This window comes from Leuresthes tenuis, unplaced genomic scaffold, assembly GCF_036924035.1.
Source record: "Leuresthes tenuis unplaced genomic scaffold, fLeuTen1.0.hap1 SCAF_11, whole genome shotgun sequence".
NCBI lineage: Eukaryota > Metazoa > Chordata > Actinopteri > Atheriniformes > Atherinopsidae > Leuresthes > Leuresthes tenuis.
This window is the reverse complement of record NW_027325365.1, coordinates 28082500-28226678: the sequence shown is the minus strand read 5'-3', so window position 1 is coordinate 28226678 and position 144179 is coordinate 28082500. Positions and strand designations below refer to the sequence as shown.

At 41.0% G+C, this 144179-nt stretch overlaps 2 protein-coding genes, 1 long non-coding RNA gene and 1 other non-coding gene across 6 annotated transcripts; all 4 read left to right on the top strand.

The window, feature by feature from the left end:
- The first annotated feature begins 5988 nt into the window (after positions 1-5988).
- LOC140318692 (uncharacterized) lies at positions 5989-8217 on the top strand. The gene is made up of 5 exons (XR_011917846.1): positions 5989-6099; positions 7033-7103; positions 7504-7556; positions 7730-7773; positions 8029-8217. It is a non-coding gene; the product is annotated as an uncharacterized lncRNA (long non-coding RNA).
- Positions 7141-7339, top strand: LOC140318732 (small nucleolar RNA SNORA74). Its single transcript, XR_011917879.1, has one exon. It is a non-coding gene; the product is annotated as a small nucleolar RNA SNORA74 (small nucleolar RNA).
- Positions 8218-42572: 34355 nt separating the features above from the next.
- Positions 42573-59864, top strand: LOC140318444 (pancreatic secretory trypsin inhibitor-like). The gene is made up of 4 exons (XM_072396268.1): positions 42573-42645; positions 51734-51834; positions 57937-58046; positions 59739-59864. The coding sequence occupies exons 1-4, from the start codon at positions 42597-42599 to the stop codon at positions 59788-59790; spliced, it is 312 nt and encodes a 103-aa protein (XP_072252369.1). The 5' UTR covers positions 42573-42596; the 3' UTR covers positions 59791-59864.
- Positions 59865-79136: 19272 nt separating this feature from the next.
- On the top strand, positions 79137-142734 carry LOC140318434 (storkhead-box protein 2-like). Of its 3 annotated transcripts, none has more exons than XM_072396253.1 (4): positions 79137-80099; positions 122403-122555; positions 132459-134832; positions 140634-142734. In XM_072396253.1, the coding sequence occupies exons 1-4, from the start codon at positions 79760-79762 to the stop codon at positions 140836-140838; spliced, it is 3072 nt and encodes a 1023-aa protein (XP_072252354.1). In that variant the 5' UTR covers positions 79137-79759; the 3' UTR covers positions 140839-142734. The 3 variants fall into 3 exon arrangements, with proteins under 3 accessions (XP_072252354.1, XP_072252355.1, XP_072252356.1); XM_072396254.1 differs by lacking the exon at positions 79137-80099 and adding an exon at positions 113961-114089; XM_072396255.1 differs by lacking the exon at positions 79137-80099 and having other exon boundaries at positions 122473-122560.
- The last annotated feature ends 1445 nt before the right edge of the window (positions 142735-144179 follow it).

Below are 144179 nucleotides of genomic sequence, written 5' to 3'. Positions count from 1 at the left end.
CTTAAAAGCACTGGTGAAATAAAAAAAAACAGGAACCTCACCATACTGCCTGCTTTCTCCACATGGGAGTGGGCTCGCTGAAGTAGACAGATGATGGCATCTTCAACACCAACCCCAGGACGATAAGCAGACTGTTGGTCCTGAAAGATTATCCCTTGGTTATTGAGGTGAGCCAGTAATCTCAAGGATTTTCATGATGTGGGATGTAAGTGCAACTGCTCTGTAGTCACTGAGGGCAGATGGATGATTTTGTCATGAAGGCGGCACAGCTGATTATCATTACTTCATTAGCCACTCTGCTTATCTACTAAAGCTTGATCTCCACTCGTTGCCAGATCATTTAATTAACCATTTAATTCCCCACTGTTAAAATTGGCCCCTCCTCAGTTGAAATCATACGTTGTACCTGGTTCCATGCTTAATTTTTGTTCTTCATGTCTTAGAAAGATCTTGCTGATTATCCAACAGTTGTGCCAGCTTGAGGATTAAATCCTGCTGCCACTTCTAACTGTCATGTTCATACCAACAAGTCCCTTGGAATATTCACCCAATTTACAGACTCCATGGAACCACTTGGAGACCCAAATGTCCTGCAAAGACTCACCTGATTGCCTGGTTCCTCAGACTGGCCTAGAATTATCTGGCTTCATGACAAGACTCTCCTGATCACCTGGCTTACCTGTCAAATTCACTCTGACGCCATTTTGGAAGGCTTCACCTGCCTTTTCACTCACACCGCCACTAGCTGTCACTGCCTCAGTCTCAGTCTGACATTCTTTAGATCTACCACACTTTTTGGAATTGGACTTATCTGGACTATTGCAAGTGATAAATACATTTCCGTTGCATGCTGAAAATAAACCCTGCACATCAGCATTTTGACAAAAATAACTCCAACTTTTTATTTTCTGTGGTGGAGCAGTTGACAAATTGCTGAAAGGCTGTAATGTAATATTTTTGAAACATTCGTGTACATTTTTTTAATGTATGTTTTGGATTGTATAGTCAATGGTAATTTTATGTTCCGAGTGTTGGTGGAAGGCACTTACGCCGATGTAAGTTAACTAGCCTGCCCATGCTAAAGAGGTTTCCTGTCGCTATAGTGTGCTGCATATGAATTACCTGTGAGAGCCAACTGTGTGTGACCAGCATCTCTGTTTTGTCAGGTACATATTTTCTTTGTGTATTTGTTATATAAATTGTTATGGCCAGTGATGAGACAGACATGCCCGGGTGTGCTGCATATGAACCACCTGTTTTGTTAGATTAAACTGTGGCATGAACAACAACTCGGTCATCCTTCCTCTTATTTCTACACACAATGCAGAGTAATGAGTAAAAAGGTTTCCTGGACCAACCAGTACCGGGACTGAGCTGGTTACATATGCTCTATTCAACATAAGAAAGATCTGGCCCTTCATGACACAACAAGCTACCCAGCTCCTGGTACAAACCATGGTCATTACTCGCCTTGACTACTTTAACACCTTTCTAACGGGCCTCCTGGCTTGTGTGCTAAAAACCCTCTACAGATGGGCCAGAATGTAGAGGCACATCTTCTGAAAAGGGAACATGTCACCCCTCTGTTCATTGAACTGTTCTGGCTACTTGTAGCTGCACACATAAAAAAAATTCAAATCAAGAATACTAGCCCACAAAGTGACTTCTGGGTCTGCTCCCACCTACCTCAACATTCTCATACACATCCTTGTTATCCATCAGCTATTTTGTTCCTCCAAGGAATGTCATTTGGTGCTGCCATCCCCATGAACATGGCAGTCCACTTTGGAAAATAGAAATATGTCAAAATTTATTCGTCATCCAAAAAAATGACAACTAAGGGTTGAGAATCTAACAGAGTTCTCTGCTGCTTCCCACCTGATGTGTTACCCCCGAAAAAACCCATAATGATTGTGTCTGCTCCCAGACCACCCAGATTTAAAAAAAAAAATCAATAAACACAAGAGGAGCAAATATAGAAAACCTAAAAAATTTAATTGAACAAAAACACACTACTATTAAATGTGGTTTTCTGAATATTAGAGCTTTCCTTTCCAAGTCTTTGTTAGTGAAAGACTTGATAGGTGATCATCATATGGATTTATTTTGTCTTACAGAAACCTGGCTGCAGCAGGACAATCATATAAGCGTGAATTAATCAACTCCCTCTAACTATATACATTTTTACAATCCTCAAACCACAGACAAAGGAGGAGGAGAGGCAGCTATCTTCAAATCAGGGTTACTAATCAGTCCTATACCCAATATTAGTTTAACCTCTTTTAATCTCCGTTTTTCCCACCCAAAGAGGAAATCACAAAAAACTCCTATTTGTTGTTGTGTATCACAAAAAAATATTTTATTTGTTGTTGTATATCGAGCCCTTATTCTGTTTTTCTGCCTTGAATCTCTCTAAAAGCCAAAACGTTTTTAGCTTGACTGGTGCTGAGTACAGATAGTAATTGTAGTGGGTGACTTTAATATTCATATAGATGTTGAAAATGACAGCACAGATATTAAGTTTAATTCTAAATAAAATTCAATGGGATTTTCTGAAAGCGTTTACAGACCTACTCACCTTCTTAATCATATTCTTGATCTTGTGCTGACTCATGGCATTGACAGTTAACAGTATTTTATCATAACCCTGTCTTGTATGACCATTTTTGATATCCTTTGAGTTTACTTTACTTGACTATACAGCATCTGAGAAGAAATTTGTTTATAGTTGGTATCTATCAGAGAATGCTGTAACCAAATTTAAAGAATTAATTCCACCATTCCACTATCACTATGTGCAACAACAGAGCTACCTAAACTTTACTACAGTAAAACTTGATTGTCTTGTTGACAGTACTACAATTTTAATGTGTACAACATTGGACAATGTTGCCCCTCTGAAAAGGAAGGTAATCAGTCAGAAGAGGCTGACTCTTTGGTATAATTTACTTTAAAGCATGCAAGAAAGTTGGAAAGAAAATTTTTTCTATTCGAAAGAAGATTCCTGAAATCCTTCCCACCATTGTCACTGATGTGTCGACAAGTACAGCAGCTTTAGAAGTATCTTTAGAACCTGATTTGTATTTAGACGGCTTCTGTCCAGTTGATCTCACTGAGTTGATCTCAACAGCAATAGTCTCTTCTAAACCATCAACATGTATTTTAGACTCAATCCCAACCAGACTGTTCAAGGAGGTTTTACCCTTATTCAACACTTCCATATTGAATTTGATCAATCTGTCTTTATTGACAGGATATGTACTTCAGACTTTTAAGATAGCTGTAATAAAAAAAAACTATTCTTGATCCAGGGCTGTTACCTGTTTGACTGGTTTAAGTCATATTTATCTAATAGATTCCAATTTGTTCTTTTAAACAGGGTTCTCTGCTTGGACAGATTATTTTCACTTTATACATGCTTCCGTTAGGCAACATTATTAGACAACATGGCATACATTTCCATTGCTATGCTGATGATACTCAGCTGTACTTATCAATGAAGCTAAATGAAAGTAATCATTTAGTTAGACTACAAGCATGTCTTAAAGACATGAAGACCTGGATGACTGAGAAATTTCTGCTTCTGAATTCAGACAAAACCAAAGTTGTTGCCTTTTGACCTAAGTACTTCTGGGAGAAACTGTCTAGCAATATAGTTACTCTAGATGGTATTTCCTTGGCTTCTAGTACTACAGTGAGGAACCTTGGAGTTATATTAGATATAGATATTTGACCAGAATCTATCCTTTGACTTGGATATAAAACAGGTTTCTATGACTGCCTTTTTTCACCTTTGTAATATTGCCAAAATTAGGAATATCCTCTCTCAGAGTGATACAGAAAAACTTGTCCATGCATTTGTTACTTCTGTAGCAGGAGGAATGTTAAATTCCTACCTTGCTTTAGTTAACTGGACTCCTTTAATTGCATGACACAGCCTGTCACTCAAACACGGCTATATAATCAGGTTGTGGCTGAAAATGGTGTGTGTGTGTGCTCTCTGCTCTAGTCTCCACTATCTTCCTGGTGGCCCATCCTTTGACATTTCTGCAGGTATGGTTTGCTGCTCCTGCTGCTCTCTTCTTCCTTTGTAACCTGAAGTACAATTGCTTTTTGTAGCTGTTTCTTCTTGCAGTTTGTTACAGTGTCCATCTTACTTAACGATATCGTGCCATGTATATGAGAAGTAAGAAGTGTGTGTTTCTAAGCCCAGGTTAGCTGGTTGAGCCCAAGCTCTTTGTCTCTCCCTGGAGGCAACAAACACTTGTCTGATAGGTATGTGTTGGTTTGCCTCTTATGGCACGCACTTCCTTACTGTCATACATTCCAGCTAACAAGTTCTTTTATGCTTTATAGTATCTGTAAGCCTGAATTGAGGCCTTCTGGTGCAGCCTTCCACTGCAGCTAACTCTGCTGCTACTGTAGCCTACACCTATACCTAATATCTTAGCTGAAACTCTGCCGCTGTTTTATTGTCTTTTTGTTTTGACTCCCTTATATTGTTGAATTGTGTGGCAGGCTTGTAGTGTTGTACAGGTCTTTCATTACTTATATTATTATTAGTGTTGCTCTGCTCAGACTCATGGGAGATGTGCTTGTTTCCATAGCAATAGCGGTGTGCCATAAAATGTACATTATACTTTTTTTTCAGCGTGAGAAATGTGTGAGCGTGAGAACTTGTGAAATACATGTGTCTCACACTCATTGCTTGAGACTTGAGAGCCCTGCTCTATTTTGTATTGTGTTCTTTAGGTGCTGATGGCCTAAGGCAGTGGTGGTTGGCCTCTGCTGGTGGGTCTCCTTTTTGTGTGCCATGTTTAGCCCTCTAATCCTAGGCGTGTACCGTCCCCATTTTGTGTGTGTGTGTGGCATTTGTGAGGTGACTTGACTGTGATGATCCTATTCCTGAATTGCTAGCCCCACCTAGTGGGGCTATCTGTACCAATGAATTTGTCATACTTCCCTATTACTTTTTGCTGTTGTTTCTGTAAGTAAATATTTGTACTGGGAAATGGAATCTTGTCTCCTGCTGCTAGGGTGAGCGAACCTGGGTGCCTTAAATGAAATTCACCTCACGAAACATTTCCCTTGGTGCAATTCCCAAGGTGGCATTGTCGAACTGCTTTGTCTTCCTACCATACCCAATCCCACATGGCAAAACCAAAGTGGCAGCAGTGTTAAAATGAGCTAGGCCTTGGGTTACACGGCACATTATAGCTAACACAACTTCAGCTCGTAATACTAACACAGAACTAATGTACCATTTCATAAACGTGATATAAAAGTTTCCGAAACATCAGAAATATGCTATAGCGTGGCTTTAAGTAGCGTAAAGACATTGAACATGGTTATAAGCAATTACAGTTACGATTATCATATACATGTAGTTTCAAAATACCCAAATGCACATATTGATTGAAACACAATGTGACACCAACACACCAAAAACAGTTGGTATTGGACAAACCCTCTAGACTGGTCAACAAAGACAGAAGCTGGATTTTGCTTGCAGGTTGGGCATGTAAAACTCAGCCAACCTACATTAAATGGGGAGACAAATGCTCAAATGCACAAGTTTCTTAAAACAGTTATCGGTGCAGTCCAAGTTAAAAAAAAGTGTCAGTACTAAAGAATGGTTGCATATTTGTTTATAAAATGTGAATTATAAGGGTGAATGTGCTAATTTCAGTTATTTTTAACACTTCACAAAAAGTTAAACAAAATATGGTTAAAAAATTAAATTAAATTTTGGTTGTTAAATTTTGGACCATTAAACTTATCACAAGAGGATGTTATTCCTCTACTCCTTTTTCTTGTTATGCTTACAAGAATAACTAATAGTAGAGGTATTATCATTATTATTACTACTATTACACATACCATAGGTAAATATCTTTCTTTTTAGCATCCTTACGAAACTGTTGGGGTTAAATCAGACCAGTGAAACATCTGTTTATGAGAAGATCTTCGGGAGAGTTTCCTCTTTCCCATAATGCACAGCGGCACACGCTTCTTAAGTCTACACATTGCTTCCCATCTGCCTCTTTGTCCGTTGGAACCATGCGGTACGGTGTACTATAACATGGCCCGTCACAAATCGTAAGTACTTGAGGTTTCTGCTTTAATCAGTTAAAGGCAATGTTGGTAAAACATTGCTAATAACATGAGATGTTGGGTAAAATACTACTATCACGAGATTTAAAAAAAGGTTAACCGAAATGTGCGTAGGTTTTTGGAGCCGGTTCATCTTAAAGTCCTCTTGTGTTGATCCAAATTTCCGCCCAAGTGATTTTTATTTACTGATTTCTGCTTGTGGGCAGACGGAACAGCCAGTGTGGCTAACATGAAGCACGTGGGTTAGACGTGAACTGTGTTCCGTTCACCAGAAAAGATTATATCATCACTGTTTTGCTGCGTTATTGCAGAAATTTAAAATGGTTAAATAATTTTTTTGATAAACTAAAGTCTTATTTTGACTAGTCAAAACTGCAGTTATTCAGGTTAGTTTTGTCAAAGAAGAATTTCAGACACATTTAGTAGTCCTGACAGTCTTCATATTGTAACGTCTGCATGTGATTATCTCAATACATTCCATACCATTTAAGGTTAACTCGCAGCTTGTTCTTTTCTCCTTTTTAATGTTGCTCCATAGATCAGATTGTTATGATGTACCTTTTCCCATATCTTAATGTCTTTAAAGCAGACCTGATCATTTCCAGTAATCTTAATCTGGGGTGCCTCCAGATAAACTTGTATAACTCCAAATAATTTGTAATTGGTTCAATAAGAGGGAGAGTTTCTCTTGGGTTCAGCTTCCTCCTAAGAACTGGGAATATGGCTAAAGTGGCTTCTGATTGGTTGAATTCCTGAAGTTTACTAAGGGGATGACAGGGACTGAATGTCCTCTGCTATAGTTGAAAGCTACCAAAATGTATAAATGAGAAAACACTTTATGTTCTAAGAGATGATATTCTAAAAATTGGTAGTGGCTAGATGATTTTGCACTAACTAAACTCTTCTGTTCTTTTTTAGAGGCACTGCCCCCCTGTGGTAAACTAGCATCATGGAAAAGTGGTAAACATGAGTGAAATCTGGACCTTCTGGTAAGTCTGCAGTGAAGTGTTGTAGGTTTGTTTGTTCCCCAGTTCTCAGTCAGCTGACCAGTCATCGTGTCTGGTTCAGTGTTACAGAGCTGGCAGAGGAAGTCTCTGTACTTGGCCTCAGCAGTGCAGGTTCTGTTTTAGAGTCTGCTGCTGCTGAGCTGCTGCAGAGCGTGGCTCAACGAGAGTGGCCTGTCCTAATCTGACAGCAGGGCTGGCCTAGTGTAGGGCTGCACACTAACTACTGATATAACGACCAAAATGTGCCAACAGGAGGGTTGCAGCACATTGGATATGGCTCAGTGAACTAGAGATGTGAATGTTGTCAATCTGTTAAAGCGGCTAGTTGTAAAACCTGGCTGTAGATGGATACGTCTTAATAGATTTCCTGGTTATGTTGCAGGCAGAGCCTCTGCTGCTCCCTGAGGTGCTGACTATGCTGCAGACATGCTGATGGTGAGTCGAATGGTTATGGTTGCACTGAAGCTGCTAGGCTGTGATGACTGATCTAACACATCATGCTGAAAAAAAGCCCATGATGAACTACACACCCTGAGCATGAGAGCAGCCCATATGCTGAGATCAGTGATGTGATTCTGTGTCACTGACCTCTCCTCTCTGTTCGGCAGCAGCTGGCCTGTAGGACGCAGTTATAGCAGGAGACTGACTGCAGGTGGGTTATTTGCTGTATGTGGAGGGGATGCACAGTATTGTGTGTGGAAACTGTTAACCCAATCTTGTACTACTGTGGCAGAGGCTCCCTTCTCTGCTGCAGAATCTCAGTGTTGGGAGAGAAATTCAGGACTTGGCACAGGTTTAATTTAAAACAATTTACCAGAACCTGACTGAAGACCTGAAACATTGTGACTGTCTTGACAGTAAACATGAGGAATGAACTGTGGTAGTTGTGCTTTGTGTCTGTTAACAGTGTAATCCTACCAGCTGCTCTGGATGAATGGATGTGCTCCCTTTGACCTGTTGGACCTCTCAGTCGTCTTCTCAGTCATCTTGTATCTTCTCTGTGCAACTGGACTGGGAAAAGCTGCAACTACGGATAATTTTCATCTTGAATGTAAAATTTAACCCAAAACAAATATAATAAATAAAATATAATTCACCTCAAATATCTGTGTACATATTTGCCTCATGTCTCTAAACATGACAAATGATCTAAACAGTTTCTTGGTATTTCCTGTCATACTATCGAGTCAAATTGCTAGTTTAGTTTATGAAGAGAATAATGGATGTAAGTCGTTGATGGGAATAGATTTCATGTAACTTTTAGATGCAAAATAATACATCCTTCAATGTGCAGTCTGAGTTGAATGATCCTGAATTGTGCTTTAACTTAATTTACAATGGCCTGCTTTGGTTTGGCTTCTTTGTCTTGTCCTTGAAGCTAAAGCTTGAACATTGTGGTGCCAGTGTGGCTTAAAGGGTAAAGCATCATCGGCTCAATCATCAAACTGGTTGCTAAGAGGGATTTTTGACTGAAAGCTGCACACCGACGTCTGTGTTAGGTTTATTCCTGAATGTGTTCACTGCTGTGGAACAAATTGCGACAACTGTTTAGCAGTTGATCTACACAAGTATTTAAAAGTAAAGTTGTATTAATTGAATGGTCATAGATGGATTTGGACAACCACTGAAATGTTTTAAGGAATTGACATTTGGTTTTATGAATATTATATGGGATACTCAATGTTGAACCTAATTGACATTGGCCTTTTAAATCTTAGCACAAGTCTAGACTTCTGCATTTATTTGCTCCCTATTGCAAGTTATTTAGAAGCTGTTGCTCCATGAAGCAGTTCAAACGTACTCGTACAAATTGAGAACATGTAATTGGGGATTTCCACTGGGGATGTTGTCTACTAAGCGCTACGTCATTTCGACAGCTATGGTGTTGACGTGGACCCCAACAGAGGAGTATAAACTAAGTGGCGTGCCCGGTGGGTGCACTCTCATTGACTTGAGTAGCCATGATCAGCAATGGTGACCGCGGCGCAGCCGTTACCTCCCCTGTGGAAATCCTGGGTTAGAATGAAAATCTTGACTGCCCCTGATTTCATTATGCATACTGAACTTCATCGACACAGAAAGGCCAGGTGGTGGAGCCACTGCGTTGTCCTGAACATGATGTGAACTGAACATGTGATTATGGAAGGCGGAGAGGGCTGTAATCCACCTCAGATTTGATGCCATTAATAACAAAATGGTGCTTTTAATGTGTTTGTTCTTCTTCCCATTGGGTAATCAGCATCTTCTTTTGTTTTGGAGCAGCCAATTCAGTTTAAAGTTTCTATCATCAATTTTTGAAGTATAGAGCCAGACCATGGCAATGCATCCACAAGTTACGCTAGACCAAAGTCATCCAGTGTCTATCATTGTTCGGCTGCAAATCCCTGCCATTTTGACTAATTAAATATGAATTGTCCATCTTACAGAAGATGAGATATGATTTCCCCAGGAACTTTGGTCACATCCAAATACATTTAGGTCATGTTTTATTACATTGAGCATGTTTTAATTGTGCACACAAAATAAAAAATAAATAGCATAACAGCAGCATCTCTCCATCAGATGGGCTATCCTTGGTCTGCTTGCATCTTACCTTCAGATCTGTTTACTCTATTGCTTTATTTTATTTAAAAAACTTAATAAACCAAAGAGCGATATAACAAAACAATTTCATGTTACAGCTGAGTATTAGCAAACTGTTGTGGATCCTGAAAGGGGTTCACTGGTCTACACTCACTGAGGGCAGATGGAAGAGAATTTTTTGCAACTGGAACAAGGCAGGATGTCTTCCACAGCACTGGAATGTTCTCCTGACTCATGGTAAGGTTGAGAATGTGCCTTCAGGACCGTGGGGCTGACACCATCTGGACCTGCAGCCGTGTTCAGTCTTTACTTCTACACCTGACACACTGGAGGGTAAGGCAGAAGAGGTTTCAAAGTGTCCTGATACGAGCAATTCTGTCCTGGGGTAGGATCAACTAACTTCACCCACATCTAATTTAAGTGGTTAGGGGTTAGCGGGAATAGCTTCTAAAGTAAAATGATAAACAACAAAAATGGAATTAAAATGTATTTGCCTGTTAGTTCCACAATAAACATGATCAATTACTCCAATGCCTTTCCTAAAACGAACACTTATGGACCACCTATTTTTGCATATAAATCCTAATATCTTGTAAGTGATGCCGTTTTTTACGAGCCCCTAACAACAAACCTGCTGTGGCTGAATGGTGCGAGTGTTTAGTCATTGTTAAGCGGTGCCTCTGTTGCCTCACTTGGGTTGGTAAGAAGTAAGTAGGTAAGTCCCAGATTTGTTGTAGTACAGTTTGACAACTGCTTTGTACAATGTCAACAAAGGACCTTTGTTCATTATAGGGATATAACGATATGGAACATTTGATATCTCAATTATAGTGACCAAATTTTCACAGTTAACAATATTATTGTGGTATTCTTAATTGCTGTAAGAAAAACACATTGAAATAATTTCATGAAATCTTGCGATTCTATTATCATACTAACACATTTGAAGCCAAAATCTTATAAAAATTAAACTTTCACGTTAAAGGGGCCAACAACCGGCACAGAGACTTTATTTTGTAATTTGTAAACAAATATTTTGTTCATACATAAGAAGTGTGTGTGTGTGAGAGAGGAGTGCCTGTGTGAGAAAATGAGTGTATGTTCTTGTATGTGTGTGTTGGGCCAACACTGTGAACAGTGAATTGAATTAACACAGCATTTTATTTTCTTATTTTGAGCTCAGACAGCATAACATAACTGTCAATATCAACTCACGTTTTTAACTCACTATTATAAATATCACCGTATGTTCTTCCTAACATTAATGAACATGTTTACATTATTTTACGCTGCCTTACATTGTGTCAGCTCCACTGAGTGGAGTCCACTTTTGATCAGGCCAACGCATGAATTGATTGTTTTCCAGTGTAATGTGAATGGGCATACTATTCTAATAGAAAAAAAATTCAATGAGACACAAAGATAAATACAACGTCATTAGAGCTGCTCATAAGAAAAATCTTGACAGGATGCTGTTGTGCAATGTTGTGTAATTTATTGTTTGTATGTGGTATGATAGTTATTATTTTAAATGAATAGTACTAAAATTGTAGCCAGTGTGTAAGCTGGTTACAGTTTGCACCAATCAAGTGTTAGTTTTGGTCCTTTGTAGTTGGTTATGTTTCCGTTTTGTGTAGGGCAAAACCCTGCACTCCTAATTTGGAAGGACTTGACAGTAAATGTAAAACATAACTAACCATAAGTTGCATCTCTGGGCTTCAGTGGTAACCAGTGGTTGATAACATATCCGACTCCATTCTATGTGTGCAGAATATGTGCTCCACAAAGTTAGTGTTGGGGAGCTAGCAGGATTTGCTATTAGCAAATATGAATAAGTGTCCAAGGACAGTTATTAATATTCAGTATAATTATTAACGAACATTATTACCGACACCACTGATGAAAGTCATAAGCTAATAACTAAAACCCAGTATCGGTCTCAAAATATGTTGATCTATACATGTCAATGTGGGACAGATATGACACATACAGAATAGATATGAAGGCTAAGAATCCAAGCACTGACCTTCAGAACCAGCAGTTATCACAGTGGACATACACAATGACCACAGCCCGCTTCTCCTTTAACACAGTACAGTAGAATTGGCTCAATAATTAAATCCATGGTACTTTAATTAATAAACACTATTGTCTACTAAGCTAAATTATGTAGAAAATAAGCAATGGGAGACAGACCATTAGTCTGTGCGGATGTGTGTATTATAGAGAAGAGGGAAGGACCATGTGACAAAATGGGTGCCATAATTATGTGACGGTGGGGGCACGAGATGGCAGTTGTGACCATATGCTCAGCAAGTTCTGTGTTAGCCAGACAACAATGGGGAATGTGTAGCTCACGTTACTTGGAGATCTCTGGGCTCTTTGTCTGTGTATGCATGTTACTCCATGACAGAAAGACCATGCAGGGTGGGATATTAAAATCCCTGTCTTAGTGTCAGTTCTGGTTAACAAAGACTTCAAATGTTAGTGAGTGACTTGTGTTTAGGGTACCAGATTAAACAAAAGGAGGTTCGTCTGCATGTAAGATCATAACTAACATCAACATGACTTAAAATAACCTTACCAATTAAACGTTATCACAGCAAAACCTTTTAAAACAAAAGTCAGTACAATGCACTTTCAGAACAAGTATTTTCTATGCTTAGCTGTGTGGTGCTAATGCTAATGCCCAGTGTGTTCTGTTGTTACCACATCAGAGATAATATAGGATACCTTCGATCAAACTCATTTTGACAGGTGACCTCTGACCTCTTATCGATCAATCAAATTAATATGACAGGTGACCTTTGTTTGACATCCGTTTGCTGACATCTGGGGATATGACTTTTGACCTCTTATCGATCGATCAAGTAAACAGAATCAATACATCTGTTACTAACCGTAGGGTGGATGTAGACCAGGTGTGAAGAGCAAATGGGTTGAAATTAGCACTTCAAGAAATTTTTAAAACACTCCCTTATTTTTATGGAGGGGGATGTAAGACTATATAAAATGGTTCAGGCATTTACGTCGGGGGCTCAACCGAGGCAGGACAGGAATCATGGACTCAGGTACGCAAAAGTCTCCTTAAAACTTTAGATCTCTTAGGTCAGTACTAAAAAAACCAAAAAAAAAACCAACAACAAACAACTTTTTTAGGACGGAAAACAAGAGCTGACATCCATACACAGCCAACCGGCGGTTCTTTGGCACTCTTAGGAGTATTCAACGGTGAGTAAAAAAGATCTGATGATAAACATATGAATGCGTGTATAATTATATTACCACACCGTGACAGAGTGCTAATTTCCAGAGTTGGACGCCGAGGATTTGGATGACTTCATATTGACGCAAGCCGATTATGGTAATGTTTCTTTAACTTTAATAACCTTTAACAAGTTAAATGTTTCAATGAAATAACATCAGATGTAACTGTTTACAGATTTACTAAACAGTGTGGAGCAAGGGCTTCCCCGAAAGAAGAACCCAGCCGTGTTTGAGGGAGATTTGACTTTCATCGCACCGAGCGGGGGAAACGGACTTTCCCTGAATAAATCCTGGCTACGACGAAGACTGCTCCCTGTTCAGCACAATCAGTTTTCAACGGAGTGTCCGAGTGCTACTACAGAGGACGGACAGCAGGAAACATCGGTGTTACACACACCACCGAGCATACGTTTCTCCCCTCGAATAATACTGCGGCCCGAGTCGCCTGTGAGCGGCCTCAATACCGATACGGTTGAGGGCGAGGGGGCACGGGCTGTCGGTTTATTAGGCTGCATATCGGCGCAGCTATTAGAGGCGCCGGGTATTGTTCGCGGGGAGGAAGGACCCCTCGCTAAACAGCCTGATCTGCGGGGTAAGTTTTAAAAAAACTCATCACTCTTTGTTTTTGTTTTCTCACGTGAGCGCGTAAGTGTCATACGTCATCAACACGGATGTGACGCATAGGGAGAGAGTGAGGGTGGGAGGGGTTAAAAGAGCGCAGCCTTTTTCAGTAGAACTCATGTGAAGTGCCTGTAAAACAAGCCAGTTGATATATTATTACTGCTCTGTCCACTTATCCGTGCTGCATTCAACGGAAGCATTACATGGTAACATCTATGCAAATTTCACATAGTGTATACTTAAGCAAGGTTTTTTATTTATTTATCTATTTTTATGCTATTAAACTGTGTTTCAATTTGACAGAATCTGATGTTATAGTTCCTGTGAGGTCCGTGGTAAAGAACCGACGGTGCAATAGAGTGCGCAACAGACTGTCGCTTGTCCGGGGGTTAATGAGAGGTATTGTTTCTATAGTTCCTTTTTTAATGTATTATTATTATTATTATTATTATTATTAATAATAATAATAATAATAACGATAATAATAATAATGATATTTTTTAAAAATTATTATTATTATTAACATTTTTTTATTATTATTTATTTATTTTTAAAACATTCACAATCACTGAACCAGGTATATTTAAACTACTTTTATGGTTATTTCTCCTTCATCCACAGAGGCCGATCTGTCGAAAGAACGGATAAGTCCTACAATTCGGCCCGACCCTCGTCTGTGGAGGAAAAGAAACGCTACCATCCGACGTGAAAAATCAAGAGCTCTGGCATTCATGAGAAGTAGCGAGATTCTTATACAGAAAATTAACCGTGACTTGAAGGTGATTTCGAAGTAAAGTAAATGTGTGTATATATATAAGTAGATATCTTAACCCCTCTTAGCCATTCTCAATTCTGTGTAAAGATGGATAATCAAGCAGGCAGAGCTGTGCCAGATGTAATATCCGAGGCTGTGGGAAATTTGGAAAACATTCCCATACCGGTTCATGTGTGGAATTACTTTACACCACTGGAGTATGCGCTCCTTAATGTCGATTATCAGTCATCTCCTATGAATATTGAAGAAGATGAAAATGATGAAATTGATGTGTTACACGAATTAGAATCATCAATCCTGAATTTAAACGGGCCTCCACCACCCGCCCTGAGTTTGCAAAATGAGTCATCGAATAACGTCTCATCAAATCCAGCTCCTTGTGTCACATCACTAGATACAGCCTCAGCGATTAGTGCTTCTCAAACTTCAGCATCAGATACTGTCTCACCAAATCTTATTTCTTTACCTTCTCCAGCTGCAGCAGAACAAACTCGGCAGCATGGTAGGGGGTTGAATCAGGAGAACGTAGCCGTCCCTGAACAGAATTGGAGAGATACACCTCCACCGATTGAGCGTGAACGTTTCAATTGTCTTGAAATAAGATGTCCCATTACAATACCGCGTCCGTGCCCTGATAGAATGCCCAACATCGCTGAGTTCACTTCAGCTGTTATGAGCAATCTTATTGAAGTGGCAGAAACAGTGCGATCACACGCCAGATGTAATGATGTCGTCCAGCTAGAATTAGTAGGTGAGAGTATTTCTCAACACATTACCGTTTCTGTCACAAACGAGTCTGATGTAATCCTGAAAGCCTTTCTGGACTTTTTAGACGAGTTAACTCAATCGAACGCAGAGATTGCCTCTGATACTAACATGGAGTTAGTCCTCCAGGTAGTAAGAAACCCTACAGGGGGCGCCAAACGGAAGGCTTCAAAAACCTTAGAATGCGAATTAATCCATAAGAAAAAACGTCACTTGTACATTACAGATAACTGTGACAATCAGCTCTGTTTCGCCATCAGTCTCGCGCACATCTCCGGCTCTAAATTTACCGATAGTCAGGCTTTGGCCCAGGCGAGAGAGTGGCAGCGTCAGGCAGGGCTGACTGATCAGATGCCTGTATCTTTCAGTGATGTTGGAAAATTCGAAAAAATCCTAAACAGAAAAATTGTGGTGTTTCACAGAACCAAGGGTGATCTAGCTCTGTGTAAATTTGAGACTGATTTCAGAGATCGATCAAGCCCTCCCTTTCTGTTATTACTCCAAAACCATTACTATGGAATAAAAAACCTCAAAGGATTTTTAGGGTCGAGGTACATTTGCGTGCACTGTTACAATCAGCCACACTCACACTACTGTCCTGGTTACTGTCCTGTGTGTTGCGACTCGTCATGTACAAATCAAGAGCTCAGTCCTGTATTTTGTGATGATTGCAACAGAAGCTGTCGTAACTCGTCGTGCTTCAACAGACAAAAAGAACCTCGTGGGAGACCCCGAGCCAAAATGCAAGTGAGTGATTGTGATCTGATTAAAAGGTGTCCGACGTGTAAGAGATTTTATCGCGTTGCAATGACTAAGGTAAAAACCCCCCACTTGTGTGAAGGTTTAAAATGTACAATCTGTGGTGAGAAACTGACCCCCGGTTTCTACAGCAACTCTCAGTGGACACCAGTGCTACATTCAGCCTAGCAACGCCGACGAACGGCTTGATGAAAAACTGATCTTTTATGATTTTGAATCCTTAGTCGGTCAGAACGATGTGCATGTCCCCTTTCTGGTCTGTGCAAAAACGCTGAAAGGTGTCGAGTGGTCTGCCTACGGATTGGATTGTGTCAGGAAATTCCTCCTCCATTTCAGGAGACCACGCTACCGTGGATACACGTTTATTGCTCACAACGGACGAGGTTATGATAGCTATCTAATCCTTAACGTCATGGTGCAACTAGGTATGAAGCCCTCTCTCATCACACAGGGGAGTAAAATTCTCTGTTTTACAGACTGTGATTATGGTTTGAGATTCATCGATAGTCTGTCATTCCTGGCTATGAAACTGAGTATGATGCCAAAAGCATTAGTTTTCAGTGATCATACCAAAGGTTTCTTTCCCCACAGATTCTCTTCAGAACAGAATTTGAAATATGTGGGGCCTTTTTCTTCACCGAGTTACTACTCTGTAGAACTCATGAGCCCAAGTGAGCAGGGAGAGTTCTACAGATGGTACGATGGAGTTTGTAAAGGCACCTTTAACTTTCGTGAACAGAGCATGCTTTACTGCAAAAATGATGTAGACATACTCTTCAAGGGGTGCGTCAAATTCCGCGAGCAATTCTTTAACGAGACGCGCGTGGACCCCCTGAAATGCATCACGATCGCGTCGGCCTGTATGAAGGTTTTTACCGCCAACTTTCTGCAGCCTAAAACCCTGGCCATACCTTCACCCGTTGATTACAGTCAGCAGAGTAAGACCTTCTCAAACGTATCCATCCAGTGGCTGGAGTGGTTAGCGTTTAGCAGAGGGATTGAGATTAGCCACGCGTTAAACACAGGAGAAAAGGGAATCGGTCCTTATCACGTAGATAGGTATGCGGAAATTGACGGTGTGAGGGTACCTTTTGAGTTTTACGGCTGTTTCTTTCACGGCTGCCCCATCTGCTATCTGCCTCAGGACGCATGTCCGCTGAGGAAGGAGCCGTTTGAAAAGTTCTATGCAGAGACCCATGAGAGAGAGAGAGTGCTTCAGTCAGTGTATGGTCTTCGTCTGCATATCATGTGGGAGCACGAGTGGACTGAGATGAAAAAGTCCCATCCGGAGGTGATTGAATTTCTCAAGAGCTTTAACGCCCCTGAACCTCTCTCTCCCAGACAAGCACTGTACGGTGGTCGGACCTGCGCACTCAGGTTGAGGTACAGTGCGGGGGTAGATGAAACTGTGCACTACGCTGACTTTACATCTCTTTACCCCTATGTAAATTGCAGCTTTCCTTACCCTCTCGGCCATCCCAGAATTATTTGCAAAGATTTTGATGACCCTGACAGCTACTTTGGTTTCATAAGAGCTGTTGTTTATCCTCCGCGTGGGCTGTTTTTCCCAGTTTTACCTTACAAGTCATCTCACGGAAAACTTGTATTCACTCTCTGTCGCACCTGTGCTGAAATGAATAACCAGGCAGGTGCATGCAACCACAGCGATGAGGAGAGAGCACTAACAGGTGTGTGGGTGAGTGTGGAGTTTAGCAAGGCTTAAAGCTTGGTTATCGTCTTGCTAAAATCACTGAGGTGTGGCACTTTGACAGAACCAGTAGCTCAATCTTTGTAGACTACATACACACATTTCTTACGGGTAAACAAGAGGCTTCAGGATATCCCGCAGACGCACTTTATGAGGAGAGTAAGCTGAGGTACGTCAGAGATTACAAACTCCATCAAGGTATTCAGCTGGATACCAGCTAAATAGAGGTGAACCCTGCTAAAAGACAGGTGGCTAAACTGTGTCTGAACAGTTTCTGGGGGAAATTTGCGCAGAGGAACGACCTCCATCAGACCACCATCGTCACAGACCCGAATGAATTTTTTTATTTCATGTTCTCGGGTAAATACAAGATAGCCTACTTCCACTTTCTAAACCCTGACATGTGCATGTTGCAGTGGACTTACAACAAACGGTGCATGGCTCCTCCCAACAAGGTGAACAATGTATTCATTGCAGCATTTACCACCGCATATGCACGTTTAAAACTGTACAGCTGTCTGGAAGTAATGCAGGACAAAATTCTCTACATAGACACAGACAGTCTGATCTATGTTGTGAAAAAAGGTGAGACTCCTCTGAAACTGGGAAACTATCTGGGGGATTTGACCGATGAGCTGGGGGGTGACACAATTCAGGAATTTGTTGCAGCAGGACCCAAGAGTTACACCTACCAGACCAGAAATCAGAAAAAAGTATTGATGCGCGTTAAAGGCATCACTCAGACGCATGAATGCAGCGAGAAGGTCAACTTTGACAGCGTCAAAGAGTTAGTGGAGGGATACTTGGCTGGCTCCAGAGAAATGGTGATCGAGACCCCTCAGTGTACCATCAGAAGAGATAAAAAGGGGTTTCTGTTAAAAAATGTGACATTCCCGAAAAAGTTCCGGGTGGTGTATGACAAGAGACGCCTTTTTCCTGATGGTACAACTCTGCCTTTCGGTTATTAAGGTATTAAGGTGGTTATGAGGGGAAAAAATAAATAAATAAATGTCGCAATTTTCTGATATGAAGGAGATTGATTTTGACCCCAGACTAAAGACTCCTTTTTCATGTCTGATTGTGGGGCCCAGCGGATGTGGGAAATAATTTTTTGTTAAAAGTGTTTTAAAAAAGTGTAACCATGTGATGGATGATGTACTTGATAATATTGTTTGGATTTATACCTCTTTCCAACCATTGTACCCTGAACTGAAGCGGCTGAATAAAAACATCAAATTTGTGGAAGGATTGCCTCATTCTTTTGAAGATGAAAATCTGTTCCCTCCTGATCGTAAGCACTTGGTTATTCTGGACGATGTCATTTTTCAGGCTTCAGTAGTAAAAATTTTCACACAGTACAGACATCACAGAAATATGAGTGTCATGATGTTGTCTCAAAATGTATTTCATCAAGGGAAATACAGTCGCACCATCAGCCTGAACAGTAACTACCTGGTGCTGTTTAAGAATCCCAGAGACAGATTGCAGGTGAATATACTAGCCCGTCAAATCTTCCCCTCAGAGAAAGCTATTTTCCTGGAGAGCTTTGAGGACGCCACCAGAGAGCCGCACGGGTATTTAATCGTCGACCTGACCCACTCATGCCCAGAACAATACAGACTGAGAACGGGTTTATTTCCTAGTCAGTGGCCAGTTGTCTATGTTCCGAAAGCATAGTAATTTATCATGTCAGCCCGTGTAAAAAGGAATGCTCCGTTACTCAGAGCTCTGTACCACGCCACACCTCAGAAACATAAGGACATTCTCGGCCATTGTTCACCCAATTTTCTTAAAGCTTTGTGTGAGATTGCTCTGAATATTTTAAAGGGTAACATTAAGCTATCCCCTCCCCAGTATCGGAGTTTGAAAAAGCAAAAGAAAGTTATCAGACTGCTGGCTGATAAGAGAACCGGTTTAAAACGTAAGCAGCTGGCTCTCAAAAGTCAAGGAGGTGGGTTTATTCTCCCCATCCTAACGGCTCTTGCACCCGTAATTGGGGATCTAGTGGCCGGAATCGTTAGAAGATAAGATGTCGCTCAGGACGGCACAAAAGATGTTTCTCATCTCACCTCACCAGTTCAAACACATGAGTCAGTCAGAGACTTCTATCAGACAGACAGCGGAGAATGATTTGGATAATAAAATGAGAGCGATACTCGACGAGTCAGGAATGAGCTCTTATGAAAAAATTAAGAAATACGATGCCCTGCTGCAAAGATACCTCACCCTAATCAAGCAAGGTCAGATGGAGGAGCCGCGGATGACTGTGACTCTTCAGCAAAACAGTCTTAATGATCCAATACCTGAATCAGATTCCCGTGAGACGGATCGTGTTCACGAGCCCGATCAGCTAGAATTGGATGCAACGGCGAGTGAGGTATTAAAAATCCTTCCAAAGCGCGATCGCAGAAATGGTGAATACATCTTGAGGAAATTATCTGAGAGAAATGGCTGGACCACCAGAGGAGAATTTGTTTATCAGGGGCAGGTTGTGAGAGGATCACATTTGGTTGATTTACTTAAAAACCTTCTGCTCCCTTTTAAAAGAAAAGCCCAAACCATGCAACCAGCAGGCTGGACAAGTTTTCTCTATGTCCTGAATGAACTGAACATACCTTTATCCTCTGTGAATAATCCGCAAGCCCGTGAACAATATCGTCGTCTCAAAACAGAGTCGAGCGGAATGGAGAAAATACCATCTGTAAAACCGAAGAAGAAGATAACCCTCTCCCCACATTTTTTAAGATCTGGACATGGTGAGCGAGACGAGGGTGCAGATGAACATAGTCTGCATAAAAAGATAAAACCTCCGCACTGGGTTACATTTTCACCATAAATTTCTGTAAGAAATGAATAAAATGATACCCTCATTTGTTCTCAATAAAAAATTTTATTGATTCCAATTTTCAGAGTCTACAGAGTCATCACTTTCATGCATTCACAATTTGTAGCACTCTTTGAACATCTGTAAAGAACAGGCTCCGTGATGAAATGAGGTAGCACTGTGCTTTCTGATGCATCTCTGATATTTTTTCACAAAGTTAGATACCATCACATCATTTTTAAGAACATCATCACTGTAGGAGGATAATACTTGTTGCAGAGACATTCCGCACGCCCGGTGGCAGAGGTAATAAACGCACTGCTGACCGCATACGGTGGACAAGGTGTTCTGAAGTTGGTGATTATGGTACGTTATCTTCAGGGATCGGTCTTTCAGAAATGACACAATGCCTGAGGGGTAGTGAGAAAAATCTGGCGGTAGCCCGTAAGAGTCGAAAAAGGTGGCTTGACCGTTCTCCTCCAGAGTCAGAGCTAGCCAGTGCTCCCCAGGCATGTGAGAAGGAGCAAGGGGAGTTGGTCACTAGCCCACATGCCACAAAATAGGTCTCCCAGTAGATGGTGCAACAGGCTCTCCAGTTGGTGGTTATTCATGCTTACTCTTTTAATAATAGTCCACCAGCACCTGTCTTCTCGAGTTGATCTCCAAAATGGAATCGTAACATGCGTAGACAATGAGGGTTGTGGTGTGAGGTAACGGAACTCTAAACCTAATTTCCAGTCTTAAATTCCCATTAGAAACAGGTGACAAGGCGTCGCTATCCTCACCAGGATTGAGATTAAAGATAAACAGCGAGTAACCGTTGTTAAATTCTTCACGTGTGATACTCAGAGGGAGATCTTTTAAATGACGACCTGTCGCTGTGAACAAATTGTAAAATTCCCGGACTGAAATGCCTTGGTTGAACTGAGGCTGGAACGCCTTGGCGGGAACTTGTTTACCATCCTGACAAAGAGCTAGATACTCTATATCCATATGTTTAAAGTTGAAGGGTGACAAGTCCCTTCTTCCCGTGAATGCCTCGTGCTGCACCATACCTAAAACAATATATTTAGGCATCGCTCCCAAAAAGAGATTCTCCTGATTACATATCCTCGAATTTTCAGGGATGGAGTATGTTTTTACATTCACTCGTGACAGTGGGTAGAGAGCGTTTCCTCTCATTAAGGCCGATGTGTGGCCTAAACGAACAGCGGGGGAGACGGAAACTTTTTTGATAAAAAGAGAGGCTCCTAATATCATTAATCGGTAAATCGAGTCTCTGGTTCCCATGAGATAGAAAGCCTCGCTGGCTCTGGTTAGTTTAACTCTCATATCCACAGAGTTCAGCAGGAGCCTTTCGCAGAAAAAAATATCCCCATGGAGGGGGCCCATTAGGTGTACTTCTCTGGAATTAGCTGTACAGAGAGCCCTCTGGTTTAGCCCTCTGTTTGGCCCATTATTGGTTACTATAGAGTCTATGGCGCCGGCTGTGTCTTTATAATAAAGACCAGCGCTGACCTGACTCTTTAACGTGTCTTCAGAAAAGTTTAGTTTAGAGTCTCGATCATAGCTCTATATGGGTGGGTGGCACTAGACTGTGAAATTAATCTATCACCCAGAGTAACATCGCATTGACTGAATAGTGTATTGAGAGGATAATTGATGAGACCCACAGGTGCGTCGTTCGCCAAGTTTGTGCCGTCTGCATTGGTGATCTTCACGCGTAGATGTAACAAGGTATCGTTGAGATCCAGATACTTTTCACCATCTCCCGGTATAAAAAACTCAATCGGACCATTCTCAGTAATAGCGGATAGAGGCATAATTTCCGTGTAGATCTTATCCTCGATAGAAAGCTGGGTCATAGGGACTGAAAATAAGTCCAGTTCTGCCAGGGTGCACTCAGGGGATTTGTGATGCAAAAGAGCCATGTTTTACTCTCTTTCTCTCTCTATTTATGATTCAGTGAAATATATCCCTGCTCCGTGCAGACTTCCTCCCTTTAGGCTTGATCCTTCCAACTGACTTCTTTCTTTTGAGCGGCCTCACTATTTGTGACCTCCTCACACGTTCACCCGGCGGCCGCTTTCTTGGTCTTCGTGACAGAACCATAATACCCGATCCTTCTTGTCCTCCCGTCTCTTCAGGACCAGAGATCCTTCTCATGGTTTTGCCTGTGACATCTGAGGCAATGTTTGTAGCTGCTGTTTTCAGATGAGGCTTAGCTATAGCAAAACCTTTTTTAACAAGGGGGGCTACGAAGCGAAATAATTTTGAAAATATAGAACCTATTCCGCGACCGTACATTACAGGTGCTCCATAAAAACCAGGCAGGGTACCTCCGACCTGGTTCTGGTAATAGTTTACGAAGCGGTGAGGATCATCCCTCATGTTTATCTGAACCATGTTGCTTTGTTTTGTTGTCCTCCTCCTGACACAGACACAGACACTGAGGTGACCTCTGACTGAACGTTTGCTTGATAGTGACTAATGAGTCTGTGATCGACCCGTTTTTATATATATATATTCCCTCTTACTCTCTCTGTGATATCAGAGTGAATGACCATCATTTCATTACGCGTTGTGATATCACGGGTCGGAAGTATAGTCTCACAACGGTTTTCCCATAAGTAAAATTTACCGGAGTGTTTTGATCCGTTTTAATCTCTATGTGGGTGTTTTCAATATGCCTCTTTGCTACAGGTAGATAGTTGACCGGGTTAAAAGTATGCGTAATTATATCGCCAAACTTACCCTCTACTCTAACTGTTCGCAAGAGTGGGGCATAAGCATCGCCGACTATCTGAGGAGCAACCACATCGCTGTAACAGTAAAGCTGGTAGAAACCTGCTTTTAAATCCATTGGGTAAGGGGCACTCCTTTTATCAAATACGATCCATTTGCCAGGCTCCACACCTAGCATGTAGCTCAGTGGTGGATAAAAACGCAGGTGGTACTGGGCACCTGCCTGATACACGAGTCTATTTTCCACCGTGTTCACGACTAAATAAATATCAGAACCTATTTTTCTAAGGTGACCCTCAATCTCGGCTTTGAGCTGATTCAAATCCTTGAAATGTCCGCATCCTATATTCTGGCGGTAGATCTGCTTGGAATTGTTTTAAGGGGCTGGTGACAAAAACTCTGTTTCTCGGAAAATGTATTCTTGCAGGTTTATGTAGAGTATATGCATCTTGCTCTGATAAGAAGTCTTGCACTTTTTCGCACGCGACTTTCTTACCCGTTTCGTCCTGTACAGCTTTACGCAACCTCTCTACTCCCCCAAAACTACCAGGGTGGATAGGATCGTAGAAAACCTTTTTCATTAACCTCGTTTCAGCCATCTCACCTTATACAAACTCTGGCTTGTAATGACAGAAAACACAAAACGCAAGTATATTTCAACCTTTTATTTTTTCTCTAATGTGTGATAATACACACACACATACAAATGATCACAAAAAGCAGGAATGCTAGTAATATAGGATTTAAGAAAAGTTAAATGTTATAACAACATCACATGACATGATTACAATATTACACCCTCCTTTTAACCCTCCCAGAACTTTGTCATGGTTTGAAGCTGCTGCAATTTCTTTACATCTTCTCCAATCAACTGCTCGTACATATCGTGTATAGAAGTGTTGATTTGTTTCACTAGAGTTAGTTCGTACCAGTAAGCTTCTGCCACAGCCCTGACTCAGGCATCATCTTCACAAATGTTACGCGCAGTTAGAAGATGTTGAATGGAAGCAATGAATCGTTGATTATAAAGTCTCAGCATCAGAGTGTAGTAATGGTCATGAAAAAAGTCGTCCTGGAAGACATCCTTGCACTGATGTTGGCGTAAACTAGGGTGATCGACACTACACCCGTAGCATGATTCAATCATACATTTTTTGATGGTCTCATTCAAGAGATGTATCACTGCAGTTTTCACAACTTTGATAAAACCTGAGGGGACCCATTCATCAAATTCGTCCTCGCCCTCTCCTCCCCCATCCTGAGTGTCTGCAGGGGACCCCTGGCCTGGTGGAAGCTGAGAGTCCTCCATTTCGTTAGATTTAGCTTCCTCCGTTGTTACGGCCACGGTGGATCCTATCGGGTAGAGCGTTAAGCAGCGGTCATCAGGCGCCGAATTTGAGAACTCGATCTCGAGAGAAGAGGAGGAGTTGGAGGAGAAAAAAGACTCAGACAAAGTCGCTGGTGAAGGAGGGTGATACGGCTCCAGGTAGTATCTGTCGCTGTCTGGTGATCCACACTGCGGTGATATGGATGTTGCAGAAGCGGTCCCTGTATGCATCAATAGCGACGGAGAAGCATTCTCCAGATCGCGGTCAGTGATCTCCACGCACAATGTCTTCTGGACGCTAGTTCTCATCCTGTTCCTCGTGTTGATCGGTGTATGACCTGTGCTGGAGTGTGTCCTTATAAACCTGAAGGGGGTGTGGTTATTGAGGTTGAGGAGGAGGGTTCTCAGCGGAGGGAGGTCTACACAGCCAGGGTTTTCTTGACTGCTAGAATCTCACCCCAGTTCTGGCAACTGCGGAACAGCATGGAAACTCGATCCGCTATATCATTCATCTTCTCCACCCAGGCTGCATGAGGTATTGCTAACAGCGTCCTAAACACACCACAGTCAGAGTTATAACACTCAAGAACAAAAAGATCTCCCTCTTCATTCTCATTAGATTTCCGGTGGCTTGCACGGAAGAACCAACGGCCTGTAACGCCTGTTTTCGATTGCCACACAGTAGTGAAAACCATCCTTGTTTTGGCCAGCTCAGCATCATCCAGAGGATTCTTCAGTCTCGGACTCTCCAGTCTCGGCCGTTTGACTGCAGACGTTGCTGGGATTTCTTCGGGTTCTTCTTTCACTGTTAACACCTCCTCAGCCGAGCCCTTGTCTCCTTCTATATGACGCGGTATCGCTAGTTTCAACACTCCCCAGTCGTTGGAAGTTAGCATACCCACAGTGGTCAGAGGTCCCGGCTTCTCACCACCCTCGTCAAGCTGATACAGACAGAGGTCACCTGTTTCATACATGAACACATAGCCCCATCTTCCCCGCAGTCCATAAGGCTCCAGTGACCATTCTTCCTGTAGAGACACGGGCGGCGGTTGCTGCGTTCTGCACAGAAACACCATCCTTTTCTTGGGAGCATTTGGTATCAAGGGCTGATCTTCAAATAACGTTACCGGAGTCTCACAAATGAGAGACCGCAGAGCACACGTCCTCTCCGGTGCCTGCATAGATTTCTCCTCTACACTCACTCTGCTTCTTGTCCTGGGCATCTTGAATCAGCTATCTTTCACCCCAAAGTCATTCTCTACACACTGACTGTCTCAGGGTTTTTATCCTTTACTCGAAACCCCTCCCCTGTTCACCCATTGGCCCTCAAACCTGGGGTCGAACAATACCCCCCCACACATCTAATTATTTTTCCATCTTTACCTTACAGGGACCAGTCTTTGAAGCTGTTAAAATGTTGACCGCTTCTACAACTTTTCTATTAACCCTAACCCTTTCTCTTATTTAAACATTCAACTAATATATTTCTCACAACCTCCTGACTTTAGCTGTAATCATTCTTAACCCTAGCCATAAACCAATCCTTAGATGTCAAAGACCTCTTCAACAGATGGCTAATCTATGTCAAACAAAGGTCACACGTCAAAATAGCTTGATCGATCGATAAGAGGTCAAAAGTCATATCCCCAGATGTCAGCAAACGGATGTCAAACAAAGGTCACCTGTCATATTAATTTGATTGATCGATAAGAGGTCAGAGGTCACCTGTCAAAATGAGTTTGATCGAAGGTATCCTATATTATCTCTCACATCCCTCGGAAATGTCCATGAGTTATGTTCAGTAAATAAGGTCCAGTCTTCAGTGTAAATCCTGAGTCCTCTGTAGTAGAAAGATTCTGGTTGCTTCTTCCGGTTCTGTTAGAGTTAGTGCTCAAGCTAACTTTGGGTCATCTCTCTATGGATTCTCAGCTGTACACTTGCTTTGGCTTGATGAGCGGAGGAGGGCTCCATGCAGGTTTTGTGTGCTGCAAGAGAGAGCGAGACAGAGAGGGATCGGGTCGCTGACAGGCCGCACCAACTGTGTAGGCTGTGAGGGCAAAATGAGCAGTAGGTTAGAGGTTAGCAGGCCTTTATTGTCCCACCTTATGGAGAAAAGCATGGAGGAAAGGAAGGGGCAACAGGGAGAAAGAACTGTGTGACATCTGTCCTGAGCAGAGGTCTGACCAGAAAGAGAGAGTGGGCAAGCAGTCTCAGGGTGTGTGGCTACCTGAAGTAAAATCAAAGTTTACTCCACAGTTGATGAAGTCCCCAATATTAGCATATCCATCAGAATCTCTTTTAAGTATAACTCATTTCGACTCCCTCATTTGTAAGTCACTTTGGTAAAAGTGTTTGCTAAATGTGTCACAAAAGTCACCAGGAGAGACCTTTTTTTTGGTATTGTTTGCACTGTATTAATTTATTGTTCTAAGTAAGTGTGCGATTTACTATTTTGTGTTTAGTAAGGGTGTGTCTCTCCTGTGAGGCTGAATGACCTCCCCCTGCAGTAACTCAACACACCTGCAAGCACTAATCACCTTCCTGCATAGATAAGGCGTCCTGGAGACATCCTAACCAGATGCCCGAGCCACCTCATCTGGCTCCTCTCAATGCGGACTAGCATTGGCTCTACTCTGAGCCGATCCCAGATGACCAAGCTTCTCACCCTATCTCTAAGGGACGAACCAGACACCCTGCGAAGGAAGCCCATTTTGGCTGCTTTTATTCGCGATCTCGTTCTTTCGGTCACTACCCACAGCTCATGACCAAAGGTGAGAGTAGGAACCGTTCCATTCGTCCCTCACTCATGAACAAGACCCCGAGATACTTCAATTCTTCCCCTGAAGAATCTCATTCCCAACCCGAAGATGGCATTCCACCCTTTTCCACCTGAGGACGATGGTCTCAGATTTGGAGGTGCTGATTCTCATCCCAGTCGCTTCCCACTCGACTGCGAACTGCTCCAGTGAGAGCTGAAGGTCACGGCCTGACGATGCTAGCAGAACCACATCACCCGCAAAAAGCAGAGACCCGATTCTGAGGTCGCCAAATCGGACCCCCTCAATGCCCTGGCTCCACCTAGAAATTCTGTCCATAAAAATGATGAACAGAATTGTGACAAAGGGGCAGCCCTGACGGAATCCAATCCTCACCGGAAACTCGTTCGACTTACTGCCCGCAATGTGGTCCACTGTTCCACGGCTACGACAAAAACCACACTGCACCTCCTGAATCCGAGATTCAACTATCTGACGGATCCTCCTCTCCAGTACCCCCAAATAGACCTTACTGAGGAGGCTGAGGAGTGTGATCCCCTGTAGTTGGAACACACCCTCTGGTCCCCCTTTTTAAAGAGGGGGACCACCACCCCGATATGCCAGTCCAGAGGCACTGTCCCCGATGTCCACGTGATGCTGCAGACGCATGTCAACCAAGACAGCCCTACAACATCCACAACCCTGAGAAACTCAGGACAGAGCTCATCCACCCCTGGGGCCTTGCTACCCAGGAGCTTTTTAACCACCTCGGCAACCTCAGCCCCAGAAATGGGAAGCCACATCTCCGAGCTCTCCGACAATTGCTTCCTCTGAAAGCATGTCGGTAGGATTGAGGAGGTCCTCGAAGTATTCCCTCTACCGACTCACAACGTCCCTTGTAGAGGGCAGCAGAGCCCCGTCCCCACCATACACAGTGTCGACGATGCTCCGCTGCCCCTCCCTGAGACGCCGGATGGTGGATTAGAATCTCTTCGAGGCCGTCCAGAAGTCGTTCTTTTAACAAGCTACTCCTGGGCCCGAGTTTTCGCCTCAGCAACCGCCGAGGCTGCGCTCCGCTTGGCCTATTGGTACCCATCCGGTTGCCACCATGACAGGTACCAGTCAGCTCCAGTCAGCTGCCTCAACAATGGAGGCACGGAACATGGCCCATTTGGACTCAATGTCCCCCAACTCCCCCGGAACATGGCTGAAGCTCTGCTGGAGGTGGGAGTTAAAGCTCTTTCTGACAAGGGATTCCACCAAATGTTCCCAGCAGACCCTCACAATACATTTGAGCTTGCCAGGTCTGATCGGCGTCCTCCCCCACCAGTGGAGCCAACTCACCACCAGGCCCCTCTCTTCACCCGAGTTTCCAGGACATAAGGCCGCAAGTCCGACAATACCACTACAAAGTCGAGCATCGAACTGCGGCCTAAGGTGTCCTGCTGCCAAGTGCACATATGGACACCCTTATGCCTGAACATGGTGTTCGTTATGGACAGTCCATGACGAGCACAGAAATCCAACAACAGAACACCACTCTGATTCATATTGGGGGGGCCATTCCTCCCAATCACACCCTTCCAGGTCTAACTGTCATTGCCCATCTGAGCACTGAAGTCCCCCAGCAGAACGAGGGAGTCTCCTGCTGGAGCACTCTCCAGGGACTCCAAAAGGGATGGGTACTCTGAACTGCTGTTTGGTGCAGTAACACTTTCATTTTTAAGTATGCACCAACATTTAATCTATTTTCGCCTCTGTCATTTTACTTTTCCCTGCCTCGATGAAAAGGGTAGCTACAGGTATGCGTGAGCCTGTCTCTTATCCTGCCTCACTCTTGCAGTCCTCGTCAAGTAAATGTTAATATCAGAATGAAATTATTCATAAATAGCGATAGCATTATTTTTTTTAACTCAGACAACTCTGGGTCAGCTTACTGATATGTTGTGCAGACTTGTCTCCTTGCTGCAAGAACAAATGTTTTGTGTTAATTGTCTCCAGCGACTCTGAGCCTAATTTTGAATGACCCAGAGAAATGTAAGGTATCCCCCCCCCCCCCCTTGATGTGATCAAAGCTCTGCACATGTTGCAACTGGCCCTAGTATTGTACTTTTTGGTGAAATATAACCAAACTTTGGAGTACTTCTGTCTCGAAGCCATGTTGGAAACATACTGAGCCAAAATACGAAGCGTGCACATGACATCATCATGCAAATGCATCAGACATTAGCAGAACCTATCAACGGGATTGTTACGCAGGCGGATTAACGATTTCACTGAATCGAACTACTGGGAGTCATTTCTCTTTGAGAACCGGTTCTCAATTCCCATCCCTTCTGATGGGGCGCCTGCTATGATGGGTCACACCAGTGGGTTCATTGCACTGTGCAAAGAAAGTGAATATTTCCCAGATATTCTGAATTATCACTGTATAATTAACCAGCAAGTGTTGTGTGGAAATATTTTAAATATGAAAGAAGTGATGGATATTGCGATAAAGATTGTGTGTTCAGTTTGGGGCAGGAGTTTGCAGAGAAGATTTTTCTGTGCTCACTTGGAATAGAGAATGATGCTGAGCACATAGACCTGCTGCTTCACATGGATGTCAAGTGGTTAAGCAGAGGTAAAAAATTTGGCCATATTTATGGAGCTGTTGCCTGAAATCAAGAACAAGAATTACCATACAAAGCTAGAGGACCACCAGTGGCTTTTAGATTTATCTTTCCTCACTGATCTCACTGAGGAGCTCAATGATTTGAATTTAGAACTGCAGGGTAAGGGTAAAGATGTTGTCAACATGATGAGTTCAGGGAACCCCTTTAAAAGCAAGCTACAACTGATGTCAAGCAGACTGCAGCGTGGTAACCTGTGCAACTTCCCTCACATGCAAGCAGAACTACAACGTCAAGGTAAAGGTGTGACACAGCTTGACAGTGCACGTTATGAGGAGCATGTTCAGAACATCTCGTCAGAGTTTGAGAGACGTTTTATTGACATCCATCGAGCCTGTAGCCAGCTATATGTGTTCTCCATTTGGTGCAAGTATTGATGCTGATGACAATCACTTTTCGACCTGGAAAGCTCTGCTCTTGAGGATGAGATTTTGACATTGCAAAATGACATTGAGATCAAAGCCAGATTAACATCCGCTCAACGTGGAGAGCTTGTTGTGTTCTGGAAACTACTGGTGGAGGAGAAGTATCCCAATTTCAGAATATGTGCCTTGAACCTGACAGCTCTTTTTGGATCAACTTATTTGTGCGAGTCAGCTTTCTCCAGTGTTGCCAGGTGTACGATAATCATCGTATTTGTACGATAATTTTGCCCTGTGTACGATGTATGATCAATAATCCCAAAAAAGGCCAAATAAACGATAATTTGACCATTCCGTGAATGTGTGGTTGTAATCAGCCTGTCGCAACTGTCTGTCGGATTTTTTTGTGAACCCTGAGGGCATCCATTTCCATGTGATAAGTTTCAAACCAATCATGCTTTTCTATGTGAGCTACGAGTGACGTGCATGCGTTTGCCTCAGAACAACGGGCATGATTGGTTGAATAGTACGCTGCATGAGGAAAATTAACGAAGAAGGTTGTCATTGTTTACGGGGGACATTTAGCCTAACACAACTGTGGGGCTGCTGATGAATCCATTCCGTACTGACGCAAAGCCGTGACTGCCTGTTAGACGCTATTCAACAGTCGAGTGACTATAGCGCATCAATTGACTTGTTATTTTGGTTATGACGGGTGTACAATACTTTCCCTCAAAATACGATAATTTTATGTCTCTGGTACGATAATACTACATTTCCCACCTGGCAACACTGGCTTTCTCACACATGAAAATCATCAAGTCCAAGTTCAGATCAACAATGACCGATGACCACCTTGCAGCCTGCCTACGCATTGCAATCCATTGCAATCAGCTCCTACACTCCTGACTACGAGAAGCTAGCCTCCTACTACCAGTGCCAGGTCTCCCAAGTGATTTCCTTTTTTCAAACTCAGAGATCTACCTGTTTTGTATCTGGTTTATTTTTGTGGTTTTTGGTTTATGTTTGGTTCATATTAAGGTCAGTTATGGCTATTGCTCATCTGGCAGATTGGTGTGTGTGTGTGTGTATGCGTGGTTGAGGAGCAGAGAGTGCGGACGTGTGTGTGTTTGAGAGAGGGAGGATTTGTGATGTGATGTCTACTGGTTGTGTGACAACAAGAAAAAGTGTTGTGAGGTTATTTACTGTGTGGGTTTTTGATGTTGACACTGGACTGGTAGATAGACAAAAGGTTGGCTACTTTGAAAAGTAGATCTTGGGTCAAAAAAGGTTGGGCACCAGCGACAGCAGGAAACACACACAGTGGAGGAAGTTGGTGCAGACTTTATTTGCAACTGAAATAAACAGTTCCTTTGCAATTACAACTAGCCCTTACTAGCTGCTCCAGAATTAGCTCCTCTTCTGTACAGGTGCCTCGGTGCACTACTGCAGATAAAGATTTACGTAATTACTGATGGGCTGCAGTTGTGTGTCTCACCTGCCACTGCAGTCTGAACCATAGCTTCGCTCCCAATGACAATGAAAATGTGGACATTTCTTTTACAATGAGAAAACAGCCAAATTTGGCTTACCCCATGTCCAAAAAACAAAAGTGTTGATAATAGGAATGTTCCATCCACTGATAACATATGATTTTATGTTTTCGTGAAATAAGATCTCTGTCAAACAATGGTCATGTTTCCCAGATTTGTTAAGAAACTCTTAAGCGCTAAGAGCTTCTTAGGAGCAGTCTTAAGAGCGCTGTGAAAGAAGGACATGTTTCCCAGAGTCGTTCTTAGCTTAAGAAGATCTTTCACTAAGAAGGAAACGTAAGATCGCCCTGACCCACTCTTAACAGCCTTCTTAGCGACCAAACGCTCACTGCAGCCGCGTCAGGTAAAGTCATATCTGAAACTCAAAGGAATACTAAAATTCGTAATGATGAATGTGCGTTCATAGCTGCAGAACACTGATGCAAGAAAAAGAAGAAAGATAACAATATGAAAATAAAGAATTGCCCATGTGTTCCTGTAGCTATATAAATAAAATGAATCATAGTATCACTCATTACATTTTCACACACATTCTGCATCTGCATATGAGTTTACAGTAGCTATCAAAATAGCAACAACCCTGTGGTGCTTCACAGATATCAGGGAAACTGACAGGTGTAATTGAACTCGGCTGGAACCTCATCAAGAGAGGCTGCACCTGCTAGTCTATATAAAGTCGTTGGTGAAGTCCACGCGTGTGAGACACCATGGCTGCAATACAGCATATTCTACCAACAGCGTCGCCGTGCGCAAAGCCAGATAGTTTACATAAATGCCTATGTGCGTCGGCACTTCTCCCCACTTGACGTGCTGTTGGACTGGCCTGTCCAGTCCAAGTACTGGCTTCCCTGTGTGGAGATCCAACACCTCGTCACGCTAGTGTCACCACACATTCAGAGGGCAACCCGCTTCAATTTTGCCCTCAGCCCGGAGGTGCAGCTCCTGGCCGCGCTGCGTTTTACGCAGTGGGGAGCTTCCTGGAGGTGGTGGGGGAACGGCACCAGCCTCAGCAAGGCATTGGTTTCACGGAGCGTGGCAGCCGTGTGATGGTAAATTTCATGTTTTAGGACTAACAAACTCTCTAATCCACATTAACCATTTGTATCACTCAGACACGCTAATTGTTTTAAACTATTTAGCTCTTAATTAACACTCAGACAAGATAATTGTTTTAACCTCCTGTTTCTTAATTATCATCAAGACTGCAAGTTCTCTATTTCATTGCTCATCAGAGGTATTATAGGAAGGAAGCGATTGAAAAATTCCATAACAGCCGTGACACCAATCTCTTGCGCCATGCCTGGACACACATCAGAATGCCCAACACACGGGACGAGGTCCGCAACATCCATCATGGATTTCATGCCATGGCTGGGATCCCCCGGGTGATTAGTGGCGTGGATGGCACACTGATCCCAATCCACAATCCCTCCCTGGTGGATCCGTGCTGGATTGGGCGGAAACATTATACTGCCATCAACACTCAGCTGGCGGTGGACCACGATGGCCTCATCATAGACATCATTGCCAGGTGGCCAGGAGGCACACACGACAGCTGCGTGTGGGCCAACTCAGCTGTGGGGCAGAAGGCTGGCAGAGGAGAGTTCGGCAGGAGCATCTTCCTCGGGGACAGTGGCTACTTTCTCCGGAGTTACCTTGTGACACCGATAACCAACCCAGCAACACCACAGGAGGAGAGGTTCAATGAGGCCCACACATATACCAGGACCCACATTGAACGAGCGTTTGGCAGGTGGAAGTCTCGTTTACCAATGTATGCATCGTTCATCGGGGGGGGCTGCGCTTGTCACCTGTGAAATGTTGCCGTGTGATTGTTGTCACAGCCATGCTGCACAACGTAGCAGTGCACGTTGGAGCGGATGAGCCGCCACCTGTGGATGAAAATGGGGAAAAATCGGAAGACGAAGCCCCCAACCCCGTCCCCTGCGAATCCCGAGCAGCACTCCACCAAGTTGGTGTCCAGACCAGAGAGGAGCTTGTGAATCTCTTTTGATGTCTATCAGCCCCTACTCCATCACAACCAGTCACCAAGCACTGATATCAGCACCACCCTACTCCCAACATTAAACCCACTACAATTACACAACCCATATTAACTATCGGGTATAGGGCTCGAAAGCTAGGAAATTATGCAAAATGACCTACGCAACACATGGTTGAAAAGAAAAAGTAGTTTATTAAAAAAAAAATAATAATAATAAAAGAAAAATGGCGGCACAGTTACTTGGAGTCTGCATCTGCATCACCTGCAATAAATTGATTAGTGAAATTGTAGGAGATACATTATGCAATGCCGACAAAAAATGCCCCTTGCTTCCATCCTGGTGGAGAATTATTGGGACCGAGATGGAGGGATGGTTGAACTTCGCCTCGGCAAGTGCCAAGTGTCTCCGGTGCAGCTCCAACTTCTGGCGTTTTATCTGCACCATCTCGTCCTGGAGGGCAGTCTGTCTCTCCAGTTGGCTCTCTATCCCCCGCAGCACCACCAGTTTCTCCCTCTCGAGACGCACCAGCGTCTCACTGCAGGCCCTGTTAGGCCTTCCCGCATGCATACACTGGGCCCTGCTAGTTGGCTCACAGGGACAGGGCTCGATTGTAGGGGGGGGGGGGGGGGGGGGGGTCGTCCTCTCCAGGGGACGTGCATGTTGCCGCTCTGCTCCCAGTTGGCTCCTCCTCCTCGCCCTCTGGATTTTTTGAGGGCCCCTCGTCCCCCAGCAGATCGATGCCCCCACTAATGCCTTTTGGTTTGTTTATGTTTATGTATTTAGCAGACGCTTTTATCCAAAGCGACTTACAAATGAAGATATCACAAGCTATATAAAAAGCTAACAATAAACTACATAAAAGGAACCCACTAGTCCGACTCTGTCAGAGGTGACAGAGTAGAGATAGGGTGCAGGCATAGAAGGAAGTGCAGAAAGATAAAGTGCAAAGATAGAGGGGGTAGGGAAGTACAAGGTAAGTGCTAGGATAGGAAATGCTCTCTGAAGAGCTGGGTTTTCAAGAGTTTCTTGAAGATAGACAGGGACGCCCCTCCACCATCGACACATGAAAAGAGTTTGGATTGTCTTTGGCGTGGTGTAGGCACTGCTAGACGACAATCCTGGGACGAACGGAGGGACTGAGTTGTGCCTTTGCAAGAGCATTCGAGTAGATGGGAACCGTTCCATTAAGCACTTTGTAGGCTAACATCAGTGACTTGAATTTGATGCGGAGTTCAACGAACAGAGGGGTGACGTGTGTTCTTTTAGGCTGATCGAAGACCAGACGCGCCGCCGAGTTCTGGACCATCTGCAGAAGTTTCATAGTACAGGCTGGGAGACCAGTTAGGAGAGCATTGCAGTAGTCAAGGCGGGAGATGACCATGGCCTGCACCAGGAGCTGGGTGGCATGTTGGTATGGTCTGATCTTTCTTATGTTTAGTAATGCAAAGCGGCATGAATGAGCAACCGAGGTAACATGATCTTTGAAGGTTAGTTGGTCATCAATCATGGCACCCAAGTTTCTAGCAACCTTTGATGGAGCAAGAAATAGGGATTCAATTTGGATGCAGATGCTGTGGTGTATGGTTGGTTTGGCTGGGAAGACAAGCAGTTCAGTTTTTGGGAGGTTAAGTTGGAGGTGATGGGCTTTCATCCATGTTGATATGTCAGAGAGACAGTCTGAGATTCGTGCTGAGACCGTGTGGTCATCAGGTGGGAATGACAGATAGAGCTGGGTATCATCAGCATAACATTGGTATGAGAAGCCATGTGATCGGATGATCTGTCCCAGTGAGTTGGTGTATATGGCAAAGAGAAGAGGTCCCAGTACTGAACCTTTGGGGACCCCTGTGGCGAGGTGATGCGCTGCAGAAGTGTGACCAAGCCAGGATACTTTGAAAGACCGACCAGTGAGGTATGATTCAAACCAGGAGTGTGCTCTTCCTGTGATGCCCATGCTAGAGAGTATGGACAAAAGGATACTGTGGTTAACAGTGTCAAATGCTGCTGATAAGTCAAGCAGGGTAAGTACAGAGGACTTAGCTGTCGCTCTGGCTTCTTTTAAGGCTTCTGTAACAGCCAACAGAGCCGTTTCGGTGGAGTGACCACTTTTAAACCCAGATTGGTTTTGGTCAAGGAGGTTGTTATGTGAGAGGTAATTGGTGACCTGCTTAAAGACCGCCTTTTCAATGATTTTAGACAGAAACGGGAGGAGAGAGACCGGCCGATAATTCTCCACATGAGTTGGAGGGAGGGAAGGTTTCTTGAGGAGTGATGTAACCTGAGCTTGCTTGAATTCAATTCAATTCAATTCAATTCAATTTTATTTATATAGCGCCAGATTACAACAATTGTCATCTCAAGGCACTTAAGTAATATAGTCCAATTCAAGCCAATTGGAATTCAATTCATTGTAATCATAATCCAATTAATTCATATAGAGCTAATTCAAAAAATTTAATATCCTAGCTAAGGAAACCAACAGATTGCACCGAAATGTGTCTTCAGTCCAATCTCCCGTCCTGAGCGTGCCTGTGGCAACTGTGGAAAGGAACGACTCCCTTTTAACAGGAAGAAACCTCTGGCAGAACCAGACTCAGGAAGGGTGGCCATCCGCCTCGACCAGCTGGGGTTTGAGAAGACAGAAAAGAGGGAAAAGAGGGGGGAAAAACACCATAACGCCATTCAAAGGATATCTGTTGGAACAGGGAAACATAGGTTAATAACCACAATAATGTCACATGTACATAAAATCAATTTTGAAATTAAACAGGGGGAAAAAGAGAGCAAAGTGAGGAAAGGTGTGACAGATGAGGTCCCCCAGCAGTCTAAGCCTATAGCAGCTTAACTATGGGATGTTTCAGGATTACCTGAGCCATCCCTAACTATAAGCTTTATCGAAAAGAAAAGTTTTAAGCCTAATCTTAAAAGTGGAAAGGGTGTCTGCTTCCCGGACATTTACTGGCAGCTTATTCCACAAGAGAGGGGCCTGATAACTGAAGGCTCTACCTCCCATTCTACTTTTAGAAACTCTGGGAACAACAAGTAAACCTGCAGTTTGGGAGCGAAGTGCTCTGTTAGGAAAATATCTTACAATTAAATCTTTAAGATATGATGGAGCTCGGTCATTAAGAACTTTATATGTGAGAAGAAGAATCTTAAATTCTATTCTGAATTTAACAGGGAGCCAATGAAGAGAAGCTAAAACTGGAGAAACATGATCTCTCCTGTTAGTTCTCATCAGAACTCTGGCTGCAGCATTTTGGATCAGCTGGAGGCTTTTCGAATGTGGTAGGAAATGTGCCCGATGTCAGTGAAGCATTAATCACGTGTGACTGCTGCAGTTACAGTAGGAGCAATGGATTGGAGAAGATTAGCAGGAACGGGGTCCAGCGGGCATGTAGTAGGACGGCTACACGTGAGAAGTTTAGACACACTGCTCTGAGTGAGAGGGGTAAATGAGGAAAATGATGCAGTAGGACTTCTGCATGCAGATTTTGTGGTACAAGCTTCGGTAAACTGTTTGCTTATAGCTGCCACTTTGTCAGTAAAGAATGAGGCAAAGGTGTCTGCTGTTAGATTGGCAGCAGGTGGCGGAGGCGGAGGATTAAGAAGAGTTTTGAAGGTGGAAAAAAGTTTCCGGGTGTCAGTAGTACTATGAATCTTGTTGATGTAGAAAGACTTTTTTGCATCAGTAACACTGGATGCGAATGATGATAGTAGCGCCTGGAGTTTAGCTAGATCTGCAGGATCTTTTGACTTGTGCCATTTCCTTTCGGCAGCTCTGAGATTGGTGCGCAACGCTGAGAGGATCAGGTGGGTTTGGTGGATAGAGGACACAGACTATCCAGAGATAAGCTCAGTGTAGAGCAAAGGGACTCTGTGGCATCATTAACATGAAGGGAGGAGAATGTGCTGGAGTTTGGAAGAGCGGAGGCAACAATGGAGGAGAAGTGGGTGGGCGACAGGTTGCGGCGGAAGGAGACCATAGGGGTAAAAACAGATGGTCTTCTTGGGAGACTAACTCTGAACTGAATGAAATAGTGGTCAGAGAAATGCAGAGGTGTGACATATAGGGCCTCTGTGGCACAGTTTCTTGAGAAAACGAAATCTAGCACTTTGCCAGCTTCATGGGTCGGAGGACTGCTGAGCAGTTGTAGCTCAAACGAGTGCATTAGTGTCAGAAAATCAGAAGAGTTAGGACTGTCAAGGTGGATGTTCATGTCACCAAGGACAATTATGGGACAGTCATGCTCCGGGATAGAAGAGAGCAAGGTGTCTAGTTCATTTAGAAAGTCACCGAGTTGTCCTGGTGGGCGATATACGACAATCATATAGATTTTGAGCGGTGCAGTTACCAAGATGGTATGGTATTCAAAGGTGTATTGTATTTATAGATTTGCCTGCTCGGTGGACACGAGCAGGTAGACACGCTAGTCTTTACCCAAGAATGTCTTCACACAAGAATGGCTGACGCTTCAGGCGTCACCCCTTACTTTATGTTGTGCGCACAATTGGACACAGCCGTTCATGTGTTGGCTAATTGCACTAGGCTGAGACCGCCCACCGAGAGTTAACCAACAAGTGTTTTCAGAGAGGGGAGTGACCGCCCATTCACAGCCCCTGATTGCTTTGCAATGGCCCAACCGAGGCTACTAGGCAACAGGTTTCACCGACGGATGGGTTTTGATCACTTTCTCAACAACAGATATTGAATTTGGCAAGAAGCTTAGAAAAAACTTACACTAGCAGACACACAGTTCTTTCCGTGCAGTTGCGATACCTTCAGTGTGCTGTAGTGAGTTTTTAAAGCTCTAACCTTAGTGAGAGGACCGCCCACCGAGAGTTAACCAACAAGTGTTTTCAGAGAGGGGAGTGACCGCCCGTTCACAGCCCCTGAATACACTGATTGCTTTGCGATGGACCAACGATGGTTTGGCTTTGGAACTCCTGCCACTTTTTTCTCACAGCACACCACAGGCTACAAGGACTAGAGGGGGACATCTTTTGGGCTATGGCCTGCCAAAGTCTTTTTTGCCCTTTGTTCCCCCAAATAAGACATCATGGTTCTGCCAGACCTCGTTCACTAATACGGCCATCTCCTCTGCGATAAACGAGGGTGACCTCTTGTACCGTTTAATGGCTGCTTTGTCCATTCTCACGTGTGTGTATTGCCACAGGGGGGTATATATATATATGCGTTAATTGGCTTGATTACTACTTGGATACACCTGTTAGCTGTGATCACACACACACACCTGTGTGTGGGGACCATAGGGCGTTGTGTGATTTATGCGCTGATAAAGTGGTGGGTGATCGATTTCCCTGGCATCGATTGATTTAGTTTCACCTCCAGCGGTGTACAGCTCCCACTAAGAGCTTCTTAAGAAGCTTCTTTGGCAGGATCTTAAGAAGGCAGTTAAGAACGCGTCTAGGAAACACCCCTATCTTAGCGCTCCTTCTTAGCCGAATCCTTCTTAAGAGCCTTCTTAAGTCCTTAAGAACGATCGAATCTGGGAAACGCGGCCAATGAATGTAGTATGTGGCTGAACAGTACCTCAGTCTCCACTGTGGGTCCTCCAGTTTTGCCGAGAGTAGCTCTAATTCAGTGTCGCCTGAATGGGTGAAGCTGCTACGTCTGAAATAATTCAATTAAATTCAATTCAGTTTATTTATATAGCGCCAAATTACAACAAATATCATCTCAAGGCACAGAAAATAATATAGTCCAATTCAAGCAAATTGGAGTTCCATTTATTGTAATCATAATCCAATGAAATCCAATTAATTAATTTCAAAATAATCCAATTCATTCATATAGAGCCAATTCAAAAACAATATCCTAACTAAGGAAACCAACAGATTGCCCTGAAACTTTTCTTCAATCCAATCTCCTGTCCTGAGCATGCCTGAGGTGACTACGGAAAAGAACGACTCCCTTTTAACAGGAAGAAACCTCTGGCAGAACCAGACTCAGGAAGGGTGGCCATCCGCCTCGACCATATTTATGTTCTGAAAAACCCTCTGACTTGTTACTCTATTTTATTTTGTGTTTTTTAGATGCTGATGGCCTCTGCTGGTGGGGGAATTTCCTTTTTGTGTGCCTGCGGCATGTGTGAGGTTATTTGACTGTGATGACCCTACTCCTGAACTGCTAGCACCACCGCTGGTGGGCCTATCTGTACCAAGGACGGTGTTCTTAATTTGTCATACTTCCCTATTACTTTTTGCTCTTGTTTCTGTGAATAAATATTTGTACTGGGAAATGGAATCAACACCTATCACCTCGCAACACTTTAATATTGAACTATTGCATTTCTTTATTATTGGGCTGTCCCACAAATTCTCTGAAAAAAAGCCGATACAAAATATTGCAGCCAGAGTTCTAATGAGAAGTAGCAGGAGAGATCATATTTCACCTGTTTTAGCTTCTCTTCATTGGCTCCCTGTCAAATTCTGAGTCATAATTCTTCTCCACACATATAACGCTCTTAATGACCAAGCTCCATCATATCTTAAAGATCTCATTTTTGGATATTTTCCAAATGGAGCTCTTTACTCTCAAAGTCAAAGGTTTACTTTTTGTTCCTAGAGTCTCTAAAACTTCGGTTATCAGGCCCCTCTCTGTGGAACCAGCTACCAGTTTTGATTGAGGAAGCAGACAACCTCTCTACCTTTAAAATTGGGCTTAAAACTTTCCTTTTTGATAAAGCTTATTGTTAGAGATGTCTCAAGTGACCCTGAAACATCTCATAGTTATGCTTCTATAGGACTAGATTGCTCGGGGACCTCCTATTATGCACCTCTTCTCTGCCCTCGTTACTCTCCATGTACATATGACATTGTTATTAACTTGAGTTTCTCTTCCTCAGCAGGACCACCCCTGGTCGTGTGTTATGGTGCTTGTTGTCTCTTCTCTCATGTCCTCTCAACCCCAGCTGGTTGAAGCAGATGGCCGCCCTTCCTGGTTCTAATGGACGTTTCTTCCTGTTAAAAGGGAGTTTTTCCTTTCCACAGTCAGCTTGTGCACGCTCGTGATGGGGAATTGGATCAAAGAGAAGTTTTGTTGCAATGTGATGATTTCCTTCGGTAGGCTTTTTTTTAATTGGCTCTGTATGAATTGGAGTAATTGTGTCACCAGCCGACACACCCCCTCCGCGTACTCCATTGCCACACATGTTCAGGACGGGAGATTGGACCGAAGAGAAGTTTCGGTGAAATCTGTTGGTTTCCTTACCTAGGAATTTTTGTTTCATTGGCTCTGTATGTATGAATTAGGGGGCTATAAATTGGTCATGTCGTGGTTATCACAGCAAGAGGCCAGGTTCGATCCCCACTCGGGGCTTTTCTGTGTGGAGTTTGCATGTTCTCCCCATGTATGCATGGGTTCCTTCTAGGTACTCTGGCTTTCTCCCATGCATGTTACGTTAATTGGTGTCTCTAAAAATTGTCCCAAGGAGTAAGTGTTTGTGGTTCTTTGTCTGGTTTGTGTGTCCCTGTGATGGACTGGCAACCTGTCCAGGGTGATAGTCTCCAGTCCCCCCGTGAACTGACAGTTGGATTAAGCGGGTATAGAAAACAGATGTATGAATTAGGCTAATTTTGGATTTAATTGAATTATGATTACAATGAATTGGACTCCAATTGGCTTGAATTGAACTGTATTGTTGAAGTGACTTGAGATGACATTTGTTGTAATTTGGCACAATATAAATAAAACTGATTGAATTTTATGTTATTTTCTTTCTATTGTGAGATTGATAGGACTTTACACATACATGAGCTGGTTTTTATCTTATTTTAAGTGTAAATATCATGGAAAACATACAGTTTTGTGTAATTTGTGATGTCAGGTAAAACATTTATGTCAGCCCCACTGTACCTTTCATTTTATTCACATTAATCAAATAAATTAAATAAATGAAATGACAGATTTGTTTGCGAACAGGAAGGTTTTGCATGTGAGGACAGAGTTTTAAGATTGAGCAGAGCAAAATCTGAGCATGAAAACAAGGAACCATTCTACTGAATCTAAAACGTATGCTCTTGATTAAAGACTATGGATTATGGATTTACCATACTCCATAACTGTATGTACCACATGAGGAGAATTAAGAGACTTAATAAAAAAGAGAGAAAGGAATGTGAACTGGTTATTTTGGGTCTGGAAACTTAGTTTAGATTTACAAACTTTTACAAAATCAGTTTTAATCAGAGTAAACTGAACCTTGAACTAGATCTTGTGAAGGGTGAATTAGCATTATAGGGAAAATTGTGTTTTTAAGTGAACATTTCCTAAAGCTATTTATCCTTTGTCAATTTTTTGTATTTGACTTGAGGTTCGTCTGCTACTGTTATCAGAGTTTCAGACTGCTTCTGACAATTCTAAGTCAATATTTTTTTTTAGTAAACAACGTCAGAGATGAATGTTCACACTCACCTAAATACTGTTCTCATTCATGTCCAAATCAATGTGACATTTTCATGTTGTTTGTGTGGGCTACAGGCATGTTTTTACTAACTGTGTGAACAGTTTAGGCTTTCAAGCCTGCACCTGGGACTGAATATTTGTTTTTCCATGCTGTTATTCATTTGATCTACATATGTCATCTTGTGACTCAGTTGATTGGTGAGAGTGGCTTTGCCTTTGCAGCACAGCCAATCAAAGCCCTGCTACAGCCAGTTCGACAGGCTGTGTGTAAAAGGATAACATATTGTGTGAACACACACACCTGTTGTCCACAGATCAGAAGACATGAAGCATACTATGCTGCTCTTTTCTCTTCTGCTGCTCTTCCTCTCTGGTGAGTTAATTAACTGCCTAGAATAATTAACACAAGTCATATAGTCATAATTATGTTTGTGTTTTATAATTTTATATGAGTGTACTTTCTTGACTTCATCTTATGCAAAAAATGCTAAATAAAAAGCAATAAGGGGACTGCACGGTGGTGTGGTGGTTAGCACCGTCACCTCACAACGAAAGAGTTCCACGTACAACTCCCAGCTGGGGCCTTTCTGTGTGGAGTTTGCACGTTCTCCCTGTGTATGCATGGATTCTATCCAGGTACTCCGGCTTCCTCCCACCATCCAAAAACATGCATGTTAGGTTAATTGGTGTCTCTAAAAAATGTCCTTCAGAGTGAGTGTGTGGTTGTTGGTCTCTGTGTGGCCCTGTGATGGACTGGCGACCTGTATATACCCCAGGGTGTACCCCTACCTCTCAACCAATGACCGCTGGGATAGGCTCCAGCCCCCTCGCGACCCGACTGATGGATTAAGCGGGAATAGAAAATGGATGGATGGAAAAAACAATGAGAGAAAGTAGTCATTACATGCAATTTTATTATCTAAAAGCTAATGTTTAAACAAACCTAATTTATGTTAGACAGAAGGATTTGTATTGTTGTAGTTAATAAGTAACCATGACCAACTTTAGTGTGATACACAATTTTTTCAGAATTGTGGTTTTGTGAAGACACTGATTGTGTGTCTGAGACATTTCAACTTTCTTGCCAACCTTTGTGTCTTTATAGTTGAGTTTAGTGGTTTGAAAACTTGAGTCAGTGTACCTGGAGCTGGGGACTTAAGCATATTTTTTTTTAATTGGACAGTCCTTTATTTGATTTTTTTTTGTTTCTTTTCACTGCTCGGTTGCACTTTGTTTTCCTTGGATTTTTTCTTTAACCTCCCTCAACCCTGTTTTTAGTTGTTGTACTTTCTTAATCACTGAAAAATAAATAATATTACCTTATGCCAACAGTAGCTGGTTTAAATTTACTTCCCTTTTTCCGTGGTTGCACCAGGTCGTAGCAGTCAAATAGAGTTGTGTCATGCAACAGAAACTGCGACCTGTGAGAATGAAATTGTGTAGTTTGTGACAGCGTATAGCTGTGATGGACCGGCGACCTGTCCAGGGTGTACCCTGCCTTTCGCCCGATGACTGCTGGGATAGGCTCCAGCCCACCCGCTACCTGACCAACGGATTGACGGTATAGAAAATGGATGGACAGCGTATAGTTTTCTAACCCTAACCATTATCTTTATCATCTCTCAAGGTTTATTCTGTCAAGAGATATATGTTCCACAAGGAAAAAATATAAGTTTGAAATTTCTTAAATCACAGCCTGGATGACAACATACTCAGCAGATTCAGTAACTTTATTCATGCATTTAGGACTGCATTGTTTCTTGGAGTCTGTAGCATTACCTACTCCACACCAACAATATGTAGTTGTAGCATAATCATAAAATCAAAAAACCTGGGATCAGTGGATCAACAATAAGTGCAACAACCCATGACTTTGTAAATAACATGGTCTCAACATTGAAAATATTAATAACAAGTTTTACAATAGTTGTTTACATGGTCATCAGGACAGCTCCTGAATCCACTTAGTTAAAACTCGGGGTAATGATTTAGCATTTAGCTGTTCATTAGCAATTATTAGCAGTTAGCTACGGAGCATAATTTAACTATCTCGGCTCTACTGGAGTGAGAGGCTGCCAATAATTCAGAATTAACTTGGGGACAACTCTGAAACATTTCTGCTGTTTCTCCATCATCTGCCAATGAAGAATTAGTTGAACTTTGATGCTTAAATTCTGCTTCCTGACTTAAAGCTGCACAAAATGCAACCAAGAGTTGAAAGCCAATGCTAATTGTGTCCTGAGATTATAATTGCAAGTATGTTTTCTAAACAATAATATGTGTTACTGTCACATGTTTATGATTGAGAATCATAAGAGCACTGGAGTCAGGGGCAAGCTGCTTTATAAATGAAGCAGTAGCATCTGCTTTGCTAAGTGGTCCTAAAAGTGATACAAAGTTGTGCAGTGTAAGTCTATGTATACTTTTTGAGGTCACTTACAGATACACAACAACCTTTGCTTAATCTATTTTACATTTATGAACTTAGCCTACATTTGGGTATGACAGAGGATCAGAATATAAACACACTCATTATTTGTCATTATGAGCAGCATTTTTAATTAATTTATTTCACCTATATCAATACAAGCAAAGTTTTTCTTGGAACTTTAATACTGACCAGATCTGGAACTGATACCAGTTTAGTACTGGTCTTCACTGTCACCTCACAGCAGGGGGATTCCTGGGTTAGAATCCTGGCTGGGGCCTTTCTGTGTGGCGTTTGCATGTTCTCACCGTGTATGCTCCTTCCCACCGCCCAAAAACATGCATGTCAGGTCAATTAGTCAGTGGGTCTAGATGATGAGATTAACTCGATTATAGCTATTGTTGAGTTATGCTCCTTATCTGAGCAATGGTAATTATCATTGGATATATGGCGGTGAATGAATCTAATCACTGGCACAAAGCATGCAATACCGCAGTATGATAGGTAGCACTGTACCCATTTCAACTATCGCTAATAGAGCCACTTCCAGTTGACCTGTTCATCACCACCAACAACAAAACTAAGGCATTCGAGAAAGATGGCGAGCGAAGAGCAAGATGAAGCTACATCCCTCTATATTTGTGATGAGCATAGTTATGGCACAAACGCGATCCACAATGGCACATTCTTCATCGCGTTGTTTGTTACTTTCTGACGGCGGCGACAACAACAGTAATATTGTCTCCTTCAACTTCCGGGTGACGATCGCGGGAAAAAATCTCAAGAATGCGCAGAATGCTCGATCCGACCCACTGTCGTCTACATGCACGTTCAGTGGGCATTAGGATCGATTTATCCCGGGGTCTTGATTTGATCGCAAGTAACTCGATCTGATTCAATCTCTTGTCAGATTAAGCTGTCTACATGAGCTGAATAACTCAATCTTATTGTAATTTAGCCATTAATCCGATCTGATGGCACGCATGTAACCGCATTGTGTGTTGCCCTGTGATGGACTGGTAACCTGTCTAGCCCCTGGACCATACCCCTTGTCTCACCCAGTGATAGCTGGGATAGGCTCCAGCCCTCCCGCAACCCTAAATTGGATGAACCGGGTATAGAAAATGGATGGGTGGATGAATATATAGGTGAATGATGACAAACTGAAGCCAGGTGTGAATGATGGTGGGAACAGTTAAATAACCTGGAAGTCTGTGAGAACTAACACACTTTCAAAACTTTTATCTTTTAATGTCTCAGTGGGTGGAGGAGTTGTCCTCCAATTGAAACATTGGTGGTTCAATCCCCAACTCCTCCATGTGTTGAACAGTCCATGGGCATGATAGTTAACCAAACATTGCCCCTGGTGTGCTATTGTAAAGAAAAAAGTGCTGCATAGGGGCGCAGTGAGACATAGATAATTGAGCAGGCGACAAGTGTACTGAGGCTGAAGTGCTTTAACATCTTACCCAGCAGACTGTGGCCTTTGCATACATCTGTCTGTGGATAAAAGCCTTTTTAACAGACAGACTTTAGATTTTAAGGATGTGCCCAGATCACTCTGACACTCAGCACAGAGGGCCACAAGATTACATGCTGTGACAGTCTTCCACTCCCTGTACACATATAATTGAGTTTCATCTCACAGCACCAACACCATAGCATAAACCACAGACAGCACAACTGTGGTGGGACTGATCACAGGTGGTGATGAGTCTACCTACTGAGGTAGAGAGGTACTGAAGCTGACAGAAGCTGACAGAATGGTTTAGAGAAAACGAGTGTCAACATAAAATAGCAAGCAAAAGCGTTCACACTGCATATGATGACTATGTGTGTGTTGAAATTATGGTGGGTTTTAAGAGTTGAATAGATTTTCATTGTTTGAGAAATTCTAATTTATTTTACTGTTTTCATTTTCTTATGAATGCATGTATATTGCAGATTACTATTCTAGTTGGTCTAGATTGCTGTTCAAAATGAGAAGCATCTTGTTAGTGTTTGTACTGTTGAATGATATATTCAAATCTCAATAAAGATATTGTAGAAAAAAATCATCTCTCTCAGCAGAAATACAAAGTTTTCTGGCTTGTGAAGGATTTGCTTTGAGACTGTGCTGGCATACCGGAGGGCTGTGTCAACCTGTTTGTTTGTAAAGTTAGTCATTTGATGTCTGTCAATTTTTTTTTTTGCCTTTGCACACATGACTAGTGGACCATTTCAACCCTAAAACCAGAGAACTCTCCCAAACAAAACATACCAATTTAACCTCTGCTATATGCACGACTGGTGAGTTTGGAGGTTGTTGTAGAAGCAGCCATATTGAGGAGGCTGGCAAGTGAAAATAGACACATAACCTAAATTAATATACTGATAATCAAAGGCACAGCAGGACAGGATCAATTAAAAAAATAAATCTAATGATAAAGTTTAGACTAACTCAACTAGCATGTAAGTACCAGTGACCCACTGGAAAGATGTCTCTTGACAATACTTTTGCATAGAGACGTTTACCATTGCCAGTTATTGGCTCTCAATGTGGCTTCCTGGTAAATCAAACAAACAAACAAAAAACTCTTTAATTTAGTATTATGTATCACTTGTCTACTGTTAAATTGTAAAAAAGAAAAAGGCTGAGTAAAATCTGGCTTTTTATCTGGCTGATTACATAAAATTACATTACATACAACCAATGTCATTGTCAAAACACCTTATTTTTGTTTACTTATTGTAACAAAATTAATGTTTAATTATCTGTAAGAGCACACAGTGGTTACAATGATCTGAACTTTTTGAAGTACTGTTATTGATGAGTGGAAGGACTCATTTTGTGTTCACATACACATTAAAATCATATGTTATAAAAGGCACCATCTGATCATGTCTAACTGAATTACCTCTTCTCCTTAATATATCAGTTCTCTGTAGGCTTTCTCAGTTAAACATAAATTAAATGTTAGATTGAATGTTTACATTTATTTGCTTTTTCGTTTTTGTAAGTGTCTCCTAATACATGATAACTATCTATATACCTAAAAAGTGTAAAACAAAACAAAACAACAACTAAAAAACAAAAGAAAAAATACAGTTTAGAAAAAAATGGGATTAGTGGTAATGAGTAAAAAAAAATTTTTTTATTCTAACGCTCACTCTTACAGATCTTTAGTCTTTATTTTTCACTTTTGTCTGTCGGGTTCTCTAACTTAGCATGACTACCAGTTCTCTTCCTCCATCTCCTGCTTTCACCTGCTCCGTGTGTCAGATGTTTAGTTACTCCTCTGCCTCCTTTAGTGGTAATGGTACATGTAACAAATGTAGTCTTTTTGTAGTTTTGGAGGTGAGGTTATCTGAATTGGAAGCTCGGCTCTGCACTGTTGAAAACCACCCGAGAGCGAGCCAGGCCCCTTTAGCCAGTGTGGAGCCAACTAGCCTAGTTAGCTCTGTTAGTCGTCCCCGAGCAGATCCCGAGCAGCCGGGACTTAAGAGTGGCTGGGTGACTGTCAAGAAGAGGAGTCATAGTCCTAAAGTCAAGCCCGTGGTTCACCATCAACCTGTCCATGTTTCAAATAGATTTTCCCCACTCAGCGACACACTCGCTGAGGACAAAATCCTGGTAATTGGCAGCTCTATAGTCAGAAACGTGGCATTAGCGACACCATCGACCATAGTCCAATGTATTCCAGGGGCCAGAGCGGGTGACATAGAATCCTATTTAAAACTGCTGGCTAAGGATAAGCGTAAATACGGTAAAATAGTTATTCACGTCGGCGGTAATGACACCCGGTTACGCCAATCGGAGGTCACTAAAATTAATGTTGCATCGGTGTGTACAAAACAATGTCGGACACCATAGTTTTCTCTGGACCCCTGCCAAATCTGACCAGTGATGACATGTTTAGCCGTATGTCCTAATTCAATCGCTGGTTGTCCAGATGGTGTCCAGCAAACAACGTGGTCTACATAGATAATTGGCAATCTTTCTGGAAAAAACCTGGTCTGATGAGGAGAGACAGCATCCATCCCACTTTGGAAGGAGCGGCTATCATTTCTAGAAATATGGATGAATTCATTAGTCATCCAAAAACATGACAACCCAGGGTTGAGACCAAGATGTAGAGTTGTAGTCTTACACACTTCTCTGCGGCTTCCCACCTGATGCTGCACCCCCCCCCCCCCCCCACCCCCCAATCAAAAAACACAAAAGGAGCAAATAATCTAAACAAAAACATCAAACTATTAAATGTGGTTTGCTGAATATTAGATCTCTCCTTTCGAAGTCTCTGTTAGTGAATGATTTGATTTGTGATCATCATATTGATATATTTTGCAGCAGGAGGATAATGATAGCATTAATGAATAAACTCCTTCTGACTATTTAAATGTTCACGTTCCTCGAACCACAGGCAGAGGAGGAGTGGCAGCTATCTTCAGATCAGGGTTACTAAATCAGTCCTCGACCCAAGATTAGTTTTAGCTCTTTTAAATCTCTGATTCTCAGTTTTTCCCACCCAAAGTGGAAATCATAAAAACATCTTGTGTTTGTTGTTGTATATCGTCCACCTGGCCCTTATACTGAGTTTCTGTCTGAATTCTCAGAGTTTTTATCCCAGTTAGTGCTGAGTACAGATAAAGTCATTGTAGTGGGTGACTTTAATATTCATGTAGATGTTGAAAATGACAGCCTAAATATTAACTTTAATTCTATATTAGACTCTATTGGATTTTCTCAAAGTGTTCACAGACCTACTCACTGCCTTAATCGTACCATTTATCTTGTGCTGACTTATGGCATTGAGAGTGAACAGTTAACAGTGTTCCCTCATAACCCTGTCTTGTCTGACCATTTTTTAATAATGTTTGAATTCATATTACTTGACTATACAACTTCTGAGAAGAATTTTACGTATAGGTGTCCATCAGAGAATGCTGTAAGAGTTGATTTCATCATCCTTTTCTTCATTGCCATGTGCAGATATGACAGAGGATGGCTACCTAAATTTTAATCCAGTAGAACTTGACTCTCTTGTTAACAGCACTATAGTGTCAATGTGTACAACACTGGACAATGTTGCCCCCCTGAAAAGGAAGGTAATCAGTCAGAAGAGGTTGGCTCCTTGGTATAATTCACAGCTGCGTGCGTTAAAGCAGACTGCAAGAAAGCTTGAGAGACAGTGGTGTTCATCTAATTTAGAAGAGTCTCAATTAGTCTGGAAAGATAGTTTAATAACGTATAAGAAAGCCCTTTGTAAAGCTAGAACTGCTTATTATTCATAATTGATAGAAGAGAATAAGAATAATCCCAGGTTTCTTTTCAGCACTGTTGCCAGGCTGATAAAGAGTCCGAGCTCTGTTGAGCCATGTATTCCTTTAACTCTCAGCAGTGATGATTTCATGACATTCTTTATCAATGAAATTGTTTCTGTCAGAGAGAAGATTAATGGAATCCTTCCCACTATTATCACTGATGTATCGTCAAGTACAGCAGCTTTAGAAGTATCTTTAGAACCTGATTTGTATTTAGACAGCTTCTGCCCAGTTGATCTCTCTGAGCTAATAACAGCAATAGTCTCTTCTAAACCATCAACTTGTATTTTAGACCCAATCCCAACCAGACTGTTCAAGGAGGTTTTCCCCTTAATTGACACTTCCATATTGGATTTGATCAATTGGTCTTTGTTGACAGGATATGCACCTCAGACTTTTAAGGTTGCTGTAATTAAACCTTTACTAAAACCCAACTCTTGATTCAGAAGTGTTGGCTAATTATAGACCTATATCCAATCTCCCTTTTTTATTTAAAGTTCTTGAAAAAATAGTTGCAGCTCAACTGGGGGCTGGATAGTGTAGTGATATGATTGCCACCTTTCATGTGGGAGATCTGGGTTCAAATCCCCTGCATGAAAGGTACTGTCTCCAGTAAGGGTCCTTAGGCAAGACCCCCTTACCCTATCAGTAAGTCACTTTTGATAAAAGCATCTGCTAAATGCACAAACATAAACATAACTTTGTCATCATTTACATAGAAATAATCTGTTTGAAGAGTTTCATTCAGTTTCATTCCCAATGATCTCTTCTTAGCCTCTCATAGCGGACTTGTTTCTGTGCTTGTCCTGTTGGATCTCAGTGCTGCATTTGATACGATTGATCACAGCATTCTGTTACAGAGAGTTTGAACATGTTATTGGGATTAAAGGAACTGCATTAGGCTGGTTTAAGTCATATTTATCTGATAGAGTCCAGTTTGTTCTTGTAAATGTAGAATCTTTCTCACACATCGGAGTAAGTCATAGAGTTCCTCAGGGTTCTGTGCTTAGACCAATTCTTTTTACTTTATACATGCTTCCATCGGGTGACATTATTAGACAGCATGGCATAAATTTCCATTGTTATGCTGATGATACTCAGCTGTACTTATCTATGAAACCAGATGAAATTAATAGGTTGGTCAGACTACAAGCATGACTTAAAGACATAAAGACCTGGATGACTAGAACTGTCTGCTTCTAACATCAGACAAAACTGAAGTTTTGGTCTTTGGACCTGAGCGTTTCAGGGAGAAATTGTCTAGTTATATAGTTACTTTAGATGGTATTTCCTTGGCTTCTAGTTCTACAGTGAGGAACCTTGGAGTTATTTTTGACCAGAATTTATCATTTGACGCACATTTAAAACTGGTTTCTAGGACTGCCTTCTTTCACCTTCATAATATTGCTAAAATCAGGAACATCCTGTCTCAGGGTGATGCAGAGAAACTAGTTCATGCATTTCTTACTTCAAGATTGGACTACTGTAATTCTTTATTATTGGGCCAAATTGTTAATAGTAGCACACATTGAGCTTGCGCTTCCCAGCTACATATGATGTTTAAACTAGATTAAATAGAACTGCATTTATACATACTATCTCTTTTCTTGACAACAGAGGTCTTTCCAGTCCTCCAGACATTTAATTATGATGATTGTATTTGAATGCATCAAGACTGTATGAGACTGTTTAAAAGTAAAGAAGTACAAATGTGCGTGTGTGTGTGTAGTCTTGTCTCAGGAGGATGACTTTGCAACTCAGTTTCCAGACAGCCATAAGACAAAGATGTTTGCAGCAGCAGATCAGGAGACAATGGCTGAGTTTACAGAGGTGAGAGTCCAATGTGGGATTGAGTGGGGAATCATACACTTTACACAATCATGTTTTTAGTTTTGCAGAATGTTTTACTGATGGTTCATATTAACAGTTGCATTAAATGTTTTATTTTGCATTGCACATTAAGTTTTTTACAGACACAAACAAACTTGTTTTTCTATCTTTGTGGTTATTCATAATTGGCATTATGCATTTCCAGTACCCTTATCCTGATCATCACATTAAAATGCCTAAACCTAAACTTTACTCTGAATCAAGTCACTGATGTTAGCCTACAAAGTGCTTAATGGAACGGCTCCCATCTACTTGAATGCTCTTGTAAAGGCTTATGTCACAACTTGGTCACTCCGTTCGTCCCAGGATTGTCGTCTAGCAGTGCCTACACCACGCCTAAGACAATCCAAACTCTTTTCATGTGTCGTCCCACGATGGTGGAATGACCTACCAAGCACTACCAGAACAGGGGCGTCCCTGTCTATCTTCAAGAAACTCTTGAAAACCCAGCTCTTCAGAGAGCATCTCCTATCCTAGCATTGACCTTGTATTGACCTACCCCCTCTATCTTTGCACTTTATCTTTCTGCACTTCCTTCTATGCCTGCACCCTATCTCTACTCTGTCTCCTCTGACAGAGTCGGACTAGTGGGTTCCTTCTATGTAGTTTATTGTTAGCTTTTTATATAGTTTGTTATATCTTCATTTGTAAGTCGCTTTGGATAAAAGCGTCTGCTAAATACATAAACATAAACATAATCTAACCACAACTAATACAAACCCTGATCATAAAAACCTTTTTACCTTCAAGGGTCCTTCTAAACACATAAGGCCAACCACTGGTCCCATGAAACCTGTTGGACCCCTCTAGTATAGTGGGCTCCTAGTTTTTAGAACCAATATATTACTGAAAAAAAGAACACACACATTGGATGGGATAACACGTTACTGTGACTTTGAGTAAAAGAGAGTCACTGGAGTCCTGGCTGGGATAGAGACATCCTTTGGAGACCTTGGGTGATGTGGAGTAAGGGGTCTGGTGAGGGGGGGAGAGCTGGGGGTAATCTGCATCCAGTTCGATTTGGATGCACACCATCAGGTCTGAAACGCTCCTTACAGTTCCAAAAGATATTGAAGTTATCAATGAACTTAATCCCATGGGCGATGCATGCATTTGATAGCCATGTGTTCAGGCCAAGAAGTCTGCTGAAAAGTTCAATTCCTTTACCCACAGTAGGAATGGGGCCTGAAATGGAGACACAGTGTGCCCCATAGTGACACAGTCTCTCCAACAGCAGAGAAAAGTCTTTTTTCAGGATCTCAGAGCCAGTCTTTCTTTCTCAGAATATCAAAAGACCCCGTGTGGATAATGATCTTCATGCCATCTGGATGCGTAGACAGGATGGTCGACAAGATATCTATCAGTTCCCTGACTGATGCATCAGAAAAAGTTATATTTTCTGTCTTTGCCATTCTGACAAGCTGTGTTATAGAGTCCCTGATGAGAATGGTATCTATTCCATTTTGTGTCAATTGCTTCCGTAGCCCTCACCTTGGTTGTGGCATTTGGGCTTCTCCTGATATTCTGGATAGCCCTTGGCTGAGATTTGGGGCCATTTCTCTTGTTTTTATTAATATTTGTATTACATTCATCATTGCACATTGTATTTGGAATCAACGGGTCGTATCTATTATGCAATGGTATTTCAGGTTGGGGTTGATGATTTTGGTTTGGCATCAACGCTGTTCTAGTAAGAGATATCAGTCGGACCGGCCGGTTTGGGAGCTTCACCTGATATTTCAGTGTCATTTGGACACATACAGGGAAGTGTGTCAGCCAGGTCTGCAGTGTGAGGCTCCACATCAGCTGTTATCCCGTGTAGAAAAAAGAGTTAGTTCTTTGCCACATGAAGGCTCCACAGCCTGTACAGGAGCTATAATAGAGTCAATAAATTCCTCACTCGCACAAATTTCTTGCAGCATTTCAATCCTCTTCTCAAGCTGTGTTATCCTCACAGAGAGTCGCTCACACTCTGTGCAGCTGTTCTGTCCAATTCTATTTGCAAACAGAAGGGCTAATACCGTTTACAAATATACACTTAAAAGAATACCAGTAAAAGAATAAAATTACATCCAAGACTAGTGGAAATAAGTAGAATGATTTAAAAAGCAAATAAAGCATTAAGCAGAAGGAGGAAGCAGAGACGTGTCTGCACTCTTCAGAAGCAGGAAGTAGAGTCACAACATTTCTAAACACCTCTCTTCAATCTTTGCTCCTATTAGGAAACATTCCATATCACAAACAGACCTCTGCGGATTTTGTACAGAAATCCAACATCTAAAATTAGGTCTAGGTTAAACCATTGTTTCATTTGATGTCACCTCGACTTTCCGTCACCTGAGATTTCACATGTATACTGTACATCTGAGTCTAAATAGCTGTCAGGAAATGGCTGCAGCAAGATGACTCATTAAACAACAGGGCCAGCTACATGCCCGGTCATAACTGTGTCCTGCTGGACTTCTGCCTCTTTACCACCTATTTTAAATACAATGACTGCTCTACAATGAAGCAGTCATTGTATTTGTTCTTCCAGCGTACCCCATTGTGACCACCCACTACATGGAGTGAGTGCAAAGCAAAGCATTGAGCTCCTACATAGGAACAACACCAAGCCACTGGTTCAGATATGTAGACGATATCTGAATCAAAATTCAACCTCAGGAAGTAGAGACTTTCACAGATCACATCAACTCAGTGAAAATGTTGAAGAAAATACACAAGCTGACATTTCCTCCTACATCCAGGCTGTTATCAGAGAATGGTGCAAAAGCCAACATCTGTGATGGTATGGGGGTGCATCAGTGTCCATGGCATGGATGACTTAATATGTGTGAAGATACCATTGATGCAGAGGTGGATGTTGGAGTTTTTGAGAGACATATGCTACCACCAAGATGACATCTTTTCCCGGGAGGACTGTGGTTATTTCAGCAGGACAATCCTCATTCTGCATGACTTTTAATACCGTGGCCTCATACACACAGTTTGCTTGATTGGCTTGCCTGCCCTCATCTGTCTCCCATTAAAAATGTACAGGGCATCATGAAGAGGAGAATCAGAAAACAATTATGGACTGTTAAGCAGCTGAAATCTTGGATTTGGCAAGAATGGGCACAGATTCCTCTGAAAAACTGCAACAATAAGTATCATCAGTTCCCAAACCATTCAGGTCAAGGAATGTATGTTTAAAAAATAAAGCTATCGAAGTGAGGATTATCCACCTCCACTAGCTTAGAGTTCTAAAACAAATATGTTTGCTAAAGCAGTTCCAGATACCTCTCCTGTCACTTAAGAATGCACTCTACTAACACACTAACACTATAGCTAAACGTGCATAAAGAAACCAATACAAAATGGTCTGTAAACTTAGCCATTACAGTCACAAAGACAAACTCCGGATTTGCCTATTGTCATTCTCACCATGCAGTCGGACTGTTGAATACTAAGGAATCATATATTGACTCTGCATCTTCTTCCATAGCATAGAGAAGCATGTTCACCTGGACTTCCCTGCTATCTTTCGATGCTGTCCGAAAGCATTCAAAGCATCGATGCCACATAGGCCACTCGGCTGGACGGGTGAAGTCAAAGGGTCAGCCTCATCTGATACCATGCCGTAACACTGCATGAACATTACCCTCAAATATAGTTTTTATTTACATTTTATAGTGTCCAAACTTTTTTGGAATTGGGGTTTTAAATTTTCTAAATACAATAAAGTTGGTCAGTTATAGAGATATTGGAAGATATTGGAAACTAGAAAAAGCTGTTCAGTTTATCAGCAGTGACGTTGCTGATAAACTGAATGGATAGCTAACCATGCTAAAAAAGCAGAAAAACTTTCAATTGCTGAAAAACCTGTTGCTGAAGTCTTCGTTGAAGGAATTTAAAGTTGAAATGACAATAGTGGAGTAATTTAAACCTATTGGAAAAAACGGCAGAAGTCTTAATTGAAGAAGTTGAAAGGTTAAAAACAACAAAAGGATTTAAAGGAGAATTAAAATAAGTGAAAAGTCTTGAAATTTTCCTGAGTCATTCTAAAAGAGTTAAATGGAATGTATATGCCAGCTTAATTGGAACCTTAAATTGAAATTTCAAAGTGCAGAAGAGACAGCTGAAGAAGATTTCAACACAGAGATGAACAGTTCTTATGAAAAAGGTCGAAGGTTAAATGGATCACCAGAACACTGATCTTAAATGGGAAACAGAGAAACACATAGAGAAGAAAGAAAGAAATGGTTTCATTCAAAGCAGCTAATGTGATACTGTGTCCCTCAGTGTGACATGACTTAAGTGGTAGGAAATAGTTCAAAGCAGTGTCCATCAGTGTGAAAAGGTAGAATCACATGTATGTACAAGTAAAATGGAGATTTAACAGAAAGATGCATAGTATTCTATGTCAAAGTTCAAGTGAGTAATTGTTAAAATGGTTGCTGTGTAATATGTAACAGAGGAGAGGAAGAGAGATGTCCTCACAGCTATAGAAATGTTTGTAAACAGCTGCGGCCTAACGAAAAGGAGGAGAAGATGGCTGAAGGGATACTATGACCTCTTGTGAGAAAACTGTAAGAGCCATGAAAATAATTTGAAGACTGTGAGCACCAGAAGGGTAGGAATAGGAATGCGGAGTGAAAGATGTTGAAACGGCAGCGAGTTGAAAACAGTTGAACCTGTCTGCTGTGTCAGACCAATGTTCCATTGGAGTAAGTGAAAGAATTTGAAAACTTTCTCTCACTTCAAGGCTCATAGCTGAAATTCTATAAATGTCAGCTCTTTGGTAGTTACATTGGCTGAAAGAGGACAAATGTTCCTACATTTTAAGGTAAAATTTGTTTCTGTAAGTTAAAGTTATGAAAGTTAGAGGAATTTGTTTGAAGAAAATTAGTCGAATATCAGAAAAAGCTGATTGTTATCAGTGCTCACTCTGCTGGCTACTCATTCATAAAAATCAAGAAGGAGCAAAAATATTCATGTTTTTGAAGCTGTCATATTTCAAAATTGGCTTAATATTTGAAAAGCTGAACAATTTGGTAATAGCTGAATGTCTTGTGACCCGTTTAAAGTTTGAATGGTGTCTCTAGCTGAAAGTATGTAGAAGTAGTTAGGTTGAAAAGAGTAAAAAGCACTTTCCATTCATTTTAATGATGGGGAATTTGCAAAAAGGCTTAATATTTTAAAAAGCATAAAAGTAGAAGTACCAAAAGATATAGCTGGAATATAGCAAAATTGTAGAAATCCAGTGAAAGTATGCAGAAGTTGTTAAGCTTCAAAAAATGTATGGAATAAAAATAATAAAGGGAAACAGGAAAACAATAATGCTTTACAGCATTCTCACAATAATTTATTTCGACCTGTGTCTGTTTAAGATTCAAACCGACCATATAATGACAGATTTAATTTTTTGATGAAATTTTGAAAACTTCTCCATTTTTTGTGGACGTGGTTTTGTCTTTTTTAAGCTCTGCAAGTTCATTACAGCACACCTATCTTTCCAATATGAGTCACCATGCCAGCACAATGTCATTATGATTCATGCCACCATGACCAAAAAGAAAAAAGAATCTTTACTGTCACAGGAAAGGCAAAGTATAGTCACTTAACAGGTTGACAAAGCCTGGATCATCAAAGCCTTTGATGATCCATATTTCACTTCAGAAAAGAGCCTATGTTCGTCACAGGTTATACAGTACAATACTCTCAACATGTTAACAGGAAACGAAGCTGAAATCTATGAAATCTTTTAATGTTTTCATGAATTTTCAACATAATATTTGGACTTGTCCCTGATGGACCTCCACAGATATTTTGTCAATCACAGTATCTGAAATGGAAAGAGAACACAACAGTGATGCTGCTGTCTGTAGTTCTAGACCCAAACTGTGGATTTATTTGACCTCATAAAGGCATACCTGATACCTGTATGCCTGACACATGTAGATGTCCAAAAGGTGCAGTTATTTCATCATAACAACTCAAATCTTACTGAGAAACTAATCTAATGTTTATTGTGTAATCATTTGACTGCCTGTTTGTGTCCAGCCTGACTGTAGCAGTTATGAAGGGGAAGTCTGCACCAAGCAGTATGATCCAGTGTGTGGCAGCGATGGAAAAACCTATGGCACAGAGTGTGTTCTCTGCCAGCAAAACAGGCATGTTACGCGTACCTTCATACACATGCAAATATCAGTGATATCACAGAAGCACAGCTACACGGAGAGGGAAACACACATGTATGTTTCTGTGATTATTTTCCACACTTGTATAGGAATCTATGTCAGTGTTTAATCAGTTTACATCAGATAGGAGATTACATTTTCACATACCACAATAGTGTCAGAATATTGGTTTAATCAGAAGTTGTTAGGTAGGACAAGAAGGCAGGGGCGGACAGAAGCTCATCAGAACACCAAATACAAAAATCAGCAGATCAGTCATTAACACTTTTTCAAAATTAGAAAACACCTGTCAAACATTTCTCAAGTAATTACATCACCTAAGCCCTTAAGCACAAAAAAATCTAACAAACTGACTTAAATGTTCATAGATCCAATTTGATTTGGACCTTTGAATTTGGCAGGGTCTGTTAAACATGAAAAAAATATTCTGCCAATACTCCTACATAGGGAGCAATTAAAACATATTATCATTATTATTATTATTACAATAAAAATTAAGGATATCTGAAAAGAAAGGAAAAGAAAAAAAGGTTAAATGGCAATTTCAAAACAGTAAACAACCTGATAAGGTTTTACACTTTTTGTTTAATGCTGCAAAAGCAAACGAAGCTCCTTACCTGTTTAAGGCACTTTGATGAACCTGCTTCAGTTGCATTCCATGTTTTTTGATCCCTGAACCTTTTAGCATAACCTAAACATAATTTTTGCCATTCTTGTGATCAATCAATATTGTGCCTGGGTAATAATGAATATCTGTTAATAGTAAAGCACTCTACTCCAGATTGCTTAAGCTGTAGATCTGAGGGAAATTAATGAACATGTTGCTAGTTATGTAATGAGGGAGATGCTACTAACAACTGTAGACACCATCTTTTTGTAAGATCATTGTAAAATTCCTATAACTTGTTGAAATATTTGCAGTCCCAGATGCTTGGTTTGATTTATTTTTTTTGCAGAAAATCCTTCTAAAACACTGTAAGGGCATTGTGTGGCTTTCATTCCATTGGTTAGACGGCAGAGCTTCAGATTGTAAATAAGAGAATAAGTTTTGTAGTGAACTAAAGGAGACATAACATGTTGACATGAATGTTGTCTGACTTCATAACCAAGGTGCACAAGAAATTCCAAAAATGCATTTATATCAGACAACAAAAAAGTACTCCAACAAATTACTTTTCATAGAAAGTAATGGAATAATAAAACAAATTGCTTTTCAATACCACAAATCCTGTAATCTAATTAGCTACTTTAAAAAAGTAATATTACCCAATTTAACAGAGTTTATATGGTATTTAATTCCACGGACCATTCTGACAATAATTTGGTATATTCTTTAACAGTGGAGATTTGTGATTTTGGTCTTACTAATGTTTTCATTTATTCTTAAAAATGTGGTTTTGGTCAGATTAATACAGTAATTAGATTTTTCTGGTGTCAGGTAAATGTGCTGACTGACACTGATGCTGCTGCTTCAAGCACACTGCACTTCCCACCACAGATGAACACTTCATAGGGTTAATGCATAGTTACATCTGGATTTTTAGGATTAATCACACGAACATGTGTGTGCCATTCTGTTCATACTAATCCACACCCATACTCACATGCACAGAGGTGAAGAGTGCAATGGTTCTCACAATCCATGTTCTGTTTTCTTCCCTGCAGACAAGAGAAGAAGAATGTGAAAGTGGCAATCAAAGGGCCATGTTTTCATTAAGTCAGTGACGTACACACACTTGGATCTGGCTGTGTATTAGCCATGTATTTCCAACTTTCAGTTCCTCAATAAAATTACATACAGCAGCTTGTCTCTGATTTGATCCTTCAGCACTCTATACCCCTGAACTATGTATACCACTATACCACAGCATAAGCAATTTACTGAATACAGATAGCACTGATGATAGTCACGGGAGACAGATTTGAGCAAAGTGGTAAAATCCTGTGCAGCAATAGCTGAGGTATCTCAGCTTCAGCTGGGTAACACCTTGTAACAAGGAACAGGAAAGTGAGGGCTGGTAATACAATTGAGGGAGAAATAAATCAGGAATGCCCCTATAGTTGAAGTGATTTTTGTCTTATTTCTGGGTCAGTACAATGTTAGCATATATGTTATATGTTATAGTAGTCACGGTTTATGTTTTGATATTCTTGTTTTTGGGTAATTTCTTATGTTTTCAGCTTTCTGGTCATGTTTTTCCCCCTGTCACTTAGTCTCACTCAAGTCACCTGTTTCTGTTCACAGCTGCACTTCATCACCAATCACCTCCCCACAGTACTTATGCTGGGTTTACAGACTAAAAACTGACAGTCTTTAGGAGTCTAACTGGAGTCTCGGCACTCCCGTCATCTTGATCGTTAAGTTTAAGGTGGTAATCTGCAGTCTGCGACCATGTTTCATACCAGTCTTTACCTAGTCTTGGGCTTGGGATCATATCAAACGTGTTTAATATTATCGCAGGTGGCAGTGATGTACCACAATCAACAACCAATAGCTGAGCACTGACAAAATCGGAAACAGGAAAGCAGACAGTCAATAACAAACATGTCGGTGGACATAGAAGAACGAGCGACAAGCAGGCGAAAATGGACTGTCCAAACGGAGAGCAACTGGTGGAGCTGTGGGCAGAGCAGCCATGCCTGTCCCCATCCATATAGCCAAGGCCGTGCCCATATACTGTGGCATTTTCTCTTCTTTTTGTTGGGTTTTTCACTACAAACCACTGCACAGACAAGAGCAGCTGTAGCTAAAAGCTGCTTCTCCTCCATTTTTGTAAAACGTCTGCTGAGGATGATGGGAAAATTTTTTTTAAAAATCTAGTTGTAATCTTGTAAATAGTGACCCTACAAGATTTACAGTCTTTGTAAAATCTTTAGTCCGAGGCTAGTCTGGGACTAAAAACTCTAAACACTAGTCTTTAGATGTGAGCTGATAGTCTTTCAGAGTCTTTTCTAAGTCTTTTCAAAGTCTTCTGGTGTGTGGGTAGTTTCCTGGTTCAGTCTCACTCATTGCAAAATCCTCACTTTACCTTCCGGGTTTATCAAGTCAGGTTTTTGCTCCATAGCCACAGCACCATAGCCACAGTTATTTCATGTTATTTAATCCAAGTCATAATCTTGTTTAGTCTTGTTATTTATCCAAAGTCTTGTTTTGTTTTTGCTAACGCTGAAGTGTTTTTGATAATCCGGCTCAGCTGTGTCTTGTGTTTTGCCTTGTACCCTTTTTGGAATAAGCTTGTTACCTTTAGAAATCTGCATCTGGGTCCTCCCTTCCTTGCACCAATGAACTCTGACAATAGTTATAGTTATAGTATGTGTTAGCAACTACAAAGTATGGTGTATCTAAATTATGCATTGAAGCTGCTAAATATTATCAAATAAAAACAAAATGAAAAATTCAATGTAATGTAAGTGTGGATGTGGCAGGGAAATCCTTTTTCCTTTATGAGCAATCTCAGAGATTATTACTTCTCATACTGCACATCTGTATGTGGGCTGCTAACATGCTATCCAGAACTCGCATGACACATGACTTATGACTTATGACAAATTATTATAATATAAGATAAGCTTTATTGGCATTGTATCGGTATACAACAAAACTTGTTTGGTAGCTCTGTGAGGCACTAGCAGCAATTAACATAGTATACAACATGCAGACTCAATGTACATATAATAGAATACAAACAATAAGGAAAAGTTTTAAATATATACAGGTAAACACTAAAAATATAAAAGTAGTGCTATGATAATGCAGTGGATGACATATTTACAGTGTGTAGGTTATTTACAGGTTGATTTGTATGTAGGTGAAAATTAAAGGGACCCAGTGCATTTCAGCAGCATATACAGGGGTGGGATTGGGAGATTGTTCCAGTCCTCAGTGGTATGTGTATGTTTTGTCTGGAGGGAGGGGAGGCTATAGCTCTTGGAAAGAAGCAGTTCCTCAGTTGGTTTGTCCATTTCTTGATGGTTCTGTATCTTTTGCCTGATGGGAGAGTGATTAGCAGTTTGTGACCTGCGTGAGTGGGGTTCTTAATGGAGTGGCTAGAATAAACTGTATTCAAATCCAGGAGCTTGGTACCCACAATCCTTTGTGCGATCTTAACTCTCCATGCCAAGTCTCTCCGGTTCTCTGCAGTATAGCTAGAGTATACCACCACCGGGGGAGGGAATGTTCTCTCATATGCTCCTGTAAAAGTTCACCAGGCTTTTTTTGATTTACCTCAAGAAGAAAAGTCTCTGCTGAACTTCCTTCACCAGGTGGGAGGTGTTAACTGTCTGTGTCAGGACCTTTGTGATGTGGAGTCCCAGGAATTTGACATTATTGACCCTTTTCATTCATTTGGAGGGTGTCATTTTCTTGTCCTCGATAATCTCTTGAACTAGTAAATCCAACAACAAAAGATCTCTTCTCACTTTTGGTGCCATTAAAATCTCAGAAATCTCTCGGCATAACAGAAAAACATGCCAATATTTACAATTAGGTGGCTCGTGCTGCACCATTAGGAAAGGCAACAGCCTAAAAAAGCACCATTTCTGAGAGGCAGATCCAGTAACACCAACATTCTGTAGTCTCTCTGGTAACAGCACTGGTTTGTTAGCTTTGTCATTTTGACCAATGCATATTTTTTGCAGTTCTTCATTTATCTCTTTCATTGTTATGTGCTTTTCTGTATGAGCTTTGCAAATAACTAGTTTCGTGACAAGTGGAATTACACCATCCAACAGATCGTGCATTATGTCAGGTGGTAAAGTTTTTGTTACATCAAAATAATGTCATTTGTGAAAAGGAGAGGAACTATGCACATCATATGTTGCTTTATCATCAGGAATTTATTGAATGGGTGCAAGATGACACTGATGAACCCCAGATGTTCTTAAAACAAAGCTGTCTTCCTTGAAGTGTTTAATTTCATCATATGTAGCCATACAATAGTGACAAATTCTACCAGAGTTAAATGACATCTTAAATCCACCAATCATGTGAGAAACTAGATAACAGCTAACCATAAGATGGAGTATTTTCAATAACTTTTTCTGTCAAAGGTTCATCTGAGTCTATGTTTTCGGTACACGTCACCTAAAAGACTCATATTTAGTAATAGTGGACTGGTAATAATCAAGTCCACATGTAATATTAAAGTTGGCTTGCACTGGTAGGGACGAGGCATGTAGAGGTGTCAATAGAGGAGATTTATTTTTCTGGTGACAGTTACTGGCAGAGGCTGGGATTGAGAATCACACCATTTGAAATAAAAAAGGGAACAAGAAAAACAGTCTTACAGTGTGCAGTAATAGATAGTGGTAATTAAATCAAATCCTAAACAATGTCATTACAGCATCCTTTCAACTAGTTTTGTTTTAATATATAATTGATCTCATTAAGAACAAGTAACAACTCTCATGTATTGCTTGCTACAGTAAACAGATTAACAAACCCTCCAGTTTCACTGCATTTAGAACTCATTTCTACATATAAGGGTAATGACGTTGGAATATTCTTTAATGACAAAGTTCAAGGCATTAAAAATGAAATAATTTCCACCTGAAACAGGTCAAGCCAAAGTGAAACATTTTCTAAATTTGAGATTAGCTCTTCTGCAACAATATCATAAGTTTATCAGAAACATAAGCCGGAAATGGAGAATTTAACATATTAATGGCTTCATTACTTCTGATTGACTAACTTCCCTAAAACTTCTGAACTTCTGAACTTAGGAACTGATTAAAGATTAAAGCATTTATCTCATATCTTATCAGCAGCAAAGTCTGTAAAGTGCCTTACAGAACGGGTTAAAGTGAGTATTAGGATATATATAAAAAAAATTTAAAAAAACACAGCAATGAAATATGCTATGTGAGTCAGATATCAAACAATAGTTTTCTTAAAGAGAAATTTCAAGACAGCTTCAGTAAATCAGTCATAACAAGTCAAAGTTTGTTTTTATGGTGCATTTAAAATCAGCCACAGTGACCAGAGAGTTAAATAAGTGGAGTAATATATTAATACTATTAGCAGTTTCTAAGCCTGCAGATAAATATTAAATAAATTAAACTGAAAGGTTGTGCAAGTGTGTTCAACAGGTGCCAAACTGGATGGATCAAATGTGGAGAGTAATTTTGTGTGACTTGTAACATTCGTAACATGACAATAAACAGTAATGTTAATGTGTTTGCACAGCAATGGAATAAAGAGGGCATGCAGAGGAGCACCACTACCAACAAAAAGAAAAGCAAGAAAGGACTAAACTTTTTGTTGGAAGGTAGAGAAGCAACTATATATGTGATGAGGGAAAACGAAAACACAGATCAAAACAGAAGCAGTGACAGAGGAGGTAGAAGGAGAGAGAGAGCAGGAGGAAATACATGTCGGCTGTGTGGAAGCAGGGGGCATTAGGCGAGGGATTGCAGGAGCAACAGTAAGATAGAGGAAGAGTTTGGGAGTCAGTTATGACTAGATAAGAAAAAAACAGGAGCTGTAACCAGGAGAGAAGCAGAAAAGCCAGAAAAAGTGTTAAACTTAGAGGGAATTGAACTTATCTTATAGTATGACATCAAACCTGAGATTGCATTGAATGTTTCCGGGACGGAGGTAACTTTTCTATGCATCACATGTGCAACACGAACTGTAATCCATCCTGATGACATTCCGGGAGTTGAACAATCCAAAGAAATTATTTGGGTCAAATCAGCAAATGGTAAGAGCCATCCTGAGCATTTATCAAAACTCTTGACAGTAACTGATACACGGACTGGAGTGAGTGCTGATTGTCAAGTTGTCTTGTCCACTCTGTGTCCCTGTAAGTTACTGGGAAGATATTTACTCCATTTATTGAAGCTCGGAATAGTTCCAGAAGAAAAAGGGTTAACTGTAGTTCGAATGAAGTCGGCTCAATCAATGATTCAACATGACGCGAGACCACCTTCATACTGGTATAGTTTGGATCTTGTGTCTACAGGCCCCAGCTCTATCACGCTTCCTCTCCTTAAGAAGGCAAAAGAACAAGTCTCAGGAGAGCTCACCTTCAGGTCACCACATGAATTACACTGCACTATGTATTACAAATACAGTCAAGAGCCTGACACAAACATATGAGAAACGTTTTTTCAGAGAAAAACAGACCATGTTAAAGTTAGAACACTTATACTGGAATAAAGAGGGTTGTTGTGCAGTTAGCTGTTCACTCTCCCACAGCATGAGAAAGTTCATGTAATGCACCTCATGTGTCACTCTCCAGACCCACAGACTGGAGGCGTTTAGGTGTGTTTCAATTAAATTCAATTCAATTTTATTTATACAGCGCCAGATTACAACAATTGTCATCTCAAGGCACTTAGATAATATAGTCCAATTCAAGCCAATTGTAATTCAATTCATTGTAATCATAATACAATTAATTAATATAGAGCCAATTTAAAAAATAATATCCTATCTAAGGAAACCAACAGATTGCACCGAAACTTGTCTTCGGTCCAATCTCCTGTCCTGAGCGTGCCTGTGGCACAGGAAGAAACCTCTGGCAGAACCAGACTCAGGAAGGGTGGCCATCCGCCTCGACCAGCTGGGGTTTGAGAAGACAGAAAAGATGGGGGAAAAACACCATTCAAAGGATACCTGTTGAAAGGGAAACACAAGTTAATAGCCACAATAATGTCACATGTACATAATATCATTTGAGAAATTAAACAGGGAGCAAACAGAGAGCAAAGTGAGGAAAGGTGTGAGCCTATAGCAACTTAACTATGGGATGTTTCAGGATTACCTGATCTATCCCTAACTATAAGCTTTATCAAAAGGAAAGGTTTAAGCCTAATCTTAAAAGTGGAAAGGATGTCTGCTTCCCGGACATTTACTGGCAGCCCCACAAGAGAGGGGCCTGATAACTGAAGGCTCTGCCTCCCATTCTACTTCTAGAAACTCTGGGAACAACAAGTAAACCTGCAGTTTGGGAGCAAAGTGCTCTGTTAGGTAAATACCTTACAATGAGATATTTAAGATATGATGGAGCTCAGTCATTCAGAGCTTTGTATGCAAGGAGAAGAATCTTAAATTCTATTCTGAATTTAACAGGGAGCCAATGAAGAGAAGCTAAAACTGGAGAAACATGATCTCTCCTGTTAGTTCTCATCAGAACTCTGGCTGCAGCATTTTGGATGAGCTGGAGGCTTTTCAGAGAATATGTGGGACAGCCCAATAATAAGGATTTACAGTAGTCCAATCTTGAAGTAACAAATGTATGAACTAGTTTCTCTGCATCACCCTGAAACAGGATGTTCCTGATTTTAGCAATTTTACGAAGGTGAAAGAAGGCAGTCCTAGAAACCAGTTTTATATGTGCATCAAATGATAAATTCTGGTCAAAAATAACTCCAAGGTTCCTCACTGTAGAACTAGAAGCCAAGGAAATACCATCTAAAGTAACTATATAACTAGACAATTTCTCCCTGAAGCGCTCAGGTCCAAAGAGAACAACTTCAGTTTTGTCTGAATTTAAAAGCAGACAGTTCTGAGTCATCCAGGTCTTTATGTCTTTAGGACAGGCTTGTAGTCTGACCAACCTATTGGTTTCATAGATAAGTACAGCTGAGTATCATCAGCATAACAATGGAAATTTATGCCATGCTGTCTAATAATGTTACCTAATGGAAGCATGTATAAAGTAAAAAGAACTGGTCCAAGCACAGAACCCTGAGGAACTCCATGACTTACTCCGATGTGTGAGGAAGAACAAACTGGAATCTATCAGATAAATATGACTTAAGCCAGCCTAATGCAGTTCCTTTAATCCCAATAACATGTTCAAGTCTCTGTAACAGAATGCTGTGATCGATCGTATCAAATGCAGCACTGAGATCCAACAGGACAAGCACATAAACAAGTTCCCTAAGACTACGAGGAGATCATTGGTAACTTTCACCAGTGCTGTTTCTGTGCTATGATGCACTCTGAATCCTGACTGAAACTCTTCAAACAGATTATTTCTATGTAAATGATCACAAAGTTGAACTGCAACTATTTTTTCAAGAACTTTAGACAAAAAAGGGAGATTGGATATAGGTCGGTAATTAGCCAACACTTCTGAATCAAGAGTAGGTTTTTTAAGTAAAGGTTTAATTACAGCAACCTTAAAAGTCTGAGGTACATATCCTGTCAACAAAGACAGATTGATCAAATCCAATATGGAAGTGTCAATTAAGGGGAAAACCTCCTTGAACAGTCTGGTTGGGATTGGGTCTAACATACAAGTTGATGGTTTAGAAGAGACTATTGCTGTTGTTAGCTCAGAAAGATCAACTGGGCAGAAGCTGTCTAAATACAAATCAGGTTCGAAAGATTTCTAAAGACTTCTAAAGCTTCTAAAGCTGCTCTACTTGATGATACATCAGTGATAATAGTGGGAAGGATTCCATTAATCTTCTCTCTGATAGAAACAATTTTATTGATAAAGAATCTCATGAAATCATCACTGCTGAGAGTTAAAGGAATACATGGCTCAACAGAGCTCAGACTCTTTGTCAGCCTGGCAACAGTGCTGAAAAGAAACCTGGGATTATTCTTATTCTCTTCTATCAATAATGAATAATAAGCAGTTCTAGCTTTACGAAGTGCTTTCTTATACGTTATTAAACTATCTTTCCAGACTAATTGAGACTCTTCCAAATTAGAGGAACGCCACCGTCTCTCCAGCTTTCTTGCAGTCTGCTTTAACGCACGAAGCTGTGAATTATGCCAAGCAGCCAACCTCTTATGACTGATTACCTTCCTTTTCAGAGGGGCAACATCAAGGGCGTAACCATGGTTTAGACATTGTGGGGGTCCAAGAAAAACAAAATTGTTGAGTGCATTATCTACAATTCTTTATTTATATATGAAAAATTGGACATTTAGAACATAGTTTAGAGGACTACACTGACCATGTAAGTTCACATCTAAAGGAATAGTGTAATTTCTCCGAGACAGTGACTATTTTACATATTTTCTTCTGTATATTGGGGGGGACAGGTTGGTATTTTCTCAATATTGGGGGGGACACGACCCCCCCAAAGAATGCGTGGTTACGCCATAGGGCAACATTGTCCAGTGTTGTACGCATTGAAGCTACAGTGCTGTCAACAAGAGAGTCAAGTTCTACTGGAGTAAAATTTAGGTAGCCGTCCTCCGTCATATCAGCACATGGCAGTGAAGAAAAGGATGATGAAATCAACTCTTTAAATCTGGTTACAGCATATGTAGAATTCTTCTCAGAAACCGTGTAGTCAAGTAATGTAAATTCAAAAGTTATTAAAAAATGGTCAGACAAGACAGGGTTATGAGGGAACACTGTTTGCTCTCAATGCCATAAGTCAGCACGAGGTCAAGGGTATGATTAAGGCAGTGAGTAGGTCTGTGAACACTTTGAGAAAATCCAATAGAGTCTAATATAGAATTAAAGTTAATATTTAGGCTGTCATTTTCAACATCTACATGAATATTAAAGTCACCCACTACAATGACTTTATCTGTATTCAGCACTAACTGTGATAAAAACTCTGAGAATTCAGACAGAAACTCAGAATAAGGGCCAGGTGGACGATACACAACAACAAACACAAGAGGTTTTTGTGATTTCCACTTTGGGTGGGAAAAACTGAGAATCAGAGATTCAAAAGAGCTAAAACTAATCTTGGGTCTAGGACTGATTAGTAACCCTGATCTGAAGATAGCTGCCACTCCTCCTCCTCTGCCTGTGGTTCGAGGAACGTGAACATTTAAGTAGTCAGAAGGAGTTTATTCATTAATGCTAACATGATCCTCCTGCTGCAGCCAGGTTTCTGTAAGACAAAATATATCAATATGATGATCACCAATCAAATCATTCACTAACATAGACAGATCTAATATTCAGCAAACCACATTTAATAGTTTGATGTTTTTGTTCAGTTAAAGTTTTTGTTTTAAATTTTTTTTGCACAAGAGGATTTGCTCCTTTTGTGTTTTTTGATTGAGGGGGGGGCAGCATCAGGTGGGAAGCCGCAGAGAAGTGTGTAAGACTACAACTCTGCATCCTGGTCTCAACCCTGGGTTGTCATGTTTCTGGATGACTAATAAATTCGTCCATATTTCTAGAAATGAGAGCCGCTCCTTCCAAAGTGGGATGGATGCCGTCTCTCCTCATCAGACCAGGTTTTCTCCAGAAAGATTGCCAATTATCTATGTAGCCCACGTTGTTTGCTGGACACCATCTGGACAACCAGCGATTGAATGAGGACATGCGGCTAAACATGTCATCACTGGTCAGATTTGGCAGGGGTCCAGAGAAAACTACGGAGTCCGACATTGGAGGACATATGGAGGATCGGTCCCATAGAATTTCCTTGGGAAACTCGTCCGTGTGAATGGCTTGTTGTGAGTGAGCTGTGAGACATAACAGAAACTACTCTAGTGTAAATAACTTGCTGCCCACTGACGCTGTCGTTGGCTGAGATAAATTTCACAGGAAACCAGAAAAGCAGAGAAGGCAGAGCCCAGAAAAGTCTTCAGATATACATCAAGAAGTTGATTTAGTTTCCAGGTGGGTATGTTATCCAGGAGACAACAACAACAGCAAAATAAGGAGAGGCCGGTATCGGTACAAATTTTACTAGGGTAAACAACAATGGCGTTAGTGCACAGAGAGTTGAAAGTTACCTAAGAAGAGTCAGGGGTATGGTCTGACAATGTATAAGACAACTTATCCCTTTGCTGAATATGAAAGAATGTGAAAATAATCAGAAGGAAACATGCAAAATAAGTTTAAAAAATATTCAAAAATTTTACATTTCCAGCTTGAGAGCTTAAATGCGGTCATATCAATCAAAATGGACACTTATTTGCATCCACTTCCCAAAAATAATAAACCTAGATTCAAACACCTTGTTACATTATGTTGTCTGTCAAGGTTTTGATGAAAATGTGGCAGATTATCTTTAAGTTTTAAAAATAACAAAAAAGAAGGAGCCCATGGAGGAATACTACAGCTTGAAAAATGGATGTGAAATATAATAATGATCCGACAGGAAACCACTGAACCCAAGGGATGAATATACTGTGGGAGTGATGAGGGGACATAAGACAGGTGAGTGCTATTCAGAAATGACAACCCATTGTGACCCAGGAAAGGAAGCCAAGCTCAGTAGAACATGCAGGGGAGTAGTATGAGGTGTATGCAGTGTATGAGGAAACTGATGTACAAGATTATGAATTATGAATTATTTAAGACATCACTGTGTTAAATAATTTGACAAGCTTGTGAAATATTTCAACCATAGCTAACTTTATGTTTTTAAGTGACCAGTGGTGTTTTGGCTAAAACAACACTGTATCTACTGGGGACATGTTTTGACAAGCTTTATTACCACTCGATTCAAGGCCCCTCCTTCACACTGTACCCACCACACCATCAGTCCCAAAAGTTGCAATACCGGTGTTTTTTTTATGTCCTCTTAAAAAATACATAATTTGCTGAAGTTGTTATGGATGTGACATAGTCACATTTTCATTGAATTTTCAATCCTCAAAATCCATGTTTACAAATGCCATCCTTTCTTGCCGGTGTTACATTGAAACTTATGATCCATTAGATTCTGTGACCTTCCTTCTTACCGTAGCCCATACTTCCATGGAAGGCCGACTTGACATACGCAATGTATGTCGAATTTAGCCTTTTGAAATATGTTTTATTATTTGTAAAGTGGTCAGGCATTTTTATATGGTGCAGACTCTGAACATGCTACCCAGGAATTTTCAATACAGAGAAATCCTGACATTGTCATTATGAATAAATGGCCATATTTTGTCAATTGTCTTGTTTAGATATCTGAAGAATTTTGTCAGACAAAAACACTTTGAGCATTTTACAATACAGTAATGTGACAAAACATCTTCTTTTTAGCTAATGTTTTGTTTGAGGTGCTTAACTTGTGTTCACTGTTAAACGGAATAAATATTTCAGATAACATTCAGTTGTAATCTTGGTTTTATACAGTATCCATTTACAGTAACATACATTTTCCTTGATTTACAAATGTAAAATGTACTGTATGTTTATTCAACAAGAATATCTATTTTCAGTGAAGGTAGAAAAACATGGCATTGAAGAGAATAATTGTATGTTTATTCAACAAAAATATCTGCATTTGGTGGAGGTAGAAATACATAGCATTGAAGCAAGAATTTCTTTGTTAGCCTTACAGGGTTATCCTAATTAGCGGAACAAGAAGATCTAAGTCGGCAGAACTCTTGGCCAAACTTGAAAACCTTAGTTAGGTCAGCAACAGTTTGCAAAAGTTGAGAAAACTCAAAAATCTCTCGCATCATGTTGCCTTAAAATTGTACGTTTTCTCAACTTTTCTTTTTCTTGATTCTTGAAGACGTATCTCCTATCATCCGAAAGGCTTCCTCAGTTCCAATCTAGTTGGCAGGGAGTTTTGACTTATGAGTAGTTGAAAGATTGTTTTATGAGGTCACACGTCTGTCACAGATGTCATTGTGTGGGTGGTTCAAGTTATTCTAACCTGTGAGATTTTTACCTGCCTGACAAAGCATGTTTTGATCACATGATCCAACATGGTTGTCCTTCGGAGGGGGAGAGTTAAGGCAGTATTAAAGGTGACCTCATCCTCTGTTTAAAGACTTTCCAGTTTAAGATAGAAAAAAACATTTTTGAATAAATATTGAAAAATCTAAAAAATGTGTGTCCCAATAATTGTTTTAACAGCTGAAAACAATAAAATTGATTTAGATATTTCAATCGTGTTTATAAAAACAGCACAGCACTGAAACCACCCTTTTCAGGGACCTTTTAATGGCTTCTGATGATGGTTTCTGCTTTGTTGTGGTTCTTTTGGACCTTAAAGTCTAAGTCAAATTTATTTGTATTGCACATTTCATGTACAAAATAATTCAAAGTGCTTTACAGAAAATAAAAGCATTGCAGCGGGGAGTGGAAGAAGCATTAAAAATATGTAAAAGAAATAAAGTAAATAAAAGAAATAAAATAATTAAAATTAATCAAAATTAATAAAAACAAGCAACAGTCTAGATAAGTTAAAAGATATTGTGCAGATTTCATGCATAGACACAAGAGAAAAGAAATGTTTTTAACCTGGATTTAAAATGATCTACATTTGGTGACAGTTTAATCTCCTGGGAGTTTTTGGTTTCTGTAATATCTAACCCAAAGAGAGCATATACAAGTTAAACAGAAGAGGTCCAAGAATTTTAACAAAATAACTCCGGCCTTCTAAATAGGACCTGAACCAGCTAAGGACCGTTCCAGAGAGTGCAACCCAGTTTTCCAGACTGTGCAGCAGGATTCTGTGATCTACAGCATCAAATGCATTGCTGAGATCCAGCAGAACCAGGACTGAAACATAACCAGAATCAATCAAGCTTCTTTTTCCTCCACTTACGTTCAGCTTTCCTACATTCTGTTTTCAGGTTTTTGACCGTTGTGATGTTTCTCCATGGTGTTTTCTGTTTACTCGAGGTGATCTTGATTCTTATCGGTGCAACAGCTTCCATTACATTCAAAATTCTGAAGTTGAAATGATCCAGCAGTCCGTCAACCAACTGTGCGCTCATTGTTGGTGACATAGCTATGGCCTCCCTAAAATGAGCACTTATTTTCTCATGTTTGTTTGAACATTCTGACTGAATGCTACCTATCCTATTATTGTTATCTTATGCACCGATATAAAAATTGTACATGTCTCAGTGAGTGATGTAATAATATAAATGTCCTATGATATTACAACATTGTGTAGGCTTCTGAAAATAACATGTTACATTATAATATCTGCTTGTTTTTAAAAGCTGACATGACCCCATAACCACTACCATGGATGTCTCCATCTACAGAAAGCTCATCATCTGCTCTTAGTACTGACATCTACTATCATCTACTCTATCTTAAAGTATCTGGACAAAGCAAAAAAAGAAAATCCACAATGGAAACAACACTAAAAGAATCTAAAAGATTGGCAGAGCCAAAGAAGACACTGAGCTTCACTTGACATTTCAAACAGCACAACACAAGCTTGAGCTCAACTTGTTGTTTACAAAATTCCTTGAATGGTCAACTATTCATCCAGCTTTTTACCAAGTTCCAGTCCAGCCAAACCTTTACAATTTTGGACAACCAGCACTTCAGCATTCCTTTGATTATACCCAGCCTCCTTCTTTCAACACGGCCTTACCTCCTCCTCCCCAAGTTTGTATGACAACCACCATAATTCCTGCAAGACTTTACTCAACCACTACATTTCAACCACACCACTCCACATTCTTTAGATCTGGCTAGGCCCTTCAGCCATAGGATCTGACTGAAGCTCTTGAGAATAATTGAAATCAAATGCTTTTTTTAAAAAAAAAAGTGGTTCAGTGTTAGTGCATCCATTACAGAAGGATTCTCTTTGATTTGCACCGTTTCTGTCATGCAGGGTAGTTGTATGTTATTAAACCTACAGAAATTTGAATTGCACTATGACCAAAGGACACGTGTATTTATCAGACTCTCATCCCTGTTACCTCCTTTTTCCATTGAACCTCATTGCCATCTTGTGGTTGTAGTCAGAGAGCATTTCATCATTAAGAAGTCAGTAATCAATATGATTTCAGGATATATTTGGGTTTAAAGTATTTTGTTTTAGGGCTGCACAGTGGTGTGTTGGTTAGCACCATCACCTCACAGCAAAAAAGGGTTCCAGGTTCAATTCCCAGCTGGAGCCTGCCTTTCTGTGTGGCATTTGCATGTTCTTAACTTAATACTGTGTCTATCATCTGTGTTGCATGTATATCCATACTTGTGATAATTGTTAACCTTGTTCTGCCTATTAATAATTTATCTTTCAGACCACCCTAAACAATTATGTGCTTTAACACAAAGGAATGGATGTATTTTTAACTGCAAATTTTAAAACTAGAATTAAACTTTGAACTGGATCTTTACATCCCAAGACAGGCCAAAAAGTTCTCAGTCCTCTCACTGGCTAAAATCTGAGCCCAAGTCTGCATCTCACCCTGCCCCAAATCAAAACTGTGGAACATGTGTTATGGTTGAGCACATAAGGGTGAGGACGGGTAAGCAATGGGAAACAGGGAGTGAACACAGAGACTAGCCTATCAAAATAAAACAGGAAACTGACTCATGACACAGAGGGGCTCGGCAGTGGGGCCGAGTGGGCTCTCCTTGACTGGTTTGATCCGGCTGACAAGGAAGATGGAGTGTATGCAAGTTGATCGGGGAAGTTTCAACTTGACAGCAGAGTCAATAATTTTGAGATAGGATATGGGCCCACGTACCTGGGTGCTAACTTGCGAGATGGATGGACAGATCTTTGGTGGAGAGCTAAACTCTTTGACTAGGTTGGTACGCTTGGGCTGGGCGGCGATGGCGGTCAGTTGCCTTTTTGTCTGCAACGGAGGTCTGGAAGAGTCCGATGGGCGAGGGACCACAAGCCTCGACACTGGCGAACCATAACTGCAGCTGTGGAGACTTTAACCTCTTTTTCCAGGGATGCAAAGAGGCGGGGCTGATAGCCAAATACCACTTGGGAGGGGGTGAGACCGGTTGAGGCAGAGGGAAGGGTGTTCAGGGCGTACTCAACCCACAGCAGCATCCTGGACCATGATGAGGGGTTGTCTGAGGAGAGGCAGTGAAGACCGGTCTCCAAATCTTGGTTCAGCCTCTCCATCTGGCCATTGGTCTGAGGATGATATCCAGAGAAGAGGCTCCTAGAGGACCCCACCAGCTGAAAGCAAGCCTCCCAGAACTGAGCCACAAATTGCGGACCCCGGTCAGATACGATGTTCCTGGGGAATCCAAAGAGTATGACAATGTTCTGGAGTAAAATAACAGGGTTTTGTTTGGCAGATGGTAGTTAAGGTGAGGGAACGAATTTTATCATTTTAGAAAATCCGTCAACGACAGTGAGGATGACCGTGTTACCTTCGGATGGCGGGAGGCCGGTGACAAAGTCCACTGAGAGGTCTGACCAGGGGAGCTGTGGCAGAGGCACAGGGTAAAGGAGGCCAGTTGGTGGGGCATTGGAATTTTTCTGTTAGGAACAGACCGGACAGACTATGAGGTGGTTAGCCCACCAGAACCACTCCAATACTCTGAAGAGGGTTCGGCGGGTGCCAGGAGAATTTACTTTCCTGAGCCCACTTAGTAATCCCCCCCCTAAAGGGAAGGGGGAACAAACAACCTGTTCATGTTGGTTTCAGCGGGGGTTGGAAAAGCCCTGAGAGCCACCATTACCTTGCCTTCAACACTCCAGGTGAGGGCTCCCACTATACAGGTTTCAGGGAGGATGGGTTCTGGATCTGAGGAGTCTGTTTTGGGTGAATGAATGCATGACAAGGCGTCAAGCTTAGTGTTCCTGCTTCCTTGACAATATGACAAAGAGAAATTAAAGCGAGAAAAGAAAAGTCCCCACCTTAGCGAGGCTTAGCGAGCATTGAGTCTCTTTGCACTCTTGAGGTATTCCAAATTCCATTGGTCTGTCCATATGAGGAATGGTTGGACTGCTGCACTAGGAGAAAAGACTATCTGGCATTGACACACAGGGGAGCACTGGTTATATACACACAGGAGAGAAGGGATAAGAAGACACAGGTGAAACAGATAAGGGCAAGGACGGGTAATCAACAGGGAACAGGGAGTGAACACAGAGACAAGTCTATCAAAATAAAAACAGTAAATTGACACAAAACACAGACCTTGACATCCATCAATCCATTTTCTATACCATCAATCTGTTGGTCGGGTAGCGGGTGGGCTGGAGCCTATCCCAGCAGTCATCGGGCAAAAGGCGGGGTACACCCTGGACAGGTCGCCAGTCCATCACAGGGCCCAGACCTTGACAGTATAACCCAATTGCTATTTACTTTTTCAGGGAGAGGAGTTACCTGATATGAGTGTCTTTGCACGTGAGACTTGTGGAGAGGTCCTGATAGATATAAATCATATTTATCATTGACATTCTAAAATTGTGAATGAAATCCAGTTCTATAAATTTATTTGGGTAACAATTCCACCACTCCTTGTTCCGACACAGCATCCATACACACCTCTGTGCTGCGACAGAGGCTATTACTCCACAAAAAGCCTAAAATAAACATTTTGCTCTCTTTCTCTTTATTTTTCTTCTCCTTGTAGCCAATTTGTTAAGTTGACTACTCACATCACATAGAAGTTAACGCGTGTAAATAGACACCAGCATCTCCATTTTGTCACGAACCGTGAAGACACAGGACACAGATGCAGGATCTTTATCAATAATAGTGTTTATTAACAATAATAATCACTCGTAACGTCTTTGACAGAGCAAAGCAATGGGCTGTAAAACTCCTAACACACTCGCCTCAATACCTATCGAGAGGAGAGTGTGACTATAAAACTTATTAAACAAAAATTCTGACTGACGGAGAGACTATGAACGTATATAAAGACAACAAGAATCACTCCAAAGGGAGGAAAATAAAACAGGCTATTACAAGAATTGCGTGAGCTTAAACTAAGACAAATTATCAACAAAAAAACACTCTGAAAGAGGGACCGCATCAGAACAAGATCTTTGGTTTAACAAGACTATGGTTGTTGTGAACAGGGCTCGGGTGAGAACGCTCAAGGAGACAAATCCAACACACTGGCACGGGATAGAGGGAGACACAGACTATTTGAACACATGAGGGACCAAGGGGAACAGGTGGAAACACTTTGGGAATCAGGGAAGACAATCAGACACTTGACACAGGAGGAAAGGCAAGGTACCTGAAACGAGAGGGAAGTTAATATTTCAAAATAAAACAGGAAGTGTCAAGACAAAACGTGATTCAAAACTAAAGGTGTCTACAAGACACATTTCTGACTTTGATTTCCTGTATCTAGGGCTGTCTTGGTTTTTTGCTTATGTATAAGATGAGAAGTTGTATGTATGTAGGTTCAGTATGGTGAACCGTTCACACTGAATTCTGATTTTGGCCACATTAAAAAGAGTAATGTGAACAGCTCAACAAAGAAAAATCTAATCTGAGTAGTAAATTGGAATTGTGCATTAAGGCCTGCATGTTCGAGTTAGTACAGGAGCAGATCCAAGTGAAGACAATGAAGTGAGTGAGACGTAAGCTGGTAGACGGTGTTGAAGGTTTAATAACTAAACACAGGGATTTCAGAGGTAAAAAACCCTGGCAATTAACGGTGAAAAAATACATGTAACATGACAGAGAAATGATCTGACATGATTCAACTAAAAACTGGGAGCAGATATACTAAGGGGAAATAATTACAAATGTACAGCTGGTGAGGCAATCAGCAAAGGAAGCCAAGTGTGACAGAGAAGTAAAATAACAGAAGTGAACAAGAGATCAGGATTGACCAAAGTGACACAGGAAGTAACTAAAACATAGGAAAAAAAGACAAAAATCTAAGGATCATGACACTGCACTCTGAATGTAGTCTAAATAGAAGATTCTACCCCAGATATGTCTTTAGTTCTTTCTGTTTATGACTCTCTAGGTGTGTTGTGAGTATTTAGTTTGGACCCTAAAGCAGAGACTGATTAAAGGGTTAAGTTTAGACAGATTTATTTACAAAAGTGGTGGAGTTTAATGCAGTGAAAACAGCTGGCAGGTGGTTGATTCCACAGGAGAGGGGACTCAGGTCTCAGCGAGAAGACAGACTGGTGAGTATATTGCAGGTAAGTCTAATGAGTAAGCTCCAGGAAGTTTGTTTTGAGAATTTGTGAGTACTGACTGGGTAGGAAAGGTTTAAAGCTGTTTCCGAACTTCTCTAAGTGAGTTGAGAGGGCAGCGGAGGCAGGGCAGAGTAGTTTTCTTCCTTGGTCGCGTTCTCTCACCACCAAGGTAAAATCTCCTCCGGGGAATTCACAAACAACATGGAGCATTAAAACAAAGACTAACAGACTGAAGGGCAGCTTCATTCCCTCAGCCATCAGGACATTAAACATTACCTAGCACCTCAAATGCTGTTATTTGAGGTGCTATTTTATGGTTATTTTATGAGGTGTTATTTGAGGTACCTCAAATGGTATTATGTGCAATATCTCTTTCACATGCAGTATGCTGAATCACTGTTTTGACTAATTTTATTGATCCTTTGTAAATACTTTTACCTTTTTATATACTCTTTAATATATATTTTTTAACACCTCAGGGGCAGTACCTAATTTCATTGTACTTGTTACAGTGACAATAAAGGATATTCTTCTGATGTCCATGACCAGTGAAATGCATGGATATGGCCTGGATTCATGACTCAGGATGACATGTGTACTTTCATGTAATCACTCTTTGTTTATATGGCTTTATAAATGCTGTGTAATTTGAGGTTGCTGCAGAGCTCTCAGAATAAAATACACAACCAAGTATGTCGGTAAAAGGTTCCGTAGTTAAATTCTAACAGCTGTTCACTTAAATATTTAAGTCCCCTAAATCATTTAAATTGAAGGTCATTGCATAAACTTTCAGGGGCATAATTTATACAATCTTGTGTCTTACACAGATATTCTCGACAGAAACAATCAGAAAATAAATACAGAAAAGAGAAAACACTGTCCAATACAATGGATTCAAACATTTTTCAATTTACTTGTGAATAATTACATTTTCAAAGCTAAAACTTATTTCAATATCCTGCATTTCAGTTCTCTGACTGATTGAGAAAATGAGAGGATGGCTAGTATCTTTTTTAACCATTTTGTTTGAATAGATTTAAACATCCTAAGTTGTAATTGTACATCGTTTATAAGCTGCCCTCAGTTTGGTTTGGTGTGGACTTCAATGTATTCCATAAATTTAACAGTATCAAATCATGTCCACTGGTACTAGCATGAATGCAAAGCCATAAATGCAAACAGACTTGTCGAGGTCTTTTATCATAGACGGGTGCAAGAAGTATGCTGAAATGATAATTGTATTCGTTCACATAGCCGTGACATCATAAGTCGTGCAGATATAGAAGGAAGGTTGTGTGTTTGGACTTGTTACGCTGTCCTGACGCAGCTCCGTAGCGACGGCGCTTTCTGTCACGGTGTCTGGATGAGTCGCGCCTCCGTCCAGCAGTGGTCTTACGCACAGTATCGAAGCTTGGCAGAAGCGAAACGCGACGCTATTGTACGGTAACTGGAAATCGTGTCCCTCATAAATCGTGAGGGGTAGCTCAAAGGAGGCATCCCATGAGACCGCGTTGCTGCCTAGTGACAAGAAGAGGGCGGTTCGCGCATCTGTTGCCAGGGTGAATTAATGAGAACGTTAGCATTCAGCTAGCTAGCTCTGTTACTAGGTCCTTAACCTATCAATGAGCCTGACAGCTTAAATCATCAATGTCATGTCACGTTTATGGTCGACAGCCATCGACACATATCTTCGTGAAATACTGGGCCTGGTCACGCGGTGATATATTACGACCGAAAAGGACCATTAACGTGCAGGAATGAGTTTCATACAAGACTAAAGAGCTAACGAGAGCTAGCAGGCTAACTTCATGCTTATAGAACTGTAAGGTATGCGGTTGCTGCGAAATGTAGCCGCACTGCCAGCTAACATGGGGTTTTTATTTCCCATTAAGTTTCCGGGTTTTTTGGAATAGATACATATAATGACTATACAGCATATGATTGCCAGCTAGGAGGTCGTCGTGACAATGGAGTCTTTCCTGGAGATAGCTCCCCATTCTTTAGCTATAGTCCTGTCCAGGGTCGGGGCTGGGGAAGCGTCAGGCGCGGCCGGTGTGTCAGAGAGCGACGAGCTGCCGAGACACCACACCGGTTATGAGATTTTTGCTGATTTTAAAACGGAAAACTCTCAGCAGCATGTGTGGAACCAACGGATTACTGAAGCTGTGTCAGAGACGTTCTTTCTGGGATGGATAGATGAGCACGTGCTACTGATACAGGGGAAGGAGGACCATCTGGAAGTGCTGAGGGAAGGATGGATGCGGAGATCTCTCAATCCGCCCCGTGGATTCACTATCAAATACCTGGGTAAGGGACATGCATTCACCCTTGGTGGCTTAGGGCATCATGGTATCTCAGACAAACACCCGGATGTTGATGCTGCCCTTTGTTGTTTTAACCATCAGTTTATCAACCGGCCCCCAGTTTCCCCAACATACATTTTTAAAAAAATTTTTTTTTAGAGGCAGTGACACTATAAAATTGGTGAGGTGTTGAGATGCACTTTCAAATGTATGCATAACAATTTGGTTCAGCTTCTGCTGTGCTGCCTTGGGTTCTGTTTGTGCACTTTTTATACTCACACCTTAATATAATTTAATCACTGAATGCAAAGTTACAAAGTTTCACTTGCTGTTGTACACTAATCAGCCACAACATTAAAACCGCTGTCAGGTAAAGTGACACTTCTCATTTCATGATGTTCTGCTGGGAAAACCTGCATGCGGACATTCACTCGGATGTTACTTTGACAGCAATCCCTACAACAAAACGTGTCAAAGGATGTACTCAAACACCATGACATTCTGACGTGTTCATCTGAACTCCAAACTCCCCACATACCTGTCTGATGGGATCTGATGGATCTGTGGTCAATCCACAATGCCACCATCAACAAGGCCTAAAGGTTCTGTTGCACTGCAGGACCCCATCAGGTGTTGAGGACCCCTCTCAGTATTAGGTGGGTGGTTATTATGATTTGGCTGATTGGTGTACATCTGTCATGATACCAGTGTGACAGTGTTTTAGGTAGGGATTAAAACTGTTTAATGTCATATTCTTTTCTTTCCTTTTATAGTTCATGAAACTGGGTAACACATATTCAGCCTGACCCTGAATATTAGTATGCATCAGGGATTTTGTTAGACATAAAGTTTTACTGGGACACTACCCCCCACCACAATTTTTAAAAAGGTTATGGGAGTATATGATTACCTTTAATCAAGATTCCTTGTGAACGATTCCTTGTTTTCATGCTCAGATATTGTGCTGCTGTCTCTTAAAATGTTTTTCCTCATACCCAAAAAGTATGTTCAGCTTCAATTCTAACAATTGTTTTTGCTCTCAGATACAATGCTGCATGTGCAACTGTAACTCTCCAGTTTGATTCCTTCTCCTTACATCAAGGTGTCCTCTGTGTGTTCACGGGTTGTTTCCCCTCTAAGATTTTCACTGCTCACTCAAAACAAAAACCTCAGCCAATATGATGCTGATGTCACTGCCTTCTTGTGGATGTGCTCATTTTACTTCACAATTTCACCTCGAGGGGCTTACTGGTTAAATGGTTTTAACACTTGTGGTCATGGATCGTCCTAACTGGTATAACAAAGCTATGTATCATGATACAGTGCCTTGCAAAAGTATTCACCCCCCTGGGCATTTTTTTTATGTTTTGTTGCCTCAGAACCTGGAATTAAAATGGATTGTTTGAGAGTTTGTACCATTTAATTTACAGAACATGCCTACAATTTTGAAAATGTATTATTTCTTTATTGTGCAGCAAACAACAAAAAGAACAAAATAACAGGAAACTTCAGCATGCATAACTGTTCACCCCCCCTATAGTCAATATTTTGTAGAGCCATCTTTTGCGGCAGTTACAACTGCAAGTCGCTTAGTCTAAGTCTCTATGAGCTTGCCCCATCCTGCCACTGGGATTTTTGCCAATTCCTCAAGGCAGAACTGCTCCAGCTCCTTGGATGCTTTTCTCTTGTGAACAGCAATCTTTAAGTCTAACTACAGATTCTAAATTGGATTGAGGTCTGGACTAGGCCATCCCAACACATTTAAATGTTTCCCCTTAAACCACTCGAGTGTTGCTCTAGCAGTTTGTGCCCGTCATTGTCCTGCTGCAAGGTGAACCTCTGTCCCAGCGTTATGCCCCCTCTAGGGGTAACCAAGGCACAACATAAATGTGACCCATTTTCCTCAATCCTCAAGCAGCCATGGAGACATTATTCATATAATAAATATAATGTCAACTTAGAGATAAACTAATAGGCTTCAGGATGGGCCAAGGCCAAAACAACAAACAAACAAAACTATCTTCAAAAGGGAAACTGACCTAAACAAAGCAACTTCAAAACAAAAGACAACCACTTACCTCCCGAGGCTAACAAAACAGGAGAAAACTCAAGAAAATGATATGGCAGCCCAACATTACAAACTCCAAAATGCAAGTTTGTTCACACATTAAAAGAACGCAACGCTGTGGCTGGTTGGGAGGAGAGGGAGATGAGTCCCCTTGCCATCATCATTCTAGGTCTTTATTGCGAAGTTCACTACCCGGTAGCCAATCCTCTACGGGCTCTTCAAGTGCTTGGCACCTGCACACCGCAATTTGCATAAAGTTAATGAAAAAAAAACACAAGTCGTAACACCCAGTCTCAAATCACAGGCAGACTGACAGGTTTTTCTCAAGAATATCCCTGTATTTAACACCACCCATCTTTTCCAAGTCCCTGCTGCTGAAAAACATCCTACAGCATGATGCTGCCACCACCATGTTTCACTGTAGGGATGGTGTTCTTGGGGTGTTGGGATGTGTTGGCTTTGCGCCAGACATAGCGTTTTCCTCGGTGGCCAAAAAGTTAAATTTTAGTCTCATCTAACTAGAGCAGCTTTTTTCATACATTTGGGGAGTCACCCACATGCCTTTTGCCTAACTGATAACGTGCCTTCTTATTTTTAACACTAAGTAATGGCTTTTTTTCTGGCCACTCTTCCATAAAGCCCATCTCTATGGAGTGTACGGCTTATTGTGGTCCTATGGACAGATACTCCAGTCTCTGCTGTGGAACTCTGCAACTCCTTCGGGGTTACCTTTGGTCTCTGTGCTGCCTCTCTGATTAATACCCTCCTTGCCCAGTCTCTAAGTTTAGGTGAGTGGCCCTTTCTTGGCAGATTTGTTGTGGTACCATGTTCTTTCCATTTGAAGATGATGGATTTGATGGTGCCCCGGATAATCGTCAAAGATTTGGACATTTTTTTTGGTAACCTAACCCTGACTTCTCAACAACTTTGTCCCTGACTTGTTTGGAGAGCTCCTTGGTCTTCATGGTGTGATGCCTCTTGCTTAGTGATGTTGCAGCCTCTGGGGCCTTCCAGAAAAGGTGTGTTTATACTGACAGATCATGTGACACTTAGATTGCACACAGGTGGACTTCATTTGACTAATTATGTGACTTTTGAAGGTAATTGGTTGCACCAGAACTGTTTAGGGGCTTCGTAGCAAAAGGGCTGGATACATACGCCTTCAAGTTGTCTTGCGTTTTTTATGTGTGAAGTGAGCAAATGTTTGTTTATGTTTTGAGTTCTATGTTGGATGGTGAGCTTATGTTTCCTGTTCTGATGTTGCTGCAAGGTTTTTTTTTTCCCAGCCCCGCATTGTACTCCCCATGGAGTACAGCCTGGTGGCTGTGTTTTTCCTCCCTCTCCTCTTCTCTTGTCCCCCACCCCCCTGTGCAACTCTTTAAAAAGGGCGCATGTGCGTGAAGCTGCTGCCTGTTGCAAAAATAATTTCCCCTCTGGGATTAATAAAGCATTTTTGAATCTTTGAATATGCACATGCCAATTTTCTTCTTTTTTTTTTTTTTTTTAAATTATTATTTTTTTTTATTTCACTTCACCATCTTAGACTATTTTGTGCAGATCCACCAAATAAAACGAGATTAAAAAACATTTAAATTAGAGGTTGGAATGTAACAAATTACATTCCAACCTCTAATTTAAATGTTTTTTAAGGGGAGCTTTTTCTTTCTTTTTAAACAAAGAGATTTTTTTTTTTACCTGGGACAGGGCTATCACCTGATGATTGGAAAAAAGAAACTTCTCTGTGAACATTTTCTTCCTTGATTAAATGTTTCTACTTTACTAAGGATCTCAAACATGATGTCATGCTTTCTGACCCGATTAATCAGATTTAAAAATTTGCTTTGAATAAAAACAATGGGTCTCCGAACGGTTCTCCGAGGGAGGAGCTCAGAGTTATTACAGAGGCTAAATATGCAGCCAGGCTAAATAAAATGTACATTTTGTACACTGCTAGCAAACTATGGGCAGGTTTTTGTGAAAAGACGACCAGACAAACAAAAAGCAACGGACGACAACTCTACGCCAAACATTGCAACAAGACAAAGAAATTTGACGAGGCATACCTGGGTTTCATTAGAACAACGGTGGGAAGTAAAGAGACCACAGTGTGGTGTAAGTCTCAAAATATTAGCAGTTGACAGTATTAAGTTATGATACTACTTCGAGACTTCTCATCCTGAACTTAAAGAAAAGCCAGTTGATTTCTTTAAAAAAAGAGACTCAACTGTCATACACAGCTGCTTCCCGAAAACAGTATCTGTCCCATCAAATGCTTAACTCGCTTCCTACAAAGTCTCATATAAAGTTGTCCAAAGTAGAAGTATTCATGTGGTTTCAACTACGGTTGATGAAGAAGCAGCCACTAATCCTCTGTCAAACAATACTATGTCAAGGCACATTTATGTCCTGTTAAAATATATATAGAGGAGCAGCTACATGACACGACACGAGACATTTTGCATTGCAGATGGATGAATCAGAATCAGAATTGGCTTTATTGGCCAAGTAAGTGAACACAAAAGGAATTTGACTCAGTTTTTTTCTTAGCTCACAATGTACATAAACATAACAAACATTCAACTAGAAAGAACAAGAACAAGGACAACAAAAAACAATAAGTTAAAAACAACAATAATAGACTTTATTAATAACCTATGTCCGATTCATTGATGCCAAAGATGTGAAAGATTTGCTTTGCTGCAAACATGTGACTAACAGAGCCACTGCAGACCAGTTGTTCATGGTCATTAACTCTTACTCAAAAGAAGCAGATCTTAAATGGAATGGAACAAGGAAAAAAAATCAAGTTCACACATTAAGTGGCAGTAGCATTTAAGTCAAGTCTTTAGGAAAAAAATTGTAATCAAAGAAACTGCCTGATTTTGTTTGGAAATTTGGAGGGACTTGAATTTTTTTCTTATGACAAAGGGGGGCCCTGGAGAAAAAGTTTGGGAACTGCTTAGTGAAGACATTAAAGAAAGACCCAAACACCCCATCATATATAACCAAAAAAAGTACCGTATTTTGCGCACTGTAAGGCTCACCTGATTATAAAGCGCACCCTCGATTATGGGGTCCATTTCTGTACTTAACCCATACATAAGGCACACCTGATAATAAGGCGTACGTATTACCTAATGTTCTCTGATTGGTTTATCGCAGCCAGCACACGTAGTGTATGTATTATGTCCCTGTGTCAGCGGGAAATGGTCCGACGGTCTTGACACTTATGAACTTATAAACTGCACATCGGTCAGTAAGAACAGGCACTCACTGGGACATGGGCAAAAGCATTAATGATGACACGATTCAATCGCTAAGTACGAGCTCGATACAATCTTCGCCCCATTCAGAGTGAATGGCTGGGATCCGCCTGACCCTGGATTCACACCAAACGCAAAGCGAGCTACGAAAGTGGCCAGTTGACATTCAAGAGGCGCGGCAAAAGTGAACGTGGCGGTGAGCGGCACAAAGGGAGAGCGGTGAGGGGGATTAATGCCCCGATGAATGCTCGGCGCTCTCCGCGGTAAATTCAAAATGGCGGTATCCATGACAGATTTTGGAATCTGGTGCACACATAAAGCGCACCGGATTATATGACGCATGGCCGTTTTTTGTGAAAATTTAAGGCTTTTAGGCGTGCCTTATGGTGCGGAAAATACGGTAGTTAAGATTTAAGAATATTGTATAAATTAAGAAAATGTCCAAAGATTAACTTCCCCACCCCACTTACTGCATTTTTAGGACACTTTGTATATTTAAATATGCACACTTATGTAGTTCACCCTCATCTGGAAAAGTTAAATTACATCTGTGAATATACCGATCACCTCACCAGGGTAAAAGACCTGTGGCCGTATTCACAAAGGATCTTAGGGCTAAAAGTAGCTCCTAACTGGCGAATTTAGGAGAAACTCCTAAAAATAATGGGCGTGTCAGTCTTAAATTTAGGATTCCTAATTTTTTTCACAAAGAGCAATTCACAAAGGATTTTAGGTCTAGAAGTAGCAGAGCTTAAAAGTCCTCGAGAGGACTCCTATCTCAGAAAGACCTATTCCCAAAGAATCAGAAAATGGCTGCAGCAAGATTAAATGTTTTGGAGGCAGTGGAGGACTGCGAATTGATGAAAAGATAAAGGCTAATTGGCAACAATTGCTGTTGCTGAATAGTCAGGGAAGTTATTGCATCCCCGAAATTGCAGGCATGCCCGGTGTGGTCAGTGCTTTTGACGGGATGTATATCAAAATAATTGCATCATCAATAGACGAGTATTTGTTTGTCAATCGAAAGAAAGTCCACTCCATCAACACGCAGGTTGTTTTTGATGCAAATTTTAACATTCTTGATGTTGATGCAAAGTGGCCCGGATCTACCCATGATTCGCAGGAAATGCTGAAGCATATTTCTTCCTATGCCTTTCGCTTATTTTTACTGGTAACCCCAGAGCCAAATTTCCCCTTAATAATCCAGCTCCTCTCCAGCACAAACTGGACCAGCAGTAACAATTGGTCCTGGGTCCAATTGGTTTTTCGCTTGCGTTTGATGGTGTCTTCACTTTTTTTCACTTATCATGACTAAGAGGTTTAGGTGTCTAGTTATTTTTGATCAGTTTTGAAAACATAAGATGGAAGTGGAAATGAATATAAATGTACAAACAGTATGAAAGGCTGTACTCTCATAAACTGTAAGAGGAATTAACAAGGAAATATTTTACAGTTCATTCATTTTACTAAAGAAAAATATTACATTCGTTCTTTAAAAGTCAATAAGAACAAGCCTTACAGTGAACAGTTTCTGCTCTTTCACATGGGGGTTGAGTGTTATAGGTGGAAAAAAGACATCTTTGTTAGCTGCTGGTGCTTCTCCTCATAATTCACGCATCCCTGTGTCCTTACATACTTCCAGCTGACCTTGCAGAATCAGCTGAGGGATAACAGCTCAGTTGGTTGGAGTGGAGAGTTCCACAGTGCCAGCTTGGCGTGTGTGATAAGCACACACAAGGTGGGAGAGTTTTTGCCTTCCTTGCTAGCTCAGAGGTGTATCAGATGTGGCTAAATCTACTTTCACACATGACATGATGAAAAACAAAGTTACATCAGACCCAGCTGCATTTTTTCTCCTCTGCTGAGACATTTCTCATAAATGATTTTATTCTGGAAGACAGAAGACTAAATGATCACGAACTGACATCTTTATTTTTTTAAATTTTCAGGAGTATTGTTTGGTCTGGAGGCAATGCTTTTACATGAGTTGATCTCTTATCTCCAAACCTGATCTGGAGCAGGTTAGGTTTCCAGCATAAGTTGCCTTAGTGATACACCCCTGTAAGAAATGACACTGAAGACTCAGGGTTATCTTGCTAAGCCACTGATCTTCCCTTTTAATGCAGCTGGAAGTTAGCATTTATTTGTTTTAGCTGATGAGTGTTGCTACCTATTGTGAAGCTTAAGAGGTATTTGATAACCCCCCCACCACAGTCTATGGTGTCATCTATCAGATAATGTGGCATCCTGACAACCAACCTGAGGGTTGTACACGATCCTGCAGCAGATGTGGGGAGCGGTGATGACTCTGATCATCCAGCAGGTTTTTTCCTGCGCCCCAAGTTATGTGGGGGTAGCGGAGGTGGAGCTCATATAAGGATCAACCCATCTGCACAATACAAGGAAGACTACCTGAACAGGTATGCGGCACACACCCTGGCTTCTTTACAAAAATACATGTAAAGAAGCAGGTTTACATCTCAATTAATTAAGAACATAATTTTTTGGGACACAGGAAGCTTTTCCACTCTGATTGACTGCAGGTGATCTGTGATCACAGCAATCAGTGAGCACATTTACTGGTGTGGAGAGGGTTTACTGTGTTTACAGATGGATACTGTTATACAGATTATAAGGCCACAAGTGTATTTTTTAATGCAAATGTAGTTCCCGTGTGATATTCACAAGAATTTTAAAATAATTTTTCATTTACTATTTTATTAACAAACAATTGGTAAAACAATCAGAAAACAATTTTACGTAATTTTACATAATTTATACAGTAAGTAAGCTTCAAACATAACAAGCAGTGTTTTTGTCAGTTCATCCTTACACAGAATCTATAATAATACATGACAGCAATTTTAAATGTACTGACTCTTTTCATGTTGTTCACAGTAACCTGATGCTGCACTGAGCTCCATTTATATCCAGCAGTACAACCAGCCCCCTGCCGGTTTGTTGTTGTGAATGATGGATCTCATTTCCATCAAGATGTTACCAGCATCATCAATCAAACACCACACGTGGTGGAGAGGATGAAGACCAGAGGGGCAGAATCTTCATCGAGGCTCTTGAGGTAAAAGAAAGCATGGCTTATGTGTATATGTCACTCAAACAGTGCTCAACAACAGGCACAGTAAATGACAAACAAGTGGGTCAAAGGAAGACCTCTACAGAAATGTAAAAATAATTTTTTATTCATTTAATATATCTGTATAGTAATTTAACAAAAGTAATTAAGCAAAATCAGGTTTGACATGGTGCACATACATTGTCTTTGTTCATGTAGGTTAAGTCTACTTTTGTACAACAAATGGTTTCTACCCATGCCTTCCTCCAATATCTCATCTTTTAATTCAGGACTTGAAGGAGCCTAGGATGGAAGAGGATATTTTCCACGATGAGGAAGAAAACCAGCTGGACCAGCTTGTAAACCAGATGCTAAGTGGAAAGTTCACAAACGGACTGCCAGTTCACGATTGGGCACCCGGATCTGTCATCTCTATTGATGGAGCACTACGTAATTTTGTGCTCTTTGTGTTCATACAATGCTTGTCTTGCCTTTTTAATGATTCACATTTTGTTATAGTTTGTTAGTTAAGCTGCTCTTAAATTACATAACAATTTATCATATATCAAAATGACAGCATTCAGTTTCTGTAAGAATACAATTAGCATATTCCAGCAGCTATTAACCAATAAATCTTAACATTCAAGCTCCATTTATTTGTTTTTCATTTATTCATGTTGAAAAGCAGTAAAAAACTTAAAGCTAAGACTTGGGTATGACTAACACTTAATTTATGAATCTAACAAAGCTTTGCAATTAGCTTTGTTTCATAACATCAGGCTGTAGTCACTACTGTGGTGTTCAATCAGGAGTTGTTGTTTCTGTATGACAAGAACATTAAGGTTACACCAGCCCAAAATGCTACCTAAAAAGCATGCTGTACAATCAAAAATCATAATTCTCATTGCAGTTGATAATGTTGCTCATCCACTCTCACTCTGAAACCTAATGCAACATCTGATCTAATGACAGCTACTGCCAGACATGATTAGCTCAGTGTTATCAGTATTCTCTGTGACAATTACATTGTAAACATAAAGACTTTAAAAATGATTAGAGCTTTGGAATTCTTGGTCAGATGAAGCAATAACAGAGATTGAAATTGCCCCAAAATAAAGCTAACAGATTAAATATTATGTTGTATATTAAATGTGAAGCTACTCAGATCTTCTCTGGCAGCTCGTCATCAGTTCTGTTATCGATAGAGCTTTACAGCGGTGTTTGATTATGTTTGGGAGGACAAATGTAACAGCTAAAGGTCTCGATTAAAAGCATGTAGCTTTGCCTATCAAGTGTTGTCATTAAAACAAAAATACCCAAAGGGAAGCTATGAGAGCATCATATCTGGCACCATATTGGCTGAGATTTTTGTTTTGCGTGAGCAGTGAAAATTTGAGAGGAGAAATTGTATCTGAGAGTAAAAACACGGGTTAGAATTGAAGCTGAACACTGGCGTATAAGCAGGAACCTTTTCAGTATGAGGACAAAAGTTTTGAGAGAGAGAGCAACACAATATCTGAGCATGAAAACAAGGAATCCTGCTCTCAAAGTGAAAAAATATATGGATACACATTTTAAGATATAATAGAAATACTGTAGGTAATCATTAATGAAAAAAAGTGACTTGATTTATCCAATTAAAGGTCTCATGACATGATTTTTTCTTGTTTTCTGTCTTATCTGCAGTGATTAAATGATTTATCACTCTAAATGTTGACCAAACCTATAAAAAAAGAGGTATACACATGTTATAATTAGGGCCGGGACTTTAACGTGTTAATTAAGATTAATTAATTACACTAAAAATGAATGCGTTAAAAAAATTAACGCACTTACACGGAACTTTTCTTACTGGATGAGTTTCAAGCATACCGATTATACATAGGCGGCGCCAGGGTAGTGCTTAGTGGGCTATAGCCCCACCAAGAATTGTGTTAGCCCTACCATTAGCCCTACCATTAAACCAAGAGAAGTGCGGAGTTCAACAGCGCCTCCTGTCACTCACATGACGTACGTCACTCATGTGAGCGCACTTTGAGTGCATGCTCGTCACAAAATCCGGCGGATTGTACTAATTTGAAAATCTCAACCTGGTGAGTTTTAATGTAAAAAAAATGAAGAGATTGATTAAATATGATCTGTAATTAATTGATCTAATTAATCCCTTTTTTAAATCTCACCTAAAAATTGCTGAGAAAAGCCCTCAACCTGAGGTGTTTTCATTTAAATTCATTAAATTATAGTGGCAGATCAAAAGATTGATAAATAACTTCATAAGCCACATAATCTTAATTAAGCTTAACATAAGAAATAGCTTTATAAAGTAATTTATTGTTTTTAACAGATTTGAACAGATGCAGTCCTAGTCATTTACATTCCGCTGTATTTGAGACTAGTCCCCAGTACTGCCTGTAACCTTTAGTTTCAAACTTTTTTCAATCTCCAAATAATTAGAAAATAGAGATAAAACATCAGATCCATATAAATTGCTGTAAGTTAACACATCAAAAAACAATAAGAACACTTTTCTGATCAATACAAGTATTGAACACTGAACTTGAGTCGAAAGTGCTATATAAATAAAGCTTGATTTGATAAAATTGGACTCATTAGTCCAGGTTATCCTTATAGTCTTTACTTGTTCCCTCTTTTCTCTTGGAAGACATTTCAAATCCTTGAAATGTGGATCCAGTGCTGTGGCCACCTTGAACCATGTCTCGTTGGCAACAGGTCGCCGTGCTGCCAGGTCTCTCTGGAAGGCATTCTTGAACTTCACCACGTAGGCTGGATCATCATTAGTGATGTCGAAAAGCAGGCAGCACGACAGAGCAAGAGACGTAGGCCTCACCACCCAGCAGCTCAGTCACATACCTGCAGAGGTGGATAAGTTTGAAACTTAGCTGGATATTTAAATTTAAGTGTAACTGATTTCCAATTTAATTGTACTTAGAAGTAACTACTTAATGTTCATCCGGTTGCGTAGGAGGCGTGAGACCGTTGTCGAATTCCATCTGGTTGGTACATCTTGTATAAGTTGCACTCTTTTTTCCAAGTGCAACTTGTTGCTTGTTAAGTTCTGTGGTACTCACAGGGCTTTGTTTGAAATGGCCAACGGTCTTGCGGCACCGGCAAACCCAAACTGTGATGGTCCTCTGGAGAATGTGAGCATTGCAGGTGATGTGCTCTTATGGAAGGGCTCTCATAGCAGCCAGCATGTTTTCTGCGCTGTCAATTCCCCAGTTATTTGCCACATTGAGGAACTATTCGGCACATTTATCAGTGCCTGGTTTCTGTTTTCATGACGGTCAGTGCAAAACGAGTTTAGGTTCCACTCACCATCAATAAAGGGTTGGCAACCCCCAAATAGCTGTGGTTGCCAGCTGAGGTCCAGTGATCTCCGATTATAGCATCAAAGTTGGGCGAGTCCTCCACCAAAATCTCAAGTTTGTTTTTCTTTTCGCCGTCGTACATCTTGCTGATTTTGGTCATCACTGTAGTCCTGCATGGTGGCTTGTATGATGGGTCATTGGACGCCGTTTGCAACACCTCTGTTAACCCCTCGTCTTCCACTATGTTCCACTGTGTAAGGGGACTGCACGGTGTAGTGGTAAGATTTCCACCTTCCATGTGGGAGACCTGGGTTCAAATCCCCTGCATGAAAGATGCTACTGCCAGTAGGTCCTTAAGCAAGACCCCGTTACCCTGTCTGCCTACTTTGGATAAAAGCGTCTTCCAAATGCATAAACATAGACACTAGCTGATAATCCAGGGAGCTGCACTCAAATGGAGCCAGACTATGAGCAATTAACATTTTAAACAAATTGCATAGCATGCATACCCTATTCATTAACTTACTGTCATATCTATTATATAAATTATTAGTATTATTTAAGAACACTTGCTCATATGCAGGGTGTTCTCTTCGAGTTTAGTTTGGCGATGAGCTTTGCTATGGCTCGATAAATTGCTAACGTTAGCTGTGGCTGCACTCGGGACTGGGTGCTCTGCGTTGATGTGGTTGGCTAAACTTGAGCTGCTTCGGTGGTAAGCAAACTCCTTACAAAGAAGGCAGATCACTACATTTATCAATGGTGCTGTCGAGAAGTTTGTGAAATGTAAATTTTCCATTCATTGGACCGACAACTCTTACATGCTCCTCCATTTTCAAGTCTCCTCACCGCTCCTCACCTTGCCCTCCCAACTACAATAAGAGCCTATCAGCTTATACTAAATCATCCCAAACACAATGACAGCCAATCAATGTCCACTTCAGGGTGTGTCTGACCATTGTTTTCCACCCCCAACAACTCAAGTACAAAAAGCCCAAGGCATAAAAACAGATTTTATAAAAAGGCAACTAGCATACAGATCCAGTAAAGTTAGAGATAAAAAATTAGATAAACGCGATTTAAAAAACATAACACGCTAATCATGGCTGTAATGAATTAATCTCAATTAACGCGATAATTTGACATCCCTAGGTAGACTATATATGGCTTTAGGAAAACTTAACTATTAACTATACCGTCTGTCTCCTTCTGTCTGTGTCTCTGTGTGTGTGTATTAGGGCTGCCACAAACGATTATTTTAATAGTCGACTAATCACTGATTATTTTTTTTGATTAGTCGACTAATCGGATCATACGTAAATTGAATGTAGAACATACAGCTTATCACACCAGGATGCAGCTGCTCTTATATAACCGTCATTATCTGTCAGCTTGGAGTGTTTTAGGTATATGCTAACTACAAAAAAGACAATATCATAGTTCATTAACCCTTTAATGAAATATGCAGCTAGGAAGAACTGTGTAACAAACAACACAAAAATAAATACTTACGTTTTTTTTTTTTTAGGTTTTTCTTTCCTTCATTTGTCTCTGGCATCAAACATAGCTGCATTTAAATCAAATGAGGTCGGCACCTGAAACTAAGGAATTATTCACAAAAAGTTTTGGTCTCACTGACTCAAATATAACACCAACATGTTCAGTATGGACTCAGTCAGGACATTTGCTTGCTGAGGTGTGCATGTAGCTAGCTTTGTAACAAAGCCGTCCATTGAAGATGAAAATACTTTTTTAGCACTGAAACGGAACGTTAGAAAAAACATTAGCGTTCCTATTGAAACACGTCACTGTTATAACGTTACAGAATACACATGAAATATGTGTGCTAAGGCTAATTAATCAAATCGTCATTGCTAATGTTAACATTTACAGCTATCAATATGAGTAAGTAACAAGTTAACTCTCTGTTTACGCTAATTTTAGCAGCTAACTAGCCAGTTAGCTTACCAAGACGACGGTCCCTCTTCACAATCAGCCACAACAATATGCTTCCTTTTCAGGTGCTCGTGCATCGTCGTTGTGCTGCCATGTAAGGCAAGTCCTGCCTTGCAGATATTGCATTGCACACATTTAGTTTTCTTAAAATGCTCCCACACTTTGGAGCTCCGTTGCCGGGTAGCCATGATACCAGAGCCCGTCTGGTTTAACTTTCTGTGACATCATGGCTGACCCCGGTTACCACTACTGCGCAAGTGTGTCAAGGACAGAAACGCAGACGCAGCAGTGGAAGGTGCCGCAGCAGCTTTGAGAGAAAAACAAAGTTTGAAGAAGAAAAAAAAAAAGAAAAAATGACGCGTTGACTATTAAATTAGTCGTCAACAATTTTAATAGTCCACATAATCGTGACTAGTTGGCTAATCGTGGCAGCCCTAGTGTGTATGTGTGTTTCTAGCTGTGGGAGGGTGTTGTTTTATTGAATATATATTCACATAGAAATTATGGCATTGATTTGAGCCCATAGTTGAACCAGAAAATATACTCTATACAGTGGCACCGCCACTGACTTCAGACAACAACAAACCACAGTGAACATTAGTCAAACATGAACGAAGAAACTGATGAGACCGCTTTGGTTGGCCCCGTGGATGAGAAATTTTGTTTTAAAAAGCAGACGGATGGTCTAAAAAAATAAAAGTCTATTGGTCCAATCATCCCGCTGTTCCTCTCTCTGCTTCTGCATCCTCCTTTCTAGGAGCTCCTCATCTGTATACTCTGGCTCAAAACGGTAAGGACGTCCATCATACTCAAAATCGTCATCCACGTCGTCAAAATCTGATTCCAACATGTTGAATAAAACTAGCAGTAGCAAACTCTATATGAAGTTAGCTGACTGTCTCAGAGCACGGAGTAAACAAGCGAGGGTATTGATGATGTCATCCAAGTAGACGCCTATGAAAGCCCCCTGAGCCCACCTATATCCATGGAGGACAACAACATGGAAGCTATAAGCTAATATTGCAATAGTACGCGTTCATTCATTCATTCGTCTTAAAGTATTGGTGAAATAAAGACAGATAATGCCTTATTTAGAGGCTGCATCGTCTATGCTCTGTTTACTTATATTATATAAGTGTTTCTGTTCTCTTATATCACTTATATATTCGTTATATGGATCTCGAGGAATCTAAATATCTTCCAAAGGACGCCGACTTTCACCTCTCTGAACGTATTTCATGACAGAAATAAGGTCTAGGTTTAAAAATACCGGAGGTCCCCTCTAAGGGGTGAGGAGAGGGTTTCATGACACCATTTAAGGGGTATCAAAAGCCACCTTGTTTGCCGGGTTTCTTTTGTTGTACCCCCCTCCACTAGACCTTCCTAGACATGTTTTAAATAATCAGCTATTTGATGGCATCTGTTACACAAAATCAATAACACTGTCAGAGTTTGAAAACTTTCATTCCTGGACAATAAAAACATTAATAACAATATTGTAATTACCCATATAGAGCCGACATGTTCATGTCAGCCATCAGGCTGTTTGTGAACAATCTGAAATAGAAGAAAGACAAACAATATCAAACTCTGAACTAGAGGCAATAACTGGGAAAATTATGCTGAGTTATCATGTAGCATTGTTTTTATTCAGTTTGAATAAAGAACATCGGAAATTTCATGTACTGAAGAGAGAAAAAGATAGAAGAAGCGATTTAAAGACCAGATGAAAACAGCACTTAAGAAGTGCAACATCAAGCCTGAGAACTGGTGAGCATAGCCAAAACAGCTGATGGCAGCTGTGCCTCAATGGGAACCAAACACTTGAGGAGGAGATGACGGTCCGGATGCAGCAAAAAAGACCCAACAGACTAGCTACTGCCAGCAATACCACCACCACCACCACATACACCTGTCCCACCTGCAACAGGACCTGTGGATCTAGGATGGGCTATATAGCCACCAGAAACCCCACTGTTAAGACAGAAGTGGACGTCAACACCGGCTTCATTGGACAACTACAAGCAAGGTTTTTAAATCGGGGCCACCAGGGGAGCATCAGTAAATTGTAGGGAAAAAAAAAGAGTTAAAATGCTAAAATTGATAAATACTTCGAGAGCTACATTATAATATTTACAGGTAAAATAGAGTGGAAATACGAAACATATCAAAACGGAATTTACTCTGCCCCTCCCCGATTGACTGCAAGTGAAAACACAATCAAATAAATTGTCAGTGTTGACCTGCACCAGTCTGTGTCTTCCAGGACACCTAATTTGACTGTTATCAGTCTATTCAATGAACGTTATCAGCACACATCAGTCCCATTTATATGGGCTAGTAGGGGCCTACCATTCCTATCAGTGGGCCATTATTTCAGTGAGCCAGTAGAGGGAGGGTTAGTGGAGCCCCTTTATGGCGAGGGTGCACCAAAAAACGAAAAAGTACAGAAGAAGAGTAAGCATCAATTTAAAAAAGTATTTTAGCATGTTCAGTCTATAACCTTTATGAAACAAACACACCAGTTGTCATTATCAAGTCCCATTAAAGTGATTGCCACTACAATAATAATAGCTTGCATTTTATAGTGCCATTCAAGGTATCAAATGACACTTTACCGTCGGTGTACCTCCTTGATCTCGCTCCCATCTTTTATGTTTAGCTTACCTTGTAGCATATTGTAGCAGTGTGGTTGTTGTCCTAATAAAGGCGGTCTGGTCACGTAATGCGTAAAAAATGTGGGTGCTAGCAAACCTGGCAGCCACCAAAATTATGAACATGATTGGGAAAATCATCAATACCTTGAAGGTTCTGTCTGATCAAAAAAGAAAAGAAATCCAAAGGCTGGACAACCAAAAGATCTTAGAAACTACACCTGAACGAGGCTGACACCAGAGGTGTTGTTGGACAAAATGAAAGACATTTTTGAAAAGACTATACCCTAGCCACCAAGTGGGAGCGCTATCAAATATAGTAAAAAATTAATTTTCACCAATTTCATAATTGCATATTTAAAATCTGATCACATAAAAATGTTTTCCACCCCTTTAAATCTCTCCTTGTACCCTCGATGTAGCATTTACCACTCCAATTTGTAAGAAATACGACCATTTTTATAAGAAACTACAATTCCCTTTTGCCGTGTATTGTATCTGAGAGAAAGTAGCGCCATATTTGTAGTTCTTTCAAGTTTGCAAAGTAGTGTTTTGAGTAGGGTTTTAAAAACATATCTACTGAATATAACAAATATTTAGTGCAGCCGAATTAGTGATTACACTTCATCTATATGATTGATGTTTAAAAAATGTAAAGATGTTGGTTTATGTTAGATATTGTAACTGTTATTGTAGAAATGTGGTTTAGGGTTAGCAGGTTCTTCCGTTTTGCAAAGTAGGGTTGTGAAAACATACATCTACTAAATATATCAAATATCCAGTACAGGACTGATGTGTGCTGATAACGTCCATTGAATAGACTGATAACAGGATATTTATGTTTACTGAAAATATCAGTCATCTGTCCCCTTGATGACTAATCTTAACCTCCCAACACATTAAAGAAATTTTCCTTGCTTAAATCTGATAATTTGTACATACTGATCCTAAACCTTGTGGATGCAGTCTGTCAAGGATTTTCCCTTCTTCACTGGCCAGATAGGAAATCTGTGTATATCAATGTTTAAAGTCAGTTGATGTTCCTGACAACCTCAACATTATTCAAATTACAATTCTTCTGGGTCCACAAAGAATGAAGAGTGTGGTGATAAATAGCAATACCAATTGCTCCTGAAATGTCGTGTTGGACACTTTCTCCTCCAAATCCATAAACTCCCTGACCGTGTCCATTCTATGGAGGGAGAGGACACGCTTTGACTGCAAAGCTTTTAGGATGTGCTCAATATCCAGTAGTTTCCTTATGACTTTACGTTGAAATTCTGAAAAGTAATTGCAAAGACAATGCATCTTATTACAACTAAAATTTGTGTCTTTTATGTATTTCCTCAAATAATAGCCGGTTCAATTAATGGCCTGTTTTCATATAATGGCCAGTTTTCATATAATGGTCGGGGCTAACAAATAAAGGCCGGGTCAAAAGAAAACAACCAAAAAAAAAGCAACTCTGCCATCTGGAACAAACTAGAATATGATCAGAAAATCTATCAACTTTTGTGGACTATCTGTGAAGACTGACGGGAGTGAAGCTAACCTCATCCCCTGCTTCAGAGAGAGACAGCCTTGCACCACAGGACGACGGGTCTCTGCTCTGACCGCAGCGCATAAAATGCTCTGATTGACCTGAATGGGAGCGAAGCGCTACAGTGCGCATAACAGCGACAGAGACAGTGGTGTGCACAGGGTGGGAGCAGGTCGCCCCCCCCCCTTGTGGCCCAATTGTTGAAAAACGCATGCTGCAGTGCCCTCTCGGGAGCCAAAACGCATGCTGCAGTGCCCTCTGGGGAGCCAAAACGCATGCTGCAGTGCCCTCTGGGGAGCCATAACGCGTGCTGCAGTGCCCTCTCGGGAGCCAAAACGCGTGCTGCAGTACCCTCTGGGGAGCCAAAACGCATGCTGCAGTGCCCTCTCGGGAGCCAGAACGCGTGCTGCAGTACCCTCTCGGGAGCCAAAACGCGTGCTGCAGTACCCTCTGGGGAGCCAAAACGCATGCTGCAGTGCCCTCTCGGGAGCCAAAACGCGTGCTGCAGTACCCTCTCGGGAGCCAAAACGCGTGCTGCAGTACCCTCTCGGGAGCCAAAACGCGTGCTGCAGTACCCTCTCGGGAGCCAAAACGCGTGCTGCAGTACCCTCTGGGGAGCCAAAACGCATGCTGCAGTGCCCTCTCGGGAGCCAGAACGCGTGCTGCAGTACCCTCTCGGGAGCCAGAACGCGTGCTGCAGTACCCTCTCGGGAGCCAAAACGCGTGCTGCAGTACCCTCTGGGGAGCCAAAACGCATGCTGCAGTGCCCTCTTGGGAGCCAAAACGCGTGCTGCAGTACCCTCTGGGGAGCCAAAACGCATGCTGCAGTGCCCTCTCGGGAGCCAAAACGCGTGCTGCAGTACCCTCTGGGGAGCCAAAACGCATGCTGCAGTGCCCTCTCGGGAGCCAAAACGCGTGCTGCAGTACCCTCTCGGGAGCCAAAACGCGTGCTGCAGTACCCTCTCGGGAGCCAAAACGCGTGCTGCAGTACCCTCTCGGGAGCCAAAACGCGTGCTGCAGTACCCTCTGGGGAGCCAAAACGCATGCTGCAGTGCCCTCTCGGGAGCCAGAACGCGTGCTGCAGTACCCTCTCGGGAGCCAAAACGCGTGCTGCAGTACCCTCTGGGGAGCCAAAACGCATGCTGCAGTGCCCTCTTGGGAGCCAAAACGCGTGCTGCAGTACCCTCTGGGGAGCCAAAACGCATGCTGCAGTGCCCTCTCGGGAGCCAGAACGCGTGCTGCAGTACCCTCTGGGGAGCCAAAACGCATGCTGCAGTGCCCTCTTGGGAGCCAAAACGTGTGCTAAAGTGCCCCAATAGAAGCCAAAATGTGTGCTAAACTGCCCTCAAGTGGCCTTTTGGGAGCCAGAAAGCATGCTAAAGTTCCCTTCTACGGTGGTGAGGACGAGCTATGTGTGCCCTTTTTTTTCTTTTTGTCCCTGCCCTTCAAAAAGTGCACGCCACTGGACAGAGACCTAGGTCCGACCACGCAGCGAGGAGAACAGCACGTGAGAAAAATTAAGATGAGCTATCAGGACCCTACTGGGCTGTCTCGGACTTAGTCCGTCCGTGAGCAAGTAATTGGTTGTGATAGGGTCATATTCTGGGCCTGATCGCACTAGTAGTGATTTGAAGTGAAAACGACCCAATCGGGCTCTCTCGGACAGGTCCGGGTCAGTCCATGTTTGCTGGGTTACGCACGCTGATCCCTCGATTTAATAAAATTATTGTTGTTCAAATATATGCGTGAATTATTTCTTTTGGGACTAAAATAAAAGATAATATAGCACACCACTTCTTGTGGTGCAGAGAAAACCGTTAACCGTAAACAAGCAAGAAGATGAAGAACAGAGGAGACAAAGAGAGCCTGAGTCTGCGGCACGCACCTCTGAAAAAAAGTGAGAAGGAAAAACAGATGCAACAGGGTGTAATTAAGAGTTTGATATTCACAGATCAAAGGGCTCTGTGTGCAGACATGTTGCTCCACGAGAAACATTAGTACACGGTAAAGTGCAGGTTCAAGATCGCCTTAAAGATTGCCATTTGAAAAAAAAAAGACGATCCTCCCTTCTATCGCCAATGGATAATCCGATGGAAAATCACTCCATCTTTAACTGGGACATACCTGATCTGTCTCCAATCTCCCTCTAAAAGGTTCCCATGGCAAAAGGGTGGTGAGGACCTGGACGTGTGGTGGAATTGGGTTTGATCGGCATGTTTCTCTCTGGAGTTGTGGCTCTAGCAAGCTGCATATTGGCAGCACAGTCCTTGGCAATCTAAATCGTGATGTCTGCCATTCGTCTGTCTCCGCAAGGATATCTACACAGTCTCGGAATATATGCGGTCTTCCAAGAGCCTGACGCACTAAAGCATCCAAAAGTATACAAGTCAGCCACGACGCAGCTGGTTACATTTCCCATTGACATTATATTGAGTCAAATTAACCTTCAATTAATGCATAATTTAAGTCGAACAGAATAATGTCAGCATAATTATGGGGTACAATGTATATATTTATTTCTGATATCTTCAAAGTAATTAAATAATTGAATATAAAATCCATTAGTCAAGAAAACTTGATTTGAATAACAGCAGACTATTTTCCGTGACTCCTATGACAGGTCTGGATCACTTGTAAATTCTGTGTACCTGAAAGAAAACTCAAAATACGAAAAAATTGGTGAATGAATTGGTTCTCTTAAATCACTCGTACGCACAACTTAAGAGCAAATCTGTTCGTACGAGTGGTACGTGTGATCAGGGATGAAAAAGATTACTGGCTCTCAGGTGAAAGAGGATCAGACTAACGGAAGCCTGGACTGAGCCAATGAGCTGAACATGTATTTCAGTAGTAGGTTTGGTTCAGATTAACATCACTGTGCATGAACACCCAACCCACCCCCAAATAACTCAGTTTCATTATAAATTTGGCTTGGCCAGAGGTCTCCACAAAAACAATCACAAAAAAATTGACAAGTAAAGTTGTAACGGGTGGTGTATGGACCCAACTGCAGTACAAAGGACTCAGAAGACAGTGGTAAAAAGTTCAAGGCTTTACTGAAACTCTGGCAGACAGACAAACGGTTTAGAAACCGGCAAACAGGAATCAGGAGAGGAGAGGCAAAGTTCTTGGTCAGGGACAGAAGGCTGGGTCGAATTACCAGGAGGCAGACGAAGCAGGGAATCAGGCGAGGTCGGTACCGGGGAGGCTGGCAGGAGAACGCTGGAAAGACTTGCATGGCAAAGAACAATCTGGCAAAGGATAGAGTGTGGAGCTGGTGACTATATGCTGGGCTGATTGCATGTGATGAGAGGCAGCTGTGTGCACAGGTGAGTGGAGTGAACTGATCAGGTGTGTGTGGCTGACTGGCTGAGTGGGGCAGAAGCAGGATCAATGGAAAATTACTGATGGTTGGATGACTGAACGGTGACAAAAGTAGGTACATTATTATAAATGATAAATTCTGCTTCTGACGTCTTCACCACCAACAGCAAAACTAAGGCATTCGAGAAAGATGGTGAACGAAGAGCAAGATGAAGCAACGTCCCTCTACATTTGTGATGAGCTGGTTATGGCACAAACACGATGCATAACAGCGCATTCTCCATCGCAGTGATTGTTTAATGTTTTCTAATAATGAACAGGCAGCTGATCCCGTTGAACGATTATGTTTGAAGTTGAATTGTGGAGGGTGTAAATAATGGTTTGTATCGAACTAATGTGAGAGTTGCTCTGATACAACCCTCCCCAGCACCTTAGGCAGGACTGGAAAAAGATTGATTGGTATGTAGTTCGTGGCCTCTTCAGTGATATCAGATTTAAAAACAGACCTAACCAAAGCACTTTTCCATCCATCTGGACACTGCCCAGTTTTGATGTAAACATTGACTTGAGCAAGAGGCAGGGACAGAATTCTGCTATAATTTTTGAGGAATACATTGTTTAAATTCTATATATATGCTTTGAAAATTTGTGACGAGTTTTGATGGACTGAATGACAAAAGTGGGTCATCCACTAACCGAAAGGTCGGCGGTTAGATTCCTACTCTCACTCCTCAAAAAGAATTGATGAAACTGACAGCTGGAGGGGTGTCAGTCCACCTCCTTGCACCTTCACAGCCGAAGTGCCCTTGAGCAAGGCACCGAACCCTCATGCTCCCCGGGCGCTGTTATTGGCTGCCACCCTCCAGTGTATGGCACCTGTCTCTATGAGTGTGTGACTCTGTGCATGTGCGTGTGCATGTTCAACAGGTGCCAAACTGGATGGATTAAAAACGGGGGGGAAAATTTTGTGTATGTATATATATGTGCATGACAATAAATCTGATCTTAATCTAATAGGATCAGAGATGGTGTTAAGTTAGTATCACATTATCTTTTGGTTTAGTTAAACTGTGCAGTTGTTTCCAGATAACATTACTATTTCCTTTGGCCTCTGATAGAACTTGATAGTAATAATTTGTTTTTGAGATGCGCAACTCTTTAACTAATTCCTTTTTAATAATAATAGATCTGTGTCTCTCTAGTTTTGAGAAAGGTCTGCTGCAACGTGTCTTTGTTTCATTAACAGGTGTACACTCAGCCACCGGAGCTGTGTTTTCCTCTGTGGCTTTTAAACTTGTTGACAACACGACTAATGCAGGATGTCAGTGCATTGCAACATTTATTCACTTCAGTGTGCTGAGAAACCTCATCCCAGTCACCAGATCTTTGTGGTTTTTGTGGAACTTCAAATTTAAATGTTTGATGATTGTTACTGAGGTACGGGATGAAGTGCTTCTTTGATAATTTTTTACAATTAGTACCATGATATGGTCAGACAAACCACTAACTGAATGATATGTTTTTATACAGCGGTTTATTGGTAAATTTGTAAGGTCTTTTTTAGAGGCGTCATTAAGATGTGTGAGACAGGCTTTGGTCAAAATACCTGTTGGTTTAAGCACAGTGGCCCTTGTCTGACCCCTTGTGAGACAGCTCTGCTGCAGCACTCTGTTCAGAGAGACAGAGACTGAGCGAGTGCACAAGTCCGCCTTTCTGCTGAGGTGAGCGTCTAGTCTACCCCCCCTGCATTTAGAGTTTTTATATATTAATGTCATTAAGCTGTTGTTCGAGGAGACCAGAAACATGCCGATAATATAATGTTAACATACTGACAGCGGTACACGGCACTCAATGTGGTAACGAGAGTGAGGAGAGGACCGATGTTGTGTTGAAATCACTTTGTGAAGGTTGTGGTTGTCGGAATTACAGAACAAAACCGTTCTACTAGAAAGTTTCTGTTGTAATGTGGAAGTAATGTGGAAACAATAATGTTACTCTTTCAGAAAGTAACAGCAATCCCTCTTTGTGGCTCAGTTTCATCAGTCCAGCGTTGAACTGGACCAAGTTGTTAAAACGGTCCAATGAAAAGTGGTAGCTGCACATATACACAGTCTTTGGCTAGGTCTGCTGAAACATTACCCTCAAATATAGTTTATCCAATGGGGTCTTTTATCCTCTGAGGCTGCTGGTTAATGGAAGATGCATGCTCCTCAGTACAGCTGACAACAGAATATTTCCACCAGAAGCTGGCTTCATTCGTTAGCAGGGTGGATGTGAGTAATCCCAAAGCAATAATTATATGTGTGAAAAACAAGTAACGTCCTTGTTTAGTTACTGCTTGAAGTTTTTTTTCATTAACTAGAACTTTCTTTGGTAGTTTATTGCAGGCGTTGACAGGTGTATAGATCTCCATGTTCCAGCAGCTCACCTTGTTATCAACTGCTGTTTTTCCATATGACTGTGTAACGGGTTGGCTGTTGATTCCACTACCACAGTGACTGCCAGTCATATTTACCTTTACTCGTGTATCATGGACGCTCACTGGTTGGCAGGGCTCTCCTCAGCACATAAATATGGGTTGTGATGTAGGTGCAGTGCCAGTACACGAGGATTGAGCCCATGGTAAGTTTGTTACACAAAGCACAACATTATACTGAAACTGTATGTAATGTAATAATACAGTTAGGATGTTATGCTCAGTGAGATGGCGACAGCATTGCATTTAATTAGATGTGTTGAGAAGGTTTTATTTTATAAGGGTAATTCAATGTTTATTGTTTGCGATCTTAGCTCGAAGGCTAAGCTAAACTTGCTGACTTTCTTTTCCGAAGTTGTGCCGAACGAGTGCTGTGCTTGACCATGAGCTGACCAGTCAGTTTCCATATTGTTATACACAAAAGGCAATAAAAGTCCAGTTCTGAAGCTGAAAGAGTGTCGGTCCTTCTTAAAAAAAACGCAACACAACGCAGACAACAGTTACACCTGTCCACAACATAGGCTTCATGGTCCACATCCAGGCTCTAGCCCAGCCTTCACTGCTTCCTTTGCACCAGAATCTTGAATAATGTGGTCTGTCAGCTGGCCCAGATGGTCCAGAGAGAGAGACCCGCCAGTTTCTCCAGAGCTAAGCTGGAGGGCAGGCTCTGTTGCCCGCAGATGAGATTGACATTAAGAATTGAGAATGTTTAGTTGGCTTGCCACCAGCATTGTGTTGTGGCTTGTCATACGCATCAGTCTCTCTTACGTTGGGCTTTGGTCCATTGTACAGTTGTTGTTTTTTTTGCCTTTATATATGCTGTTCTGGTTGTTCAAAGAGTGTGTGGACCAGGATAAAGTTGAACATCTCCTGCTAGCAAAACTATGAGAGAGAAGTACATTGCTGCATGTGGATTGTCCATTTTGATGATTTATGAGTTTGTTTTGTCGCACAGAATGATATGCACTGGTGTAAATTTCAGCCTTAAGCTATAGATGCTAAAATTTCTCTGTCCAAGGTAGTTTAGATTAACAGGATTATTCTTTTGCTCAATCTGTTGGATCTCTGTTGACAAAGAATCCAGAATTCCAAAGAATAGAGAGTCAAGCATGACTGAAGCAGTGTGGCAGCACAGGTGTTCAATTCAATTCAATTCAGTTTTATTTATATAGTGCCAAATTAAAACAATTGTCATCTCAAGGCACTTAAATAATATAGTCCAATTCAAGCCAATTGGAATTCAATTAATTGTAATGATAATCCAATGAAATCCAATTAAATAATTTCAAAATAATCCAATTAATTCATACAGAGCCAATTCAAAAAACAATATCCTATCTAAGGAAACCAACAGATTGCACCGAAACTTGTCTTCGGTCCAATCTCCTGTCCTGAGCGTGCCTGTGGCGAGTGTGGAAAGGAACGACTCCCTTTTAACAGGAAGAAACCTCTGGCAGAACCAGACTCAGGAAGGGTGGCCATCTGCCTCGACCAGCTGGGGAGTCCAATGAATTGAATTCCAATTGGCTTGAATTGGACTATATTACTTAAGTGCCTTGAGATGACAATTGTTGTAATCTGGCGCTATATAAATAAAATTGAATTGAATTGAATTGATAACTGAAGGCTCTGCCTCCCATTCTACTTCTAGAAACTCTGGGAACAACAAGTAAACCTGCAGTTTGGGAGCAAAGTGCTCTGTTAGGTAAATACCTTACAATGAGATATTTAAGATATGATGGAGCTCAGTCATTCAGAGCTTTGTATGCGAGGAGAAGAATCTTAAATTCTATTCTGAATTTAACAGGGAGCTAATGAAGAGAAGCTAAAACTGGAGAAACGTGATCTCTCCTGTTAGTTCTCATCAGAACTCTGGCTGCAGCATTTTGGATGAGCTGGAGGCTTTTCAGAGAATATGTGGGACAGCCCAATAATAAGGATTTACAGTAGTCCAATCTTGAAGTAACAAATGTATGAACTAGTTTCTCTGCATCACCCTGAAACAGGATGTTCCTGATTTTAGCAATTTTACGAAGGTGAAAGAAGGCAGTCCTAGAAACCAGTTTTATATGTGCATCAAATGATAAATTCTGGTCAAAAATAACTCCAAGGTTCCTCACTGTAGAACTAGAAGCCAAGGAAATACCATCTAAAGTAACTATATAACTAGACAATTTCTCCCTGAAGCGCTCAGGTCCAAAGAGAACAACTTCAGTTTTGTCTGAATTTAAAAGCAGACAGTTCTGAGTCATCCAGGTCTTTATGTCTTTAGGACAGGCTTGTAGTCTGACCAACCTATTGGTTTCATAGATAAGTACAGCTGAGTATCATCAGCATAACAATGGAAATTTATGCCATGCTGTCTAATAATGTTACCTAATGGAAGCATGTATAAAGTAAAAAGAACTGGTCCAAGCACAGAACCCTGAGGAACCCCATGACTTACTCCGATGTGTGAGGAAGAACAAACTGGAATCTATCAGATAAATATGACTTAAGCCAGCCTAATGCAGTTCCTGTAATCCCAATAACATGTTCAAGTCTCTGTAACAGAATGCTGTGATCGATCGTGTCAAATGCAGCACTGAGATCCAACAGGACAAGCACATAAACAAGTTCCCTAAGACTAAGAGGAGATCATTGGTAACTTTCACCAGTGCTGTTTCTGTGCTATGATGCACTCTGAATCCTGACTGAAACTCTTCAAACAGATTATTTCCATGTAAATGATCACAAAGTTGAACTGCAACTATTTTTTCAAGAACTTTAGACAAAAAAGGGAGATTGGATATAGGTAAAAAATTAGCCAACACTTCTGAATCAATTTTAAGTAAATGTTTAATTACAGCAACCTTAAATGTCTTAGGTACATATCCTGTCAACAAAGACAGATTGATCAAATCCAATATGGAAGTGTCAATTAAGGGGAAAACCTCCTTGAACAGTCTGGTTGGGATTGGGTCTAAAATACAAGTTGATGGTTTAGAAGAGACTATTGCTGTTGTTAGCTCTACTTGATGATACATCAGTGATAATAGTGGGAAGGATTCCATCAATCTTCTCTCTGATAGAAACAATTTTATTGATAAAGAATCTCATAAAATCATCACTGCTGAGAGTTAAAGGAATACATGGCTCAACAGAGCTCGGACTCTGTGACTCGGTGCTGAAAAGAAACCTGGGATTATTCTTATTCTCTTCTATCAATGATGCATAATAAGCAGTTCTAGCTTTACGACGGGCTTTCTTATATGTTATTAAACTATCTTTCCAGATTAATTGAGACTCTTCTAAATTAGAGGAACGCCACTGTCTCTCCAGCTTTCTTGCAGTCTGCTTTAACGCACACAGCTGTGAATTATACCAAGGAGCCAACCTCTTCTGACTGATTACCTTCCTTTTCAGAGGGGCAACATTGTCCAGTGTTGTACGGAATGAAACTATAGTGCTGTCAACAAGAGAGTCAAGTTCTACTGGAGTAAAATTTAGGTAGCTATCCTCTGTCATATCTGCACATGGCAGTGAAGAAGAGGATGATGAAATCAACTCTTTAAATCTGGTTACAGCATTCTCTTATAGACACCTTCCATATGTAAAATTCTTTAAAAAATTCTTAAAGTTAAATTCAAAAGTTATTAAAAAAATGGTCAGACAAGACAGCGTTATGAGGGAACACTGTTAGCTGTTCACTCTCAATGCCATAAGTCAGCACAAGGTCAAGAGTCTGATTAAGGCAGTGAGTAGGTCTGTGAACTGTCAGTTACCAGGGGACTCAGGACGCAGATGCAGGGTCGTTTGGTTTCAGGAGGGTTTTATTTAAACAAACAAACACAAGACAGATCACAGCACTGCAGGGCGATCTCCTGGCAGCGCAAAAGAAACGGGCTATAAAAATCCTAAGCGCTCTCCTCCGTATCTATGGTGGAGAAGGAGCGCAGCTATGAAAGTTATAAAACATAAAATCTCTCCAAACTGGGAGGAAAACAGAAAAGCTATAAACATTTAACAAAGCAAAGACACGCTCTCAAAAATGAGGTGGAATAAAACAAAAGACGCATTCTTAACAAAACAAAGGCTCTATGAAACTTTAGCGATAACTAAAAGCTCTCCTTTAACGGAGGCGACTAGGAATGATTACAACAAAAATCGCTCCTTGAAAACGAAGGAAAAACAAAGCTATGAAACTTACTGTTACAGTAAATAAACTAAGGCTATGGAACAAGAACAAATTACAAAACAAGACAGCACTGCAGGAGAGTCGCTCACTGCAGGCTCGAGGAATCTATTGGTTCAAGGGACAAGACAAATGGCTGTTAGTGTAGCTCAAAAGGAGACAACATACTGGCACAAGACAAGGGAAACGCAGACTATTTGAACACATTAGGGACCAAGGGGAACAGGTGGAAACACTTGGAAATCAGGGAAGACAATGAGACGCTTGACACGGGAGGAAGGGCAAGATACCTGAAACGAGAGGAGAAGGTCAGTGATTTTTCAAAATAAAACAGGAAATGACGAGACAAGACATGGAACAGAAAATAAACCGTGACAGAACCGTGACAGGATGGCTACCAGACATCCCTATAGGGTGGGAGGGAGGGGCCCTGAAGAACCCAAGTCTGGCGGTCGGCCAGACTTTCGGTGACCCGGCTGCCCCTTCAGGGCAGTGAGGCAAGGCGTGGTCTGCCGTGAGCCAGCCTGGGCCCCCACCGGAGAGGAGCGGTGGTGAAACCGGCCAGGACCCACTGGCGATGGCATGAGCTTGCCTGAGCTGCCCTGGGCAAGGACAATGAGCCCACTTGGGCTTCCGTGGAGGATGGCGTGGGCGAGGCAACAGGCGGCTCGGGCAGGACCTCAGTGGCAGCAGGCGGAGTGATTTTTCGAATAAAACAGGAAATGACGAGACAAGACATGGAACAGAAAATAAACCGTGACATGAACACTTTGAGAAAATCCAATATAGTCTAATATAGAATTAAAGTTAATATTTAGGCTGTCATTTTCAACATCTACATGAATATTAAAGTCACCCACTACAATGACTTTATCTGTACTCAGAACTAACTGGGATAATAACTCTGAAAATTCAGACAGAAACTCAGAATAAGGGCCAGGTGGACGATATACAACAAGAAGCAGAAGAGATTTTTGTCATTTCCACTTTGGGTGGGAAAAACTCAGAATCAGAGATGCAAAAGAGCTAAAACTAATCTTGGGTCTAGGACTGATTAGTAACCCTGATCTGAAGATAGCTGCCACTCCTCCTCCTCTGCCTGTGGTTCGAGGAACGTGAACATTTAAATAGTCAGAGGGAGTTTATTCATTAATGCTGACATGATACTCCTGCTGCAGTCAGGTTTCTGTAAGACAAAATATATCAATATGATGATCACCAATCAAATCATTCACTAACAGAGACTTCGAAAGGAGAGATCTAATATTCAGCAAACCACATTTAATAGTTTGATGTTTTTGTTCAGTTAAAGTTTTTGTTTTAAATTTTTTTTGCACGAGGATTTGCTCCTTTTGTGTTTTTTTATTGGGGGGGCAGCATCAGGTGGGAAGCCGCAGAGAAGTGTGTTAGACTACAACTCTGCATCTCGGTCTCAACCCTGGGTTGTCATGTTTTTGGATGACTAATAAATTCGTCCATATTTCTAGAAATGAGAGCCGCTCCTTCCAAAGTGGGATGGATGCCGTCTCTCCTCATCAGACCAGGTTTTCTCCAGAAAGATTGCCAATTATCTATTCTATGTAGACCACGTTGTTTGCTGGTCACCATCTGGACAACCTGCGATTAAATGAGGACATGCGGCTAAACATGTCATCACTGGTCAGATTTGGCAGAGGTCCAGAGAAAACTACGGAGTCCGACATTGTTTTGGCAAAATTACACACCGATGTAACATTCATTTTAGTGACCTCCGATTGGTGTAACCGGGTGTCATTACTGCCGACGTGAATAACTATTTTACCGTATTTACGCTTATCCTTAGCCAGCAGTTTTAAATAGAATTCTATGTCGCCCGCTCTGGCCCCTGGAATGCATTTGACTAGCGCTGGTGTCGCTAATGCCACGTTTCTGACTATAGAGCTGCCAATTACCAGGGTTTTGTCCTCAGCGGGTGTGTCGCTGAGTGGGGAAAATCTATTTGAAACGTGGACAGGTTGATGGTGAACCACGGGTTTGACTTTAGGACTATGACTCCTCTTCCTGACAGTCACCCAGCCACTCTTAAGACCCGGCTGCTCGGGATCTGCTCGGGGACGACTAACAGAGCTTTCTAGGTTTGTTGGCTCCGCACTGGCTAAAGGGGCCTGGCTCGCTATCGGGTGGATTTCAACAGTGCAGAGCCGAGCTTCCAATTCAGATAACCTTGCCTCCAAAATTACAAAAAGACTACATTTGTTACATGTACCATTACCACTAAAGGAGGCAGAGGAGTGACTAAACATCTGACAGAAGGAGCAGGTGAAAGCAGGAGATAGAGGAAGAGAACTGGTAGCCATGCGAAGTTAGAGAACCCGACACCCCGCTAAAAAGTGAAAAATAAAGACTAAAGATCTGTTAGAGTGAGCGTTAGAATATAACAAGTATGCAATAGAGTTAACTATGCAAGATGTGTAAATTATAGGGAGAAATAAGGTGATTATTAGTAGTTTAAGAGGAGCACATATCATAGTGCACACACAAAGCAACAGGAAGTGATGCAATACATCTTACCGCAAAGCAAAGCGTTGATTCTTTGATAACTGCCGGCATTCTAGACATAATATCTGGCTATCATGCATATTAAGTTTTTGCTTCTTGACGTACTCAGGTCTTTGCTGATTTGTTGTTGATAAGTTAGATGAAAAATATTTATCATAAAGTAGGAAACGGACTAATCTGATAAGGGGCACCACAAGCACAGAGCCCAACCCACCGTGCAAGTGTGCCATCTTACAAAAATGAACGTAATTGGCCGTTCCTGCACAACCTCTACATAGCATATTGTTAAAACAACGGAGTGTGTTCAGTTAGAGGACTCTTCAGTTCTGCTGCAACACAGCACGGTACAAGATGTCATTCCTGTCAGCAGCAATAACCATACACATTAATAGCTTAAAAGGATGATTTATTGAAAATGAATTGACAAATAAATAAACGATTATTACTGTAACATAATTATCTTCCTTTGAGAATAATAAAGTATTCTTAATTTAATTTTCATCTCAATTTCATTTCATGTAATTTCTCAGAATTGCTATGGTTGCTATGCGCCGGCCTTATCGGCAGCAAGTCTGTGTAGCTCTCAATTTTGTTCGTCGTTTATATAATTATGTAATTTTTAGTTTTTATCCAAACTTTTTTAGTTATTTTTAGTAATGTGCATTTTATTTATGTTTCTTTTAATTTTAATTTTTTTTATTTTTTATTTTTATTTTATTTTGTATTTGCACTGCTACCAGTACTAGAGCAGTGTTCCACCACTAGGCCTCCTGAGCCCATCTGCATATCCACCTCTGCGGCAACTTCCAGCACCAGGCGTCCTGAGCACAGCTGCACCTCCACATTTGTGGCATCTACCACATCCAAGCCTCCTGAGCCCAGCTGCACCTTCACATCTGTGGCTGCTTCCACCGCCTGGCCTCCTCAGTTCAGCTGCACCTCCACCTCTGCTGCAACTTCCACCAGTAGCCCTCCTCTGTCCAGCTGCACCCCCACCCACATATCTAAAATTGATAGCAACATCACTCCTGCCGCCATCCCTCCACTACAACCTCTGTGTCTAACTATAGAGGCGGTTGGAGCTGAGCTAAGGAGACTTCAGTCAGGGAGGGCTGCAGTGCTGGATATGCCTTGTTCATACGTGAGAATCATGTTCTTTGACTTCTCCAGTGCCTTCAACACCATACGGCCTCCCATACTGAAAGATAAGCTTCTAGGTATATGGGTGTGGGTGTGGCCCCTCCCTGACATCATGGATTATAGACTATCTGACTGTTAGACCACAGTATGTCAGGATGGGGAGATGTGTTTCTGGAACACTGGAATGCAGTATTGGGGCTCCGCAGGGTACTGTTTTGGCTCCATTTTCTTTTCACCCTGTACACATCAGACTTCGGGTTCAACTCAGAGTCCTGCCACATACAGAAGTATTCTGATGATATGGCTGTTGTGGCATGTGACCTTGTGGAGTCCTTCTATGGCTGGACCAAAAAGAACTGCTTGCTCCTGAACACTACCAAGACCAAAGAGCTGGTGGTGGACTTCAGAAGATCTAAAACTCAATGCCAGTCAGTCTGCATTGATAGAGGGAAGCTAGAGACTGTTCAGACCTGCAAATATATGGGGGTGGTGCTGGATAATAAACTGGAGTGGTCTGCCAAACATAGAAACAGTGTACAGGAGGGGCCAGAGTAGTCTCTTCTTCCTGAGAAGGCTCAGGTTCTTCAATGTCTGTAGTGATATGATATGTATGTTTTATCACACTATCATTGAGAGTGCACTGTTCTATGCTGTTGTCTGCTGGGGGAGTTGCACTACAGACAAAAACTGTAGGCACCTGGACAAACTGGTGAAAAAGGCCAGTTCTGTTGTAGGCAGAAGGCTGGACCCTCTCAGTGCTGTGGTGGAGCAATGGATGAGGATGAAATTATATTCTGTTTTGGAGAATAATAAACATTCTCTCCACAGCATCCTGGCAGGTCAGAGGAGCAGCTGCAGTGAGAGGCTCATCTCACTGCGCTGCAGGACTGAGAGGTTCAGGAGGTCCTTTGTCACCACAGCCTAAGTATTTTTAACAGTAACTGCTGACATGTGTTTCTCAAATTTATTTATTTAGTCATTGATTATTATTATTATTATTATAATTGTTGTTGTCTAATAAACAGTCATTGTAAATATTTTTTTTGAGCTATTTTTTTGAGCGACTTGACAAATTTGAATTTCTCCCACTGGGGGATGAATAAAGTATTTTTCTATTCTATTCTATTCTGTTCTATCAGAACTTTTATCCAACTTAACGCTTCTGACAATGATCTTGAAGAGTTCATTTGATTGAGCAAGGTTGGCAATATTAAGGTATGATGAATTTTTTTTCAAATCCTGCTGCAGCCAGCTGTCAATTTAAAGTAAAACTAGAGATTTTGAGAAATGTTTTGCGTTTTTTGCTCCCACTACAGTTTAGCTATGTAACACCAGGTCAGTTTCAGTCCCGGGAATGTGCAGAACAAAAGTAACTGTACTTCAGAATGAGTTAGAAGCACATACTGTAGGTTTGAAGGTTCAAAAACTTCTCTAGGGTTGCTATAATTTGGCATTTCTTTTGGGTTTAATTGCTAAGGAGAATACTTATTTCCAACAGGCCAAGGTTGCGTTTTTTATTGCTTTTTTGGTTAATTAAAACTTATACAGTGTTTTTGTTGAGCGAGGTTCCTTGACAACAATAAGCAAACAGTTGCATCTCTAAGAATGATGTACAAAATTCAGAACCTCTTTGGGTAACTTCTCTACCTATTTTTGCTGCAGTGACAGGTTCTGCAAAAACTGATCATTCATGTGATCTTGCCATGATCTGACACTGTTCCTTCTTGGGATGTCAGTCTTACATGGCTGAATACAATACCTGAAGTGTTGAAGTGCTAGTCCTGTGTTACGTTTGTCTGAGGAATTATTTCAATGTTCTGGAATGCTCTTTGGGAGTACTCGTGTGTGTCCTACATCGAGCTTAGTGCTTTAGTGCTCTAACTGGGTCACATCAGAACACAGCTGCAGTTTTGTAACATGGGCTCTCTCACACACACACATGCACAATGCAGCAGAATTGTGTGTAGGAGACAGACTACACATCTTAAAATGAAAATACTTATGAAAATGCCCTCTGTAGCTTTATATGTGTCTATGTAGGAACAAGCAACAAAGAGCAACTGGGCTTATGTTGTCATGGTAACCTTCTCAGTAGCCCTCCCGCAAGCTTGTGTGTGGGTAAGTATTGTATGGCGAAGGAGGAAAGAAATGGATGCAGAGTGAGGCAGTATGTGATTGGTCACACCCCCTTGTCTTTGTGTTGTGCAAGGGATTGTGGGTAGTCTTTGACTGACTTCTCATGTGTGTGTGAGTGGGAAAGAGTGAATGGGGGCTATGTGTGTGCGGGTGTGTGTTTCTGCGCATGTGTGTGTGAGTGAGGGGGAGGAGCAAAGTGTGTGAGAGAGGAAGATGAGGTAGTCTGTGTGTGAAAGGGATCTGCGCTAACATCAGAAGCTGCAGGCCCATGTTTTCAGCTGGATTGTAATTTTCATTAGAGGAGAGCATTACTGTCCGAAAAGGTAGGAATGTGTCTGTGAGCCTGTCTCAGTCGTTCATGAACCAGCCAGCGTTCTATAGCTGCTAAGTAGCATTAGCAGGTTCATCACAGGTTACTATTCAAAAGACAGAAAGACATAATGAGATAAGTTTTGAAAGGAGAGATGCAGACAGAGCAGGAGAAAAAGATAATGGAGGTTTTCAGAAAGCATGGGGGATGGAGTGATGGAAGGAGAGAGGAATGGAGGATGAGAGAAAAGGAGTGGGAGGGAGGGAGAGCCAGCATGAAAAAAAGAAGGGGGTGTGGTTTAACGCTGTGGACAAAGGAGGGTGGCTGATTGTTTACTACCACTGCAGAGAAAGAGACATGGACAATCAATTTCTCCTCTTTATCTCCCTCTTTCTTTTATTCCATTCTCAGTCTTTTGTTGATAGCTGCTAAGCAGTTTTGTCTGTTTCTTATCATGACAGTATGACTTTCCTTCTTCCTTTCCTCACAGCTCTGTTTCTTGTGTTTTTGAACAGTGTGCAATAGTAGTCTTGGAGTGAGCAAGGCTATGAAGACATGGCAGCTGCCATAAAATTGTCCTTTCCAAAAACATTTGAATTAAAAGCACAAAAGCTTTTGAAAACCACTTGTAAAGTTCAGCATTTGATACCTTAAATCCATGCTTGTGACCTGGGACAATGTGTTGCAGGCAGCCTGCTTTGGAACTTTTAATTTTTCATTAGCAGGGAAAAAATATGTAGTTGTGGCTATTAAAAAAAAGCATTGGTGTGAAACAACACAATTTATTAAACCACAGAAACCAAATATGATTTCAGCAATCAGTAATAGTGCTCGGCAAGAGCTTCCTGAACTAGCAAGTCCTAGGGCCGGGCTTAATTTGAACAGTTGCCTGATTGTCAACCAAACTGTGTTCTTGGGCAGTTGTCTGATCAGACAACATTAAGAAAATATGATGCCTTCAATTATATTTCTTTAATGAAAACTGTTGTTTTTACCTGTCCATCATGCTTTATGCTGAGTTTGTTTACCAGTCACAGACTGTGTTCACAATTTATGGACCAATCAGAAAGTTGTTGTCACAGCACGGCGATTATGATCTTAAAATCCTGAAAAGTGTCGCATTCTCCAGCTGCATATACATTCTTTGTTATTTATCAAGGACCTTCCTCTAGATCCAACCATTTATTTAAATATGTTTAAATATGAATATGTTTAAACATTTTCAACAATTCAATAATTCTAATATGGAACAATCAGATAATCAAATAAAATCCACCAACATGTGGATGGTGTATTTTTGAATGATTTGACCCTTTCTAAAGATTAAGATCAGATTTATTGTCATGTAGATGCAGGGAAATACACAAAATTACTCCTCTGCATTTAACCCATCCAGGTTGAACACCTGTTGAACACACACTTGCACAGGGTCACATGTTTATGGAGATAGATGCCATATACACTGGAGCGGTGGGCAGACAGTCACAGTGCCCGGGGAGCATGGGAGTACGGTGCCTTGCTCAGGGGCACCTCGGCCATGGCAAGGAGGTGGACTTCCACCCCTTCAGCTGTCAGTTCACCAATCTTTTGAGTGGCGAGAGTGGGAATCAAACTGCCAACCTTCTGGTTATTAGACGACCATGAATTTCTAAATTCACATATGCTGTTAAAACTTATCAGACACTATATAACAAACACTATATATCTTTTTGAACACATAATCTACCATCATCTTATCACTTCTATGTGTTGAATAGTTTTCATGAGATTCTCACAGATATATCAACTCTACCAAACTCCAGAAATGCTGTGAATGCTGGGATTTTAGCTGGGCATCATGTTGGAGGTTTATGACCTCCATCTCCATCTTCACAGGATCTGCCCCTGACTGGCTTTCCAGCATCTTCGCAACTGAGGGGAAGTGCTGAAATCTTTTGTTTTTGATTTGTTGAATGTAAATAGAGAGTTTTGCTCTGAACGCCTTTACAGCACTGATCATGCCACATACTTTTTGTTTCTACCTTGCAAATGTTGGTTCAGGTGGGCCATTTTTTCAGTCACATCCACCAGAAAAGCCAGATCCAAGAGCCACTCAGCATCGCTGAGGTATCCTCCCCCCAAAATTCCATGAAGCTTTGATGTTGTAGTATCTTACCTCTGTTTAGCCATCGGACTTCAGTATGAAGGAGGGAATCTCCATATTCCGCAGAACATTCCTCCAGGAAAATATTGAAGCTCTGGTGTTGCTTGGCCTTTGCACAAATATAATTGATGATTTTAACAACAGGTGTCATGACATGCTTGGATCCTGTGATCTCTGCACAAATAACCTGCTGGTGTAGGATTCAGTTATATTTCAGAAATTTGAGAAATTCCGATCCACTTTGCAATGAGCAACAAATACCGATCCATCGGTAGTTACCAAGACCAGTTTTTAAGTACTGCTTCACAGCGTTATAAATATCAACTTCCTTGGTGGTGATTTTCAGTGGAAATAATGTCAAAAACTCATCAACACCATCTGTATGAAAAACAGCCAGCTTTGCTGTATCACTGGAGTCCACAGACTTGTCACACTGGAGTGAAAACCAGGATCCCCTGTTCAGGTCAGACTCCAGCTGTCTCTCTGCCAGAGTGTTTGCACCTAGCTGGACATCGGCAATAGCAGGCAATCTCCGTCTTATTAAACCTGCAGTTTGGGAGCGAAGTGCTCTGTTAGGAAAATACCTTACAATGAGATCTTTAAGATATGATGGAGCTCGGTCATTAAGAGCTTTATATATGAGGAGAAGAATCTTAAATTCTTTTCTGAATTTAACAGGAAGCCAATGAAGAGAAGCTAAAACTGGAGAAACATGATCTCTCCTCATCAGCACTCTGGCTGCAGCATTTTGGATCAGCTGGAGGCTTTTCAGAGAATATGTCGGACAGCCCAATAATAAAGAATTACAGTAGTCCAGTCTTGAAGTAACAAATGCATGAACTAGTTTCTCTGCATCACCCTGACACAGGATGTTCCTGATTTTAGCAATATTACAAAGGTGAAAGAAGGCAGTCCTTGAAACCAGTTTATATGTGCATCAAATGATAAATTCTGGTCAAAAATAACTCCAAGGTTCCTCACTGTAGAACTAGAAGCCAAGGAAATGCCATCTAGAGTCACTATATAACTAGACAATTTCTCCCTGAAGCGCTCAGGTCCAAAGAGAACAACTTCAGTTTTGTCTGAATTTAAAAGCAGACAGTTCTGAGTCATCCAGGTCTTTATGTCTTTAAGACAGGCTTGTAGTCTGGCCAACCTATTGGTTTCAGCTGGTTTCATAGATAAGTACAGCTGAGTATCATCAGCATAACAATGGAAATTTATGCCATGCTGTCTAATAATGTTACCTAATGGAAGCATGTATAAAGTAAAAAGAATTTGTCCAAGCACAGAACCCTGAGGAACTCCATGACTTACTCCGATGTGTGAGGACGATTCTTCATTTACAAGAACTGGAATCTATCAGATAAATATGACTTAAGCCAGCCTAATGCAGTTCCTTTAATCCCAATAACATGTTCAAGTCTCTGTAACAGAATGCTGTGATCGATCGTATCAAATGCAGCACTGAGATCCAACAGGACAAGCACAGAAACAAGTCTGCTATCAGAGGCTAAGAGGAGATCATTGGTAACTTTCACCAGTGCTGTTTCTGTGCTATTATGCACTCTGAATCCTGACTGAAACTCTTCAAACAGATTATTTCTGTGTAAATGATCATAAAGCCTCCTCAGTAAGCTGTTTCACAGACATTATTCACAGTTGTGACACACCTGATAAGAAACTGATAAGAAACCAAACCAGAAGTATAAATTAGCATTCTTTGCCACTCTGTTGAAATTGTTTAATTTTGGGGCATTGTATAGCCTGGTGCTGAGGTGGTTAGCCCTGTCACCTCACACCGTCACCTGTGCGGCATTTGCATGTTCTCCCCGTGTATGCATGGGTTCTCTCCGGGTACTCGGGCTTCCTCCCACCGTCCAAAAACATGCATGTCAGGTTAATTGATGACTCTAAATTGTTCTTCGGACTGAGTGTGAGCGTGCATGGTTCTGTGTCTTGTTTTCCTCTGTTTGGCCCTGTGATGGACTGGCGACCTATCCAGGGTGTTCCCTGCCTCTCGCCCAGTGACAGCTGGGATAGGCTCCAGCCCCCCTGTGACCCTAAATTGGATTAAGCGGGTATAGAAAATGTATGTATAGCCCAACTGCTAAAGTTGGCGCCTGTGTATGGTTCGAGTCCCAGCCTGTGATCGATTGATAGATTATGTTTGTATATATAATTGCATTTAACCCATTTATTTTTCAAGATGATGATTTGAGACTTAAATTGAGTAAATAGTATCTCTTCTTTGACTATGTTATCAACAACAAATAACTTTTATCATCATCTCTGGCTCCTGACTTCTTCACTTTGCTGCTACTGGACACTGAGATTCTGCGAGGAAGGACTTTTTTCATTATTTTAATTCTGTCTGTTGATGCTTCAACAACAAAAACACGTAACTGGCTGTGCTTTGTTACAGATTCAGTACATCACATTGAACATTTTATTATACCTGAGTCACAAAAATTTGGACGAACCAGACTTTCTGAAATGCAGATATTTTGACTTTTTTTTTCAGCTGGCTCCGAGTCTGATGCTACCTCTAATAATCAGCCAAGGTAACTGCCATACCTGCAACATGGGCTCCTCCAGCTGGAGCTTTCTGACAAGGGATCAGATATGTGTTTCAGAAAAAAAACTGTCAATACATCTACTTTGAGTTGGTGATGGCTGTGTGTTTTGTTTTACCAGCTGCTAGTCTTTGTAGCTCTCAGAGCAGGGATGTCCAAAGTCGGTCCTTGAGGGCCGCTATCCTGCAGGTTTTAGATGTTTCCCTGCTTCAACACACCTGACTCAGATGGAATGGATCTCTTCAAAAGATTTTGAGTTCTGCACAAGCCTGCTAATGATGCATTGATCTGAATCAGGTGTGTTGAAGCAGGGAAACATCTAAAACCTGCAGGATAGCGGCCCTCAAGGACCGACTTTGGACATCCCTGCTCTGAGAGAGTAACCTTCAATAAGAGTCGCAGTTTCAAAGGCCCACACATCAGCCTAAAATAATCAAATCTCCATGGCAGAGCAAATCACATCTGAAGATCTGTCCATTCTCTGCCTTTGACTTAATTTCACCATAATATTCTTCTTCTATGACTGAGTTTGGGAGTTCAATGTCTTGTCATGACACAGGAAGCTGTTGTAATGCACAAATACATGGTGTGATCCTTTCCAATTTTTAAAAGTATGATCAGAGACTCAGCCTGTACTGATTTATATGCATACAATCAGTTATGATCACAGTACCATCTTGTGACAACAATAAGTCAAATTTTTTATACTGGAAGAAAAAATTATTCAGTGCTCCCAAGAGCTTGCTCTCAGCCACCTTAAGCTGGGTCAGCCGATGCTTTATATGGAAGCGAATCGTGACCATAATTCTGCTGTTTACACATCTGCATTGTATTACATTGCAAATGTCCCTGGAAATTGACTGAATTGCCGGGTATTTAGAGGATGCATCACAGATCATGGCGCTCCCTCAAATTGTGCAAACACTGTTAGAATTAGCTGAGCAGGTAGAATCTAATGATATATCTGAGTCTGATGCCCGTGGCCGAGTAGAACAGGTCAGACAGCTTGGCTGCATACTCTGCCGTCACAGATTTACACATTAATGAGGTTGCCATAGTAAACCTCTGTTCAGTCCTGGAACGGCTGGATGCTGTGGAGCCTCAAATTGGACGAGGACGACCAACCATCAACATCCTGTTCAAGTCCATTGAAAGCTATTCATTAAATGGTTTAAAAATAAAGGAAATAGTGGAGCTGTTCGGTGTAGGCCACCAGACCATCCGTTGGAGGATGCAAAGCAACGGATTAATGTAGCAGACTCCTTATTACTATTATTTGTAAAGGGACCGTGTTCACAACTAAACTTAATTGTTGCCATTTGATGCTTTGTGCCAAAGTTATAACCTGATCATTCTTGATGTGACTGTCACTAAAAATAACTTTTATAACGTAGATCAGCAGCTCCCAAACATAAATGATCAGCGGCACTCCCTTCTATGTCCCAACCGGGTTGATGCACCCTCAATCCCCCAGACATTAAGAAACCGGGCGGGCGGTTACGTCCGCTCTTCATTCATGGAACGGGGGTTTACGTCCACTGCTATGAAAATGCAAATGCAAATGGAAGGACTGATTATTAATGAATCCAATTTATGAGTCCAATAATGCAGCCAAATTCTTAAAATGAAAAAGCATTTCTGCAAATGTATTTTAATTTTCAAATTTTACATTTCAAATAAAATTTTGGTATCTATTTGCTGGGGCATTTTTTGAAAATTAAATCTCAAATGTCTATTTCTTTTTCATTTTAATTAAGTGAAAGATTGAGCACTCTTGAATAAGAAAATTGAAATGCAAATAGGATGATTGATTACTAATTTTATTTATGAGTCAAATAATGGAGCCACATTCTTAAAATGAAAAAGCATTTCTGCAAATGCATTTTAATTTGAATTATGGCCATGATTCGCTTCCATAGCTTCGGACCCCAATGATACTTCAAATGTAATATTGTACACAGAGGCTGAAGCTCTTCAACGCAGCCATAGAGAGTTTATCCTCGCTTGGATCCCTTTGCTGCATGTCGTTCCCTCCCTCTCTGTCCCCATTCCCTGTCAAGCAACTTTCCAATATAGACCCTAGTGCCAAAATAAAAGAGAAAGACAGAAATGTTCGTTTTTTTTCTGCAGGGAATGCTTTGATGTTGAATGCTGACCTTTTGCCATGAAAGAGGAAGTCCTGGTGAAGGTTGCATGACTGCTTCAGATCTTATGTAATCTTGCATACATGTATGATGAGCGGTTCCCTACTATTTGCCTTGGTTTTGTGCAATAGAATTCTGAAAATGGCTCTGTTGTGTTGTTTCAAAAATGTTAACGCAACAGCCCCAGCATCCAGTTTGAATATGTATGAGATTCGATACATATATGCATCATGTCACAAGTATATTATTGTCATTATATTGTAATACACGTTTTGAATTTAAAGCCCAATCTAGCGTGCCTTCACCATGTGTAACAGTAATTATCATCTATTTAGTATTCACTAAATGTTCAAGATTTGTTATTTGGAGGTAATAAAACCACTGTCTATGCAAGACCATGTTTAGGAGATTCTCTGATTTATTTAAAGGTAGGTCATAAAACACTCAGAGGAGCTTTCCTCCCCCATGATCATTCAGCCTAACACTGTTTACCTCACCTCTCCTGTGAAATTTGGATTGAAAAACTGCTCTAGATCCCCATGTTCAATTCAATTTTGGCTAATATTTACTTTCCACCACTGCACTACTTATTGGTAAAAGGAAATCCACCGTAATTAGACCAACATCGTGCAACTTACATGAAATTTAGAGGGTGTGTTTTACAATAAGAAAGAATTTTCGGTGCACCCTTGGCAGAGACAGGCCATGATTTGTTGTTGCTCATCGTAATGTCCGGTGGAGAAGTTGCCCACATATCTGGGAAAAGGGTCATAGACCTGATGTGGTCAGACGTGCGAGTACCCAATATTAATCATTGCAGCTCTAACTGCCTGCCTGCAGTCCAGACTTTTCAGCAACTGAAAACATTTGAAATATAACAAAGTCATGACTGTTGAGCAGCTAAAATCCCACATCAGACAATAATGGGACAACATTCTTCTCCCAAAGTTCCAGCAGCTGGTCTCCTCAGTTCCCAGACATTTACAGGCTGTTGTTAAAAGAAGAGGGGGTGCTACACAGTGGGAAACACCGACCTGTCCTAACGTTTTTGAGATGTGTTGCTGCTATGAAGTTGAGCTACTATTTTTTTCATGAAATAGTAAAAGTTCCATTGTGGAAAAAAAAATTGTTTATGAGATTATCAAATCATTGCATTCTGTTTATGTTTACACTTTGCACAGCATCCCAACTTTTTTGGAATTGGGGTTGTGTATGTCATTATTTTTGTACTACTTTTAGCTGTGTATTTATTTTGAAATTGTTTCCCACTGTATAGGTAACAAAAAAAAAGGAAAGGGAAAGACTGATATACATGAAGTTCACTGGGTAGACACCTTTTTAACAACAAAGAGATTTTATTCTTTATATTTCTGTTCAATTGTTATATTATATTGCATAGATTTTGATTGTAACAGATTTTAAATTTCAGGTCACTCGAAATAACTGTTTCTTTCTTTTCCCAGGTGATGTATCACCCATCAGCATGTCCCCTATCAGCCAATCACAGTTTGTCCCTCTGGGAGAGGTTTTGCTGTTGGCCATCTCTGCTATGAACTCTGCTCATAAACCCGTCACTCAGGAGGCCCTAACAGAACACCTGCAGACATGTTTTCCAGGTAACGTGAGTATCAGTCATCACCAACCATGAACATGAATTTGTGCGTTTGAATGATAAATGCTCTTCACTCATTTAGCAATGTTTACCTCCGTAAGGATGTGCAAAGTCTCTGCAGGTACCTCCAGGTAACTTCATTTACATGAAAATATAGCGGTCAAAGTTGGGTGCTCAGTTTGTAAATGGAGCAATAGAAAGAGAAGACAAGTAAAGTACATTAAAGGTTGTCATCTTCTGTTATATGTAGTTTTTCCACCTTTTTTATGACTGTACAACTGCCAGTGCAAGAACATTCTGTATAGAAACTAAATAGTTGGAGTAGGCTGTTGTTTACTTGTTTTCTATTTTACATGATTTTTCTTTTAACTTGAAAGCATCTGTTGTTGTCCACATCCTACACAACAAAGTTTAATTCAACTGTTCTATTCTTTAATTTTCTCGATAGCAATTTTAATAGCCGTCATGTTAAAAAAAAAGTACAACTGCAACAATATCCTTCTCCAACTCCCTTCGTCAATTCATTAATTTAATTAAATTTGATTTAATTAATTTGTTGTTCATTTTCTGCTCTGATATTGGTAACGTTAATCCAATTTCGCCTCTGATGATTTCGTTCGGCAGTGAAAAGGTTGTGTAGATATAAAAAATAGGATATATTGAGGTGCATTTTAAACACTGAACATATTTTGGGTTGAAAAGCTGTCTAAAAGCATCTAGATGATAAACATAAACATCTAGTTTTTAATTTGAAAGTATTGTAGATATCTAGGCTTTTCCAAAGACAATTCAACATTCACATTTGGCTAAGGTTTCAGCATAACTGGCAACATAAATATGACAAACCTTTTTTTTTTTTTAAATGTTTTTTGGACTTTTCAGTGCCTTTATTGATAGTACAGTGGAGAGAGATAGGAAACAGGGCAGAGAGAGGGAATGACATGTAGCAAATGGCCGTCTGGTTTGGGACTTGAACAGGGGCCAACTGCATTGAGGACTAGCCTCTGTATATGGGACATCTGCTTAACTCACTAAGCCACCGACCGCCACCAGACACATGGGTCCCAGTGTGATGATAACCAGGGAAACCAAGGCTATATAACATCAGTTTCCCACAGTCTCTCTTTACAATAGTTAAAGGGGAACTCCGGTATTTTTAAACCTAGACCTTATTTCTGGCATGAAATACAGTTATCTACTCACTGAGAACAGTTTGGCGAAATTTAGATAACTCGCGATAGGCGTATATTCATATAATGGAGTGAACAGGGCAGGGCCGATGCAGCCTCTAAATAAGGCATTTTAAGCTTTAAGGTTTAAGGTTAACCTTTAAGGTTCTTCTTGCGTAATCATGCCAAATCATTATCATTTTTGATATACTTATACTTTTGATATATCATCCTTTGATTACAGCATGCATTTGCTGTGGCATCCTTTCGATAAGCTTCTGCAATATCAAATTTTTCTGTCTAGAGCTGCATTAATTGTTCACCAAGAGCTAGCAGTGATAATGGAAGAGTCGGACTGCTGCGCTAAGTTTTCTCCAGCACATCTCAAAGATTCTCAATGGTGTTAAGATCAGGACTCTGTGGGGGCCAATCCACGTGTGAAACTAATGTCTCATGCTCCCTGAACCAATCTTTCAGAATCTGAGCCCAATGAATCCGGACGTTGTCATCTTGAAATATGCCCGTGCCATCAAGGAAGAAAAAAATCAACTGATGGAATAACCTGGTCATTCAGTATATTCAGGTAGTCAGCTGACCTCATTCTTTGGGCAAATAATATTGTTGAACCTAGACCTGACCAACTGCAGCAACCCCAGATCATAGCACTGCCCCCACAGGCTTTTACGGTAGGCACTAGGCATCATTCAAGATTTTTTTCCGACCAAATTTCTTACTCGAAGATGATGGTTCCCCACTAGCCTTCCAGTTTTTAATAATGCATTGGACGGTTCTTAACCACAACCACAGGATGTGTTTTCCGACAAGGTTGTCTAAGAAATGAGAAGCTCACTGCATCAGTTAGGGTTAAATAACTTGTTGTCAGCTGACACATGCAGTAATTGGGAGGCTCTTACCTATTTGCTTAGTTAAATTCAGGTGGTGATTTTTTTTTTTTGGACGGGCAGTGTGTATTTATGTATTCTGCTGCCTTTCCCTTTACTGGGAAACAAAGGCATCTTTGTTTCAGGACACAGCATTAGTAGTGCCATATTTATGATTCATTTGACAGATTAAATGCACTGAAATTGCATATTTTTTGTGACCACATTTCACTTTGGAGAAGTATCTTCATATTAATTAAGAATGTCTTTCTTTTAACTGACAACAAAGTTGTTCTGAATGTTTAACATATTAAGATGTAACCAAAAAATCACCAGCCATGTAGCTGCTGGAGGCGCAGGAGTGCAGGAAATCCACGTTGAAATCTGGGTTGGTGCTCTCAGTGAATTTTATCATAATGCTGTGCATCTTACATATTTACATCTATTTGTGGGATGTATTAATTAAGTAATAATGGACTAAACTAAACTACTTGGGCTCAAAGAGATTTTCCAGACTAATTGAAGGCCATCACTAGACGCAATGTTGAAATCACACCAAGTGTTCACAAGGATTCATCATGTTACATGTGTTTTTAAAACAAAATAATGAAGAGACTGATGAAACTGATGAAGAGACAGTGACCTACTCTTTCATTTTGAACTCAACTATAATATATATATATATATATATACTATATTTGTACTTCGTGTTTGATGCTACATGCCAGTAAAAAGGTTCAGCTGGGCTTCCACATGGGCTCACACCAGCACTGCATCTATCATACATGCACTCAAACATTAGGGCAGTGTGGGGGTTCAGTGACATGTCCAAGGATACTTTGTTATTTGGGGGTGATGAGATCAAATTAGCAATTTTCCTATTAGAGGACAACCACTTTATCCCCTGAGCCATGGCTTGAAAATAGAATGCTTTAATTGAAGAGAGGCTGTGTGAAGAGCTCCATCACTACCCATGTGTAAAAATAGGTATTTCATGTCATGGTTCACAAGGAAGAGCAGCAGGTTTGAGAACCCAAATGCATGACTTCCTGTGGGAGGAGACGAAGATGGGGAGCAGTTAAGAAGGGTTTCATTTAAATAAACAAATGGCAATACCAAAGCAGGATATAAACCAAAGGTATAAAGTAAAATATCTTACTAACAAAAATGACTGGGAGACTGACTGGACAGAAACCAAGGCAAGAGACATCAATGAACTGGTACAGAACAAAGGAACACCTGGAAGATATATACTGAGGAAGGTGATAACAAATGAGGATCAGGTGTGGGAATCAGAAGGGGTGTTCCACGAAGGGTCTATTCCCTATATAGATAGCCATATTCCCTTCGTGGAACACCCCTCTGGCTTTTCCATTACGGGAAAGCCTTGCTTACCTCGATAATTCTGGCTCATTTAAGAGAGAGTTCTGTTCCACCAACGTGGCTTATTTGAATGCCCGCTGAGTAACCATGGTAACTTATGCCACTGAACTAGCCTGCTCCTGAGCAAGCTAACGTTCAAGCTTAGCTTAGCTGTGTCTCAAAGAATGTCCAACCGGCTGAAACAGACTCTTGCAAGAAAGTTCCACCTAGTAGAAGTCTTGTAGAAAAAAACAAAACACAAATAAATTGTGGTTATCATATCACCACTTTCAATAAATCAATCGAAAAATCACTTTCGAAAAATCAATAAATCAATCAGTCAGTGCCAGTGCAACTAAAGAAACACAACTATACAATTACTGAACATGCAATTAAATGGAACAGAACATGATATTCATTACATCTAATTAATATCTTATTACATCTCCGTCCCACATTTCACAAACACCCGAACTACACCCACCCAGGACCAGACTCGGAAAAATGGGGGACAGTCTCCTTTCCGGCCACATTTATCATAGCCGATAATGTAAAATAACCTACTGGCTGACGTATTTGCATTAAGCTCTCCCTCAGGCTTCCTCAACGTTATCGGTGCACTAGACTGTACACATGTACCTGAACCTGTGGAGGCTGACTACGTAAATCAAAAAATTTTTCCATAGCCTAAATGTACAGGTACATATTGGGGACAATTGTCCATAGACTCTGAACTGGATTTCTCATTTCGAAAAACACCACATCAACCCCTTTGAGTAATGCTGAGCAATGTTACATTAATGCCCTGTGAAACCAAGCAGCTCATCACTGACTCCTATCCTCCATGCATACAGATCTGTGATGGAGGTTATTTAATTTCCAACATTGGGGCTAAATGGCCAGGATCAGTTCAGGATTCAAGGATCTTCCGAGCATCCTCACTGGCACAGGTTTGCACAAGGCACAAGAATTTTACTTCCCTGAAGGAGTGTACTTTTGAAGTAAGGTGTATATAGCATAGGCATCATTTTAGTAATCTAATGAGAGATCAGGTGTAGAGGTCATCTTAAGGAATTTAAAGTGCTCGTCATACTTTAATATAGATAGTCACATATAGTCACAAGGCACATATTGCATCAAATTGCCAAGTCTTAACACATGTATATTCAACCAACATTTCTCTTATTCTGCAGGAGATGTCAATGGTGTCCTGCTTGGGGACAGAGGCTATGCATGCTGGCCGTACCTCCTCACGCCATATCCTGATCCAGGAACAAGGGCGGAGAGGGCATTCAACCATGCACATGCTAAAACAAGGGCACAGATAGAAATTACCTTTGGCCAAATTAAATCCAGGTTCATTGCTTAAAGTTCTCAGGCACCATGGCTGACTTCTGACAGAGCCATCTTAAATTAAAAGTATACTTAATATTTTGTACATTTTGTCTTGTGGACAGGCTCAGGCTCAAGTCTTTTCTTGTTTGATTCCCTGCAGGTTCCAGTGCCTGAAAGGAGTCAGAGTTTCTCCTGACACAGTGAGGGACCTATATGGGGACGCATATTTCCATTGATCGTTATTGTTATGACCTTTGAGTTAGAACTTCTATTCATAATTTTGCATTGACACAGTATCAGTTTAAGTTAGAGCAAGTATAAGAAGGCTAAATGAACAGAGATAATTTATAATTTTCCAAACGTTAGGTCATGGCACCCCACTGTCAATACAAAGGTATAAACAAATTTGCATGAACCGTACAATAATGACAAGTTTCATGTTCAAGTTGTGTTGATTTGTTTAATTATTCATATTTTTCAAGCTGTGGAGAGAATGCAGAATTAAATACAGTTCACACCCTGACCTTCTCCTTTGTCAGAATGTATACTTACATTCCCTCTCCACTTTCATAATCTCTAGCTTGATCTTTTTTATTTTCAGTGTCTTGTATTCCATATCTAGTTTGGTGCTCTCTATACCCAACAGAAGTTTCCGTTTGTACATAGTTTGGATATCCTGTGATAGAGGAAATGTGCCTGTGAGCAACGAAGTATGTAGGTAGTGATAGTAATGTGAAGAGTTACTTACGTCACTCTTTGCTGCTGGAATTTTTGTTCCTGTTGCAACCTGCAGTAAAGTGTATTGATGATAATTAGGCCTATTGCTATAGAATAGTTGGACTGCAGATGCAGTTGAAGTAGGAGATCACAGGGATGCATGAGATGCATAGTATTTCCATCGAAAGAAAATTTAATTGAATACAACTACTCACACATGGGTTAGGGATGTCCTCTGTGGTCTGGGGATCAAGCAGGCAGACGGTGTCTCCCACCACTGACAGATATAGGCACACCATCATATATTATTGAGAGACTTACAATTTGAGGGAAAGTGATCAATACCTTCTACATACTGATCCTATACACTTTTGGGAACGTATCCCGGGGAGGTCCCTCCCTGTATTCCTTCCACCAGTGGCCACCCTCAATTGCTGGTGAGAGCAAGTTCCTCTGCTGGTGTGAGATTTTCGGCTGGAGGACCCTCACTAGTGGCAGAGGCCTCTGTCTTTTTTTGGTAGCTACAGTGCAACATATTTACAGCTCAACACATTTTTTGGACAAACACATTTCTTCAAAGGCTACTCTGAAATATGTTCTTGTACTTTACTTTACGCTTATGGCTGTTAAGACTGCTTCTGTTGAGATGTAACAGTGAAGAATTAATATGTGGGTCACACACTCACGGTAATATGGTCACAAAGTATGATGATGTGTGTTGATTGTTGGGTTATTAATAAACTGAGCAAGGCCAGTAACTTTGTGCAGTACATCTCATACAGAGAAAATTCAGCATGCTTTATGTAAAAAATGTATAACATAGAGGAGAGCATGAATACATGAGGACAGTGAAATGAACATGAAACAATTGACTATGGTATGAAACTTGTATAACATGCATTTAGTCTGTCAGCAATTGTTTGCCATGCCGTTTCCCTCGTTTTATTGATCACAGCTAATTACCTTTTCTGGTGATGACACTTAAAATCTTCATACAGCTTCATAAGCATTCTTTGTTCAGCTGCTGGGAAAGTGACAGCTCTTGTTTTGCTCTCCTTTTCCGCTATCCCCTTTTTTTCCACCATCCACTCATCAGGGTTTCTTACGTTCCTCGGTCACTCGCGCATAGCCAGGCTATGTAAGCCTTGCTTGAGTCAGCCTCGATTAGATGGAGCTGAAATGTCTTAGTGGGACGAATTGAGGCTTAATTGGGAGTTGGCGTTATCATCGCCTGATTTAAGCGTGGCTTTCCCGATACAGACTGGCTTTCTTTAGCTACGTTCGTGGAACACCCTTCAGGTGTGCACAGGAAGTAAACACAACTGAACACACAAAGGGATAAACTCTAATAAAAAAAAACAGGAAACTAGGAAGGAAATCAAAGAGCAAAAAGTTAAAAAAAACAAACAAAAGATACAAAAACTCATAGACCATGACATTTCAAGGAATGTATTGGCAATGAAATCTATTATGCAGAAAGGGACATTGTCCATACTTTACTTCTCTTAGCAGAGGAGGAAATATTTAAGAGATCAGTTTGTAATAGCAAAGAATATTATGAGTAGAAAAAGATGTTGAGCAGGTAGAGCAGTTTTTTTCTACCAGTTTTGTTGTGGCCTATTTTTTACGTTTGCTCTCAGTCTGACATTCAGCCAGGCTAGCCGTTTGCGTTCCTACAGGGACAAAGAGATGGATGGTTCAGTGGTTACATCTGCTGATGCTGTGACGCGAGGTGGAGAATGAAGAAAATGAAGAAACATCTTTCTTAGTATCACAAGCTTCAGCAATACTTGGTGGTTAACATCTACTTTAATATTACCAGCTAAAAGCATGTATTGCTGTCTGAGAAACCTACAAATCGCAACCTCGCACACATAGTCTAAAAAGATCTCTGATTCAAAGCCAATCAGAGGTTAGTAGTAATGATGAAAAAATATAAATAATAGTAATAATTATAATAATTTTGTATGGTTTACAAAGTGCTTTACAGAAAAGGATTGAACAAGTTGGGTCAGATGGATGTTCACATAAGCATAATGATAAAAATGAAGGATAAATGTATGAGACATTGCTAACGGCTTTCTCAAAGAGGAGAGCTTTAAGGAGGGGTTTGAAGGTAGCCACAAATGTTATGTGTCAGAGTTCAGTGGATAAAGAGTTTCATAAAATGGGGGTTCTAATGGAAAAGGCCTGATCTTCCTTTGTCACAGACTGTTATTTGGAAATAGTTACCAGGTATCTGTGGATCTCAGTGGTCTGGAGGGAAGATACCAGATCAATAAGTCTGAGAGATATTTAGGGTAATTTGTAAGTGAGCAGTAAGATTTTGAAATAAATTTTTTTGCTGTTTTGCACTCAAACCAGACAGGAAGCCGTTAAAACACTCTTATCATTCATAAATGATATCAGCTGAGCAAAGAAGACTTTCTTCAGAGCCATAGATAAAAAGACAGTTTGGATATTTGTCTGTACTTAAAGATAATTGGTCCAAACTGGGATTCTTTAGCAGATGATGAACAACAGTACATTTAAAGCCTCTAGAATTCAGGAGGAGATCGTGTGGGAGACTGTACACCAGGGATACCCACATCCGGTCCTTGAGGGCCGCTGTTCTGCAGGTTCAAGATATTTCCCTGCTTCAACACAACTGATTCAGTTCAATGCATCATTAGCAGGCTTGTGCAGAACTTAACGATCTCTTAAAGATATCCATTTCTGGATCATCTCTGGATTATTGCCCTAAAACTAGCCCACAATATGCTTCTTCATTGTGAATGTAACCTGGCCCGCTCTGAAACAGTCCCAGAGAGTGGATCTGTGCTCAATTTACACACAACCAAGAGCAGCAGTATGCAAACTCACAGAAAGTAAAAGTCACAGCAAACAAAAAAAGAACTCAGTAAAATATGTGATTACACTTTACAGTCAACACATATGAAGTACTGATAATGGTAGACTGAATGAAAACCTCCCCAAACAACAGCAGACTCTTGAATTCTCATTCACTGTGTTAAAATGCATGAAATGCAACATGCTGAGGTTTTCATCCAGTGAAAGATAGAGCTATTTAAAATGCAGATGTTTTTAAATACCGTAGATGCATGTGAATGTGTGCCATGATAAACCTGTCACGTCGACAACAAGAAGATGTCCTGCTCAAGAACATGCAATGCAGTCATAAAAGACTAAAAACAGATGTACACAAAGCTTAACGAGTTAACACAGTTAACACAGTTGACATGTTAAGACCATGGTTAAAAATATTTTGGCTGCACGTGATCAACCGCAGAGTGACCCAGTGGACCCTTGTCGACTCTTGTGGCCTACAGTCTAAAAGGATGTTGAAATCATGAATCAGCTTTTAGTCACTCACATTGTATCAACTGAAAATATTTAATTTTTTTCCTCTGATTCAATTACATATAGCAGATGATAATCAAGCTTCAAGTTTATTCAATATTAATCTGATTATGTATGACAGCTTCTGCTTTTAACTGCCATTTGCTTACCACTGTTATCAATGAGATTAAGTTAAAGTTTTTGTTAACTATGTGGACCTTTTCTAGTTTAATCAGTAAACTTGGTTTAAGGCAAAGGTGTAAATTGAGGTTAGGCTAGTTGTAACAAGGATTAGGTTTAGGGTTTAGGTTAGGCTCTACAAAATGAGTTGTACTCACTGCAATGTTATATCAAAGACAGTTGTGGAAGATTGTGTGTATGTATGTGTGTGTGTGTGTTAAAGGGGGGGGGGGGGGGGGGGGGGGGTTCTCTGTCTGCATTACATTATTCTGGTGGCACTGAAAGTCTGCCATGATGTAACTGGCAGTAATACCTCCAGACTGACGGCAGGAGTGAGAGAAACAATAAGCTAGACATCTGTGAAAAGCAGATAAAGAAAAAAACAGATATATCTGCTCTTTTGTTGCAAATTTTAACTTGTAGTCATTCAATATAATTTTTACCGCCCATCAATTACTTACTAAATGCAGCAGAGCTGCTATGAAAGGTGCTGCCCTGCAATGGGGAGCAGGTTCAGGTTCAGGGTTATGCCCAGAGGCATATTGGCATGTGGATGAGCCTGGACCTGAACTGCCAATGCCCCACTCTAGAATCTGAGCTACAGACATCACAGAGAGCAACATATGATTTATGTCCTTTGTCACTTACTAACTGCTAGAATGTTTCACCTAAATCTAATTTAGATTGGTGTCTGAAAGATGATGATGAGGTTTTATCTTTTTTTTTATTGAGTTTAGCTTAACAAAACTATGCTTTCATTTGGTTGCATAGATTTCTTATAGCTTTTTAGTTGCAACGATCATCATAACATCCTTTCTTAAATAGTTTTGTTGTGATGTCATTCTCTTCAATTAAACCTAATGAAAAGAAACCTCTTTATGAAATGTCACTGCTCTGATCCTACCTCTTTCTCATTTTGCTCAGGTGTCCCCACACCAACCGAGGAGGCTCTGCACCACACACTCAACATGCTGGTTCGTGAGCGTAAGATCTACCCAACACCTGATGGATATTTCATTGTTACCCCCCAAACTTATTTCATCACTCCAAGCCTAATCAGAACCAGCTCAAAGTGGTACCACTTAGAGGAGCGGTCAGCTGAACGACACCAGTATCAGAAACAACAGCAGCATCAGCAAACTCAGTGCACCTCCCCTCTCTCGGGCACCATAACCCCATCCACCGCTGGGGGGTTGCGAGATCGAACCCACCCAAAAACCAGCCAAAATCATTGTGGAGCAGGTGAAGATTTTTTTTACAACAATAGTTCCCGTGCAGACGACCCACCTAGCCACCACACAACCTTGCAGCGCCGTTCTCCCAAAGACCACAGAGAGATGTACTCATCACAACACTCCCCACAAACACCTCTTCAGCAAGCAGGAGGCAACACAGAAAAGAGCCGTAGCTCTCTTGGATTCCCGTTTAAGACGGACACACTCACCAAACATCGAGGAGGGGTAGTTGGTGGAGGAGTCACTGGAGACATAGAGAAACAAGCAGGGAGTGGTATAGGAAGTCGTAAGTTTGGTTTGAAGTTGTTTCGTCTTAGTTTTAAGAAGGATAAGGCCAAGCAGCTGGCTACCTTTTCTGCACAGTTCCCCCCTGAAGAGTGGCCACTCCGCGACGAGGAGGTGCCAAGCCAACTGCCACGCCACGTAGAGATGGAGATTATTCGTAGAATCAACCCTGACCTTACTGTCGAAAACCTGGCACGGCATACAGCAGTTATGAAGCGTCTTGAAGAAGAGCGTGCTCAGAGGATCAAAGCATCATCAGCCAATCAGAGCTCCAGGAGTAGAAGAAGCGGGGGTAGACACAGAAAGCAGTCTCAGACCAAACTCAGCCGCTCACATAGCAAGACAAGGGCATTCCGCTTTGAACCAAGTGATGGCACCCATATAGAGCCAGCTGACAGAGACTACAGAGGTTACTCATCCTCACTGGCACGGTCACCACGGGAACAAGCTCTGGCCATGGAGCGGCAAAGGGCTCGGCTTCACCTTGCACACAGTATCCCCAACATTCTGGACTCGTCTCATCTACCTGTCACTCCAGAGTGGGATGTATCTGGAGAGCTTGCCAAGCGACGCACAGAAATGCCTTTTCCTGAGCCAAGCCATGTCCCATCAGCCCATCATTCCAAAGTCCACCGCTCACACTCCCACACCCAGGAGAGGAAGTCTAGAAATGAACGCAGTTGCAAAGCCAAGGAACGTTCTAGGTCTATGGACAACTCCAAAGGACCACTTGGAGCTGGACTGATTGGACCACCTGATTATTACGATGACCGGAGCCGCTACTATACTGATGATGGCACACTGCGAGCCAATCAGAACTCTTCTCTTTACACTCGTTCCACACCTCCCACAGCTAAGATGCCAGGGGATTCTCTTGCATTGGATGGTGGTAGGAACTTTGAGAAAAGTAAGAGTAGGGACAGTTTGCCTGTGTACTCACCCAAACCACTGAGTTCCTCCAACCCTCCTGATGATTACTTCCAGTGCTCTGGTAACTCTGAGGTTACTTTTACTGCAACAAACACACTGGGAACTCTTGGCAAAAACAACCATGAAGGTTTAAAACCAAGCAACACTGACAGGCAAATCGATAGACAGATATCCCATCCACCAGAAAATAAGGATGACTTGCAAAAGGTGGGACCTAAAGGTGGCAGCCTGCCTCCAATACCTCTCTCTGTCCCTGACCCTTGCATTTCTAATTCACGACCTCCCCACAGTGCCACCTCTGGCCAGGAGAAACACAAGGAGATATTCAGTAAAGACACACTCTTCAAACCTCCTCCCAGCCTCCCTTTGTCCGGTTATAGCTCCTTGAGAAAACCCACAGCGATTGCCTCAACTACTCTTTCTTCGTCCTGTGATGCTCTTGATTCCAACAAGGGCTTTGATGCTCCCAAACCACTGGTAGCAACACTGTCTACTCCTACACAGGGGATTGAACCCACATCCAGTGCTGCAGAGGCCTCCTTTGACTACTACAATGTCTCAGATGATGATGAAGTCGAGGAGGGGGGGGCTAAAAGTCGAGAAGAGGATGAGAAACCTGCAAGAAGTGTTGCTGGACTACAAGGAGGTGGAGCAGGGACTATGCAGTGGCTGTTGGAGAGAGAGAAGGCAAGGGATCTACAGCGGAGGTTTGAAAGAACCCTCACATTCTCTGGTGCTAAAGAGAACCTTCCAGAGCCCAGTCAGAGCCAGCAGTCAGCCCACTCGGCGAGACTAGACAGCATGGACTCCAGCTCCGTCACTGTTGACAGTGGATTCAACTCACCACGGTGAGAGCATCACTATACATGCTGCATACAGAAACTCTTACTTTTACACTGATCTGACAAAGTAAGTGCACTAAACAAGATAACATAATTTGGTTGGCTGTGATAAAGTGCTTACAGATAAATATAAAATATCTGATCACCAGATGTTCAACAAATTCTAACAGAAATACACACACATATGTGAAAATAAAGTTGCCCTCTTTCAAATCAATTCAATTCAGTTTCATTTATATAGCGCCAAATTGTCATCTCAAGGCACTTAAATAATATAGTCCAATTCAAGCCAGTTGGAATTCATTTCATTGTAATCATAATCCAATGAAATCCAATTAAATAATTTCAAAATAATCCAATTAATTCATACAGAGCCAATTAAAAAAACAATATCCTATCTAAGGAAACCAACAGATTGCACCGAAACTTGTCTTCAGTCCAATCTCCCGTCCTGAGCGTGCCTGTGGCGACTGTGGAAAGGAACGACTCCCTTTTAACAGGAAGAAACCTCTGGCAGAACCAGACTCAGGAAGGGTGGCCATCCGCCTTGACCAGCTGGGGTTTGAGAAGACAGAAAAGAGGGATAAGAGGGGGGGGAAACACCATTCAAAGGATACCTGTTGGAACAGGGAAACACAAGTTAAAAGCCACAATAATATCATTTGAGAAATTAAACAGGGGGAAAAAGAGAGCAAAGTGAGGAAAGGTGTGACAGATGAGGCCCCGCAGCAGTCTAAGCCTGTAGCAGCTTAACTATGGGCTGTTTCAGGATTACCTGAGCCATCCTTAACTATAAGCGTTATCAAAATGGAGCTTGGTCATTAAGAGGATATATGTGATTATATGTGAGGAGAAGAATCTTAAATTCTATTCTGAATTTAACAGGGAGCCAATGAAGAGAAGCTACAACTGGAGAAAGATGATCTCTCCTGTTAGTTCTCATCAGAACTCTGGCTGCAGCATTTTGGATCAGCTGGAGGCTTTTCAGAGAATATGTCGGACAGCCCAATAATAAAGAATTACAGTTGTCCAATCTTGAAGTAACAAATGCATGGACTAGTTTCTCTGCATCACCCTGATGTTCCTGATTTTAGCAATATTACGAAGGTAAAAGAAGGCAGTTCTACAAACCAGTTTTATATGTGCGTCAAATGATAAATTCTGGTCAAAAATAACTCCAAGGTTCCTCACTGTAGAACTAGAAGCCAAGGAATTACAATCTAGAGTAATTATATAACTAGACAATTTCTCCCTGAAGCGCTCAGGTCCAAACAGAACAACTTCAGTTTTGTCTGAATTTAAAAGCAGACAGTTCTGAGTCATCCAGGTCTTTATATCTTTAAGACATGCTTGTAGTCTGACCAACCTATTGGTTTCATTTGGTTTCATAGATAAGTACAGCTGAGTATCATCAGCATAACAATGGAAATTTATGCCATGCTGTCTAATAATGTCACCCGATGGAAGCATGTATAAAGTAAAAAGAATTGGTCCAAGCACAGAACCCTGAGGAACTCCATGACTTACTACGATGTGTGAGGACAATTCTTCATTTACAAGAACAAACTGGAATCTATCATATAATTATGACTTAAACCAACCTAATGCAGTTCCTTTAATCCCATAAACATGTTCAAGTCTCTGTAACAGAATGCTGTGATCGATCGTATCAAACACCGCACTGAGATCCAACAGGACAAGCACAGAAACAAGTCCGCTATCAGAGGCTAAGAGGAGATCATTGGTAACTTTAACCAATGCTGTTTCTGTGCTATGATGCACTCTGAATCCTGACTGAAACTCTTCAAACAGATTATTTCTGTGTAAATGATCACAAAGTTGTGCTGCAACTATTTTTTCAAGAAATTTAGACAAAAAAGGAGATTGGTTGTAGTTTGATAATTAGCCAACACTAGTTAGGGTTTAGTAGGGTTTTTTTAAAGTAAAAGTTTAATTACAGCAACCTTAAAAGTCTGAATTATATATCCTGTCAACAAAGACAGATTGATCAAATCCAGTATGGAAGTGTCAATTAAGGGGAAAACCTCCTTGAACAGTCTGGTTGGGATTGGGTCTAAAATACAAGTTGATGGTTTAGAAGAGACTGTTGCTGTTGTTAGCTCAGAGAGATCAACTGGGCAGAAGCCATCTAAATACAAATCAGGTTCTAAAGATACTTCTAAAGCTGCTCTACTTGATGATACATCAATGATAATAGTGGGAAGGATTCCATCAATCTTCTCTCTGATAGAAACAATTTTATTGATAAAGAATCTCATGAAATCATCACTGGCTCAACAGATTTCCGACTCTTTGTGAGCCTGGCAACAGTGCTGAAAAGAAACCTGGGATTGTTCTTATTCTCTTCTATCAATGATGAATAATAAGCAGTTCTAGCTTTACAAAGGGCTTTCTTATATGTTATTAAACTATATTTCCAGATTAATTGAGACTCTTCTAAATTGGACTCTTTCTGTTCTAATTATCCTGAAGTTTGAATTCAGGGTCTGCTCATACAAAAGAAGGGCCTCAGAGCAAGCAGAATAAAATGTGACCTTTATACAAACTGACTTGACATCAACTTCACATCTTATAAAATCTCTATAAAAATCCTCAGATCCGCATCAGGTGTTAAAATTCAGTAAATCCAACCTCAGATGAACAAAAGCACGAAATATAACACTGTGTCATTATTTGTTGAACAAAAACTGAGACAAACACAGAAGAAGTGTGTGAAAAACTAAGTCTTGTAGAACCATCTTTAGCAGCAATAAACTGAAGTAATGGTTTCCTGTGGGACGTTATCAGTCTCTCACATGGTTGTGGAGGAATCTTGGCCACTCTTCTTTCCATCGTTGCTTCAGTTCATTGAGGTTTGCAGCATTGGTTTATGCACAGCTCTCCTAAGGTCCCACCACAGCATTTCAATCAGGTTGAGGTCTGGACTTTGACTGGAGCATGGCAACATCTTGATTCTGTTCTTTGTCAGACCTTCTGTTGTAGATTTGCTGCTGTGCTTGGGATCATTGTCCTTCTGATGACCCACTTTCAGACAAGCTTTATCTGTCGGACAGATGGCCTCACATTTACTCTTGAATACTTTGGTATACAGAAGAGTTCATGGTGAACTCAATGACTGCAAGATGCCCAGGTTCCAAATTTTCTGGGATGCTGTCAGCAATGTGATTTATGCAATTCAATGCATCACTTGTAAAAAGATATATATATAGCTGAGACGAGGAATAGTCTGCAGATGAGAATGTATTAGCGTGCTTACTATCTTCGCAGAGTGAATAAATCCACGGTTTCATACAGTCACCTCGCAGATCATGGTCCAGAGAATTCTGTTTTTCTGGGGTTAGAAAGTAACATCAACTGGTCAAGGCCCCTGCACGAGGAGAGATTGGATCACAGTCCTACAAACTATGGAGAGGGATTTCAGGGTTTCTCTCCTGGACGTGTTGCCTTCGCATAGATGGATGGAATGATTTTTTTAGATATTGCTTTGAAGGCCACATTATGCACGAAGGTTATTTTAAAGCAGCACTAGAGAAGTTTGTGAACCTTAAAGTAGGGATGTGAAATTGGCTTTGTCTTCAGATCATTCAATCGTGGCCACTATCGATTGCCGACAGACGATCCGATCAAAAATCACTTAATCCCTATTGCGGCCTATTTTTTTCATTTATAAATATAGGTTTTGCGCCACATCTGCACAGACAAAAGTGTCTGTAGCTCAAAATTTTATTTTGGTTTGGTTATTTGTGTGAGGAGCATTTATGCTGATCCCTCGATTTAATAAAGTTATTGTTTTTCAAATATATGCGTGAATTATTTATTTTGTGACTAAAAAGAAAGATAATATAGTGGTGAGAGAAAAGTGTTTGGTAAGCAAGCAAGAAGATGACGAACAGAGGAGACAAAGAGAGCCTGCTTCTACGGCGCGCACCTCCGAAAAAAAGTGAGAAGGAAAAAAAGATGCAACAGGGTGTAATTAAGAGTTTAATATTCAAAGGGCTCTGTATGCAGACATGTTGAGAAACATTTTTAAGTACACAATAAAGCGCAGGTTCTAGAGATTCTTTCTTTAACATCTTATGACATTAAATTCAAGATCGCCTTAAAGTCCGCCTTTTGAAAAAAAGATCACGATCTTCCCTTCGATCGCCAATAGACGATCCGATCAAAAATCACTCCATCCCTACCTTATAGTGGGACATATTATTGAAACCCTGGGAGCATATATTAGGGTGTCTGAAGTCACCAGCAAGTGTAAAATTCCCCAAAAACACAAAACACAATTTTTTCCCCTTTGTTTGAACGAGCCGTTTTGATTCTCATCTCAAAAGTTAGTTGACTCCGCCTCCTCTGCTAAACCCCGCCCATTCACATCCGCCCTGCTGGATGAAGCCAGCTTCTGGTGGGAATATTCTGTTGTCAGCTGTACTAAGGAGCATGCATCTTCCATCTACCAGCATTCTCAGAGGATATAAGAGTCCCGTAGATAAACTCTACTTGAGGGTAATGTTCCAGCAGAGTTAGCTAAAGACTGTGTATATGTGCAGAAACCACTTTTCATCAGACTGTTTTAACAGCTTGGTCCAGTTCAACACTGGACTGAAGAAACTGAGCCACAAAGAGGGATCAGTTCCAACTCTCAGAGCCTGAACTTCAGAGCAGGGAAATGGAAGTATCTAAAAAAATAACATTATTGTTACCACATTACTTTATCAACTGAAGCTTTCTAGTTGAACGGAACGTTCTGTAATTCCGACAACCACAACCTTGCTGTGTGGATTTTTTGTTACATTTTTTTTGTTGAGATTTTGTGTTTTCAACACAAAACCGGTCCTCTCCTCACTGCCGTTGCTACATTGAACACCGTGTACTGCTCCCAGTGTGTTAACATTACATTATCGGCATGTTTCTGGTAAAGATGTAGGTCTCCAAGTACAATTCTTTAATGAGGTTAATATATTAAATTAAACACAGTAATTATCCGTACACAAGCATTACTACTGTGTACATGTCATGAAGCATTGTTTACTGGCATCTGCTGTCAACTTAGAGCTACACTGCCTAAACTGTTTCCCGCTTCATTATGTTTGTGTGTACTGCCCAGGTTTTAATGACAGGTAATGCACGTAAACAACCAGCATGACAGTGTGTCCTGAGGCAGCAGGCATTTTGACTAAAGCCTGTCTCATTCATCTCAGTAAGAAGAAGTAAGAAATTTGTGTCAAATTATTGAAAAGGGCATGATATGTCACCTTTAGAACTATATGCTTCTGACTCTGTGTTACATTGTCTTTTTACATGCACACAGCATCAAACTATAACCGGCGAATTTGCATTATTGTGTTGTTTACCTATAGTCGAAACTGAAACAACAAGTCAGTGCTTTAAGTTTAGAAGTCACAAATTATACATATTTTGGGCATTTTTGCCTTTAATGAACAGAACAGTAGAGAGAGACAGGAAAGGGGGGTTAAAGATGGGATTCAAACCAGCGATCACTGCAATTGGTGGTATGTGCGCTAACCATTCGACCACTTTGCATTTGTTTTTGTGTCAGGGAAGCCAGATAGAAAGGCTTCTTTTTACAGTCTGTTTTTGTGTTTTATACAGCCTACTCTCCTGCCTGGACTGGACTGGATAAGTCTGCCTTTTAGAAAGCCTCGCACTCTTAATTAACAGAAATCTAAATGTTTGTTAAACAGAGTATAAAGTCCTGACATCTCATTGACTTGAACAGTTTATTGCAGAAATATTTCAAGACCGTGTCATTTGTCTTTGTGTCTTAACAGAACCAGAGAGAGTTTAGCATCAAACACCTCTTCAATAGTGGAAAGTAACAGACGGCAAAACTTGGCACTGAGTCCTGGCCACCTCGGCATTACCTCTGGTAACGGTCCTCCTTTCTCCTTCCGTGCCATTTCGGAACCTGCGGGCACCCAGCCAGACAAACTCCAGAAGCCCAACACCTGCCTTGCGTCAATCACCAGTGTGTAGACTTGGAGCTAAGGACTGGGCCAAGCGTTGACAGAAAGTCATAGTCCCACCCACAAGGACTGTTACACCCTGAGACTGACAGACTGAATCAGTGGAGCTGCGACAGGTCCACTGTGGAAACGACACCTGTTAACACCTACGTACACACACACACACAAAATATAAACTGGAATCACAAGGAAACTACTCTCTCTTTAAGACAGATACAAACACACACACACACACACACACACACATCAAGCCACTGGGTTAACTCTGATAATGTTACTCTACAGCCTCTAGTTTACATACTACTGTTTTTGTGTTGTTTTACATATGTGCGTTCTAGTTGGTGGATGCATGTGTGAGTGTGTGGGTGTGTGTGTTGGTGTAATGTATGTATTATCTGTAATCTCAGGTTATGTTATTTCCACTCCTATTCTAATTCCTCCATATCAGCATCTCCCTCTAGTGGTGCTACACACTGAGGAGCTGCCACTCCACTGACTACTGTTACTGATGGTTTGGTAAACAAACATACTCTCACTGATCCAGCTTCAACTCACTAGTTGTCTCTTTTAGCTCTACTGTATCATCTGCTACTTGCAGACACCCTTTAAGGCAAGACATGGCAGGCAAAAACATTGTTTTTTCATGCATTGGCTAGTTTGAAAATTTGCAGCTGTTTGGCTTCCCTTTTTCAAGTGGAAAGAAGAAAAATTAACATGACTTTGAGAGGCACGGTGACAAGTTGGTGATGGAGAGGCATGGCTAGGCATTTCCACAACTGGCACTCTTTTATGTGTTAATGGAGATTTTTCCTAAAAAAAGGTAAAAAAATTCTAGGAGAAGAGGATTTAAATTAAATGAAATTTAAATTTTCAATTTAGAATGCTAATACGATCTTATTCTGCCAGTATTTAATATTGACAGTTTTTTTTCATCTTAACAGTGAAACACTTGACTAAAAGAAAAAGAATATAGAAGTCAGTGAATCAAATAATAAGACCTCAAGTTTAAAGGAGGGAGGAGGAGTCATACAGCTAAACCCTTTTATTGTTTTCCTATCCTGTTCTTTTCACACAGCTGGGGTTTAGAAAGTGATGGATTAAAATTGCAGTGATGTCTGGCTATGGAGTCATTTCAAAATGGTTTTCTTATTTGCAATCATTGCTGCACTATTAGGGTGAATCTTGTGTGCTGACTGTGGTTCTAGACTGTGAAAAATCATAAGAAATTTGAATGTCATCAATCTGAGGACTGAATCTAATTGAAACATTTGTGAAAGTAAAGAGCTGTACAGTTGCATAAAGAAAGTCAGGTGATAGTTACTTTTTTTTCTCAGAGCCAAACTGTGCACCTGAAATATTTTCAACCTCTGAAGCAGTAAGCATGCTCACCTTCACACTTGTAGACACTTATGTTTTCTAGATAACAAGTAGTCCCAAAAAAAGCTGTGCCTGTGTTGTTAAATGAACGTCACCTGATTGTAATCAGGTCCGACCGTATGTGACCCCACACTGGTTTGCGCTGCTCTTAGTAGATTACAGTGGTACGAAATGTACTGGTTGTGTCTGTGTTCATAAATCAGTGCAGTGTTAGTAGATCACCCACTGCTCGTGGTCATCTGCTCTTCTTTTCACTGCACCCTCAAGCAGGACAAATTGCCTTTTAAATTTGCCCCCCAAACATTTTGAACAGTCATTTGTCCTATTTAATACATCTGACCCAGTCTGACATTTTATTGGATATATTATTTCTTTTTATTAGACTTACTATTGCTAAAAACTTGTACTATAAAAAGTAACTGTCTTATTGTAAGTATTGAACTGGGGAGCTTTATGAGTACTTTTTTTTTATCTAAAAATGTATTGGTTTCCAATATTTACAATAAAATTTTACATTCTAATCTTTAAAGACAGGTTTTGTCAGAACTATTTTTCTCTTCAGACTCTCAAACAATAATCTCTTTTTAAGTATTTCTTAAAAACATGAAACCTTCCTCTTTAATTCCCATCTAGTATATGCTAAATATTTTTGTTGTCATTTTTTTTGTAGTATTCACACCCTGTGCTTTGAAAAAGTCCATGTCTAAAAATTCAGCATAGATGCTCTTTTACTGGTTGTTGACTATGTTTTTTGATTGATTGTGTTATAGAAAAAGAAATTCCAAATTCTCTCCTTTATAAGACTAACATGCCAAGAAAAGGAAACAATAGTTTTGAACCTGGCTTCATCCAATGTTCCGATTTTTGTTTCTGAAATGTATGTCAGTTTGGGCATATTTATTTGGATACAGTGTGTTATTAACAAGTTCATGATAATTTATGTCTTGCCTTAAAGATCAGTTTAAATGACAGTACCCTGAGCAAAAAAAAAAACTTGTGTAGTGGTTATACAGTGGAGGTAGAACACATAACTGGGCCGGTTGTTCTTAACATGACATTCTGTAGAATGAATGTGAGCCAGTCCTGTAACTGTTGGATGCTGTGATGCCCGTCTCAACTCCCTGAAAGCTGTTGCCAGTTTTCAGTTCCGTCAGTAGTGGTTAGATATGGGCAGCCTTAGTTGCAGTTCCAAAATTGTTTTATTACCGACTGTTAGGCTTTTCTAGCTTCTACTTTTTTATGTTACTTATAATGTCCATGAAAAGCTGCCTATTTTATCTAATCTACAACCGAAAACATTCTTCTGCCACTGGAACAAAGAATGATTTGACGCAAAGAACAAGGAATTAATAAACACAGCAAGGTTGGGGCTGCACAATTAACTCTCTTCTAATCTTGATTTTGACTTCCTACGATAAAACAAACATGATTGTCCATTTAAAATGCATGCCCTGCCAATGAAAGCAAAGCAAAAGCAAATCAAGCACTCCCTGTGGACCGCATGCCTGTATATGCCAATCGTAGCTGTTCCTGGCACAGCACAGCTAGAAGTTTCCTGGATGAAGTTCGGACGAATAGCAACATAAGGACAGATATACGAGAATGGAGCGCAGAGCATGGAAACAAAACGAATGCTGGCACAGTGGAGCAGAGGAGCTGGTCCCTGGAAGCAGATCATCATCTGTCGTTGGGGAATACTTTCGATTTAGGGCGAGTGATGTTAACCAAGAACAGATCATATGCAGAGAGAGCTGTAGAGTTGTGTGTGTGCCACAACAAGAATAAACTAATTTACTTGAATGAAGATCTACAGAAACTGAAAAGAGGACATAATTTCTACAGTAGTTGAAAGAAAAAAATAGTTGTATAGAAAAAAATTACTTCAGTCCAGAAGTGCTCATGGACAAGCAATTAACATGTCATCTGAACAGCTCAACAATAAAAAATAATTATTATTAATAGTTATTTCATTCA

What these genes read in the sequence shown, in the direction of transcription:
- LOC140318434 (XM_072396253.1), top strand. Translation starts at nt 79,760, where the DNA reads ATGGAGTCTTTCCTGGAGATAGCTCCCCATTCTTTAGCTATAGTCCTG. An exon ending in ATTCACTATCAAATACCTGG is followed by an intron (nt 80,100 to 122,402) that starts GTAAGGGACATG and finishes TTCTTTTCCCAG; the next exon opens with GTGATGTATCACCCATCAGC. An exon ending in AGTGGATTCAACTCACCACG is followed by an intron (nt 134,833 to 140,633) that starts GTGAGAGCATCA and finishes GTGTCTTAACAG; the next exon opens with AACCAGAGAGAGTTTAGCAT.
- LOC140318444 (XM_072396268.1), top strand. Translation starts at nt 42,597, where the DNA reads ATGAAGCATACTATGCTGCTCTTTTCTCTTCTGCTGCTCTTCCTCTCT. An exon ending in TCTGCTGCTCTTCCTCTCTG is followed by an intron (nt 42,646 to 51,733) that starts GTGAGTTAATTA and finishes GTGTGTGTGTAG; the next exon opens with TCTTGTCTCAGGAGGATGAC. An exon ending in CAATGGCTGAGTTTACAGAG is followed by an intron (nt 51,835 to 57,936) that starts GTGAGAGTCCAA and finishes GTTTGTGTCCAG; the next exon opens with CCTGACTGTAGCAGTTATGA.